This window comes from Athene noctua, chromosome 5 (assembly GCF_965140245.1).
Source record: "Athene noctua chromosome 5, bAthNoc1.hap1.1, whole genome shotgun sequence".
In the NCBI taxonomy this organism is placed as follows: domain Eukaryota; kingdom Metazoa; phylum Chordata; class Aves; order Strigiformes; family Strigidae; genus Athene; species Athene noctua.
The window spans coordinates 18,206,304-18,350,482 of NC_134041.1; the positions used below are offsets into that span (position 1 = coordinate 18,206,304).

At 40.2% G+C, this 144,179-nt stretch overlaps 2 protein-coding genes across 7 annotated transcripts; both read left to right on the top strand.

Moving 5' to 3' along the window:
- The first annotated feature begins 8,273 nt into the window (after positions 1–8,273).
- LRRC8D (leucine rich repeat containing 8 VRAC subunit D) lies at positions 8,274–62,003 on the top strand. 5 transcript variants are annotated; one of them, XM_074906538.1, is made up of 3 exons: positions 8,274–8,526; positions 20,273–20,409; positions 56,813–62,003. In XM_074906538.1, the coding sequence occupies exon 3, from the start codon at positions 56,815–56,817 to the stop codon at positions 59,383–59,385; it is 2,571 nt and encodes an 856-aa protein (XP_074762639.1). In that variant the 5' UTR covers positions 8,274–8,526; positions 20,273–20,409; positions 56,813–56,814; the 3' UTR covers positions 59,386–62,003. The 5 variants fall into 5 exon arrangements, with proteins under 5 accessions (XP_074762639.1, XP_074762642.1, XP_074762641.1 ...); XM_074906541.1 differs by lacking the exons at positions 8,274–8,526; positions 20,273–20,409 and adding an exon at positions 29,668–29,747; XM_074906540.1 differs by lacking the exons at positions 8,274–8,526; positions 20,273–20,409 and adding an exon at positions 46,348–46,497.
- Positions 62,004–81,872: 19,869 nt separating this feature from the next.
- Positions 81,873–111,976, top strand: ZNF326 (zinc finger protein 326). 2 transcript variants are annotated; one of them, XM_074906544.1, is made up of 13 exons: positions 81,873–82,004; positions 82,507–82,581; positions 88,772–88,898; positions 90,969–91,374; positions 94,142–94,340; positions 96,142–96,176; positions 97,068–97,155; positions 99,448–99,562; positions 100,602–100,749; positions 101,061–101,160; positions 102,480–102,610; positions 103,602–103,697; positions 110,327–111,976. In XM_074906544.1, exons 1-13 carry the CDS (start codon positions 81,989–81,991, stop codon positions 110,489–110,491), a joined length of 1,701 nt encoding a protein of 566 aa, XP_074762645.1. In that variant the 5' UTR covers positions 81,873–81,988; the 3' UTR covers positions 110,492–111,976. The 2 variants fall into 2 exon arrangements, with proteins under 2 accessions (XP_074762645.1, XP_074762646.1); XM_074906545.1 differs by lacking the exon at positions 82,507–82,581 and having other exon boundaries at positions 110,327–111,975.
- Positions 111,977–144,179: the final 32,203 nt, after the last annotated feature.

The window sequence follows — 144,179 nt, forward strand, 5'->3', positions numbered from 1 at the left end:
AAAGAGGATGAGGCAGGGAGTTCATGAGTGAGGGGGAGGCATGATCAGGCTGGCAGAGCAGGCAGGCAGAGGAGCAGAGGTGGGCCGAGCCCGGCGGGGAGCAGCAGGCAGCAGATGCTGGGGCTGCAGTTCCTATGGCAACATACGAAGGCGAATGCAACAAGTGTGCAAACGTGGCAGCATTAGCAGGGGACAGCTCGGCATGTTTCCATGTCATGCTCCCTGGAGTGGGAGCAGAGCTGTGCACCATCCCTGAGTACCAGGGCTGCAGGATACTGCCCCTGCAGAAGCCAGCACAAGTTACTGGCAAATTTTGAGGCTGGGCCCCCTCACTGCTGAGAAAGGGATTTCTTGTGCCCTTTCTCCTTGATCCTAGGCATCCCAAAGCCCAGCAGAACAAGAGCTGCTGAGCATCTTGTCAGCAGCAAGGTGCATGTGTGCTGCATGGTGAAGAGGCAGCTCCACAGTGCACAGCCTCTGGAGGGGGCGATGGGAGAACTGGCATCCCTCCCTCCCTTATCTCCATGCACCGTGGGGCTGGGGACTTAAATCTCCAGTGCCCTGGCTCAGCCTGGCCTGCTGCAGCTGGCACATCCCTCCAGGCATCTCCAGTGTGCAGTTGCCTTCCAATGAGGCTGTCATAGCACGGGGCCAGTCTGCTTACAGCAGACAGAAATAGCACATTTTTCACAGGCTGAGGCCTTATTCTTCGCTCCTCAGTAATTTTTGGCAGAATTTTCCTTTCCTCTCCTGCTCTGTCTCCTGTGATTAGCCAGCGCTATGGGTGTGAAGCTACTCTGCGGAGTTATGTTCATGTCCTATGCTAAACAGCTGGAGACAGAGCAGAAAGGCCAATTTTTCTGTCCCTAGAAGCAGTGTTTCCTAAAGCACTGACACTACCAACAAAGGCCATCCCTGTGGATGCTAAGCAAGGATGCTGCTCCTTTTGCCTTCAAGAGGCTCCCTGGCAGAGGAGACAGCTGGCAGGAGGAGGCCAACCCTGCCAGGCCATGTTGTCCCGGCTGCTCCCCACCACTCCAGGGCAGCCTTGCTCCTGCATGAGTTGCATCAGCCCTCCAAAGTAATGCTTTGGGGTTTCGGCTGGTTTACAGCCGTGTCCGAGGTGCAGCTGCATCCAACAGCAGAGGGAGCTCTGGGAGTCGAAGAGGAGCAGACGCAGTCTGGCAGGAGCAGCCCTGGGGAAGGAGGAAGGCAGGCAGGGGGTTGGCAGAGGTAACTCCAGGCAGCTCTGCTGCACCAGGTAGGGCGCTTTAGTAGAGCATAAAGGGATAAAATAAAAAGGGGTCTGAAAGAGGAAGAAGTGGCTGAAAAGCAACCACCATGGAAACGAAATGCCAGAAGAACTTTAGGTATAAAAAGACACGAAAGAGGCAAGCCAAAGAAGTGTCTGGGTGCGCTTTCTCTTGTAAGATTTAAGACTTAGGCTAACATCAGGGTGTCTGGTGCTAAATAGCTCTAAGAGGGAGAAGGGTATCTTAGTTAGTCAGGGGTGTTTTCTGTGTATTTAAATGTTAAAAAAAGTCTGGCTACATTTTTTTTTTTTTTCTGAAGAGAATGCTCCGTTTTGAGCACTGTTCTCAAGTCAAATTCATTTCAGAAAGTTTCAGTGACATTTTGAGAAACTCTAGTGCCATGAATTCGCACCAGGATCAAAGGAAAGTGGTGAATATGCCTTTGTGGCTGTGTAAATGCATCCATTGGAAGATGATGGCCATTTCTGCCGCACATGGGATGACAGCAATACCAACCAGCCACATCACAGCGCTGACAAAGCCATAGCGTGGATATGACTCTCTAGCCACAGAGAGCTGAGCAGGAAAACAAATATCCCAGTCTTTCCATCCCTTGTTCCCCATGGTTCCGGGTGCAGCACAACAGCAGGCATGATTCATTCTACAGTCTCTGGGCAACCCAAGGGAAAACCACCTGCTAATTTCAGTTTCTGATGTCAGAACATATAATTAACCTGACAAAGCAAAATGTTATTTTGGGTTAAGGCGTGATCAGACCTCCCTTCTCCCGCTACCTTTTTCTGTATGGTGATAAAATAAATTGGAGGTGTTTGGGGCTGGGGGAGGTATATGTTTAGTTGTTTTGTGGTATCTATACAGTGTTGGCAATGAATTTGCTGCTGTGTAATACATAAAAGTATTGCCAGAGCTTTCTTCAATTAATTTACATTCAAGGTAAACACAGAAAAGACAGAATGATTTGGAACTTAAAGTAACCTGCCTTCCTGCCACTGCACATATGTGCAATACTCTTCCCTTGTTTATGTGTTTGGAGCTGGAGATAAAGCAGGTTTTAAATGACTGTGCTGACAGCCATGGAGGCTGTGAATAGGAATCATAGGAATACTTGGGATCTTTAAGGTGTGTCATGTTAAAGTTGAGTGGATAGTGTGATGCTAAACTGACAGTGAGTATCTAATAATAGAAGCTTTAGGAACTGGGATACTTTGGTTTATTATCATTGTATTTGAAAAAGTATTGGGAAGTGGATTTCAGAGGTGGAGTTATATCATCTTATTGCTGTTTTCCCTTGGGTAGAGTCTCTAGAATGGAGTGATTTTGTTTGATCTATAACATGTACGTATAACTAGCAGAAGCTGCTGCAGTTAAAGTGAAAAGATTAATCTAGCCATTTCAAGCAAAATCAACTTCTCTTAGTGCTGTGTTGGCAAGCCTGGTTTCTGTAGGCTCCTGGACACAAATACAGCAGCCCTGCTGCAATTGTGGAGGTGGGAAAAGAGCTCCAAGTCCTTCTAGGTCCCTGATTAAGGATCCTCATTTTTAAATAAGCTTTCTCTACTCTCCTCTGCAGAGTAACTGGTGGTTTCTTTGCTCTGTGGGAAACTAGAAAGAGAGAAGATACAGCATGTAAGAAATAAATGATATATTACTCCCTTTCCCCTTTTTTCCTTCTGTTTTTGCCTGATCTTCCTCAACTTTTTTTTTTTTTTTTTTTTTTTTTTTAAGTGGTCCAGCTGAATGAGTCCTTAATCTTCAGCCATTTTGGTCCCACATACATTCTTTCTTTTTCCTCCGGCTGCTCAGAAAGCTCTGCCCAGCTGTGCTCCTCATTATGCCCTTGTGGCTAGGCTATTTTTAGAAAACTTCTTCTAAAGAAATAACAAAATCAACAAGTTCTAACTGTTGTAACTGTGGGAATGGGGAAGTACAGGTTAAGTGCTAGTACAGGTAGAGCTAAGCACTCTGAAGATAACTGGTTTGCTATTTCTTTAAAGACTGCCATTTTCCTATATCCAGGTAGGCACTTAGGTTTTGCATCACACCATTTGCACACAGAATCACACCCGTTTCACTGAGAAAACCAATCGAGATCTGAAGAGGGAAGAAGGGTTTTCAGGCACGATTTGAAGAAAGAAGTAACAGAATGAAATGTCCCAGGGCGAGGCAGGGAAATCGTTCCAGCGAGCTGGGCTGGACAAGCCATGACAGCTGAAAGCTTCTTTTGGTCTTACCCTGCTAATTCTGGTTATGACAGGTTTTTAATTTTAATTCCCTATTCAGTCTCCATGTTTAGCATTTAGTATTTGTGAAAACTAGGGTGAAGAGGTAGAGATCATAGAAGTAGAGAAGTGCCAAATTAAGGAAACAAGAAGAGCTAAGTAGATGAAATGGACTAATTCAGTCACAGACTAACCCCCCTCCCAGCCCTCTGGCTCTAAAGGTCTAAATGTACTCAACACCTCAATGGTGGTGCCTGGCGTGCTGCTGAGCTGGGATCTGAGTATGAAGATGCCATGTTACCAGGCCCTACATTTGACTGGCACAGGCTCTATCTCCGGTTGACCATACAACGCACAGCCTTATTCCTGATTCTGTCAAATTAAAGCCCTGCTCAGGTGAGCAGCTAGAGCGAAGGCAGGTGATGGTGTTTGCAAGCAGCACAGCTTCCTGCCTCCCTGCCATGCCTCCCTTCCATCTCAGATGATGTTGTTTGTTTTGTGAATTTATAGTCCTTTATTGGTAACTACAGCATGAAACAGATTGGCCATCTGTTGGTATATCCACTGGATGAAAAGTGAAGACTCAGGAAAACTAGATCTTCTGCATAATCAGAAGCAGCCAGGAGAAGTTGTTACATTGTTCCTGCCATCACTGGAAAAACATTGCTGAGCTGAAGTGTGACAACACATGCTGCTTACCATGCACACCATCATGGCTGCTCCTCTTGTTTCAAAATACAAAGGTACTTGCTAAGAATGAGGCCTCATCCCCCAAATCTCCACTTAGCTTTTAGATGACCACATTGCACATCGAGTGACTGACTTTGTGTTATCACAAACAAAATAAAAGAACTGGTGAGCACATTGTGGAGTTCTGGATGTAATTAGAAGGGGGAGGAAACTCCTTTTTATCTAAAACAGTCACTCTGATGATGTAAGATAGAGAGACTCCTCCCTTTTTCAGCACAAAGACAAGGTAAGGAGAGAGTGACTTTTTCTGACCAGGAAGTTCAGAAGCCGGGAAAGAGTCATGGCTCTGGGGCAGAATAGGCTGGTCTTGCAAGGCCTCCAAAGGTCACCATGCTTTCAACATTGAGGATGCTGTGCCAGGTGTTTGAAGACAAGCATAACAGTGAAGTGTCTTCAGAAGAAGTGGTAACATGGGTCCGGCTAATTATTTAAGATGGAGTTATAAGTAGCAAAGAAAGTTGGTTGGCAGGAATTAAAAAAAAAATTTAAAACCACTAGAATTATAAATGAACCTAGCATGGTAGGGACAAAGCTTTGCAATGCTTTTTACAGTGGAAATGCTTCTTTGGTTTTCTTGGATATCTTTGGGATTGTCAGTAAAACTGTAGCTAAAGGAGAATAATGTAATTTAGTTAGACTTTCAGAAATCTTTGACATTGTGTTCTGGTCACGGGGCACACTGAGCTGTGGTAGCCTTGCAGTGCAACAGTGCAGCCCTCGGGTGACAGGTTTCCTTCTCCTCTCTGGAAGAATGGAGCCCTGGAGCCCCTCATCCCTGGACTGGGCCTCCACACAACAGCCTCTCCACAGCCAGCTGCGGGCACAAGCAAAGCAGGCCCTTGCCAGCATCATCTGACTGCAGGGCAATAAACTAGCGGCCAACACATTGCCTAATTTTGCCTGGAAAGTCAGCCTCACTGCCCTGCGGGAGGGCATGGCGCACAGAGGTGGCACTAATGACTGGGTAGGTGGCAAGTGGCAGATTGCGGCTGACAAGCGTGACTGCATCCCCAACCCTATCTTCCTGCCCACGTGTCCTGGATCAGCACCATGGGCTGAACTGTTCAGCACTTAGACACCCTTTTACTTGGGAACGGGTGGCCAGTATCCAAGTGAAGTGACTCATATGCATCCTCCTCCTTATTTAAACTGGAGTCTTCCCCTTCAAGCTTTGCTTGTTCCATGAATCCAAATCGCTGTGTTTCTGGAGAGGAGAGAGCCAGTTCCCTGCGTGTATTCCTCTTCTATTTTGCCGTCTTCACTTCTTCCCAACTAACTACCTCATCTACCTCAATATTCCCTTTCATCTTAAATTTGATTGGGAGAAAAAAATGATTATCCCACTCAAAGCCAGGACTGAAATATTTCCCAGTACGGATTTTCCTCACTGTGTTCCAGGGAACCACTGGCACTCGCTATTTTTGGCACCATCTCTTCCTTATGTCCACCTTCTGCTGTGTCCCTCCTGCACCTGGCTCCCCTGGACTGAGCTCGGACACCCACTGGACAATGTCAAGCAGGCTATCTGACATGCACAGGATGGCTGTTTGAGTAAAAGAAAGAAAGAACTGGAAAACCTCTCAGAATAAATTGTCAGCTTTTCAACCTGGACAAAACCATTAACTATTGGAGGACCGATATTTTCTAAAAATTTTTTATTATATGAGAATGGGGATAATGCTAAGGTAAAAAAATTTGACATCTTTTGCCTAGTCAAGGTTAGGGAAATTTGAAAAATTTAAACTAAAATGCAGTTGTAAAAATAAACAGGATCAATTTATCCTGTGATGCATATGGCTGCATCACTATTGCTTGTTAATGTAATCACTAATTCACTCCTCTCAGACACAGATCAAAATAACAATATTATTTTATTTTAATTGTAAAGAGCCAACGTCAAAACTGCGCAAATGGAAAGAAGCCATTTTTTTCTCCACTGTATCTGGTTTTCTGGCATCTCTTTTATCACATGGAGTAACTTGGAGCTGGCTGAATTGCACTTCTGCTGAAACAACCCCATAGACTGTAGCAGGATAACAGAATAACTGGGACATGTATTTGCCTCCAACCAAGCTCTTCCAGGTTTTTAACTCCCCTCCTCTCTCTTCTGTCCCACCTCAGCATGTCCCAGGCAGCCAGAGCCAGAAACAGTGATCTAGAAAGAGCTGCCCAAAAGCACTGGGGCTGCAGCCCAAAGAAGACTAAACCTGAGACAGTGAGAAAGGTCTCTGCTAGAGAAGCTTGAAAGGAAGGAACATAAAGAGTTGTAAATTAAAGAAAATGTGAGTTATCTTTAAATACATATCACAACATGTGGGAAAAAAACAAACGAAGCAACCCAGCATATGTTCTGTAGGAAGTAAGTCTTTCACACTTGCTTTTGCCCTGTTAGAAAGGGACCCTAATTGGATCTGGATCTACCCAGTTCCAGGTGTCTTCTGCCTCGGGTCCCCAGAGCTATTTGTTTGTTTTGCTGGTGTGTCTCAGCTTGGCAAAGTGTCTTGATTGCCAAGTGAATGTGGATTCAGCTAGCTCTGACCAGCTCTGGCATTTGAAAAAATCCTTTTTCTTCCGCTTGAATTTCTTTGCCAGCTGCCTGTGAATCAGGATTTCCCAGCCAGCAGCTCTTGTTATTATCTGTTTTCACTTGCCTTGATGTTTACCAGATTGGACTCCTTTTATCTCTATTAACCCTACATCACTGTGGAGCTCCAGTATTACACACCCTATGTGGCTTGGCCAGTGGGCCAGTGCAGAAATAAATAAATAGATAAAAAATTCACCTTACTGAGGAAACAGAGAGGTCTAAAATGCTGGCCAAAAATAACACAAGTATTGGTGATCTCAGGGAAGAAAATAACTAAAAGGCCAAGTGAAGGTATTAAAAATCAAAGCTTAAAGTAATTGACAGCTCATTAAACTAAATCTGAACTCTGCTAAAATTCTTCACCAGATGAAAACTCTGGTATGAAAATAGTGCTGAATAGCTGAGAGCAGGACAAGCTGGCCTGATTTTCTCTGGTCTTATAAGCTGAATAGCTGCTAAGAAATGCTTTCATTTGTAACCTTAGATACATTTTACAGTAATTTAGACCAGAAGGTCTGATTAAAAATGCATCTAAAAATGTAAAGGGGAAATCCTCAATCTTTAAAGGGCCATAAAGGTATTCTGAATAAGCACCAAGGTATCATTTTCCATCTCCTTCAGTTCCTAGAAATCATGGGGATGAAGCAAAATTTGGAGGAAGGTATGCCGGTACATTTTTAAAATTCTGTTCTTGATCAAGCTCAATATAGTTTCAAAAGTAATAGGTTACATCTAGTTCTAGCTCAAAAAACCCCACAGGTCTGGTCGATTGTCAGGTCAGTGCTCAACAGAGACTTCAGGATATTGGTACCCTTACGATTAAAGGAAGACAAGACACTTCTAATGGATTTTGGGGTGAGGGTCAGGTTCAGTTCGGCTCCTTCCTCAACGTGCTGTGTTCAGTCTCTGGAGCTGCACTGGAGGAGCACCAGCCCTTGCGATCCAAACGGCTGCCGCCTCCCCCGGCCCGGCCCAAGCTAAAGCTGCCTTTGACTTTCCGGTTCCCTCAAGGGCTCAAGACAGATGTAAGAAAACTCCCCCCCCGATAATACTGTAACAATTAAAACACATCATTTGAACTTTTCGCTGGTTTATTGGCCTCACATACTACACACATTTACCTGCACAATGAGAACAAACCGTTGCCTTCGCTACCTGACGTTTCGCCTTTCTCGCCGCCGCGCAAACGAACGCCCCGCACCGGGACCTGCTCAGGTGGCGCTTAACGAGCCCCGCCGCCGGGCCGGGCCGGGCCGGGCCGGGCCGGGCCGCACGCACCTGGGCGCGGCGGCTGCGCGGGGGGCGAGCGGGCGGGGCGGCGCCGGCCCGGCCCGGCCCTCACATGCGCGGCGCCGCGGGAGCCATTGGCCGCCGCCGGGCCGCGGGCGGTGCTCTGGGCCGCGGGGCCGGCCCCCGCCGCCGCCGGCAGCCGGAGCTGTCCGTGCGCCGAGCCATGCGGGTGCGCGCCGCATGCGGAGAGCGCGCTGCAGGGCGCTGCTAGGAGCCGAGCCCGCCCGGCCCGGCCTCCACCTCCCCGCCCGCCGCCGCCCGCATGGCAGCGCCGCGGGAGTAACGGCCCCGGAGAAGGACCGTGGCCCCGGAGACGGACCCTGTCCCCGCGGCACGAACGGCTCGGCCCGGCGCGGCCGGGCGGCTCTCGGGCCCCCCCTCCCCAGCCCGCGGGGCCGTCCCTGAGGTGAGGCGAGGCGAGCGCTGGGCCGGCGGGGGGCGGTCGGGCGGGCGGCGGAGGGACCGCGGGGGAGGGGGCGGCACCGGCACCCCCCGGCTCTCCCGCCCTGCGCTTGCCTTCCCTGTTTTTTCTTTATTCCGCCTTCAAACCGGCCTGGGTCGGTTTTGCTTGTGCGGCTGCCGGTGCGCCGCGGGGGCGCCTCCGGCCCTCGGCACGGCCGCTGGTGGGACCCCGCGGAGCGGCTGTGGCTTGCCGCGGTGTTTTCGCCTGGGGGTGCCCATCCACGCGGGACGTGCCGGCGTGTGCGGGGGGCGAGCGGCAGCGGCGGGGCCAGCCCCGGCGGCGGGTCGCGGAGTACAACGTGCCACGGGGAAATGCGGCTGAAGGGAGAGAGCCCCCTCCCGAGAGCGGCGGCGTTCGGCCCGTGTGGGGACCGCCGGCTGCGTGTCTTTTGTATGGGGGCAGCTGTTCCTTGGCGTTGCACCACATGCAGATTAAGGGGCCGAAACCAGTCAATAAAACACATCTTTAGGATGAAAATATAGCCCTTCTCAGAGTCATCTCTGTCTCTTCGAGGCACGTCTCCTCCCTTCCCCCTGCTCCCCGGTATGTAGCAACACCGACTCCTGCTCCTTGAGGATCCCTGAGCCTGGCACAGCAGCTCCTCTGTCTTGCAACCTCCATTTCCCCCCCGTCCCCGTTACAAGTGCTGCCACTGCTGTTGAACAAACACAAATTCAGGCACAGAAAGCTTGTGGCTTGCCCAGCATCCTTTGGGGAAGCTGGTCTGCAGTCGGTGGGGGGATGCAGGCAGGGCATTTACAGCACACCAGCAGCCGGTGGCAGTTTCTCCTCTGGACGCTCCCGGTGTGTAAGAGCCATGAGGTAGGTTACTCAGACTTGAAAATGGAGGACGGCAGTGGTAACCAGCCTGTTGTTTGGTGGAGTAAGTCTCAGCAGTACTTCCTGTAATGGTGGTGCTGAAAGTGATGTTTCACTTGGCTTAGCTGCTGGTGCAGAGCGAAACATCTCCAGTACTAGCTTTGGGGTACCTGCTACTCAGCATTGTCAGTTACAGCTTTTTTTTTTTCTTCTTTTTAAATAGTGTAGAGAAGTATTTTGGGGTTTTTCTCAGCATTATGTCTGTTAGCCGTGATAGGAAAGGATGGTCTTTTCTGCTTCTAAAACTGGAGGTGGGGAATGGCTATGCCCCCTTGTTTGGGAGACGGCTTTAGGATGTAAGAAATTTGCAGGACTAGCACTGAGATTTTGATCCCACAGCTCTGAGCTATCAAAAAAGCACTCTCATCCCAGATAAAGTAGCCAAGTCCCTTTTTCTGTGGCTTGTTGGTTTAGGATTTTTTTTTCCTTACCCCCTTGCTTGTGACAGAGGAAACCCCCTTTCTTCAAACTTAGGGGTAAGGATTGGTAGTATAGAAGGTTAGTGTTACTTGCTCTTGATTGCAGTCTTAAATTAATTCATCGATCCTTGCTCACGGGCCAGGATCCTATTCATTCTTTGTGATTTACAAATTCCCTATAAACCTTTTATTGTTGAAATTGATTTATGAGTTCCTGGCCTACGAATATGCTACTGTGGCTATATTTTTTGTACTGTACACCATTTTCTCCTGTGTTTCTGAGCAAGCGTTGCCTTTATAGTAAACTCATTTGGTGCTCTGCCTGTGTCTTGCTTAGTGTGAAAAACAGTTGTCTGTTATGTCTGCTCTATTTTTTTTTCTTGCACATAATAAGCAAGGAATATTTAAATAATGTTACTTGGAATCGAGATTACTTTGATAAAGATCCAAAGTTTACGAAGGCTACATAAGGTAACATAGGGAAGGGAGCAACATTAAGCAGTAATTTATTTTGTAAGATCCAGATATGCAGAATATATATCTGTACCAATCCTGACATCCTTGGGGGGATGGTAATCTGTCCACTGTGTTCAGACCTGGAGGAGGAATTCTAAAGCAGCAGCACCAGCAATGAAGAAAGTCTGTAAGCTACCCTCATGGGAAGGTAATTATTAATAGGAACAAACCTGTATAATAATAACAATGCAAAGAGAGTGAAAGCACTTAGGTGCTTGCTGTGGAAAGATTAACTAGTGTACATTGCATTAACACATAGCTGCACACGTGAAATATAGTCCTTGTATTCCAGTTCTTTCTTAGCCCAGTGTTCCCGTCGCCTCAGACGAGCCTCTCTCTCTCCTGTGGCAGTAGGTAGGTTGTGGTATGGTGGTATGTACGTCCTGTGTACGGACAGCTTGCTTAACTGTGGGCGAGAGACTAAAAAAAAAGCTAGTGCTGTTGGTGATATACTTGCAATAGGTCCTGCCAGTAAAAGGAGGATAAGAAAAGAAATGCCAGTGGAGAAAAGGATACGTACATCCCTGTGGTCAGAAGCACTCGAGACCATGTGTGTTGTGTCTTAGTGCAGTTTTATAAGAAGTGACTGTACTGAAATTTCCCACCTTGAAGTTAATTCCTTCAATTTCTCCAGGTCTTCCTGTTCCTTCTGTGTATTGAGGTCCTGTTCAAAGTCTGCTGAAGCCAGTGGGAGTAAGTGGGTTTTGCATCAGGGTTCTGTGCCAGTGGCTGAGCTTCTTTCCCCCCTTGTGTTCTCTGTTGGCACCGGCCGCGGTGTCAGTTCCTCCTTTTCGTGTGTACTGGTGGTCTGGCTTCGGATGTCTTGCAGGCAGAGTGCTGACTCAGCATCTCAGCCCAGGGTTTCCCTTTGCTGTCTCCTGCACCACTAAGAGCCAGAGGGGAGTTTTGATACAGGTACTCGGGCACTGTGATCACTGAGGATGAATTAGTGTCCCGAGGCTTAAAGCATTTAATCAGTGTGGGGCTGGTGATGGCTGTTTTACTAACAAGTAGCTTGAGTCACAAACAATTCATGGGTGAACCCAGTAATCTAGTTTCTCAACTGAGTGCAAACAAAAGGGAGTTTCAGAGTTAGTGTTTTACCAAATAATGAACACTGAAGGTTTTTAATTTCTTATCAAAAAAGCAATCTGTATCTTCTAATTAATTCATAAAATTGGTGTAGATCCCTAAATATTCATAAAACACAATTAGCAGTATTTATGTGATACTTAAATATTACTATATAAAATGGAAAGAACAGAACCATGTTACTTCATTTTTTTGCTGTTTAAATTTCTCCATTTCCTGCTAGCACTGAGATTAGACTGTACAGTTCTCCTTATGTTTTTTTCCCCTTTCTTTCTGTTTTGTTTATTTATTGTCTCTTGGTGGTAGGAAGGTTATGCTAGGAAAAAAGTGCTATTGATTTATTAAGAAAAATGGAAATAATTTTCTTCAGAAACCTTACATTTAGATAAAGATTTGTCAGTGCTTTTGTGTCACTGACGTTTTTAACATTTTTTTTATAACAAGTAGTGAAAAGTCTGGAGTTCACCACGCAAAAACTTGTGCATGTGACTAATTGTCCACAGGTGTATAGTCTCATGAGCATGCATGCATGCGTAAGGTTCTCTGGGGTCATGGTAAAGGTGCTTGATCTTGACACTGTATGTTTTTGGCTGTGATGTTGTCGTGCTGCGGGCCTATGCTTGTATTTGCCAGACGAGGGCTGAAATACAGAGAAGGATGTTTGTGAAATACAGTTTTCTAGCAGCTACCAGCATTGTATTTGTAAAAGCGATTATAATTACTGTTTCAAAGCTATTCTGTACCTCTTATCTTGAGAACACTTTGAGCTGTGTTTTTTCAAAGCTTGACTTGCTTTCATTGAGGATGGGTCTGGCTTGAGATCTTTTGGTCTAAGCAAATTGAGTGCAATTTTCTTTTAACCATGTAACAAAGAATAGGTACTGTTTGCTTGCCAAAAATTTTTCCCCTCAGAGATTCCAAACAAATTTAGGAAAGAGCAAAGCCAGTATTTCTAGTGTTTAACTTCTTGAGAATCATCTTGGGTTTTGGCATGTTAAAAAGGAATGTGCGTCACAAGTCAAGTTGGCACTTTATAATACCATCAGTAATACTCATTTCCACATCATTAATTTTAACTGACACTGCTTCAGTCTTTCTCTCACCACAAATTTCTTAATTTCTTTAATTAAAAGAATTGAAGCTCTTTCCACTTATTTCTATATTGTTTTCATCTGTATTCTTCCAGTCTTGCAAGAGTAGGTTCCTGTCCCCCTTCAGGAAATGGATAGGAAGAGAAGCTCAAAGATCTTCATGTTGCAGCTGCTAGAGTGTTCAGGGAGATATCCTTGAAAGGAGGAAGCTTGTTTTCTTGGAATCAGGCCAGCAAAATGCCACTTTTGCCCACTGCTTGGAGTCAAACAGTAGCATGGGAAGAGAGTATGGCTGCACCAAGGACCTGTTTGTTGGTACTGTTTCAAAAGAAGTATCTTCCCTTTTCTTCCTCCTCTTCAAGTATAAATCAGGATATGAAAACATGTTCAGGTAGTCTCAAAACTGTTGCTAGCTATAATTTTCCTTCTTTCTGCTTGATCTCATTCCTCAGAAGTGATTTGTTCTGAGACTAAAATAGTTGTGATATTCAAGACTTCTGAAACAATCGTACAGCCACCCTTAGGGGAAGAGGAAAATTATTCGATGCTCAGATTTTTTTTTTGTTTTCAGAGACCCTTTTCTTGGTGACTCTGAAGAAGCAGAAAAAATGACCAGGCTGAAAGCATGTGGCAGTCAGCAGTGGGTGAGGATAGCAATTGCCTTTATTCATCATGGTCCTGCGTTTTGTATTGTGCGATCAACAGGAAAAAGAAATGTGACCTGTGTTGCTCCTTGTTAGTGTTAAAAAAAGAATCCTCTCTGTATATGGTCTTTTTGTTAAAAGTTAGGCATCTCGGGTGTTCTGTCTTATGAAGGTCTCCTTTGAAGACCAGGAAAATGCAATGGAAGATTTCTCAGACTTGAGGCGTGGGCATAACAGATAATTAAACACTGTTGTTACCTTTTCCTATCAAACATCTCTTCAGAATGTTTGCTGTACGTTCACATTTTTTAAAAATTACACAGTTCCCAAACAGGGGTTTTAAAGTCCCTCTCTATTCACTTGTTTAGGATTTTTTGGTCTGAGTCACATCTCCTGATACACATGATCCCTGTATGCCAAGACCATGGTTGGGGCTGCCTAAATAGAGGTGTCTGCTGTTTTAGGTGTTTTATCTGTGACACTCACATGGAGCTGGTAAATACAATGAGACCTACAGCAGTGTCCTGGAACATGTGCTGGAGACCAGTGATGCTCTAGATGGACCTCTTCCTTAGATTTATTATGTAAAAATACACACGTAGAGTAAAAAACCTGAAAATGAAGGCTCTTTATAGGCCTTCCAATGAAGAAGCAAGGCAGGCTCCTACCTGCCCCCATGCAACTGAATGGCTACAAAGCCACAGCCAAGGTGCTGCGTTGGGGTTTTTTTCTCCCTTGGACTTCATTCTTTGCAAGTCAGCACTGAGATAAATTTCTCTATAAAAGGTGTTCCTGAATGCCCTTGGGTTCTACAGAAGTCAGGGCTGCCGCACCTCTAGTCCTCTAGTGTTTTCAAGTCTGGCCAATGCCACAGATACCAACGTGCCTGCTGAAAGCAGCCTTGGTTTTTCGGGTGGACTTTGTTTGAAACACTTTATTCTTACTGCAGTGATTTTCCAATCTGGGATTATAGCTCTAAGGAGAAAATAAGCCCATGGGATGTGTATTTGAGTGTGACATCTGAATATCTATCTGTTCTTCAGCCATGGCAGGATAGGAAGGAAAGGGAACTTACACACTTTCAGCTGGTGTGAGACCTTAAAGAACACCCATGCCTGGAATAACACTAGTGCAGGCTTGCTGAAGCTGTATGTGCTAGAGATGGAGGCAGTTCTATAATCTTGCAGTACCATAAGGTCAAAAGAGAAGCTGGTAACCTCAGGGAGATCTTTGATATACCTTGATGTGTGCACATACAAAGTTAACTTTGTCATATTTTGCTGACAAAAAGTATAGTTTGTCTCAAATACACTGATTAAAAACCCAAGCTTATACAACACTGATTTGCTAATCATTGAAAATAACCTTTCAGTTCAAAAGCTTCCTCTGTGAATATTAATATTTTATATAGAAGTATTATGTAATAGACATTTTGTTGCCTTTGCAGTCCTGCACAGGGGAACACATTGTTAAGCTGATGTCATTTGGATTGTTCAGTATAAATTTGTCCACTAAACCAATGCAAATGTCAGTGAATGATTAAAAAATCCTGCATATTTGTACATAGTATTTTGTATACAGATCATGGAAGGGGGAATTATTTTGGTCTGACAATCTTTGCATTAAAATTTGAGTGAGAAGTGTGAAATGTAGTGCACTATCTTGCTTTGTTTTCAAGCACCACTACGGTTATAAACACTTTCCACATGCATTAGCAATTGCCTTCATCAAAGATGCATCTGGAGGAACCAGACTTCACACTTAATCTGACTGGTGTTTAAAAATACAAACTGAGAAGTCTACATACAGGGTTCCTCTCAATGGCTGCCATCCAGAAACTTTCATGTACTTGTTTTCTGTCTAATTAAATTAAGAAATAAAGCTTAAACTACCTAGCTTAGAAGAGGAACTGACAAAAGGGAAATGAAACTTTTCATGCACTTGAGTTTTTAAAGTAACGTTTGCTGTTTTATAACCCATGCTTAAATTTCTTCAGTGTCTTACCTCTTTGGCATTGTTAGCAGACAGAAAGGGAAGACTGGCTTGATAGTTTTGCTCCTCTCCTTTCCTGTCCATCTGACAACAAATCTGTTGGCTCTTGAAACAAGGAAGCAGAGGAATGCAGATACGCAAATGCTTGTTGGCGCTGCAGAAATTGTGAGTTTGGTCACTGCTAGTGTCCCAGTGGGAAGTGGATAGGAAAGTGTTTAACAAGAAGATAACAGGAGAAGAGCTCTTCTTGAAAAAAAGAGTGGACTGAGAATGAGACAGAAGTGTGCTACTAATCAGGAAAATGAAAAAATAGTGGTTTGGACAAGACTCGATTTCCAGTGGTTAAAATTTATGGTTATGCTTTGTTTATTTTTAGTGTAATTTGATTTAGGATGTACCTAAATCGAAAGGTGAACTTAAGAGTGTCCTTATTAGCATCAATCAGTTTAACTGAAACAGATTTTAAACAACGAGATGGGGCCAGAGTTATAGCAGAACAATAGTAGTAAAGCCAGAAAATGAGAGGCATGCAAAAATACGAAAGAAAATACTAAGTGTGGCAAAGGAAAACATAAAACAAAATTATTGTTTTAATAATTGTTGAGGTAAGTGTGAGTAAATATAAAAGAAAATCTTAAAGCATGAAGTTGTACTGTTCTGCACTTGAAAAGCATATGAATCCTGTTTGACTGAGGGAGTCTCATCGCCAGAAGCAGGGCTTTCACCTTTCATGCTCACAGCTGAATGGCCAAGTTCTCCCAGTTTGCAATCAGCTTGAAAGTATGTTGCAAAGTAATACAGTGTGGACATATGTATTCATTACGGCAAATTTAATGGGCACCTATAAACTTGCAGGTTGAATTGGTACAAGCCTGGTTTTGGCTGAATAGTTTTGCATCTGCCTCATTTGTGTTGTAAAATCGCAGTTGGTCCATGTGCGCAGCAGCCCAGAACAGCCTGGTCACAACCAGTATGCAGCTGGTCAGTGCGAGGAGCACCTAGTGCTCCTCCTCTGCAGTTTTTTTTGTGAATGAAGAGAGGATGGTGGCTCTCTGCACTCTGATAGGTGCTGATTTCTGTCACCTCACCCATGTTAAGGCTTCTTCAGTGTCTGATTATTTACCTGCTTGCTGTCTGAACTTGTAAGAGCTTAGATCTGGCTTGCTGTCTGCTGAAGAATCTAAACATTCTTCAATAACCATTAGCAGTCCCCTCTCTTATTGCCTGTAGATCAGACAATGGGTTACCTATAGCACTGGGAAATCTTGCCAGCTTGCCTGGCAAGGTTTCATTTGTTAATGTCTTGGTTATATTCCTGCCTTCTGCGACAGAAGAGAGGAAGGAGGGAGAAATTTGCACATAGCCCCTGGCTCATGGAGGGGGGAAGAGGAGGTGGCACAAAGAGGAGAAGGAAAGAATTACAAGGAGCTCCTGAAATAAAGGGGATGTTGGGTGACATGTGAAAAGCTGAAGCGCTCTAATATGGACAGTGAACTTTTCCAGGAGTGGCAGTGGGATCCTGTAGGCTCCCATGGAGTAGGAGCAGTGCCTAAGGTGCTTTCCAAAGGGACTGGTTTCAAGACCAGCTGGAGCAAATTTGAGCTCACACTACTGCTGCCAGGGGAAGTCCTGCCTTCCTGCCCACCCACCTCTGCCTTGGTGGGGCAGGATGCTTCTCCCAAGGACACACCAGAGGAGAGAGTGGGAGTATTAAGCAGCAGGGTGGCCACAAATCACTTTAAGCTGATTGCAAAACCTCACTCAGAGGTAGCAACAAAATCTGATATTTATCTGGTTAGGTTACATGCTGCTTTTGACAATACTTCTGCTGTAGGATTCTGTGCTGGTTTGGGGTTTTTCTACTTTCCTGATGGCATGGCATTTTTCCTGTGTGGTGGTTTGTTGTTTTTCTTATGCAGTAGCAAGGGAGGAAGATGGCGTTTTAACCAAAGTGATTGTCAAATGTCTGCTGTTGACTGGGTTGGAGATACATGTAGAACTGAAAATCATTCAGCTGTGCTGAAATTAAACCTCTAATGACTAGAACTGCTCCACCTATTTTATTAGTTGATTTTTTTTTTCCAAGATCTTTACTTCTCCCAAATACTGTGATTTCTCTCCTTCTCCTTTTTTTTACAGAATTCTAATAATTTGCTCTGTAAGTGCATCATCTGATTTTTTCCACTCTGTTAGCAATGATTGTTTCCCTGTTAAATGCAATCCCTGTTAAGCACAACAGAAGTGGTGTTTTCCTTAGTGGAATAGATGTTTGATCAAGTGACTGTACAAATGAAGGCAGCCACATGTAGGCTACAGTATATAGGACGTGGCATTTGGAGGTTGAACATGTTATGCCTGAAGTGCCAAGTGCTTGACTGTGATTCAGATAAATGTGATGCCAACACCCCAGTGTAAATGGGGTGTAAATCTTTCCCTATGCTGAAGGGGCCTGAAAGAAAAGAGAAGGATTAAAGGGAATGAGTGCCAGAGGGGACTAGGTTATAAGAGAAGTCATACACATGCTCCTTATTTAATCTCCTTCATACTCACTGTCCCACATACTGACTATAGTAGCGGGTGTGTATTCTTGTATCAGAGCTGATGTCTCTGTAAGTAAGATGTTGTTTCATTTTAATAAATAGAGGTTGTCACTTCAAAAATTGGAGGGGGAGATGAAGGAAGAAGCATAGAGAATTCCTCAGATGGGATTTGGAACAAAATCTAGGAGGATTTCTGTGGCAAGAACTGTGGGGAAGATTCTTTCACTGGTCTTGGCTCTGCCCAAGCATCTGCTTACACACTGATAGGATTTATATGAGAATTTCTGCTTTAGATTGGGTGGGTTTTGTGGCTGGTTTTGTTTTAAACCAAAATCTTATGAGTGTGTGTTTGTCATTTGTTTCTTCCACCTCTCTTCCAGGTATGATCCAACTCATGTGCTAGGTCTATTCCAGGAAGGGGGTGGTGGTGGTGATGGACTTCAGCAGTCTTTCAGGCTGCGATACAGTTCTTGAATACAAGCTGTCCTGTTCTTCTATGCCTTATCAAGTATGGTAGTGGTGCTTTTCAGCCTCTCCTGACACCTTTCCCTAAACACTGATGCATTTTCAAAAAACACAACCCTCCTACTTTGGAGGTGGGAACTGCCTTTGCCTTCTGTCTTCAGAAATTGTTTGTTGCCTTTGGGGTGGCTGCCGAGGAGGGGTTGGAGGGCAGAGCTCTGCTTAAGCCCTTCTCGTGTGGGTCTCTGACCTCGTGAAAAAAGATTACAGAAACAGCCAAGGTGAACGGCCCTGTGGCTATGGGAGCATTTTCTGTCAGTGCAAGTATGATCCAAAGGTCTGTTCTGAAACCTGCTTGCAATAGACCTTTGTAAAGTATCTACTCAGAATTACACCACCACCACCCGCGGGGCCCCCCCCCCCCCCCCCCCCCCGGTGTCTTTAAAAAACAGTCTCTGAAAACTCTAGTTCGATGATGTACGCTGTGGAAGGGGATTTAATTCTTCCGAGACTACTTGACCACCCTGACCCCTTTGAAGGAGAAAATTCTTCAAGGTGCATATTTTATTTGCATTATTTGATGGTGACTTCCACACCTCCTTATCCTGGGTCTCTATTGCTAAGACGAAACCTGGAACAGCAGGTTCCTGCTGACCTTTAAAATGCTCTCAGTGGAAAGCATGACACAGGGCTTTTTCCTGTGGGCTTCTGAGTGCCAGCAGGTGCCAATCCTGGAAAGGCCTTGGAAAATAAATTATGAGTGAAGTGTGTGTTGGGTGGTGGGTTTTTTTTCTGCAGTGGCTTGGGAGCACCTCAGGTGGGTGAGTGCACTGTGCTTGGCACTGGGCACAGACCCTAACAACACAGCAGCTTTCCAGTGCAGCTGCTGCTAGCGTGGAAGCAGTGGGCTGGTGGCTGAAGCAGGGGATGCAGCCAGTTGCCCCTGCCTTTGAGACCTGGCTGTGGGGTGTTCCCTGTGCTGGGGGGCTGTCTCCATTCCTGTCGAGGTCCTGCTGCCAGCCAGGCTGGGGCTTGCCAGTCTTGCAGTGAGCACCCTGAAGTGCTGGTGCTTGCACCCTGGCAGCAGCATGCAAGAGTCGGCAGTGCTAGGAAGGGTTTGGGCACGCAGCAGCACTGCTTGGGCCGCAGCCAGGGCAGGAGAGGCGCAAGAAGGGCAGCGAGGCGGTGGTGGCCAGCCTGCTGCACACCGACGGTCATGTAGAGTCGTGCCTGTTGCTAGGGGACTCGTTTCAGTTGTGAAGCAGCATTGGTCTAGGTAGCGGCTTTCTCGGTGTTTGTTGATTGGAGGCAATTACTGTAAAATACTTGATTTATAATGAGGCATACTTAATAAGCAGCAAACTAAAATAAATACTTATGAATTACCTGCTGGAGTCTGGCTGTTCGCTTTGAGTTGCTGCTTTCCATACGTGGGCTCTGCTGTGCCCTGGAGCCTTTGAGCAGCTGGCAGTGAAGAAGACCTGTGCTGGGGTCTTGGCTGGCAGAAGTGTTGAGCTAAAGGAGGAGAGGGGAGAATCCTGTTTCTTCTCCATTTTGTTCATCAAGGGGATAGAGGTGTTTTCCAGAGATTTTCCAGGCAACTCATTGATTCAAGACAGCCTGCTTACCTGGCATACTGCTGTAATGCAGCAGGTCAAGTGTGATCAAAGCAGTTGTGTGGAGCATGTGCAGTGTGCAGCTGCCATGTACTGGGGGCTGGTCTGGCTCTTAGGGTGCTGTAGGGAAGCAGTGGTGTAGAAATAGCAGTGCTCTTGGTTAAGTTCAGATGAGCCAATATGTTTAAGAAAATATGTGCGAAATGGCAAATTGCTAGTTTGAGGGATCTCCACGCTTCAAGAAAGACAACTCATTTAGAGTATTTCTGAAATTGCTAAAGTAGGGGTGTGCTCAGCCTTCCCCAGAGATCAGGCACTGATAGCAAAAGGATGACTAACACTTTGCTTCTGTGTTGCAGAGTGGTGTTTCTCTGACACCCCACTAGTGTCAACACTTTATTTGGCCACTTTGATTCACAGCAGTTTGTTTTTATACAGGAAGAGTCTGTGGTGCTTGTCAAAATGAGAAAGTGACCATCAGCACCTGACTTGGTATTCCCATCACCAGAGCCTCCTGGAGCCAGCACTCAGCCCAGCTGAAGCCGGAGGAGGAAGGAGAAGCACAGCCTGATCAGGTACTGAGCTAGGAATGGGAAAAGTTTCTGATACTGAATTCAAGTGAAGTTGTGGGTGATTAGTTATAGAAATAGAGTTCTATTCCTTAAAAAGTCTTGCTAATACATGTGATAGGATGGTGTCCCAGTAACAGCAACCACATCATCTGTGGGCCTAGCATGGGTGCTTGAGTTCTGTAACGGATCTGAGGTAAACATAAACAAATGAAACTTTGTGTTTTTTCTGGGGGTATTTGATTTGCACATCTGATGTGCAGTATGGCTCAGTATGTGTTTGCCAATACCTGTATCCATGCTCTGAGTTGGAAAGAGTGGACTAGTAATACTCTTAAGAAATGTTTGAATGTTGAAGAGCAATTTGTCCTGAGGAAAGAGTTTTTCATCAGCTTTATTCTCTGTTCTAATAGGGAGGTATAAATGCAAGCTTTTGAGGAGCACAATGTAATGCAGCCACCAGAGCACAGAAAGGTAGCAGGCTGGTGGGTTTTAAGACAAAACCAACTGTCAGCTTGCTAACTGTGTTTTTATTTGCTAAGTTTTCCATAACTGTTCCTGGAAACTAGTATTTATTCTTACATTCACATCTTTCAGATTGCCATACTTAAGAAGTCTTAGGTTCATCTATGTAGACAGTCAGAGAAGTTTGAGGTTTTGGTTTATTGTATTCAATTTATTATTTGTTTCTTATATAACTGTACTTACCAGTTTATGTGGAACTCCTGCTCTGAGGACCATGTTCTGAAAAGACTTTGCATATTTTTGTGCACCTTTAGAGATTCCTTAAGAACAGGGCTACTACTTAATGTGTGCTTGTACAATGCTTGGGAAGGCAGTGGCCCGCAATTCACTTCTAGAGGGAAGCATTCTTTGAAGAGGCACAGTGTTTTTCACTTCAGATGATGCTTTCTCTAGAAATACCAGCAGCTGTCCCTTAGACTGAATTTATTAGTCACATTTTTATGTTATTTTTTTATTTGACCCAGGTGGAAACAGTGGGATTTTGTTTAGATGATCTGTTAAGAAAATTATTCCTAATACTCTAGAGGTAATTTTCAGCTCACGTTATATCGTGTGTGGTTAAAAGAGGGAAGTTCTTTTCTGGCATGCATTGGGAATCCTTCACTCTTTTATCTTGAGAAATAAAAATCAGCATTTATTTGATTCAACAACCGGCTTCCTGCTTCCCAAGGAAGAGATAGTGTCTCATTTGCCTGCAAACATCCCTCCTGTGGAGAGTCTTTGTTGGGGAGTTAGAGGAAAGCTAGCAGCTACTAGTAAAATAGCTGCATAGCAGGATGAAGAGGGATTATTGAAGCATTACTAGGAAATTCATGGCTGTGTGCAAGACCTTATGTGCTCCACAGACGAGCTGACCTAAATTCTGCAGCCAGGCCTTACTGGTTGCTGCATTGATGTGATGTGGCAGGCTGGATAACCTGCAGCAGTTCTGTTTTGTTTTTTTTGTTTTTTTTGGTTTTTTTTTAAAAGGAGACAGAGAAGATCTTTAAGTAGGAACACAGATAGGGCAGTCTTTTTAACTGTACTGAGTCTGTCTTAAACTTTTTTGTTGTTTTCTAACCTATACTTCTCTATTCTTAATTTTGAGTACTTTTGATGTAATCAGGATGAATCTGTGTTATAAGGATGCTCATTGGGAAGAGTGGAGAGGTTGTTTACTCCTGGATAGGGTACATGGATGGTTTTACTTATCAGAGGCCTTTACAGATGGTTTGGAGTTTCGAGATAGGTTTTAGCAAAGAAATAGTGATATGTATCTTATCAGTAGTGAAACAGTTAACCCAACTGACACTTAATGATCTCCTTGGGGGGTAATAGGATTAGTATCTACTTGACATAAATGGAATGACTTGCACTTATGTTTTCAGGCAGTCTGTTTTTCAAGATTATACATTATACACTAAGCAGGGCACAAAAATTAAAATAGAAAACAAAATGCCATGTCTCAAAGTAAAGTTGGTCAGTCTGACCTATGTGCAAAATTCTACTGCTGTTACTTCTTGTAGTAGGATTGTGATTTTGCAGTTGAGTTTTTGCTGGCACAAAACTGGTGTGATGGCAGTTGCTAGTTCCTCCCTTTTTCTGTGGATGTAAGCTAGACTGATGCAATGCTCTCCTTTGCCTTCACCATTCCTGTGTGCACACTTTCATTACCCGGTCTTGCCACTTCCTCCTGAGCTGCCCCTATGGCTATGAGAGGAATTTTTCTGCTGGTGCTGCTTAAAACAGATCCTATGAAAGGAACAGTTTCTACAGGTAGAAAAAATTCACAGCCACTAGAAGGGTTTTTGCTTGCATAGTTGGGAAGCAAGAAAAAAAGTGTCTTGGCTGATACAACTAAATCAGAAGAACATGAAAGTGTGGCTAGGGGCTTTCCTGTGTGAGTGTTCTGGTCTGGTTACTGTGATAGAGTGCATATGTATAGATATAATATATTTGTGTCTGGAAACCTCTTTCGTGGGAGCATAAGCTTTAAACTCTCTTGAATTTTTTTAGAGGAATTTCTGCAGCTGCAGAATCCTGAAGCGCCAGGGGAAATAGTGATATCCTCAAACATAACTGGTTTATTTTAGATCACGTTTCACTGATGTGCTTTTGATTTGTTTTAAGAACAACTTGTCTGTATAAGCTATTTGTTTACTATACACACATAATAAGTGGCAATGCTGACTTTCTTCTTGAAGTAGGAATGAAGGGACCCATGGAAGGTATGGATTTGCTTAGTTACTTTCATTTCTTGTGTCCTGCTTTACTGGTGTTTTGGCATGTAGCTCCTCTGTGTGGTGTAAGACTGTTCATTCTCCAGAGGTAAGCAAATCTGACGTATTTACTTGCTGTGCATCAGCTCCCTCTGAGTTAATTACAAAAGTGTATTGATACCAAGCTTAATGTTAGGAGGTAACCTGTCAGCTTGCTCTGATCTGTTCATGGAGTGAGTGCCAGCTGTAGCTTGTGCCAATGGTCCTTTGTATTTCATGTGTTTGAGCTGTATGAGCTTGTGGCAGAGGTGGAGGGTGAGACTGGGAGTAGCTCAGTTGTGAAAATAAAATCAATTTTTGACAAAATCAAGATCACTTTTTGACAGTGGCTACCAAAGGGCAGACAAAAGATGAAGTCCTGAAGAGCTGTGTGTTTCAGTGTCCCCCAGCCTCTGGGGGAGGGTGTGCTGGTTCCAGCCGTGTTGCAAATGGCAGACTTTCCTGGACATTTGCCTGCAGTTTGACTTCTAATGTAATACTGAGGAAGCTCCTGCCATGTTGTAGGGGCTCCCTGCTCCGTACTGAGTAATATCGATGTTGGTATTGGCCACGGTTAGCACAGTGTTGTCAGTGAGGGAGGAGAGCAGGGCAGGGCTGCCCTGCATCGTGGCGGCTGGTGCCAGCCAGCTTCCAGCTGACACCAGGGACCTGCTGTGTGCCCAAGGGGAGCCAGGAGACCCTGCGGGGACCTGGCCAGCGGAGGAAGCACCACTTGCAGGCACTGTTCCCTCCCTGCCAGGACCAGGTACAGTGAAGGGATCGGAGAGCAAGGGCAGTTTCCCTCATATGTACATGTGTGTTTCAATACCAGAAGCAGTAATTAGAAGGTTGTTAATTGACAAATGAAATGGATTTAAATTTCTCCCCAACTGATAAACTGTTTTGCTTGCAGCAATGTTATTGCCAAGGCTGCCTCAAGGCAGAAGTAAATTTTTCCTTTGGTGTAGATATAGATATAATTTTGACCGCTTCTTTGCAATGAAAAGGATTTCTGTGTACCTCGCTCCAATGTTACAGTTTTCATGTCAGGTTATCTTTTCTTTCTTCCTGTCCTCCCAGCAGAATTTTCAATGTTAATGTTAGATACAGAAGCTGAAAACCAGACCTACTTAAATGATTTTTTCCACTGGTTTTGCTCCCATATTTCTTTGCTGAGGCAGGAGATGTGCCTGTTACTGCTAGCAAAAGCCAGTCCCTGCAGCCATGCATCTGTGAGCTGAGCTGCTTCTAGCCGGCTTGTCTTGCGAGCTTGAACCTGGCCTGGCTGCAAGCAGTGGTGCCAACGGCAGCACGGAGAGGAAGGAGATTGCGCTCATGGGTGTTTGTCAGCAAACTTGCTATATCAGAGAAAAATCTGAGCAGGGTCAAAACACAGCGGTGCTCTCTTTAAACCTTCAGTGGAGTAATGTCATGTTGCGTGTTTTCATGTGTATAGACCTGTTTCCTACTGGATGTGTATCAAATTCAGTAGGCTGTGGTAATCTTAGCTGTGTGTTTTGACACAACATGGTATTATTTTGAAATATTTACGTGCTCTCAGTTCTCAACTGGAATCTCAGAAGGTGCATTTCTGATAGATGAGAAGTGATTCTCAACACGTGGTTGTTCCCTCAAGCTTTGTCCCTTATCTTTGGTAGGTGATGTGCTCTTGAAAAAGGGAGCACCATCACAATGTTCTTGTTCTCTTAGAGGCTGACTGCAAACACTGGAGCTCCAAATCTGCATAGTGAGATTCAGCATCAAAGGGTAAGGTATGCCAATCCTTTTCCATACGTGACTTAGTTTCACAGGGAAGTAAAACAACAACTGAGAAACCACAGAAGGGATTGGGCTGGGATGGGGAAAAATTGGCCTTTCCAAGACCTGGTTTTCCTTGTGTAGATGGACCTGACATGTTTAATAATGCTATATTTGCACCTCTTGATGAAAAGAACATACCATAAGAAGTTGGTGACATTATTTTCTGATGCCTCAAACAGTAAAGATGGGGGGAGAGAGACATTTGCAAGGGAAAAAATGAGTAAACAGCTCTTTGTTGCCCAATTATTTTAGTGCTGCTGTGGTTTAGCTGTAATATTGTGTTACTCTGTCCACAGCTTTTTATGGGCCTCTTTTAGAAAAATTTTACATTTAAATAAATAATACATTTCTCTTAATTTTATTATTTCAAGTGCTAGAGTTTGCTTGCAATTATAACATTCCAATGCCTCCGGTGATTGGATATATAAAATCCTGGCCTTTGTTGCTGAGCAATAAACTCCCAAACTTTCCACTTATCTGACTTTGCATTTTGTGAAGTAGCTCTTGCTTGGTATATTACTGGAAGCTGTGGAAAAGTTTTCTATGTGTAATTAGAATTGATTTGGTGAATAAGGCATCAGTCTTTTTCCCATTCCCTTAGCTCTTATGTTCTGCAGGAGCTGGCCAAAAAAAATGTGATTTTTCTGCTCATAAACTGAATCTGTTACCTTTTGAAGTAAAATGTTTTTCCAGGCAGGCTGCAAAACAATTTTTATGGGCAGTTCAAGTAATTACGTAAGGAACTTAATGAATGTTAACATTAGTGGTGTTTGAAATGTTAGGGGGGAAAAAAAAAATCCATGAAAATAAATTTTGTAAAAAGAAAATTCCAGATAGCCCCTGCTTCCCACCCCCCCACCATGTGTTGTTTTGAAGTCCTGTGGTAGTTAGGGAGAACACTGCCAAGGGTTTTGTTCAGTCTTTTCTACAGAAGCAGCATGGTGATTTGGGGCTTTAGAGGCAAAGCTCAACCACCACCCAAAAAACCCTCAGCTTGTTTCTTGCATCAGTGCTACAGGCTGGGGTCTGGCGGTAGTTTGCAACTGGATCTGGCAGTCCCGCATGCCTTGCCTTTTTGGCAGGTCGTGTCGTGTGGTGGCTCGCTGCCTCCCTTGACACTGGGCTGGGATGTCGGTAGTGTTGTTGGAGGTTGGGAGCAGCAGGCATTGCTGTGGCATGGGGGAGATGGAGAGGGCTGTGGAAATGTGGCTGTTGCATGGAATTATCTTTGGATGCAAGAAGCGATGGGCTGTGATAGACAGTCCCATGTCAAGTTACCTTTGAGTTGATGAGTAATGGCTGTTTTTTCCTAAGTCTGTGTACTCCCTAGTGTCTGGGCAGCAGCTGATTGGTGGTGACATGCAGTCAGGATCCATAGCAGTGCCAGTATTTCCTTTTCAGTTGAGGGAATGGGATGGAGAGCTGCAGGGAAGCTCTGCAGGGTGTGGATAAAGTTTTGGGAAAAGGCAGAGGTGGGTGGTGATGAAGCATAGAGGTATCAGAAGGGACAGCAGCATGGAACAAAAAACATGAGTAATGTTATGGGAATGTATTGGTCCCTTCCTCCTCTGGATTATACTGTCCTGGTATATGTTTTTAGACTGAGAGAATCTGGGATAACTGGCTGTCAGCTTGGTAAAATACTCAGGTTGCCAAGAACTCCATCATCTTGTTTAGCGTAATTTCAGATTTATGGCATATTTGTCCATCTTTAATGCAACTAATTTAAGATATGCAAATGTGATTTTAGCGCTCTGTAGTTTCTCTCTCTACAGTTCATGTAATTTTTTTTTGTTTTGGTTTTGCACCCCTGCTCTGTCTCAACCAGGGTTCAGTCTGAAGGCAACAACTGAGAATCTTTGTCTTTCATTAAAAGGTTGTAGGGAATGGGAAAATGAGAATTGAAGCTTTCATCCATAAGCATTTACCAAAGCTTGTTTCAACAGCCACTTGTCTTTGTTATATCATCTGGAGGTATGCCAACCTAAAAAGCCCCAAATCTGCTTTGCTTTGACATTTACATAGATCTTTTTATGCAGTATCCTAATGAGGGGTAGGGTTACTTCTGTTTTCCTTGTATGTTGGATAGCACTTACATACATCGTTGGTAGAACTTGGGTGTTTTTTTGCAGTGTCATTTTCTTTTACTTGCGTGGGTTGCTCACATAGCTGTGTTAGTGGGAAGACAAACACTTGAAATAGAAAAATATGATGAGGCAAGGGCTGTCAAGTATTATGCATGTATTCTGTACCTTGCATGCTGAGGCTCTGACGTACTTGAGGCCTCTAGGTACTTCCGCAATGTAAGTGTTTAGCAATGATAAACTGCAGTGTCTGGCAGAGGGATTCAGTGTGCAAGAACAACACCTGAAAAAACAACCTATCATCCTTTCTCTGAAATGAGCCGGTTTCAAGGTTACTGTTGTTCAGAGAGGGGTTCAACAGGGTGCTTCCATTCAGTGTATGGAATGATATTCAGTGGCCAGCACTTGTTTTAATAATGGTCAGCAAAGTAGTACTGATAGAGCTGTCTTATTTGACCTATTTTTTTCTTGCATGTGTGCTACAGTAATTCTTTGAGTGTGTGTGTGTATATATATATATATATATGTTGGGTTTTTTTTCAGAAATAGTCATTATACCAGGAAAAGACCCAGTCAATGAAAACAAAGAAGAGTGGAAGACCAGAAAGCCTCCAGATAGTCCCTAAACAACAACAAAATGAGCTATACTGTGGTCAAGGAGAGAGCTGCTTGCAGCCAAGGGCACTTGCGAAGGGGAAGATGTGTTATGAGAACTCGTCAGCTATCTTTGATTTTTGAATGAGGACAAATGTAGTTGTGTTCTCCAAATAAATGTTTGGAGTAGTCATGTTACTTAGTGTTCCTTATGGTATTAAATAGCTGAGTTTCACAACTTGTCACAAAAGGCCTTGGAGCTTATTCTTGGCTTTCTGGACAGTCAGATCACAGATGATGGAACTAGGCAGGCTAAAGGGTCATGGCATTTTAGCAAGAGATTCTCTTAAAAATAACTCAATGACCTTTTAGAGTTGGAGGTATCCCCAAGATAAGCTGTTCCTGATTGATCTGAGGCCAGGGATATGAGTGTTTCTTGCTTATTAAATTCACCAAACATGGATAGATGTGTACAGGGTTAAAAGGGTGTGTGGGTCAGCACTGATTGAAAATGTTTTCGAAGTTTGAATGGGTTAAACAGTGTTACTGATGTTTCTTGGCACCTTTTTTGAAATATCATCTACGATATTAGAAGTGTGTTTAGGGGATGGTCTTGTTTTCATTCTGTACAACTGGAGGGCACATAAAGAATGTGCATCTTGTTTTCAGAGCAGTCATAGACCAGTCTTCAGGAGCTGACTCACTGCTATTTTGTAAGCAGGGTTTGCCTTCCTTTCATGCGGTTCTGCATTTTTCCGTTCCCTAGTCCGTGGTAATTTAGATCATAAGTGTGCTGGTGTCAGAAAGGCTGCTTCCTACAGTAGTATCTTATCCCCATGTGCGTGGTGTGTACTTGGGCTGATTTGATATTAGTGAACATAATTTTTGATTATTTCATTTCTTTGTGGTTGGGTCTTTATCAAACCATGGTACAAAGCCACTTTCCCTGTAGCTGTCTTAACATGATCATCAATAAGTGATTATTAATCATTTTGGGGAGTATTGTATTTAGCCTGTTACTGTTATACTGTCTGACTTCTATAGGCTTGTTTTCAATTTTTCCTGCACAGTATTTGAGACTTGCCTGTGTTTCAGATTGTTCTACTTGCATTTTAACTCAGCTTTGCTATTGGGATGCCATACTAGGGCGGGACTGGGAAAAATAGGCCACTGGAAAGAATCAGAAGGCCATGTGTGGCTCCACACAACTTGAGCATTCAAGTTACAATTTCTAGTATGTAGCACACCTTGAATTGTGATGCTGGATTCCACTACTGACTTTCAAAATCCCTTAAGCTTATTCTCACACCTTAGTAATAACACTTCATTCATGACAGGTCAGGTATTTTCCTGTGATTAAGAGTAACTTTTTATTACTTCTTTTTACTCGAGTCAGTTGTTTGGGGTTTTTTCAGATTTTTTTTATATTGGCAGCTTAGGAGGTAAGGTGCCAGAAGTCTTCAGCACTGTTGTCATTTTTATTTTTTAACTAAAAGCTTTTCTGAAAATATCTGTACACCAATATGTAAATCAAACTCTCTCAGGAGATCTGCTACCTGTAATTTTTTTTATAGCTTTGCTATGTTAAAGGTGGAAGGTCTGATTATTTTAATCGATGTTTTTGCAAAATTTGTGTGGCTGAAAAGCTGACAAGAGCCATGTAAATTTCATGTTACTTCTGCACGATTAAAATCAATGGCAGCAGTGTGGGCTGCCACTAGAAATATTCCCAGGAAAACCATATGAGACTAGGGTAGAGAGAACCCAGCAGATTTTTTTCCTGTTCCTCCTATTCCACTGTAGCTCCAAGGCTGAACATAGTAAAAGGGAAAAATGGAAATAATTCCCATGGAAAAAGGATGGAGTGATACCACTCTTCCTGATAGTAGTCAGGAGGCTGTGAAGAGGGAAGAAGCAATAGGAAGCTTTTTGTTTCCTGGGTGGAGTTTCACATTTGACACTGATAAGTGGCAGCCTGATAGGAAGGCATCGGGCTAGTAGAAAGGCAGCACCTTCCCTGGGAGCTGCTGGACTTCAGTCTGGGTGTTCCTGCAGGAAACTCCACCCTCTTGTTCTATCTCTGGTACGTTTTCCAAGCCTTGATGTCGTCTTGTTACTGCTGGCAGAAAGTTGCATGTGTGGGAGATATGCAAATGTGTTGTAATGTTCTGATATAATTTTAGCGCAGGAAAAGAGCAAGCTCTGTACATAGGATCGCCAACTGAGCTCCAGTCTTGCAGCTTAATTTATTTAGTAGAGCTGTTAACTCTGAAAAAAGGTTTACATGGTCGTGGGGTATGGGATCAAGTTCTTAATTTGTAAGTTTAAAAAGCAACTCCTATCAAGACATACTTCCATAAAACTAAATTCCATTACAGACAGTAGGAACTGTCTGTGAGTGTAAAAAGAATTGGATCGTTTAATGACATGATTATTGAGGATTTCTGATGATGTTAATTCTCTTATTGTTTGCAGTGCATACTGTCACCAGAAAAATAATGGCTTTGCTATGAAAAACTGACATGGACTTTATCTTCTCTTGTTTCTCTCAATGTGAAAATTCTAAATACTGTTTTGCATTATGCGTTTTTTTGTGATTTTTCTTTCCAGGTTCAATGAGAACATGATCTTTTTGTGGGAGAGAGGAATGAACCTACTAAATCCTTTCTCATATGCAGGGTTAAGTATTGCACTCAGGAGGGTAATGTTCCAGTGGAATTGCAGTCTTCTCATAACAGTTTAGACTTTGGTAAAGAAAGTGGATGAGTCATTGCAGGGGTTTGATGGTTGAAAAGACTGATTAATAATTAATTTTAAAACAAGAAGCCTTTTCCTCTGTGTCCCAGCTTTCAGCCATTCAAAAGATCATCAGATTCCCACATGTAGTTTAGCATTTAAGTACTATGGACATGTTTGTTTTGATGTCTTTCCCTGAAGTGCAAATGTTGCTTTTTCTTTGCTTTCACTTACATGTTATTTATAGAGATATAAATGTCAAATTTGGTTCGAGCATTTTGATGAGGTTACAGCACTTTGAAAGAGACAAATGTTCCCATTATTTTGCTCTGTGTTAGGGTTAATTATACTTGCTTCATAATCTTTTTGAGTTGCACTGGTGTGCTAGGTGCTTCATGGGTAAAGGTATTCCAGTTTTTCAGTGTTTGTATGCTCTTGCATACAGGTTCATTTGCTTTTCCTCAGTAGGCATTTGTCAGTCAAGGCCTTATATTTCTACAGGTTTGTGTTTGAGCTGAGTGTCTAACAGGAAACCCTAGGTCCATGGTACCTTTTTGTCTTTATATGCTGGGATAGTGGTAAAAGTAGAGAATGCTGTCACCCTGAAGGGATGACTCAAAACTGGCCCTTTGCATTCAGTTAAACTAGCATAAGTAATCTCTATTTGAGGAGTTTTTCAGCTGCAGTAGGCCAAAGACAGGGGGTCAATCATGAAAGGCATGAAAGCTTTAGCAAGCTTTTGGAATCCTTTAAGATGTAAACTGATACCCTTTGAGTCCTCCTGTCTGCGGCAGATCTTTGATACAAGGTAGGTCTTGTGGCTCTGATCCTAGAAGAGGTAATAAACTGGGTTTTGTCTTTTTATTAAAACCATGTGCAGTCCTAGGCATTTTTGGTTGTGAATCTTGAATGTTTACTGCATGGTGAATATAAGTCAGGGCATTTGTTTGCCTACAGTGTGCAAAAAGCCACTCTCTGACCTTATTTTTATTTATTAGCATGAAAGGTGAATGAAAACATGTAATAATTTTAACTTGAGGTGTTGTTATCACTAGTAATTTAAACCTGAAGTGCTTCACATTTTCAGTTCGATGGTCCCCTTAGTCATTAAATTATGACTTCTCCAAAAAGGAGATGGCTATCAGGTATTTGTCACTGAGATGTAGCTACAACCTTCTGGTGCTGGTGTTTGTGACATTGCATTTTGTCAGATACATAGGGTGCAGCAGCTGAACCTTGCACTTTTCAAGGCCTGAGTCTGTGAAGAGTTGTCTAAATTTTCCAGCTTGCAGATAGCAATACACTTTGGTCTACTTTAACCGTGAACTTTAATTTACCTTAGTCAGAAGTTAAGATTTCGTTGCACTGCTGTATAAAATCTTCATAACAGTTATCGTGTGGTGCGGAGTTACACTGAGTAAGGTTTTTAGACTGGAAAAAGAGAGTGTGCAGGACTGCTTTACAAGGATAGCATTGGAGTTAGAATCCAGTTAGTTTTGTGAAAAGAGGCTGTTTGTCTTTTATAATAAAACAACCATTTGCCTTGGCAGAAAATATGGATGGGGAAGGCTTTTTTCTCTTTAATTTGTGCTAAAAAGATTGAAAGTGGGAAACGTGAGGATGATGAAGAAATTTTAGCTGCAGGGAAAGATATGCGATTTTACTTATAAAACTAAACCTTGAATGCTTGTTTTACTCCAGTGAAACCTTCTTGGGTAAATGTCATGAGCAGGACAGGGTTGGGTGTTCACCTGCTGGGTTGTAGAGAGAGGAGGACAGGAAAGCAATTTGTTATTGAGGGGTGCTGGGAAGAAGTTGATGATTTCGTGGCTTCAAGTAGATAAAACTTGCTCTGGTGGCAGTATGGGCAGTGGAATTTGACAAGAAGTGGGAGGGGAGAAGGATATGTGTGACTAGCATCATGGAAGGAAGAAGCAGGGTCTGGAATTCATAGAGTGACATTTTTGAATGTGTGAAGTAAGCCAAAGGAAGCTAGTGGGTGTTGGGACATGACTGATTTGCTCCAGTTTGTAGAGTAGGTGTGGACAGGAGGACAGTGAGAAATCACTGGGCGCTGTTTTAACCTAAGAGGCAAAACACTGTGCACTGTGCAGAAGGAAATGTCCCAAGGCACTCTGGTGTGCTCTAGATCCTGGTGTTTGAGCCTGGCAGTGCAGCTGTGTCCAGGGCACAACTCCAGAGTTGCTTCACTCTGGATTCCTGCTGTTGGAAACCACCTAATGCAGAGAAGGCCTTAAACAGAAGTAGTTGCAGTTACATTTGCTTTTCCTGTGGGATCACGGAAGAACCCTTGGACGTGTGAGATAGGGGTCAGAGATGACCTGTTTCCTCCAGACCTTAGTTTTTCCGACTTGCAGACTTGCCTGCAGAGAGAGTTTTGTGGGTTGAGCAATGGTGCTGTAAGGGGATTCTGTGGCAGAATGGGTGCATCTGTCTGTTCAAACTTAACCCAGCGAGCAGGGCTCACCAGGGCATCTTGCCTTGTATGCTTCGCTTCAGCCAGAGCCTGTAAAGCAAGAGTTAACATACATAAAATAGTGGCTAGGCAATGGTTTTGCATTAAACTTTGGTAACTTTTGTAACAGTGTATCTCCTGCTAATTACTTCCCTGCTGAATAGGTGAGAAGTGAGATTTTTTTCTTCTTTTTTTTAAAGCTGAACTGGAAATAGTCCCTATAGGTGTTCAGGCTTGGCCACAAGAACATTACTCGTCTGGTGGTGTCACATCAGCTGAGATATCCTCAGACAGTAAGCCTGCTTGGATTTTCTGACACTTGCCTTTCTCCTAGTCTTGTCACAATTCCTCCATCATTCAGCCTGACTTCTTTTATGTTTGGGTTATGGGGGTAGCAAAGCCTGTGAAACATAACTATCCATGAAAAGTAATACTCTAATATTCTTTCAGCTTTTCTAATGGGATCATTTTTTAAATGTACATTTGCATTAATAGCAGTTGGCTTCTTAGTAATAAATACAGTGCCCTGTGAAAATAATGGGTTATTAGGTTTGGATGGGTTCCTGTGGTGCCCTTAGTGCTGCGGCTTTCACTAGCTAGCTGTGCCTTTGCTTGTGTGCACAGCAGAGTTGTTTACATGTTCAGAATATGCTAGAGGCAAGGAGAAAGGAACAGCTTTAATGTGATGCAGCTTAGATGCTTTGTGGGGGAGGCCTCAGGATTGTTCATAACAGGATCAAATGTCGATCAGTGTTTCAGGGAGAATAAAGTTACTGTTTATGAGAAAACTGAAGAATAGTTTATTACATGCTTTCCAGCTGTCTTAAAACCATCTATTTGTTATCCAGTCTAAGAAAGTGTCCCTCTCCGGTGGTTCTTCTCAGTCCTGTGGAGTATGAGTGGTACCTAGTAGAAGCATCTATCCGAACCACTCCTGTTTGGCTCTGGCTGCTTCTCTGGGCTGCCTTCAGTAAGGAAACAAGTAAGATGCCAGTTTCTTTCAGCTCTTCCGTTAAAAGCCTGGTGAACATGTCATTGAGGGTGCTGCTGGAACATTGTGGCTACTATTACATTTGTTTCAAAGGCAGATCTGGGGATTTACTGGCTCCATAGAGAAAGAAAACAGTTAACTGACATCAAGCCATGAACATGAGAAAATGGCTTCTCCCTTATTGCAAGGTATAAAAGCTGAAGGGAGAGGACAAAGACAGAGGAAGTGGCTAGAGAGGACTGGAGAAGAAAACAGCTGAAAATCTCCTCACTCTCTACAGCTATTTTTTGTCAGTGACAGAGAACTGTGGGATGAGCAAAGCTGATCTGTATCTGCAGTAGGCCGTGGCTCTGATCTGAAAATGTATCCCCAGGAAAAAACAATGAGAGCCTAGCTGTGGGGGAGGGAACATCCGAAATCAAAGCACTTCTCTGCTGGATCTGAACCTGCAATTCCTATTCCAGGCTACTTTGTGTTGTATTCAGGTGATGCTTGAAATCTTACAAGGGGCTGCCACGTTTTTATTAGATTGTGCCCTGTGTATCAGCTGTTGGGGCATCAGGCTTAGGGTTTGGGAAAGAGCAGCCGGGGGATGCAGCTTGCAGAGAAAGGGTAGGGATGGAACAGGGAAGGAGGGAATGGAAAGCAGTCTTGGAAAATTGTATCAGAATAAGAGGCTTTTCAAACCAAGGCTTAGGTGCCTGTTGGAAATGCTTCTCTAAAACAAACCTGGCAAATAGATGGTCATGAATTTATTTACCAGATTTCAAGGTTTTCTGATTGTGTGGTTTCTTGCATTCTTCTTAGAGTGGTTTGGTGTTGAACCAGCATCCCCATGTTTGTGTTGTCTGGGCCTGTCTCCCAAGGGAGATATTTTGGACAGTTACTCCCAAGTAAATCCTGTGTGTGGTTCTGGAGTTAAGGGCTTGTCTTAACATGCAATTGAGAAATTGTTTGAGTCAGCTGAAGGTGTGAATTTAAAGTTAATTGCTTCAACTGCCCTACCCTCTCTGATTCTGGAAAAGAGCATCTGAAGAGGGTCTCTAGCTGTTTATTCAATCAATTTTTTAATTTGTATGGGTTTTGTCTCTTAAGTAGTAATGCAGAGTGCCTTATGCAGACAGAGCCTCAAAGTGGATTATCTTATATAGGAAGGCTGTTCTTAAGGATTTGGGAGGGTTTATGTGGATGCAGATGTATTACTAGTCAGGAGTAGCACTTGTATTTTAAAGTTACTGTATTTTCATTTGGATTTAATATGCAAGCAACTCCTTCAGACTCTGCTAACCTTAAACAGAAATTGAGAGGAATGTGAATTGACTTTAGTCTTTTTGTTAGACTTTTAAAACACTGTTATGGCATCTTAAAGCTGTCATTAACTGTATGATGACTGAGAGTTTCAGTAGAAACTTCTAGGTCACATATTTGATCTTTTGTAGTGAATGGAATGTACTTAGGTGGGTAGAGCTGCTGATTTCTTGTGAGACTTTCTAGGCTGATGGGGAGGAGGATGAAGGAAGTTAGAGGAGTACAAGCCCTCTCAGCAAATCTTGGACTCCAAGCCCAAACTTGAGATTCTTCCCATCCCATACAAAGCTTTTTTAGATATGTGCGTGAAGCAGGGAACTTTGGCAAAATCTGGATAGTAGAAAAAGTCTGAATGTTTTAGTATGTGAGGCTTTTGTCAACCTACATAGTTATGTTTACTTCAAGCCTGAGAGGAGGGGACAGCACAGGGAGTGTACACTTAAGACTAAACTGTCTATGCAGACTAATTTAGGGAGAATTTGTGTCAGAAGATATGTGTAGGGCTCTCCATTTTGTTTTTTAATGTACTGCTACAGTCTTTTTCCCCCTTCTTCACTCTACATTTTGCTGTTTTGTTAAGAGGAAGAATGACTGAACTACTGTATGTGTTCCTCCTTATTCATTTTCAGTTGTGCAAAATAAGTTGCAGTGGCTGATATACAGTAAGAACCCAGGTTATTTCTGTTTCAGCTACTGAATTTAGACTTTTTCTAAACATCATAAGAAATTTCTACTCTAAATACATGCAGGTATGTGCTTCAGGAGCCATGTGGGGCTCCTGATTGTGTGGAATAGTCGATCATGTATGCTGAACAGTAGAATTACATCAGTAGACTGCTACCACCACACTTCCAGGATCAGTGTGTATGAATAGTTAGCATATATATTTAAATAAAGTTGTGAAACTGGAAGGTTCTGAAAGTTTTTCCTACTGCTGTGGCAATTACAAAACCAAATGTTGTGGGTTTCTTGCTGAATATATTAAGTTTTATTGCTATGTGAAAGACTTGGTCCTAGAAGCTAAGGACTGATTCTGTACTAAAGTTCAGTTGACTGCATGTGCAAATCCAGGTAGAGTATTGATGCATCCACCTTAGGCAGATAAGGACTGTTGTAGCTATGCTTAGAGTGCATGTGCTTTGCACTGCTTTCCTTCTCTGCTGAGGCTGCTGAGGAGCACTGCCGTTTCTGTGGTAGTGCCACATTAGGATAGGACTGAGGTCAGTTCATTTTGCATTGTTCATCAAACAAGCAGCAGATGGCTGGTAGTGTGCAGAAGCTGTTAACATGACTGAGGGTCGGGCTGATGAGAAGAAGCCTGAATGTGTTTATTGTCCAGTCTGGATGACTCACCAAATTGGTAACTTGGTAAATGCCTTGCCCTTACAGTCAAAGAATATGAGAAATAAATATAGGTTTTTTTAAAAATGCTTTTTGAGGTGTCTGAAATGGCTAATCGGCAAAGATACAGGTTTGTTTCCCTTTATGCACTGTTTTGTTTTGTTGCTTCTGAGGTGCTGAACATCCTGTTGGCATAATGGGGAAGTGTTCAGTGCCTTGGAAACTCAGCCCATTGCAGGTCAGCTGTTGTTTCAGCTGTCTGGCTGAGACAGCTACTGTGGACTTGGGTATCACACAGCTGGAAGTTGGGACCATCGAGTGTGACCCAATTACTTACAGGGCAGCCCCAAAAGAAAGTATACTTAATGCTTCAAAAGAGCATATTTGTTATCTTGGAGAACTTGATGTTATTGTAGAGAGGAAAATGTGAGTGGAAAACAGAGATATCTGTAAGAAGATACTAAGTAGTCCAAAAGCTGAAAATCTGGTTTAAAGAAAAATGACAGCAACTGCACTAACTGCCCTCTGGCTTCAGGACACATTTAGAAATTTCAAAGCAAAATACGATAATTAAGGGGACAATGGATACTTGAGGATTAGTGCACATTAGAAGTTAGGAAGTAAGTTAGAGAACTAACTCTGCATATTTTCTACAGCTCAGGTGTGTTAGGAAGTAAATAATTCCAGTTACTAGATGGGGATAAAAGTAGCTTATGCGAGAAAAGTAGAAATATTTGTTAATACTGTTCCATATTTGGAAAAGTGCAAAATGAATGCTATTCCAACAGAGAATTAAATCCATCTTAATGAATAAAGATTTATTACCTTCTAGAGATAGACATATGTAAATCAGCAGCACTGTGATTGTTTTAAAGAGCTTGCCGAAAAGTCTGCAAGCCTGTAGACAATTTTTAATAACCGTTGGTATTGAGGGTCTTAAAATTAACTGTGCTAGAGTAGATAAGGGAAGAGTGGGTGACAGATTTAACCATACTCCAGCTAGCTTGACATTAATCCTCATCAAAATATTGGAAAAGTTAATGTAATATTCGATTGATAAAATATTAGACAGACTAATATCTGACTGTCACTTCAAGTGAAATGTCTTAACAAAGGCAGAAACTCAAGTTATGCTTGAGAGATGGACCTGCATGAGGTGTAGTAAAGCTGTGTCTTCAAAAGGCATCTCATGCAGGGGCAGGGAGACAGTCCAACCCTTGCAGTCCCCTACTACTCCCTGGCTCCTTCCAAGTGCTGTCTATAGTTCCCTTTCTCAGCAACAGCAGAGATAGTCAGTTAGGACTTTGACATACCCCATTGGGACTCCTGCCCTGACACGTTAGCGCTATGTGGTATTGCAAAAGTAAATGAGTTAAGAACAAACTGATGTTTAAAAGTTAGTCATTGGTGGTGAATCATTATCAAATGAGAATGCTCCTAGAAATCTGTTTTAAAGATTGAGGTGAGGCCAGATTGTGTTGAACCTTTTAATCAAGTACAGACAAGGACAGGATCTGTACTGATACAACTGGCAGGGCATATCACACTAGGCAGTGTGGTAAGCAAGGACAAGGCAGCTTGTACAGAGTAATCTGGATGTCCTGGTGAGCTGTATCAATGAAAATTGCATTTTAATATAGTCTAATGCAAGATCATGGCATCTGCAGGTGTTGTACTTCAATATAGTGACAGAATAGAAGCTTGGGGAGAAGACTACTTGGGGTACAGTGAGTAAACAACTGGACATGACTGTCCTCTTGTAGGTCAGCAAAGGTGTATAAGTTTGGGTGTATAAGTAGGAGGGGAAATGGGCAAAAGAAGGTGAATTGTGGATGATTCTGGGGTCATGAGCACCCTGTTGAAAATGGGAGTAAGTTCAGAAAAGAGTCAGAGGGGATATCTGAAGGCTGGATGGTGTTCAGATACCACAAGGAGAGACTGAAAAACTCATTCTGTTGTTTCTTGATAGATAAATGGGGTGACTTGATAACTGGCTGGAAGCACCTTCTGAGGGACATGCTGGAGGCTAAAAGGCTAGCAGGAACAGTTGTAATCCAGAACTGATGGCTAGGAGCTGAAATCAGGCAATTGGAAATAATACATGCATTTGTAACGGTGAGAGAACGTAAGCACTGGAACAAATAAATGACAAATGAAAGTGGTGGATGCCACCCAAAATGTTCCCAGGGCTGAAAGCTTTTCTGGAAGTGTTATGTTAGGCAAACAAAGGTTTGGTTTACAGTTACATGTAGTCCTCTGGGGTAAATACAGGACTAATTGAGTATAGTGTTCTGTGGTGTCCCTCTGGCTTCAGTATATCATAGATGGGACTATACAAAGCTGCAGAACAAAATTCTTCTCATATGCTGAACGTTTGAGTACCAGCTGGTGTCTCTGATAGGAAGTACATATTGTGTGGGTGTATGTATATGTATATACATACATAGATGTGAGGCATATACATGGATTGTGCCTCTTGGCCTGAGTTCCTCTGTCATATATTTCAAGAGCAATGGAAGAAATTGGAGTCCACAAGTGGTTGCCAAGAGTTTCCTAATCATGCATATGGTTCCTCACGGACTCAAACCAGGAAACATGGGTGCATTTCCACTCTGCTTATGCTAGAAAGCAATTCCTCTCTTCAGGGTGGATTAACTTTTGTGTAGTGCTGTCTGAACACCATGCTTGTCTCTCTGGAACTGATCTATGCTGCATATAACCAGTTTTGGAATCTGTACTGCTCTTCTCTTGCAAAGTAGTAGCTCATATCTTTCTGTTCCTCTTCTTGAAGGTACATCTGAAGAAGTGACAAGGAAAAATAGAATGGAATGGAGTAAGTGCAGTGAGAGGCTCACAAGCAATGAGTTTATAAGTAACATTACTGAGGGATTTTTTTTTCTTATTATTGTGGACAATTAACCTCTGGAACTCGCTGCTGCATGATACTGTTATGGATAAGAATTAATATGATTCTAAGGAAGGGTTAGGTACCTCAGGGAATGAAATTATTTAGTTTCATATAAATCTATAAAACCTCTTGTTCTAGGGTTTAAAAACATTTTGTAAACAATGGGGTTTAACATAGTAGGCAGATTATAATTGTTTACTAGGAAACTTCGTTTGCTGTAACATCTGTTTCTAGCTACTTTCAACAACAGGAACTGGTGATTCAGAGGTCTGTTTCTAAATTTAATATGAGAAGGAGCGTAGTACTGGCTGAAGGAACACTGAGGGTGTGTGTACAAAGCGGAGGTGGTGGTAAAGGGAGAACATACCCTGCATGCTAAAATGTGTCATTGTGGCATGCCCTGTGACTGCAGGGCATACGTGCTGATCTACTAGCAGAATGTACATGGATCAGAGTAATAAACTGGTTTGAGCATTCAGTTTTTCAGAGATCATACTTGTACAGTGTCCCTCCATTGTATCTGAAGTAATTGATCTGCAGAGAAAATGTACGGTCTTCATTTGAGGATGGATGTCTTCAGAAGTGGAGAAGAATGGGATGAAGCAAGGAGATCTAAGATGTGTAAGGAAGAAGGCCTAGCTGTGCTTTTTGTCCAGCAAAAGCCTCCAATTTATTAACTACCTCTTGACACTTATTTTGGAGAAGTAAGTTCTTAAACTGGGAGTTACAGATGTTTCAGTCTTAATTACTTTTCCTTTTTTTCCTCCCAAGGTTACATGCAGGCACATACAGACACACCCACAACTTCGTGTATGACAGTTGCATCTGGTAGATACTAATGGGCAGAAATTGTTGATGAGGAGGTATAAGTCCAGGCATAATGACTGTGGGGGTTGTTTCATGCTTCTTCATGATCTTCAAGCACTGGGAGTAGCTCCTCAGCCTTGTTGACAGTGTCTGCCTCAGTATGCTTCTGAGATGTCATCTGAAGAGCAGAGAGCTCTTCTGTGTTTGTCACTGTGTCCACACAGAAACATGTACATACTCAAAACCAGTCATCTCCTGGATGTCTTGTGACCCACAACTTGGCATTGTCCAAGAGTCCTGGTGGAAAGGAATCTACAGAATTGCAAAGAGAGGGAGGGAACTCTTAAAACAAGAACATCAGAAGAATGGTAATGCAATAAAAATTGCAAAACTGGAGCAAATGTAAAAGATCGAGCATTTTAGCATCTCTGTCCTTGTAGGTGGGAATGGTTATTTTGTGGTTATGCCATTTGTGGATCAAAGATGGGACCAGTGAGTGGACTTCCTTTGAAGCTCTGTTCAAGAATAAAAGTAACAGCTCAGTCCTACCTCCCTGGGCTGCCTGTCTAGTTTAATAAAGCACTAATCTGGCAAAGCATCAAGTAGTGCTACTGCACCTTGGAACAGAGGAAAATACAATGTTACAAGTCATAGATGCTATGAATTGGCTCTTAAGAGCTGCATCAGGAAGCACAGTTGATAAGTGTGGTATTTTGTGGCTCTTATATGAATGCCGTATTTTTTCCCTGCATGCAGTCCTTCTAACACAAGTTAAATTCTTTGTTGTACAAAAAGCTAATTTTTTTGGAATGCTGAGTCTGAAACACAGATGATATACTGCAGCAAAAGACTCTCATGGGATTTTTTTACGAGATGGATTTTATTTGTTAAATGAGTTTTCAGTAGTACTTCAGTACATGCTATTGTATTGCTAGCGTGATGTCTTACAGTGTCACTGGTTTGATCTGGACTGTGATGACTGAATAAATTGCATCATTTGCTAACTGTGGAAAGATGGCTTGATCCGTAAGACACATTTGTGTATATGTGCGTTTTGTAATGTCATTGTAAATCATAAATTAGAGATGTTCAGTTAATGCCAAATACAAGCTGCATTCATAGCTCTTGGTGTTCTGGTCTGCCCACAGGAGTTCCAAGAGTCAGAGGGAATCGTAGAGGAAACTGAAGCTGCTATTGTGCTTTGAGGGGGGGGAAAGTAGTGAAATAAGTAATGTAGTCTAAGACAACTTGAAAATGGAGACTTTTAAGTGGTCTTTGGGCTTCTACCAAGGAACATGCTGCTGGCGTTTTGGTTTTGTGCATTAGAGGAAAGAAAACACTAGAAGTCCCTTGATTTTCATCTGTAGAGAAATAACAGCACTTTGCTGCTGTGTTTTGGACATACTGTTTTTTGGTGGGGTTGTGGTAATTTATAGTTTTAGATCTTGTGGGTTTTCAGTGACTTAAATTACTAAGAAAAAATAGTTTATCCTGTGGTAGTTGGTGAGATGGTGTTACAGTTGGCAGGGGGACCTTATCCAGGAGTTGGAGGATCAGATCTGTAGTCTGTTGTGGCTTTGCCAGTGACAGCTGTCTCGGAGGAGGACTGGAGACTATAGTAGCTGGCTGTGGTGACATAACCTGGTTGATTGTTCCTTGCTGACCTTTGTCTTGGACTATAGAGGTGTAGAGCTCCTAATTAAAAAGCTTAAATGCAAGTCTAACCTGGAAAATTGAATATTTCATGTTAATCTGCTTATGCTTTTGCTCATTGCTAATAAACTTTTGAGTCTGTGCTGCAGTGAGGGGTAGAAGGATCTTTATTCAGATCTCTGTTCAAATTGCAGTGATTCATAAACAGCAACTCGGAAGCAAGAAATTTTATGAAACTGGATAATTTCAAGCATGCTACCATCACATGATTTTTTTTTTTAACTGAAGGCAGTAAAGATTCCCTAATAAATGAGTCACAATAGCATTATTGCTCCTATTTATATAACTTGAGATCTTGTAGTCTAAGCCTGTTGGCCTTTACCTCTGTGAATGTTTTAATTTTTGATGAGAGTTTTGGCTTTGTTTTAAAGCCACTTCACAATTACTCATTTTGTTTATTGTACATATACAGCCAGTTGTATCTTCTCCCTTTAAGGTTGGAAGTAAAGCTTTATTACAATTCACTTCTCTTAATTTGCCAAAGCAAGTATCAGTGAATATGACCAGCTTCAGCAAGTAAATCTGTGCAGAGCACTAAGAGGTGTTATCCCCAGATTAACTGTATGTGGAAACCTGAGCTACGCTCCGTGAGGAAGAGTTCCAGTAACTGCAGAAAAATAGGGTTTTTTGTGAATTGTGCACCCACATGAAAATAGCAAAATTTCCTGCTAATTTATGTCCTTCAATGATATCTTTGTTAAATGACTTTTCAGAATAGAGTCACGTATTAAGGAATAATTCCAGCACACTGCTAATATTTGCAGACTTTTTTAGGATATCTTCACTTTGTGACTTTTCCTGTGGTCAGAGTGTTTCTAATGTAGAAGATAAAAGATTTATTCCCATTTCTAGCCCATGGCATAGATTTAAAATTCTTCCTCTTGTAACTGGTCAAGCTTGAAACTGTGCCTTCCTCAAACACTCTGCCATTTTATACAGTATGAAATCTGATGCAATTCAACTGATTTTTTGAGTTGTAATCTTTTAGAGACAGGATTACACAATGCACAATTCAGTAAGGTTTTGATATAGATGAACCTTTCATGCAATATAAATATCAAGTGCTAGCAGAGTCTAGCTCTTTGTCCAAAAATCACTTTTTAAAAAAAAAAATTAAATACGGAGGAACTCTGACCAAGATCCAGGAGCTGAGCACTTCACAAGGAGCATAGAGCATACAATGCAAGTATTGTGAAAGGTAGTGGCATCTGATGCATTGCATGATGAGAGAGAGGACACCCCTAATGAGTCAGGAGCAGGATTGCCATAATTGTCTGTCATATAAAGAACATTTTAATCCAGTAGTAGCTCTGCCACTCATAACAGAGCAAGCAGCACAATAAGCCATTAGCCCAATCTTGGGACAAGACTACAACTTTCCATCAAGCCTAAAGAATGATGTCTGACTGCCAGCCAGCTGTTGTATTGGCTTTTCCTTCTCTTGGTTTCCAATCCAAACAGCCATCTCATGCCTGCTTACATGTGGTGAGCAAGTATCCAACTTCTCTATTTCTGCAAAGGCCTTGTGATCCAGGGCTACTTCACTGTGAACATGGGCATGGCTGTGTCCACATGCAAACTCACAGCTTGCAGCAATAGCTTTCTTAAAGTCACCATTTTGGGTCTGTCCTGCAAGGTCAATTGGTGCTGTGTGTGGGTGTCCCAGGCTTTGTGATGGGGGTAGAGAATGGTCCTTCACTTTGTCTTCCTAAAGCAATTCTGTTCTTGGGAAACTGAAACCAGTGAAGGCTTAAAGGAATAATTTAATTATGTTTTGTTAATACAAAGTCTCTTGATGATTTTATATGAGGAAGGTGAGTTGGGTTTTTTTTATTGTTAGCCTTTGAGGAACTTGAAACAAAGATTTGCTGTTTAGCCTAAAAGTGAACAAAAACTATCAGAGTCCTGGGCCTTGATAACATTTTTCTTATTAAAAAACAAAACAAAACAAAAACAAGGCATAATTTTGCAGGCAAAATTCTTGGTCAAAGACAGGCTGTTACAAAACTCTAATGAATTAAAGGGGTGGTTTTGTTCATGTTTTGGTCTGGCCATGACAAATCCTAAACTCTTAACTGATGGTTTATGGGAATATAGTCATGTATATTATTGCTGTACACCCACATGCACAGGCAGTAGTCCAAGTGTGCAGATGAGATAACAGGAGTGTATAAATAAAGCAGTTGGCTAGTTATCCTAATGTTCTTGAGTAGATCCTTGTTAAAATAGTGCCAGTCAAACTTAATGAATAGATCTTGTGTATTGAACATTACTCGTATTCAGCTGTGATGTGATATAGGTCACTGTGTGGGCAATTTGTGGCCATTTTGTGTTGAGTCAACAATTTGAAATGCAAACTCAAAGCTCAAGTAGTCCCTGCTGTCCCCTGATAGTTGCAGGTTGCCTCCAGGCTACCATGTTCCAAGAGAGGGGTGTTGGCAGGTCCATAGGGCGGTGCCACCTTATCACTTGGGAGTGTGAAGAGGTCTCTGCCCGCCTGTGGTACAGGAACACTGTGGTTATCCTGTCTTCCACCACCGCTGCACTGGAACTGGTGTTTTCTGGCACTGTTACAAGATAAAACATTTGCTTCATTGTTCCAGCTTCATGTATGTGAGTAGGTGATGCCCTGTCCATCATACATGCCTATAGAAATACTGCTGAAATTGATGTTAAAGAACAGTTTGCCTTAGGACAAGTCCTGAGTCTCCACCTTGTTCTGCACAGGACACCAGGGCAGCAGGGAGGGCTGGATTGCATGCATCTCTTTCTGAAAGCCTTGCATATGCTCAGTGGAAGGCACAATGAGAGCCAGGACTCTGTAATCAGTGGTGATGTGCTTGCACAAGCTCAGACTTTGTTTCCCCAGTTTTTTTAAATCTTGGCATGCTGTTGGAAGGGCTAGATGATTTAGAAGGGAAGGACCCTTCTCCCAGGTCAGTATGATGCTAGTGCTACATCTGGAACTTGCCTTGCTGGTTACCTGTGCTTGCACAGAACATCCTGGGGACCTGACTGGGGCCTGCTGGAGGATGTGAAAATTACCTGGTCTGGCTGTCTATTGAAACAATGGCAACAACAAAACCTGACTGGTTTGTTTTCCTCTAGTTAGAGAGCAACTCTCCTTTTATTTCTGTAGCAGCTATGGAGTGGCTATTGTGCTGCTTCAAGTGAACTTGCCAAAACAAGTTAAAATGGCAAGTATCTGCGGTAAGGGGAAGCTGCCTGCAGAATGAGAAAAGCTGCCTCTGGACTGATTTCCCCATTTGGCCATCTAAGCAGATAGCATATTGGCTGTAAGGCAGACTGTAACATGGTACATGACTGCATGTCTGTGAAGGTGGCTGCCAAAAATGTTATTGTGAGTGCGTGGAGAAGGCTGTAGTAATCATGTCAAGGTGATAAGAGCTAAAGCAGGAGTGGCATCTGTCTGTAGATGGGATTGAATAAATTTTCTCCTTTCTATATTTTGAGTGGAAGTGAAGTACATGCTTGGAAAGCTTCATTGGAAAGGTAGATTTTGAGAGCTGTTATGTTTAGTGCCTTATTTTTGAGATACCATCATCCTCAAACCAGTAGGAAGGGGTACAGCTAAGTATATTGGGATGCTCTAACTGTAAATGGATCTATCTGGACATAATGTTAAGCCTTTTCAAAGACAACATTGCATTAAAATGTTAAGTTTGATTATATTTTTAATCATGCTGCTATCCCACTTTTTCTATTTTTCTGGAAGCCTGATGAGTTTTGGTTTTTTGCTTTGAATTTTACAGTAACAAACATGCTTGTCATTGCCTAACAAATAATCAGTTTTAGATTGTAAGCCTTCAGGGGCAAGGGTTGTCTGCCCAAAGTGCAGAGGTTACAGTTCCAACTGGAGAGTTTGGATAAATCATAATATAAATTTAGCAATAGTAAATATTAAATTGAAGGCTGTATGAATCTGGTGCTTCTGGTCAATGGCAGCAAGCAACACAACTGAGCCTTCCTGAACCTTTTTGCAGTGTTGGAAGCTTTCTTGTTAGAGCAGAAATGCTGCAGTCTCAAGGAAGGCAACAAGTCTTTTGGAATATTCTTTCTATTCTTAAGGCAACATTTTGAATGTGGTTTTGAGAAAATAAAGCATAAAGAGGAAGGAGGTGATCTGAACTCACCAGCAAAATTTCAAAACAGCATCCAAAATGTGTTGTAGCATAATTTTTTTTCTGCTAAAGTACTGAGATTGAAGTACACGCCCTGAACCAAACTATTATGGGACTAGATGGACTAAGTAAATAGCTTACCTCTTACAGAAAGCAGCTTAAGTTTAAGAGGAAAAAAGAAATATAGTAAACTTAAATAAATCCCTTTGAGGATAAGTGCTTCAGCTGCAGGCATTTTTCCTGGCATGAAACCACTGGAGATTTCAGCTATTGGAAGCTTGGCAGGAATGTGGTAACATTAATAAGTCATCCTTCATCTGTTGATCAGAGTTTTATGTGAGATGCCATTGTTGTTACCCATCCACCAGGATGTCAGAAGGGTAGAAGATCTCTTTGCTTGATAAAGAGCAGGTAGGGTTGGGAGTGGGCTATCTGTTGTGCAGTGTCTATGCAGGGTGGTGGGAGGCAGGATGGTGGGAAGGGTGTTGGAGGCTGCTTAGCAGTTATCTTGAGTAGTTCCTGTGACATGGCTTTACAGCTAGCCCTTGGCTTGAGTTAAGTCTCCCCTTCTCCCTGGGAAGAAAAGAAGCTGTGTGACATTTAAGCAGAACATAGTTTGACTGTTGTCCCATAAAGAGTTGGAGAGATGGTGCATTTGAAAACTGAGGGTGCAGCCTATTTACTGAGCTGTAAACCTGCTTTTTTTTTTTTTTTTTAATCAAGGCAGCTTACATTGGCATAGTGGGTAAAAGGAAAAGTGGAATTCAAGTGTGCTTTTCCATATGCTGATTATCAGCTGCACTTGATGCACCTTCCTACTGCTCTTGCCACGGAAAAGATCTTGGCAGAAATAGAGGAACTCTGTGCAAGTAGGAGGCTGGTGTTTACATGTAGCTTCTTGTGTCGCTGGGTGCTTTTTGGTGTTTAATTTGCTTTTGTTGTCTTAATTTTTTGATTGTGTGACCTTTCCTAGATCACTTTTAGCTAATGGATGTAATGGAAGTGTCACTGCAGGTACTTGAAAATACAGTAACTCATACGTGTGCAAATCTTATATATGAAACTTCTGTTTAATGTGTAACCCAGTGAGAATCACTGTTTGCTGTTCTGTCTGGAGATGAACCAGCTCCGGTAGGGAACAATAGAGCCTGTTCTTTAGTTAAGATCTCCAGGAGGATGCTGTAAATGTTCCAGGGCAAGGTTGCTGGCACGTACATTAAAAATAAAAAGAAGGAAAGTATTCATTGAAAATAACTTACTTAGTAAACCTGATTCTATTCTGATGGGAATACAGTTTAGAAATTAAGTAAACCTAGACTTTAGTACCATGAGTTAGGGTGGAGAGGTCATTTTGCCCCATAAGAGGGGCTATTAAAACCTACAGCAACGCAAACTTCAGTGACACATTTATTTTTCTTTGATAGGCACTCCTTCCTATTCTTTAAGTATGTTTAGGGTGTGTGGTTAAAGGTACTAATATATCCTGTAATGCGATTTGTATCTTTACATTCTGTGGCTTAAAATCACTAAGCTAGCAGCTCTATGCCAAGTTCAATTTCTTACTGCTTTTGAAGTTGCCCCAATTCCAAGTGAATCCAGAACAAGATGAGACAAAGACTGGCAGTGTGTGTGGCTCCGCTGGATCAGAAAGGAGTATTTTTCAAAGGAATTGCGTGAGTTGCTGAGTGCCATCTCTACCTGAGATCAAGCTATTTCATATAACAACCTTTGTAGCTGTGTAGACCTATTTATATATATAAGCAAATTTAAATAACATCTCAGGGTCTAAACTATTTTAAATGGTCCTGTTTTTCAGATTTCTAAACTAAAAAGGAAATAATTTTTTTTCCCTTTTTTTTCAGTCATTTTAATTACTTTTTTTTTAAAAAATCTGTATTGCTGGGGTTTTTTTAGTGGTAAAAAGCAGCCTCCAGGGACTAGAGTTACCAGATGCGCTTTTATTTTGGCGCAGCTTGCTTTTGCATCTTGATAAATTCCCAAAGTGTTCTGGTCAGTAGAAGTGCCAGATGTTTACTGTGTGTTCCTGCACTTCTAATAGCGGCCACGAAAACACTGCAGAAACGTCACTGTCTAAAAGATAGGGGAACAGCAGATTTTGAAATGGCAGAGGGATTAAATGTTTAACACTTGAGTGCAAGCAGCTGTTGGAGTTTATTGGATGGTGTAACTTCTAATTGCATTGTATGTCCATGTCAGCACAGGTTAAATCAACTGCTGTAACTTTCAGTTGTGTATGTACTTGATTAAAAGTGCTTAGTGTTAAACTCTGGGTCTTGCACACACGAGTTAGGCTGCCTTTTCAAGATTACTGGTTTGAGTATGTTTTAGAAATTCTGTGAAATGAGATACAAAGTGTCCACTTGTTTTTGCTCTAGTCTGGCTAGGCAAAACAGAAAATGCTGTTGAAATTCGATCACTTAGCCCTAGTGATGCTAGTTCTATCACTGGTGATGTGCTGCCTGGGATAAAAAACAGGTGAATCAGTATTGCATAAATAACAGCGGTTGTAACAGCAACGTAAGGTTTGGAGTGCATGTGCCAGGGTATACTGAGGCACATTCTTTGCCTTCATCTGCAAGGTCTTTGTTACTCTGCTGCAGTGTTTCTGTTCAGGCAGTTGTGCTGTGCAAGATTCATGTTCTTCCCAAGAGAAATTGCCTGGCAAATGCCTGTGCATTCATGGACTGTTACTTACAGATATGAAAAGCGTAAGTTCAGTATTTACCCCTGCTGTGGTCTAGCCTCATTAGTCATCTCTCTTGGTTTCTTGCATGTTGCCTTGCTAGGTGGTTTGTTTTATAACTGTAAAATCACATGTGGTTAACTGACTTGAACTGTAACACACATAATATTGAACTCTTTACCAGCTACACACCCCCCATGCAGAGGGATGCTGAAGGACCACTCTTCATTCTTGTTTACTTCTTCCATCTCTTCTCTCACACCCTTTATGGTCTCCAGTGCTACTAACCTATGCAAAGTGAGGATGGAACAGTGCTGCTGAACATTCAGTTTAGGATCTCTCTGAGCTTTTTGAGGTTGAAAACCAACAAGCTGTATTCTGAAAGATACTGAGCACCTGCACATAAATGTAAATAAAATCTGAAGCTTGTACTTTTGGTCAAAGCAGTCCTCTTGTAAGAGCATGGCTCAGGAGCACTGTGGTAGGCAAAGTGGGAAGTTGCTCATTGTCTGTGTCTTGTGGACACAGCATTTGCGTGTGGCAGGTGCAGAGTTGAGTGTGTTAATAGTCTTTGGGTGCTTTGGGGGGCTAGTCAGAAGTACAACACTGGGCTCCTGTTTTGAAAGCCATCCTTAAACAGACCTCTCTAGTCATTTACAGCAAGGCAAGAATGAGGTATGATTTGAGAGTTTATTGTTAGGGGAATTATGGCCACTAATACTGCTCTTTAAATATCACGTTGATTACAAAACCGTCTGTGTAGGAGTAGTGTATAGCACTAGACCTTCAAAGAGCTGGTAAACAAGGAAGATTCAGTGTAAACACTTAAATAGCAACATTCAAAAGTAGGTTAGAGTGTTATACAACCTGAAAAAGACCGGCTTTGAAGGGCAGAATTTTTGAAGATTTGAGGGAAAAAAATGGTTTTTATAGATTTAATTTTTGTAAATGGGTACTAATTTGACATTGATCTAAAGCAAGAATCTTGTTTTTGTCTCCAACTTACTGAAGCTTAATATTCCTGTATGCAGTCTGAGAGAAATTAGATTTTGATAATTTTTCATTTACCAAATTACTGTCAGTCAGGTTAATGTTGCTCATAAAGATTATGATTCTTTAGTTTGGGAATTTATTTACAGTCTGTATCAGAGATAATATATTCCCTTTAAGGGAAATTCCAAAATCATAGCTGTGCAATTTGGGCAGTGGGATGGGGGAATTTGAGAGATGGGTTAGTTGTGGGGGGTTTTGTTCGGGTTTTTTTGTTTCTCAAATAATGAGTGTATCAATGGTGCTAATTAATCTTCCTCAATTGTGTAAGTATGTTATCAAATAACAGCACCATATTTCTCCATATATATTTATATAATGAGATTTAGTTATAATTAAAATGTATTGTGGAACTCTTATTCCTTAGTTGGAATCTTTTTCTCCATAGGAAATCTCCTTTCAGCTTTGTGTTCATTGCTTTTTCCTTATTCAGTTGTTATCCATTACGCCACAGAGCATCTTGTGGTATGCCATCTCTAAAATACTACCTTTGGGATGAAATTAATTTTAAGAAAGTCAAACCATACAGATAAATATCCCATCCCATAGAAGTTTGCTTAGCCTGGAATATCAAATAGCCCAAACAAATAACAATTTGCTCAGTCAAGGTGTAGCCAAACAAAAATAAACCAACCCAGATCCTGCAGATTGATCTAAAACTGGTAGATGTGGTCACTGTCGGGTGTTTAGGGAAGAAATAGTGAGTGGGAATTCTTGTCATTCTGATTTGGTGGAAAAAAAAGAACAGAAATCTTCTTCCATGCAGGTTCTTATGTTAAATCTATTTCTGGTCTTCCTGAGACAAAAGCACTAATCGAGAAGTATCCAGTACTGTAAGCTGTATCCTTGTATTCTGGTGTTAATGTTCTGCAATACCTTCCATCGCTGAAGAAGTAGCAAAACATTTCATATAGTGGAGAAACACTATAAAAATATCTATGTTGTATTTTATTATGGAATTTTCTTGGGCTTTTCAGGCAATAGGAGCACTCGATGCACAAATCCATGCTTAGCTGAATTTGGAGGTCTGATTGGCAGGATGCTTGAGAAGCTGTAAGTCACAGTTGTACCTAACAGTGGTTTTGTAACTTGACTCAGGTCAGGTAGACTGAAGCACAATAATCCCCCATGGAATCAATCAGCAGAGAATTAACTCTTTTTTTTCAAATGGGCTGCTGCTTCTTTACAGCTATCCGGGGGCAGTGCCTCAGTTGGCATACTAGGAGCTGCAAACTGGGCTAGGAATAGTTCCCAGCTAAAGGAGGAGGGACAATATACCTCTGTTACTAGATCCCAAAGCCTATTTGTGTTTCGGGTAAACCTCCTTTAGTTTGTTTTAAACTTCTCTTAATCTTAGAAACTGAATAACCAGTGCAGGTGATGAATGTGTCTGTATACTCAGAATGCATAAATTCATTCATAGACTCTTTTCTGAATGTCTTTATGTACTATTTTACAAGGACTCTGGGGCTCCTTATGCTCAGTTCTGTGGGGAAGTAAAAAAGGATGGTACCATGTTTTTGATCTTTGAAGATTGTCTGTGGAACAATTGATATTTGCATCATCCTGGCTAAGAGGAATCTCATAATCCATTCTTATCACATTAAGGTCTAATTGCCTGCCTTAATAGGATATTGCAGAACTAGAAAAACAAAGGAAGTAGAAATGGTTGGTGGAAAGAGAATAAAATATACAGCGGAAATAAATTTAAACCTATGGTCACTTGATCAAAAGCAAGCTAGCAAAGCCTTTTAGTTATGGGAAAACTTTTCTTCTCCTTAATTTCCTGTGGGAAGGGAGAAAACAATTTTGTTCATAGCAGCACTTTTTCTTTTCAACTAGAATTGTTGGGGCTTTTTTTTTTTTAGTAAATTCTTGACCAGTTGTGGTGACAAGACTAATTCAGCAATCTTTTTGTTTCCTGAAACAAAGTGGGCTTGTTCCAAGTCTTGGGAACCTGAAAGTAAAATGAGATGTTCATATGCTACAATTCTGTTTTTATTTGTTTGTTCTAACTTTGAATTTGCTTTAACTTTAAAAATGCTTTTAAAACAGGAGGGCCAGTGAATTACAGGGGCAGACAGATTAAGTTTTTATCAGTAAGTACAGGAAGAAGTAGGATGTAAATAAACATTAGTGACATACCAGTTTGCTGCTTCCCTTCCCTCTAACTTCTGTATTTAAACTGGAAGAGTTTCTCTGGAAAAAACACCCAATGCATCTACTTTGTGTTTCAGCATTTATAGTCTGACATATGTCTGAAAAAACCATGAGGTTAATCACATTCTGAGCTCTTTCTATTATAACTTTTTTTAAGACTAATGAAAGGATTATAATTGGGTAAGAAGTATGGTTTATGAAAGCAGTTGTTCCCCTTGCTAATTTAATGTTGGCCTGCAACTTAGAACAATTGTATTATCATTGTTGATTTTCTCTTTTTATATTCCATTTTCACTGTAACTTATATAACTGCAAAATAAACAAAGTAGTTTGAGATCCATATCACATTAGCAGTGAAAAGGGAGGTAGTACTATGCTGCTTTCAGAATTTTTGAATTTTTCCACCTAAAATCTTAGAAGGTAGCAAGAAACATTTGTGATTAGAACAGTTGCATTTCTTTGGGTTAAATAATTTTTCCGAGAGAGAATGCACCCAGTAGACAGCTGGAATTAATGGATGGAGCTAGGAGAGGTTAATGTTATCTTAGAGTGTCATCCAAGTTATAAAACTGGAGATGAAGGGTTTGGGAGGAAAAAAAAGGGTTATTTGCTAAAATTAAAGTTCTTCCTTATATTGTGTAGCTGTGCTGCCCTGGAGGTCATACTGCAATAGGCTTGAATAAAAATCTGTTCTTATTAAAACTAAACTAAAATACGCAGTTTTAAAAAGGAGACTGTGTCCTGACATTCCAGATTGGGCATTAATAAATACATCTCTTCAAGAACCACAGTTTTTTAGTTTTGGGTCTAGATCTCAGTGTGTCAAACCCTCATGTTCTGCTGAGCCTCAAGGTCCATTCGGTGCCCTTATAAGCCCTGAAAAGGGCTGAAAGAAATGCATGTTTTCACCATGAGAAATCGGACATTTTGGCTTTTGAGCTGTATAGTACTTTGTTCTTTAGTTTGTGCTACCTGCTTACAGACTTTCTTGCATCATGGTTGTGAATAGAACATGCACTGGTCTTGTGAGAAGCCCAACTACGGCAGGGATTTGCAGACTGCCTGTCAGACACAGACTGGCTTTTATAGTTTGGGGTTTTTTCCTTTTTTTTTTTTCTTTTTTCCTTTTTCCTTACTACAGAGTCACCACTGCAGCTTGTCCTGAAACCCCAACCTCAATCTGTCACCCTTAAAAGGAGGTGAAAATTAGCAATGAAAATACTGTCTACTTACTCCAAGGAATATGCTGGACAGTAGGCTTTAAAAGCAGGTTTTAAAAGCTTTAAATATTTTAAATATAATCGTGGAATAAAGAAAACCCCAAAACATTACAGTACTGTAGAGACCTGTTTTTGTGAGTACCTTTTTAATAGTTTGATTTCTAAGCATCTGCAAAAATAAAAGTTAACTTCTATGGTTATTAGTTCAGTAAAATCAAACACCAATACATTTAATGATGGATTTGAGAGAAAATAGGAAATTTATTTGCAGCCTGTCAGTCAGAATGTGTCTTATACTGTGTGTAGATATATAGTTTTTCATTTTGGTTTTCAAGACTTGGAGCATTTAAATATTTTAGACATGTGAGGACAGAAACCTGTTTTTAGCTTTTGGAATTTATTTTTTGCTAGCTAGAAAAAGGTCTGCCTCTTTTTTTTTTTTTTTTTTGAGACACAGTGTTAGACAGTAATGCCACAGAGGGGTGTTTTGTGTTTTATAACTGCTAATCTCTGCCAAAACAGCAGTTCTTCTGTGAGTATCAGTAACTTGAAAGAAAAGACATGTTCAGAGCACTGAATGTGGTACTTCTCAGTGTAAAGCTCCTGTTACACCACGCTGCCTACAGCCTCACAAAGAGGATTACATGAGCTCTGTTGTGTCTCCTAACCTTTTGTGAAATCATTTTGTGTGTGTGCAAGACAAGTCTGGTAAAGGTGATTTTTAGCTTTAGCTTTTTTTTATTGTTCTTTCGAAGTTTAGCTGGAACCACTTTGTGCTCTCTCATTTCTGTTCCATTATTTCAGTTGCTTAGAGCAGCCACTTCTGCAGCTCTTGGGTTTCAGTCCATTATCCATGTGTTCTTGTGGCAGAAGCAAGAAAATCACCTTCATTCTCTGAAAGGAATTCTGCAGGTTGAGCCCCAAACCGCAATGAAGTAACTTCCCACGTAATTAGCTAGTGCAAAGTTGAGGGAAAGGCTAGCCCCTGAGGGACAAGTAGTAGCAGCTACTCGTGTTTGTTACAGCAGTCATCTCATTCCTCCTTCCCATCCTGCTTGCCTCCTTCTCCCTGCACATTGCATTCCTCTATGTGCAGAGGCAGGACTGCAGAAAGCATGCATGACTTCTTGCTAAGTGTTTGTCTCTGTGCTCTCCTGTTGAACTATTGCACTAGTAACCTAGTGGATGAGAAGTTCTTATGGGTGCCAAGGTGGGTGAGACCACAGTGAAAACAGACTGGAGATCCATGAGAGCATCCCTGCCAAACAGCTTCCAAGAAAGAAAAAAAAAATAAAAAAATAAAATTCATGCTAGGAAAAATATACACTTCTGCTTCTGTTTTGTGGTACTGTCCTGGGCAGGTGGCAGTTGTGTCTTAGGAATAAGGAGGGTCCTTTTATATTTATCTGTCACATTATTACAAATGGCTAATGCTATTCTTTTACACTCAATTGTTATTTAAATGTCAAAGGTGGGGCAAGCAGTAGTGCTGTGACTGTCTAGGTAAGCCCCGGGAGAAATTAAAGAAAATGGGGGTTTGTAGCCAACTCCAAGTAAAGCACTGTGAGGCTTTGATGGCTGTGGGGTGTGTTACTGGTCTGTCTGTGTCCCTCAGCACTTGCTGCAGTCACTACAGCCCTGGGGAGGCGTGTGGGGAAAGGTTCAGGGACAAGCGCTGCCGGGATGAGGCTCTTGTGGAGCTGGGAGAACTGCAAGACCCCCGACAACTTCTGTTGCTGATGCAGGAGGAGTATTTGACATTAATTTGTCCACTGGAAAACAGAGAGAGCTGGAAGTTCCTTCAGCCCACTCCCTGAGGAACTGAGCCTTAACTTTTACATTTTTGCAGCTGTGCCAAGAGCACCAAGATGAGTGCTCTAGTGAGAGAAAACCCTCTCCTCTCTGGCTGCCTTCACCAAATCCCAGGCTAGGTATGCAAAATTGGTAAATTGAAGGTGAGTGTGGGAGGCCTGTGGTGAAGATGCTTTCATGATGAGCTCCATGCCAGGTTCTGTAGCAGCAACCACTGACCTTTCCTGCTGACTGAGATCATGGGAGCTGCTTGCACTGGTGCAGGCAAGGAGAGGGGCTAATGTATGCCTTTGACCACATGGGCAGTAGCTGATATTTGAGTTCTCCATATAGAAATGTCTGTTATCTTCTTCAGAGGATAGAAATAATCAAACATTCATGTTGTATATTCATTGCCTGTGATGATTTCCTTTACAGTTTGTAAGGTGCAGGGCTGTACAAACTGGTATGCTACAAGTTAAAAATAATAAATCTGATGTATCTTTAAGCCGCTTGACTTGATCCCCCAGTGCTCTGCTAAGCTGTTCTTCTCCCAACCAAAGAGAGCCAGATTCTCTGTGGTAATGTACATCCTTGACTTCTTCCCCACTCCATGTGTGCACACAAGCTGCATATTTTACTTTAGAAATGGCAAATTTGGGTCGCAAGTTCAGCAGTTAAGATGATGATTGTTCCACATCCTGCTTGCACAGGAAGCTTATTTTTTAAAAAGCTGATAAATTGAGTCCTCTAGATTTTGTCAAAATAAAAAGCAAAGCAAGCTATTTAAAGCTGCAGAGGTTTGCATTCACATATGATCAGTTTACCACTTTGTCTCACAGTGCATAGTTTTAATTTAAAGTGAAAGCCTTGCAGCTTGCTCCTGTGCTACCTGGACTAACCAGCTCCAATAATCAGCAGGCTGTGATGATAATCTGAAAAAAATTTTTTTTCCATTATGTTAAGAAAGAGTTGTGTGGGGTTTTTTTCTTGTTTATCTGGGTTGGATTTTTCTCAGGAAGGATTATTCATTAATTGGGGAAAAAAAAATTATGCAGAACCATTTGGTCCAAGGAATAGGCGATAACTACTTCTCACTGTAAAACATCTAATCACATTAAAAAATTTTGCCAAATATTCATGTAGTAACTGCAACACTTGTGCAGTGATACTTAAGGGAAAGGAGCCAATCAATCTGGTAAGCAATGTGGATGCTCAATAAAAAGGAGTGGGAGACATTGACTGTTATTGTGTTAGATGAAAAGAAATGGGACACCTTGCTCATAATGCAACAAGAGACCTAAAATGTGCTGTGCAAGTCACAAGCAAGGTGAAAAGCATTTAACAAATGCTGTGTTGTTTAAATGCAAGGTACTACAAAATAATGTTAGTGCTGGATTTCACATGTTTAGGCTGAAGCAATCATTTTTACAGAATCAGATTTTGTGCACTGTAAGGAACTGTTGCTATTTATGTTATTAATACATAATCAGCTATGGCACTTTACCTTTCGGGTGTTTCAGCTGGCAGAGCAGGCCTTGGTACTTGTGCTGTGAAGTGGCAAAGATATATAAATATCATCTGTCTTGAAGTGAGAAGACTTATGTTGTGATGCTAAAGTATCATATCAGTACACATCCTTTGAGAAAAATGTTGAGAGGAACAATGCGCGACAGGCAACAAAGCATAATGAAAACTGGAACCTTTTGAGGATCTGTGTGTCGTGGTGTGATTGTCATTAAATGGTGAAATAACCTGCTCACCAGTCAACAATACTGATTTTGGTTTTGTTCTCTTGTAGGAATGTTTACCCTTGCAGAAGTTGCATCGCTCAATGACATCCAGCCAACTTATCGTATCTTGAAACCATGGTGGGATGTGTTTATGGATTACCTAGCTGTTGTTATGTTAATGGTTGCCATTTTTGCTGGAACCATGCAGCTGACCAAAGACCAGGTGGTCTGCTTGCCAGTTTTGCAGTCTACTGTAAATTCAAAAGCACAACCCGGCACGTCAGGGAAGGCTGACTTTACCACTGTTGAAACAACCACTGGTCAAGGAGAAGCATCATCAATGAGAACGGTTTCCTTCGGAAGTGCTCCTACTGTAACACCTGACATACCTCTGAGCAGAGCTACCTCTTCTCAGTATCAACCCACTGAATCAGGCCAGGAGCTGAAGAAGGAGCAGAAAGATTCTTCAGGCCGTAAAACAAATTTGGATTTTCAGCAATACGTATTTATTAACCAGATGTGCTATCATTTGGCTCTTCCTTGGTATTCAAAGTATTTTCCTTATCTTGTTCTCATTCATACTATCATTTTAATAGTCAGTAGCAATTTTTGGTTTAAGTATCCCAAGACTTGCTCAAAAATTGAGCATTTTGTGTCTATATTAGGGAAGTGCTTTGAGTCCCCTTGGACTACAAAAGCATTGTCTGAAACAGCATGTGAGGACTCCGAGGAGAACAAACAGAGGTTAACTGGTGCCCAGTCCCTGCCCAAGTATGTTTCCACTAGCAGTGATGAAGGAAGCCCAAGTGCCAGCACTCCCATGATAACAAAGTCTGGCTTCAAATTTTCAGCTGACAAGCCGATGATTGAGGTCCCCAGCGTCACTATTTTAGATAAGAAAGATGGAGAACAAGCTAAAGCGCTGTTTGAGAAGGTCCGTAAGTTCCGGGCTCATGTGGAGGACAGTGATCTGATTTACAAGCTCTATGTTGGTCAGACTGTTATCAAGACTGTCAAGTTCATATTTATTCTCTGCTATACTGCAAACTTTGTCAACACCATTAGTTTTGAACACATCTGCAACCCGAAAGTGGAACACCTGATTGGCTACACACAGTTTGAATGTACACACAACATGGCTTACATGTTGAAGAAGTTGCTTATCAGCTATATTTCCCTCATTTGTGTCTATGGTTTTATCTGCCTCTACACACTTTTCTGGCTGTTCCGAATACCTTTAAAAGAATATTCATTTGAAAAGGTCAGAGAAGAGAGTAGCTTCAGTGATATCCCTGATGTCAAAAATGATTTTGCATTTCTCTTGCATATGGTAGATCAGTACGACCAGCTGTATTCTAAGCGATTTGGTGTCTTTTTGTCAGAGGTAAGTGAGAACAAACTACGGGAAATTAGTTTAAACCATGAATGGACTTTTGAAAAGCTGCGGCAGCATGTTTCCCGCAATGCCCAGGACAAGCAAGAGTTGCATCTCTTTATGCTGTCAGGGGTCCCCGATGCAGTGTTTGATCTGACAGATCTGGATGTGTTGAAACTGGAGCTGATTCCTGAAGCAAAAATCCCAGCAAAAATTTCCCAGATGACAAATCTTCAGGAGCTTCATCTGTGCCACTGCCCTGCGAAGGTCGAGCAGACTGCCTTCAGTTTCCTCCGGGACCACTTGAGATGCCTTTATGTGAAATTCACAGATGTTGCAGAAATTCCTGCGTGGGTGTATTTGCTCAAAAACCTCCGTGAATTGTACTTGATAGGCAACTTGAACTCCGAAAACAATAAAATGATAGGGCTTGAATCTCTCAGAGAGTTGAGACACCTTAAAATTCTCCACGTGAAGAGCAATTTGACCAAAATTCCCCCCAATATCACAGATGTGGCACCACATCTGACAAAACTAGTCATTCATAATGATGGCACTAAGCTTGTGGTACTCAATAGCCTTAAGAAAATGACTAATGTTGCGGAGTTGGAACTGCAGAACTGTGAACTGGAGAGAATTCCCCATGCCATCTTCAGCCTCTCTAACTTACAGGAACTGGATTTAAAGTCAAATAGCATACGCACAATTGAAGAAATAATCAGTTTCCAGCACTTAAAAAGATTGACTTGTTTAAAGCTGTGGCACAATAAAATAGTCAACATTCCTTCCTCCATTACCCACATAAAGAATTTGGAGTCTCTTTATCTCTCCAATAACAAACTCGAATCCTTACCAGCCGCAGTGTTCAGTTTACAGAAACTTAGGTGTTTAGATGTAAGCTACAACTCAATTGCGTTGATTCCAGTGGAAATAGGTTTGCTTCAAAATCTGCAGCATTTTCACATCACAGGAAACAAAGTCGACATTTTGCCAAAACAGTTGTTTAAATGTGTTAAATTGAGGACTTTGAGTCTGGGACAAAACTGTATTACCTCAATCCCAGATAAAGTTAGTCAACTGTTGCAGCTGACTCATCTGGAACTGAAGGGAAATTGCTTGGACCGTCTGCCAGCCACGCTGGGGCAGTGTCAGCTTCTCAGGAAAAGCGGGCTGGTGGTGGAAGATCACCTCTTTGACGCTTTGCCCTCAGAGGTTAAAGAGGTGTTGAATCAAGACACAAGCATTCCTTTTGCTAATGGGATTTAGGCTGAGGTGAAATGCTCTGGTAGCTGACTTCCAAACAGCGAATGCTAAAACGTATGACAATTGGGAGGCCATGCATTTTAGAAAACAGAATTTCTTGGAAGGCAGGGCTACTAGCAGGATTGGAAGGAGGTGTAACCGAGTGTTCAATGTTTGAAATGTTTTAAAAGATTATTTCCAAAATTTTTGAGAGGATAAAGAACCTTAATAATCTCAATTCTTTTTTCCTTAAATTGTTTGTAACTTGGATGCTACTGCTTTTGAATGTTTACAAATTTGCTTGCCTGCTTAAAGTAAATGATTAAATTGATGACCTTTTCTTACTATGCAAGTTATTCCTTAAGGTCTGGATTTCCTTTAGTGCATTATGGGGGGGAAAAACAAGGATAAATGTTATTTACAGTATGGTTCTAACAGCACTTGAAACACATGTTGATGTGTGTTGTTAGCGTTTAGCCATCCTCAGCAAATGAAACCAGTTGGGCTGTGCTTTGAACTGCACCAGAACCACCTTTTCCTGCATTAAGGTATGTGGTTTGCATCAGGCCAAGTGTGTTTACCTTCTTCATCCTCAAGGCCTCGTGTTGTTAGGAGAGATTTCTTCTGTGGTCCAGTGTACTACTCCTTCACACCGGCAAAGACTGGTCACATTCCTGCAGCTGGTCTCCCCCTCAGCTTCCATAATGCTTCTCTGTCCCATGCAGCTGTGGGTGGTAAAAGGGAGAATACTGCCACTTGGCTTTCAGGTTGGGGATAGTTTTGCTATTTGAACTGTTTTGCAAGGTTTACTTTGAAAGCCATTAAACACCAAGTGACTTTACCGCTCATGTTTTGCTCTTCTGAGTTTTCATCTGGGAAACTCAAGGCATTTTATGAATTGGTGATTGCTTTGTTTCACAGCCCTTGCTTAGGAAGTGGGGTGTATGCTCCATTCACTAGACTAATGACAGAGGCATAAGAGTTACAATTTACCCAAACTTGATTTAACTTTATCGCCTATTGTGGTGTGTCTTCCATACGTGGACTTAAACCATAGGACCACCCTTCTCCCCAACCCCAGTCTAAGTAATTTGATGTTTTGAACACTTACACACTGTTAGAAAATCTTAACTTTGTGCCAGATAAGTCAACAAATAAAAAAGCAGACAGCAGTGAGCGTGGGACTTTTTTTTGTTGCTTTTTTGGTGGTGTTTTTTTAACTGAGTTTGCATTGCCAGAACCATTAAAGAAATATAATCCATTAAATCTGCAAAATCATCAGTTGTAAATCTTGGCCATTTACATTCCATGTGTGCAGAAAAGAAGTACTATGCTGGGAGATGATTACATGATTACTCATGGTTTAAACACAATTCCCTATTGTAGTGCGGTCAGGACTGAACTAGTCTGTAGTTGAAGGGACTGTTCTTCTCACACAGAAATCCTCATGCACAGCGATTTCTACTGTAACTTCACCAGAGCTGCCCTGACTTACACCACTATTAACGAGGGGATAGTTTAGGCCTAGGGGCATTGAGCAGTCAGGAACACTTCAAATACTGCTCTTACAAATCTTGCACATTTTATTGTTAATCATTTACTGTTAGTCATGCTGGGAGGACTGTTCTCAGCTGTAGGTAACGGTCTCTGAATACATACCTACAACATATGTTTATGTATTATCAGAAGACCAGTTTATGAATAGTGGTTTTCCCACTTCTTCTGGGGATACAGTCTGTTTTCCACTTGCCAGCAGGTAATAAACTTGGGATGTTGACAGTTCTGCAACACCAAGTCACAGGTTTGGCAGAATACTTGCAGTTACTGGTCTGTCCTCCACTGGGAAATTTAGTGCTAATCCTCAGAATTTTTTTAAAGTAGAAGTTAAGGCTGCAGTGGATTTATTTTTTTTTTAAGAAACTCTTTCATGTGTTTATTTTTTGCACATAGATCACTTTAAAATTGCTGGACTATTGACTCTTTAGAAAAACTGTGGACTATACTCTTGGTGTATGCTTTGTATTTGCTGTTGAGTGTCATTTCAGCTTCCAAGAAACTGTTTGTAGGAGGGAGGAAGAGTTGTGGAGGATGACCAAGTAATTAAAATGCTTAGAAAAATAGTTCTATTTTTCATCATCTTTTATTTTAATAGCAAAGTCACACAGAATGCGGCCATGGATTGATCCGGCTTTTAAAAGCTTTTTTTGGTGTTTCCAATTCTCCTACTGTCCCTACTGATGTTAAAAAATAAACCCATGTCCACTTCATATGAGTATGGTATACATAATTTAGACCACTGTTTTGACTAGTTATTAGCTAATTGTACTTCTTTAGATAACTTCCTACAAAATAAGTATATGTTAAAGTTAATTTCAGGCTTGTGATGCTTGCTCAGCATAAACTCCATTCTTGTTTTTAGGAGAGCTTTCTCAGAGTGGGGAAGAACTGCCCGCTGTCCCCATGTTGCCTCCCCCTAGTCCTTCCTCCTCTTTGTGACTGTTTCTAATGTTTCTATTTCCTGCGTATCAACTGACACAGTCTTGCTTTAAAGTCTTGGAAGTTCATCTCTTTTCAAAATGTAAGGCATGTGAAATATATTTTGCGTTTCTATTTGATTTAATAAATAAGATGTTTATATCTTCCTCTAATCTATTTTTTTAATGGGGGAAAAGTGTGTTTTCATAGTAAAATCTCTGATTTCAAGTATCTCATGTTAAACTTGTTCTGCAGTGCCTGTAATCTAAGAAGGAAAAGGTGTGAGTTGCTGCTCCTAATAAATCCTGTAGGTATGGTTTCTAACTAGAATACAGTACTTGAGGATAGGTTTTTTCTTTTTTTTCATATACATAATCTAAATGACCTACCACTGTTTTTATTTGGCTAATGGAGCTTTGCAGAATATATCTATGGTCCCGGAAGAGAAATTACTGTGTTCATTCAGATGAGAGGAAATAGGAAATTGCCCATTCTGTTCCTGCCACTGTGAATACAGTTCTGTGAAGATCCTTTAGTTTTCCGATAAATTGTCCTTTTGGAAGATGCTTCCCATGATGCAAACAGAGCTATGGCTGTCCTGAGTAGGCATCATGCCTCTTGATGTAAGGGAGGATGCTGACACTCATGAAAGGCTCTCTGCTGCTAAATAAACGGCTTTGCAGTCCTGAGCTGCCCTCTCTGTAGCAAAGGGGGAAGCCCGGACATTGTAAGCCATGTCTGGTTATTGGAGATCTGCTTTGTAGACTGTATTTTTAATAAAAGTCTTACTGATGTAGCTGTTCTGTATATTGTGTTTCCATGGATGCGCACATAAATTAGTGGCTACATGAAGGCAATGGGCTAGGCTGTGGTACCTTTACTTAAAGTCAAGTTAAACAAATTGAGGTGCCCCTACAGCTGTGGTGTTGACCATCATTCTGATTTCTTGCAGGAACAGATTTTGGCTTTCAGACTTCTTGGTTCTCAAAACAGGGAGCTACACAGGGACCTGACAGTCCTGAGTGTCTCTTCTGTAACTCTTCTGCCGCTCATTGTGAACATGAAAAATTAGACTTCTTTTGGGTCTGTGGGATATAAACCCATGAGGGTGCTAAAAATGAGAGCAAAAGCCTTGAATTTGCATAGGCATCCCAGTGTTCATGGCAGAGCCATAGGGCACAGTGGCAGTGGGCTGAGGGTAGCTTATCTGGGCTTCTCTCACCCAGTGTGATGCGATCATTGCTTGTGCAACAACTGGCCTTGAAGATAACATGGAGCATGGCACTGCTCTTCAGTCCAAAGCAAGGATGAATGCTAAACCCATGACTTGAGACCTACTTTTTGGTTTTGGCACACCCTTCTCTTTACTTGGGGAGAAGGACATTAAAAAGATTTCAATTTCCTGTCTGTAAACTCAGGATTCTTTAATAGAGGTAAAATGCATGAATGATTGTGAAAAACACAAATCCTGTAGAAATGAGATCATGTAGAAAGATTCAAAAGGCACAGGCAGTCTCATCATTAGCTGCATGGCAGAGCCCTATCAATGCGTTTCTAATGTGTGATCCCAGAACAACTTGATTTAGACAGAAAACTATCATAGGCAGGAATAGAAGATATCTCAAGCTGGTTTTATGCCTGCCACCCTGCCTCTTGCCATCCTGCTTTGCAAGATGTAGGCATGGGTTAGTGATGGAGATTCCAACCTCTCAAGGCGAGCTCTTTCCTTAATAATCTTCCCTGCTGAAGAAACACAGCTACAACCTTAGCCAGGCAGCAACTGCTGATGCTCCGTTTAGGCCAAACCAAATTATTAGAAATGTATTAATCTACTTGCTTGCAGAAGTACAGATGGAAACGGATTTCTGAGTGGACACGTTGTGTCCCAAGCACCCTGGGAGGACTGAAGTTTGGGATTCTTTTGAAAAGAGCTTTGAGACAGCTAGCATCAGTTTGGTTACAGATACGGTTCAAAAAGTTGCATTCTGCAATGATGGCAAGGCCATCCGCAACCATTTTTCACCTTCTCGTATAATTGAGGTGGCTACCAACAGCATCCATATTTGAGCCTGGATACAACTGAGAGCCAAAGAGAGGTTATTTTGGATCACACCAAATGTGTCTGCAATCAATTTGTGGTCCTTTGCATTTACTTTTTCCTATTTTGGTAATATATATGACAACAGCCACTGGTTAGTCTGCAAAGCCAATAAAGAAGATGGCAAAGGCTGTTGTAAGAGCCAAATTGCTAATTGGGGGACCCAATTCATTCATTATTGCCTCTGAATCAATACTATTTAAAATGCCCAATCCTGTCCCCAGAACACCAGTTAGGTTTCTATGTGTTTGTCTCATGTGAAGAGTTTGTCTTTGCAGCCAGGTTGTCCATCCCTCATAAGAGGCCTTTAGGAAAGGTGAGCAAGCTGGCCGTATTTCCAAAACATTGTTTTGCATCAGCAATTCAACTCATTTGAGAGACTGTGCTCGGTTAAACAACATTTGTTGTTGATCCATATTTCTGGTTACATACAGTCCAATTCCACCGGTGCAATGCACTTTTGGCTGGTCTGCCTCATCTTAGGCTGGTGGTTGACATCCTTGCCCTTGCAAAGCTGCATAAAGCATGGGTGGTCTGTTTGTTCAGATAGGTGTTTTGTGAAGGCATTTAAATAAAATGTTTCTCAAGCAAGCTTGCTGTAGGAATATGCAAGGTGATCCTTAAGATTACCAGCATTGAATTGAGATAAATTCTGTAGTGTTTGTAATCTTGGCATTAACCCCTTGCCTCCCACTGTGAATTGATAAAATTTGCTGCATGAACTACTGATTAGCTTACAGGGGTCCCCAAATGATAGGCAATTTTAGCACTACAGAAGAGTTACAGTTCAGGCTGCCCGCTTGTGCAGTGTGTTCAGCACTTAAACTGAAGGCATCAAACACTGATGTTTCAAAACCCTGTGGGCTTATGCTGTGACCAGTTTCCCAGGACAGCAAATCATTCCCCATGCTGCTAAAGGGAGGGAAAGCTGTGTTACTGACAACAGTTGTTCTGTAGCAAAGATGAGGCTTTAGAATTAAGCACAGAAACAGATTTTCCAAGCTGATTACAAACATGCACCCATTCCATGATAAAAGTCATGAGCGATGTCGTTTCTGGCAGAGAGATGCTGAAAATAGTTCCTGTAACTCAGCCAGGCATGGGTGCAGAAGTGGCAGCTCTTTAACACTGCACATCAACACAATACAACTCAAGTGAGGAACTTTAAAACCACACGCACTGGAGTTTGGCCAGGCTGCATCTCTCTCCCTTCCCTGAAGAGAACAGCCCCTAAGCCCTTTTGCAATTACTACAGTCAGGACCTTTGTTCTGTCTTGCCTCCAACAGCACGTTGCCCCTTGATGCTGGAGGTAATGTAGGGTTATTGGTTTAATAATGACTGTTTGGGAAGAATGCCATCTTCTAAATTAACACCACAGTTGCTTGCAGGAAGTCTTCCAGCACAGAGCAGGTCTGTTCCCATAAAATGAACATGTTGTGCCCATAAACAACAAAATCTTGAGTTGAGACTGGGTTGCATAGACCATTGGGAATAAATGCATGAACACGTTGCTGTTCTGCTAACCTGTTCTGGGTAGTTTTGCTGCTTCAGGTGGTTTGTAAAAGTGGATTTTAAGACCTTTTCCCTAATGCCATCCTGCAGTGTCTCTGGAGCCAATGTTTCTGGCCTGGAGCAGGCTAGCTAACTCCAGAGGGTGTTGCTGGAGCTGCCCCACAGAGCTGGGGTGGGAGAAAGCCTGGGTGCATGGCTGCTGCCAGCACCCTATGGAGGCTCCTCTCTGCTGAGGCAGCCAGGTTTATCTCACTCCTACTGAGGTGTCATCTACAGGAGATGCCACAAGAGATTGTGTCCTTAGCTACAAAATAAAGGGAATGCTGTTGAATGAGACCTGTTGCCAAGTGATGTGTCTGAAAGATGGGGATCATGATATTAGGGGGAGATGCAGAATAAGGGGAAGAAAAGAAGGAATAAATAGTCCTGAGGGGTGGTAGAGCCCCCACCCCCAGTTGAAAATTTCAGTTTTAGGAAGACTAAAATCTGGAGTGAAAGTTACAACTGCTCCTGCTAGAGCCAAGCTCAAACCCACAGGGCACCCTTTGACTCTTAGCTTTTTTTTTTTTTTTTTTTTCATTCTGTCCCCCCTGTTTATTAGGCAGGGCCTTAGGGTACCTGCAGTCCTGCTGCTTGTGTGCTCTCCTGCTCCCATGCAAGCATTGCGTTAAGCTCATCCCTGCAGAGCCGTTAATGCTTATCCCAGTGTGGCCATACCCGGGGCTGCTCCTGGCTGCATGCTTGGCAGTGTTCTGCAGGGAAACCCTAGGCGCTATCGAGGGCCAGAGTCTAATCTTGGAGCTGCAGCTTCCCCTTGTGAAGGCATTCTCACTCCTCCAGCTAACAGGTGATAAGCTGAGTGGGGCAGAGCCCTGCCAGCACAGGGCAGCTGAAGCTCCCTCCTGGGTCGCAGTCTCCTGCTCCAGGGCCACTGCATGGAAGTGCTACATAGCAGGTGGTGCTGGGGCTGGTGGGGTTCTGTCCGCCTCCAGCTCTCACACAGCCTTGGGGGAACTGTGCTCTTCCTGCAGCCCTCTGAGGAGAGGGTTTCCATAACATCCTTAAGTTGCAATTTCCATAGGCATCCCCAGGGCTCCTGCTGTTGTGTGTCCTAACAGCCTCTCCTGTCTTTGTTGGAAATGGAGTTGTGTGTTTCCTACCCTGTTCATAAAGGATGCAGAAAGCACCTAATGATTGTCACAGCACCCTCTGCAGTGAGTGCTTTTACATAACCCCTTTGATTTTTTTTCTCTGCCCTAAGTTAAACCCTTTCCTTCAGCCTTTCTTCATATGTTGTTTGGGTGTGTTTTGTTTTGTAACTCCTGTTGCTCTTTCCTCAATCCTTCAGTTTATCGAGTTTGGTGAAAGTAGTGGTGTCTGTAACGGGCTGTGGGACCTGGGCTGAGGCCCCCCAGTGTAGAGTTGCTGACCCTGAGGACACAGAGCTGGGACCAGATTCTCCAGGAGCAACAGTGTGACACTGTGCATCTGGGTTGCCCAACCCTCCTGCTTACCCCTCCTGAGCAGACGGCTCTGCAGAAAGCCTGACTGCACCAACTTCCTGGTGTCCTCTAGAAAAAAGGAATTCGGAGGCAGTTTTGCAAGGTGATTTTGGTACGATGGCTGAGCAGGGGAGAGTGGCAGGGTGTCACACGGCCTCAGAGTGCCTCTGCTCAGGGGCAGGTGACTCTCCCACTGTTGTCTGATGTTAGGCTTCTCCAAGGTCTAGGGGATATATCTGAAGGTGGTGGTTGGTCTCCAAGCCCTCTCACACTGTAGCTGCAAGGATGTCCTATGGATGTAAAATGCTGGGCAAGTGGAGACTTTGGGTATATACCCAGTTCTGCAGGGCTGTAACGTGCAACAGAGCTAGAAACAGCTCTCAGGACATCAAGTTTTAAGGTATTAAAATCAGGAAATGTGCTTAACAAAAGGCAAAGGCCAGCTGGGTTGTAAATTGATTGCTGTCAGTATCGATGCTTATGTGTATTTGAGACTTAAGAAAATGCCACTGGGATCTGACCCAGGAGAATGAGATACAGTCTAGTTGTCTTTGTACTAAAATCTAGTTAAGTAAATTGGTTTTAAAATTGAGTGTGTTAAATGGGTGTGAGGTGGCACTGTCCCTGCAAGCCAGCACTAGTGTGGATGAATATTCACACAGTTAGTACTTGGGAAAGTTCCTCAAACTTTTAAAGCTATTTTATGGCTGTGTGTCCCTCTCACTGCAAATTTCAGCCTTCACAGAGCATAGGTTTTTTTCCCTACATGCTGGTGGTCTGAAACCACAGAGATCCAGTGCCAGCCAGCTCTGCTAGACAGAGGTCAGCTCCAAATCCACACAGGCATCGCATAAGGAGCCTTAGCACATCCTCTCTCAGGGATCATTCCTCTTTCAGTTTAGGACCAGTACAGCTGACAGGCTGCAGTTTTGAACTAGAACTGTACAGAAGAGGCCTTAATTAAATCATTTTTCTGAAGTAATTAAAAGACTGCAAAATTATGTAGACAGCAGTGCTGCACCATGGTTTGAAACTTGCCTTTCTCCTCCCCACCAGGCAGTCAAGCTAAGCTTGGTCACCTCTTCTGTGGCAGGTATGCTCCCAGATGGGGTGTCTCTTCAGGAGTTACCCCACAGAAGAATTACACCTACAGCGAACAGTTAAGTCCATCTTCAGAGGAAGGCATTCTAGGTTACAGTCCCACATAGACAAGGTCCTTGTGCCTGTGGGGCTTTGTTTATTGTCGTGCTTGCATTGATAAGCCTTAGCAACATGTTTAACTCTGAATATATTAATTTAATTAAATGCTTTTAACATTCATTACAGGGCTTCTAATTGCTGACTCCCCCAGAGAAGCTCGACAGCAGACGGAGTGGGGTGTGAAACACTGGTGAACAGCCTGAGTGGGACTCAGAGGATCCCAAAATGAGCATTTTAGCTTTACAATCTGCTGCTCTCTCCTCACCAGACTGAGAAAGGGCTGGTTTGGAGGCGACCTCAGAGATCTAGCATTGCTGCAGTTTTGTTAGGCTGCGATCAGCGCTCCTGAACGGTCGCTTCTATTATTAACAAAATGTTGGCAGTGTGATTAGCTCTGTGCAAGACTTATGTTCAAAGAAGCTTAAAGGATGAACAGACAGACACAGACTGGACTTAGGCACTGCATATTATAAAACTATGGCAGTCCTACATGGTGTGGAAAAAGGTGTGTAGACACTGGTTCTCGACTTGTTATCCTGATGGCCACACCACTTGCAGTGCTTAGACCATAACGAGCCTCAACATGAGCTACTGCTCCTTGGTGTATGAGTCAAGCAGGCCGGGGTGGCCGGGAGGGATTCCCCGTGCTGCGATGTGTAGCAGGGCTGTGCAGGTTTACAAAGACTTGTGATAAAAATGCCCTGAGCCTCATTGGCCCTCATTAGCCCCACTGCCTGCAGGGCTGGGTGTGTTCCTGTCAGTAGCTGTGAATTACACATCTTGGGAAAGAATAACCCTCTACACTTGGTTTAATACAAAAATTTTTTGGTGCGGTGCTGTTTTGGAGGTTTGCAGCTGTGAAACTCCTCGCTACAGAATATTGGGAATGCTATGAGTTTTCGTAGTCTCAAGAGGATGCAAAGGAAGTTAATAGGAGAGAACTCTAGGGAGGATTAGTGAATACATGGAAACCACCTCTGCTGTGGCACGGCTCTGGCTTTTGCCCTTGTTTTTCTATTATCTGCAGCACCTCCTTTGGCTGCTGTCAGAACAGGAGGCTCTCCAACACAATGCCCTGATGGAGAGCAAACCGCTGCTGCGTGCTGTGCAAGTCTCCTTCCTCCCCCAGGGATGCAACGCAACTACGGCATCTGCTCACATGTGGGAATGCAGTAGCATGGCTGCTAGCCATGGGCATAGCTTCAATTCCTTCATCGTAACAGCTTTATTATAGGCTGCTTGGGATGACTTTCTGTGATAGAAAAAGTAATTTCTCTGTCCTTCTCTGCCTTGCTTTTGTCCATCTTCCACAGCACATACCCCTTTTGCTTTTTCCCAGACCAGTGTTGTCCAGACACAGAGGCACTTTCTGCCTGAAGGAAAGAGGCTCTACTCCTTGGTGTAAGCTCCAGCCTTTGATAGATACTTCTTTGGTTGTGTCACACAAACAGGCCCAGACTGCAGCATATGCCCCAGCTGCTCACCTTTGCCCTGTTCAGGGGGCTCCTTGCTGGCAGCAGCCCCTCTCCTTCCTGCCCTGTGCAAGATGCTCCGTCATTTGCTAGTTCCTCAGTGCTCTGAGCTTGTACAGCCTTCAGAGGCTGGCCACAGCATGGGCTCCTGTACAGGAGACAGGGAAGGAGCTTCAGGTACTGCTGGCAGAAGATACTTGAGTCCCACACCTGCTACAAGGGGGATGAGGGACTGCCAGATACCCGCAATTTGTGCCAAAGACAGGCGTATGCCTCTGGTCTGACACCCGGAGGAGAAGAAGGGACTAACGGCTGGTGCTTGGCTGTTGCACAGATTTTGTGTCTCTCCAGAGCATTGTGCACAAAAGGACCCAGATGGGGCTTCTCCACCTCACCTGCATGCTGAGGGTTGCTGGAGGGTGTGCTGCATTTCAGGGCAGAGCAAGCCAAGAATTTTGGTGCTCTTTGGAGCTGAGTTTTAAATGCAGAGCTGTTTCCAGCCTAAGCAGAGCAGGGTGGCTCTCACGCTCTCCTAGAGCAGTCACCATGTTTTGAGATGCAGCTCTTGTTTCCTTCTTTGAGTTCCCACACAACTGCAGTGGCTAAATGGCTGTCAAAGGCCAGGCTAGTGGAAATCTGTTTCTAATGTTTCAGAGTTGAAGTCAGGCACAGCTTGTGAATTAATATGATGATTATGAGAAGTTTGGAACTGGTCCTGACACATCACAAAAAGCAAAGAAATCCTGCAGTTCAATGTGCTGACTGTTCACAGGACTATTCTGCCTCTCCACCACTCAGCATCTGAAGCTCTGTCATATGAAGGATAGGCTTAAATGAGCTCCAGGGAAACCATCCTCCAAAAAACCTGGGATGCTTCTCAGAACTTGACCACTAGCTGGGGTAGAGGTGAACTGTTTCTGCCCTGACCCCTCTTAATGGACTTTTTTCTGTTCCCAAAATGTTTATTCTCAATTCCTTTGGCTTCACATCCAAAATGATTTAAAGCTTGTTTTTTCCAGATGCCACTTTAGAAAGCTGCACACTCAAGCCATTGTGCACAGCAGCTCCAATTCCAACCTGCTAAAAGTTTGACAACAGTCTTTGCAGTCTTTATTTTCTCTTCCCTGGGGCTTGGGTTTTGTTTGAGTTTTGAGGGTTTTTTTCTCTGGCAGAAATTTCTTTGTCAAGTCAGACTGACAGTGGCCTACAACTTTATTGTTGGATTAAAAGACATATGGCATTTGGAGTGGTCTTTTATATCTGTATCCCAATTATTTCCTTGTAAGAAACTACAGGCTGTCCTGGAGCTGCTGAAATGAATCACTTGGGTGAACACTTTTTCTTCTTTTTTGCTGCCAATTTGAAATGGTAAAAAGTCTGGCTAAATCCTTCCTCCCTAATAAAATCTGGTGCAAAACTTCCGCTTGTTTGGAGGAATTGTTTTACTGCAGCACCCTAACAGTGTGGGGGGACATTTTCTTTCTGAAAGGATTTTACTGTACATTTATGCTAACTTTATCAAAAAAAGGCACCCTCTGAGATTTATATCTGAAACTTCAGCTGTTTTGGAGATGCTGCTGTCCTTCATTAACTAATTTGTTGGTTTATTGAAACCACAGACTTACGGGGAACATTTCTGTGCCAGACCTTCTCAATGGGCTGGTTGTGCAGGTAATTGCTCAGTTCTGTAAGGGTTGCACAATCCAGCCCTTCAGCTTCTGTAAGAATATCCTTTTACAAGCTCTAAGATCAGGAGAATTACCCACGATATTTTTACTTTGGTGCAGTTCTCTTTAGCAGTGAAGGACTGGGATGTTTACTGGGCAAACATCACGGCTTCAAACTCCTGCAAGCGAAACTGCCTTTATTGATTTTCACCGTCCAAGGCATGCCAAGAGCAAATATAAATACAGTATAGAATGTGGATCTTCCAATGCCATTTGGGGATAAATGTTGTTTATGAGGACATGAGTATCAGGCAAAGAAATGTGCTCATGGCTGAAAAATTTCCAAGCTTTACGTTGTCCCTGTCTTTGCTGATCTGGTTCAGCCAGAGAAATAGTAGCGTGCACCTGGCTGGTCAGCCCTGCCCTGGTGCCCGGCTCCAGAACTAGGCAGGGAGCAGGCGTAAGGCTGAGAAGGCAGGTTGCTTCTTGTATCTGCTCTGTGTGTTTTGCTGAAGCATCAAGAGGAGAACCAGCCAATGATACTCATTCTGTTGGCGTAGCCTGCTGGTAAAAGATCCAAGGCCATCAATTCCTTTTAATTTCCTATGCATGGTGAGGGTATTGATTAAATCCAAGAGCTAGAATTGACAAAGCCATATCCACGGTTGCTGTTATATAGCTTTGCTTTTCTTGTGACTTAAGAGCACCTGGAAAGTGGCTTTAAAGGGACAGCTTATGTGTTTTCTTTGAGGAGCAAAATTGTGAAAGTCTGTGGAGAGGGAGTTGCTCTGGCACAGCCCTTGCTAGGCTGGGTGGGTCCTGGGCAGGTGGGATATTACCTTGGTTGTCACAATCAGTTTACAAATTCCCTTAATTTGCTGAAGGAATCAGGCCTGACAGGGCTATAGGACTTCATAAACAACTTTAACTTTCTTTTTCCCTATCCTTACTCAGATCTTTGGATGAACATAATCTGAGAAGGCATGAAGCTCTGATTCAGAACCCCACATCCTATAGCTGATATCCTAGGCAACCCTGTCCCACATTTAACAGCAGTCTGGTTTCTATGTTTTAAATAAATACATGGGGATCTCTGACCTTTTCACTTGAGTTAAACTTCTATGCCAAGGGAGGGTGTGAACAGAGTGCAGGGTGATGTTCCCGTGCTGCCTTCAATTTGGCTGGTCTGACTAGCAGTGGCATGGATGTCAGCAATGGGTGTTGAGATTTCAAGTGTCTGTAAAAATACCTTTCCTAATGTTCCTGGCACAGCCTTGACTCCACACACAGGAACGCCACCTTCACTTGCTAGTAGGTGGCTCAGATTCCCCATGCTTCTAGTGCCAAAGAATTTTGCAATATTTTTGTGTAACCTGGATGGAAAGTGGCATTTTTGGATTTTTTTCCTGTGATTGCTGCTTTCTCTCTCCTTCCCCTGGTATATATCTTGGAGAGTTTATACATCTTAATGAAATTATGCAAAGGGGAGGCGTTGCCCAGAGGAAAGGAGAAAGTGGAAAAAAATGATATAAGCTTCCAGAAATAACATGGAAACCATCTTTTTTTTTTTTTTTTTTCCCTGTTATACTGAAAGCCTGTTCTAGTTGAGCAAATTAAAATTGTTTGCAGTCATACCCTGAAAAGACAATATAAGTGTATGAGTATCTGCTAGGAATGCCCACCTGAGTGGGACCCCAACTGTCACCAGGGAGTTTTGCTGGCATAGCTGGGGGTATTCCAGGAGACAGGCACTGGGATGGACCCTTACAAATGCCATCTGATGAATCACACTCTTCTGAGGCAGTTGTGCAGCAATCTTTGGCTCTGCATCTGAACTCCACTGAACAAGCACAACGCAGGAAAAATTCCTTATACATAATAAGAGGAAAAAGCTAGAGCCAGTCTAGCCTGCATAAGTTCCTGGGGCAACCATCTTGAATGTGGTCTCTGAACCACATGGAGCTGGAGCTGGCCTTTGTATGTGGATGTGAGCTGGGATACCAGAGTGGTTGGGGCCAGTTTCAGGCTTTACCCACGGTGTATCCATTTCTAAACCCTGGTATTTTGCTTGCAGGAATGTGGCAGGAGGCAAGGTAGACTGACTGCTTCATGTAGTACTAATCCTGGCACTCTGAAGCACCAGGCCCTAACAGTATGCTAGATGTTTATGTTTGTATTTGATTTCTGCCTCTCATGGAACCTAAGCACGTATCTCTCACACTGTAGCTCTCTGCTAGTTCATCTGTAGTTGCTGGAGCCATACCTGGAAAGAAGAGAGAAGAAGGAAGGGAGATGTATCTCAGCCACAGGGAAGACCTGGGCCAGAGCCCATAACAGAGCCAGTTCACCAGTGCCCATGGCTGGAGGTGACTGGGCTCGGTGGTAAATGTCGACAAAGAAGGGGGATTTTATGCATTTCTTTTTTGTCTGAATCCTGATTTGATGTTTCTGTCCCAGAATGTTTAATATATACTGCTTAAAAGGGAAGAATACAAATCTTCATGGCTCCCTCCCATAGGTACCTAAGATACTTCTGGGATTTGTGGGGGAGTCTCAGTGGTGAGACTCATAAACTGTATGAAAGGACAAGATTTTTAAAAGCCCTCAAAAAGGCACCTGTGCAGAAGACCTGTGTTGTGCATCTGTATTAAGATCTATATTCGCAGTTAGGTGAGGTTATCTGCTCTTACTTAAAAGTGCTCCTGGATTGGGACTACAATGAGGCTTGCTGGAACCACATGTCCAGAGGTATATGACCCTGGAGCATGGAGTTGAGTGAAATCCACATTTCACTGGGATTTTTGAGAGGCAGCCAGTGCTGGTTTCAAAGTGCTCTCAAGTATTGTGGAGGGAATATTGACAGACACTGTGATCCTCATACTGATGAATGCACTCAGACTGCGGAAGAGCATCTCTGCATTCATGCCAGGACTTGAGACCCAGAGTAACAAGTGCAATGGAAGAGAAGGAGGAGGAGGAAGCAAAAGCTGATAATGAGCAGATGCTTTCTATCATTTTCTGGATGAGCTGCTTTGGGCTCAGCAGAAGCAGCTGTCTCCTGGCAAGGCAGAGCCACGCTGCAGAGTGGAGCAGGCAGAGTTACCAGGGCAGAAGTCATCTCTCAAAGCCTGGAGCGAAGCTTCCCAGGGTAGAGCTGGGTGGATACAAGACCTCCATCAATGCTGAGCCACTCGTCTCCCTGACACCCTGGGAGCTGCTGCCCTGGCTGCTGACACCTGTGGGAGGGTGTGTGGGGGGGTGGCACAGCACCCACCATTTTCAGTGAATAAACCTACCCCTTGCCTCCAGACCAAGGCTCCAAAGCGGGTTTAACAACACAGTTATTGAGCTAATAGTGTGTAATCATGAGGCGTTTCACAGAAACCAGAATGTTTGGATGTGAGGCTCCTCAGTGCAGATTAATTAAAAGTACAACAAATGGAAAGCACAGAGAAGCATTATTTTCAGCATTAAATTTTCAGATTGTACTGAACACCCACTACATGCACAAACCTGATCCAGAAATGTGCAGCATATGCACGTTTTATGAGCCTTGAATGGTAAAGTGCTGAAATTTCTGTCATCCTTGAAGTGCATGGGAAGCAGCATACATGCAGTGTGAGAAAGAGGCTGTAGCTATTTTCTTCTCTTACACATTTTAAAGGATTCAGCATATGTTCTTTGTTTTCATGAAACTATGCAGCAATTCTCCTATAAAATGTCAGTAACCTGGAAGTAAGGTGTTATGTGAAAGTTTGACTGTGTGCCATGGTATACTCACTATATCATAGCAAAATCAGATGGCAATTTCCCCTTTTTGTGCTATGAGAAAATACCTTCTGCAGACCAGCTCCTTCAGCAATATAACACAATTTAAGGAAAGAAATGCTGAGCATTCTTATGACAGAATGTCTTGGGCCACATGGAAATTGTTGCTGGCATGAACTACTTTGGAAATGCAGGAAAAAATATCTGAAATGTTATGTCAAGCCGTATGTTGACATTCTGGTGATTCTATCACAAATCTTGTAACAGTTAGTGTTTGCCACACACCTCTGCAATCTGACTCAAGAGAAAACATGGAAACCTGAGTTTTAAATAACAATAAAAATGATAAATTAAAATGAGAAAAAATATTGCTCAGAGTTACACTGAAAAGTTCAAGTATAAAGCCCAAGAGCGAAGACTCAGAAAGTGGCCTGCAAGTGCAAATAAATATACCCTCAACCTTTCGTTTTTCCTCTTTTTTACTTATTTTTAAACCATGTCTGAGTTCACAGCAGATTTGAGGATGGAGGCACAGGAGCATGGGCAGATGTTCACCTCTGTGAACAGTTCCTATAGGCAGCCCATGAAGTCTTCTAAGCTAACTGCACCATGGAAGGAGACATGCACTCTTCCACCCATTTCCCTACAAAAGTAGTAACAAGATGACATGCTTTTTCATATCTCTCTTGGCAGGCATTCTTGTCTTCAGTCACAGTAATGGTATCCTAGTTAATGGTGACTTTTATTTTAAAGGGGCATGTATATAAATGTGCCTTTATACTCAGATAAGTTGTCTGACTGTTCCTGTGTGCTGCAAGTGTTATTTATCTTCAAGTTTTTTATCTTGGAATCTCACAGCTTCTCATATGTGCTGCTTCTACCTAACAAGTGTTTCAAATGTTTATGCACTGACCAAGATTTCTAGGCAAACAGTGTGAATAAACCCTTGCTGTGAATGGCACACTGCTATTTCAGCTACTCTGTGTCTGTGATAGGGCATGTGCATAACATCTACCTAAATGCAAAGTGTCTCATGAGGGAATTGGGTTTGTGCCCTTTCTGATACATAAGTATCTATAGGGAAGGGTTGAAACATACTGGTAAGGAATATGTTTGTGTTAGTTATGTCTTGTTTGGCTTGCCTTTTTTTTTTTTTTTTTTTTTGGAAGGACAGGGAAAGTTAGGCAGGGGATATGGCACAGACATCTCTAACATGGGACCAAATAGGCACGTAATAAGCAACTGAAAGAAGTGCTCCAGGACACTGGTGGTCTGACTGACAGTGAAAGGGCAATGAGCAATGACAAGTCCGTTTCTGTCTTTGCTTAGGGCACCTACACAGGTCTGACTCACCCAGTGTGGAGGCTACAGGACAAAGAGCCCAGCCAGAGTTCTACACATCACAGCCTCACTTTCCTGCAAGATTAGATAATAACTAGAGCTGGCCTTCAAGGAGTGTAAAGTAAAAGTAAGTTGTAAATCTAAAAAGCAATAAGCATAATTGCTCATAAGTATTTGCATGCAAGAAAAGTAAGGCACTTCACTGATAATTTCACTGATAATTTGCCAATTATTAATAACTTCCTCTGCACAGATCCTTTTTCCTCTAGGGCTGTGTGATAGTGAAGCTGATATTCTTTCTCTATTCCCAACCAACAAGCAGTTGGAAACCACGCCAAAAATCAAACCAAATCCTGAAATGGGTTCTACTACCCTTCTGCTTCACTGAAAATTGTTATTTTGTTATATTATACAGACCCCAAAGTTATAGCAATTACTTTTTCTGGCAAGCGCCCACTGCTGCTTGTGGGATGGCAATGGGGCTCCAGCAGGGCTGCAGAAGCATGTGAGCTCCAGCAGGCCTGTGCTATGGCACTTTTGAAAGCTTCTGGTCTTTCCTGTAAAGGAGCTATATGAAGAAGTTTGTTAAGTTTGGCTGACATTTAGTAATTTTTAAGTGGTCATTGTAATTAAGTGGGTTTTTTTCCAGTAGGAAAGGATAACAAGATTAGTGTATTTCTGCATTAGGATGTTTCCACTCCCTCCTGCTGAATTTTAGAGCATTTTTTATGCTTCTGTTGTACAATATATACATACAGAGGCCATAATATTTCAGCTTTGGTAATACCATATTATGGCTCTGATTTATGCTGTGATGACAGACATAAGAGCCCACTGAAATCAGCATGGCTCTGGATGGTTACCATGGTTCTTCTACAAGGCTCAGATGAAGGATCTGCTTCTGTGTTAATATCTAAGAAGAAACAAAGGGAATTAGGTTTCATGTTCTAGAAAGAATCAATGCAATTTTCATGTTCCTGCCCCACTCTCCATTGTTCTAAAATGCAAAGAAAGCTACCTTCTGAAAATGACAAGTATCAGTGGAGAGATGTATGTTAAACATTTTAAAAAAATATATTCCACTGCTGTTAATGCTCTTTTAACAGCACTGGAGAGATGCACTGTTGGAGAGATGTGCTCCTGTAGATTTAAACATGTCAATCACAACTGCTCTAAACAGTTAAGAGACAGAGAACTTTCACCAAAGGCCAGAAGACACCTCACCCTTATTGTCAATGAGATTTAGATCAACTCCACTGCAATGAAATACAGAGGATTTGTTAGCATTAGGCCTCCACAATTGCTAGTACCTGGTTGCTAACCACTGCTGTCAGCAACTGATAGTAATTTTACAGAATTTTTTCAGGTTTGAGATGATGCTTTAAATGAAAGGGTAGAAGAAAACACAGCACTTGGAAAGAGAAGGAGAGGGTGTGGGTAGTTACAGTACCAAACTACAGAAGAGCTGTATTTAACAATAAACATGCTGCTGTGTGTGCTCAGAGAAATCACTGATTGTTCTTTTATCCCTGTACTGCCTTGAAGAGTTTAAAAAAGAACCAAGAAAACCAAGGAAACAGAAGAACATGAATTCAAGAGAAGAACAGGATTGCACAGGGAGATTCTACGCTGAACTGAAACATTCATGTTTTGAACCATCGAGAATGAATGAAGTACAATACTGGTCTGTTCCCTTTCTCTTCTTATGTCTCCATTTTGTTTTGCTTTGCTTAGCTTAGATTTTTTCCTCTCTGGAGTCCTGCAGGGAAGAAAGAAGGAGCCTTTGTTTTAAAAATCCTGAAACCAACAGTGGCCCATTGATCATAATTAAGTCTAAAATAATACGCTTTTGCTGACCTGTTTGTATTGAATCCAAAAAAATGGTGTGTTATACCTGCTGTAGCCTTGGTCTGCCCCCAGATCCAGTTTCTTCTCTCTGAGGTTCTGGTTCTGGGACAGCAACTTAAAAAGTCTAGACACACCTGTGTACTCGCAAGGCTGCATCTGAAAGCACCTCCTCTTCTGTCTGGTGCCTGAAGTGCTTGTTGGGATGCGAACAAATTTTTTATAAGTGGATGTTCTCTTTGTCACGTATTTTCTTTTCTTTGACAGACTGCTGTCCCCATAACAACCACCTCTTGTTGTCAGTAACGCCCATCATGAAATGACACACAGGATAGAGGTAATTCTCATAGTAACACTGGGGGGTTATGTACAAATGTCACGATGTGCATGGGCCCAATTCAGAACTTCCTAAAGTCTGTATGAATCTCTCTGCTGATTTCAACTATCATTGGTTTCTTCAGGGGCTGCTGCTAACCTTTGGAGTCAGATTTTTAATATGACAAAATATAGAGGCTTAACCCTGTGACTCTTGGTGGTATAGTATGCTCTAATGAGTAAATAGGCCGATGGATTAGTCACAGAACAAAAGTGCTTTAAGAGAATAGTGGAGAGATTCACGAAAAAGATGACTTTTTGGCATCAAGTCCTTTATCCTACAAATGGGGACTGTTAGGTGCCTTAGTCCTGCTTCTGGCCATTCTCAGTCTGTGTCTTTTAGAGACCCACACCACACATGCAGGCAGCGTGCATAGCTCGATCATGGTTCTAAGAATGCGTGCTCAGGGAAAACCCCCTTCAAGGGTCTCCCAGACTGCTCATTTGACTAACCAACTAGTCTGGCTTGGCGTTCATGAGCAGATCACATGCACAGACACAGAACAGAGAACACAATCACATGGCAAAGAGTTAAAACCAGAATTTACAAAGAAGATAGGACAGACAGTGTCAATCAGTCACAGAGCTCAGCCACACATTGACCTGCAGCCTGCTTACATGCACACAGTTCTTTTTATTCCACTTCTCAAATCCACTTCAATCTTTTTTGTTCTTCCCTGACCTACCTTTGTTCATCCTTTCCATGTCTTTGGCCTTTTTCCCAAACATCTCATAATAATCCTATATCATTTTAACAGTCTCCTGTTCAATCTCAGTGTTTCCCTCTCAGATGCCTCATTATAAATCTTGTTCTCCTTTAGTCCCCTTAGGTTGCATAGCCTACCAGAGAATTTAATTTATTGAATCCCTTGGTAGGTTTTGCACCAGAGAAACAGCTAAATTATTCACCTTTGGTAGTCTTAGGAGTAGCTGATTCAGAAGTTTTGCACCAGGGCAACAGCTAAAACATTCACCTTTGATAGTCTTAGGGGCAGCTGATTCAGATGAATCAGGTTTTCTGGATCTTTTTGTTTATTTTGAATAACCATTAGCCAGCTATTCCTGCAGTGATCACAAATCTATCTATTCTGCATGATTTCCTCCCTTCAGAGCTGCTTACTCAATAACATTTTCATTAGCCATCTCATCTGGCCCAGCCAGATGCATTGTAAAGTGGTGAGAATCCACTTAGTGCATTCCTCAGCAACTCATTCTGCAGCAGGCATTGAGTCCTCAAGCAGAGATGATACTTTACAGTTTTGACTGCTGCATGTTTCAGGCCACCTGGGAAAAGCAGTTTATACCCACCACATTTGCACTGCATTGTTATCTAGGATAGCCTTTGAATTCTGCGCACGTATATGCTATTTTTTAATTCCTCGCATTTTTTATTCTGCATACAGCAAAATGCATAGAGCTGTGCCCATGTATTTCCTTGCACGGGAAAAATTTTCAAATGTTTTTTTCTCGAGAAGAGACAACATCTGTGCCAGGTTGTGGTGAAGTGGTGAGCAGGCCCAGTGGCACTGGCAGTGGGTGCCTTCCAGCAGGAGCCCCTCAGACTGTAACAGCCCACAGGCTGGCCTGCTCTCATCTGCAGGGCAGCGTGATGCTGCTCCTTGTTCTTGTACACAAGCACAAGACTAAGACCAGATTGAGCAGTGCTGTGCAGTGCAAAAGGCTGCAGAAAAGAGGCTGCTGTGTTGCAAACGTGAGGCACACAGCCCTGAACGTATAGGAGAATGTTTGTATAAATCGCATGTTCTATGCAAGAAATGTCTGGTCTGCATGTGCATGTGTGAAGGGATGGGTGCACAAACAAGTTGGTATGAGGGCTATTTGGACCTCGAAATCACTGGTCTGCCCAAGCATAATGTATCTCTGGCTGAGAAGACAGGGTGAAGCCGAAGGAAAGATTCCTTTTGGCGGAGAATAACCATTTTCTCTGCATGTATTTCTCCTGCGATGCTGGGGATAGGAGGGAGCTGAGAGCTACCGCAGGACAGCTCATCAGGGAAAACTGCCGGCTGCCGTGCTCTTCCCTCGCTCGAGCCGGTCTGAGGTTCAAGTACATTCGCATCTGCTGCCATCCAGAGCTCGGGGAGGGAAACTGTCTTCACTGCTCTGCTGGACTTGGGTTTTAGTTTAATACAAAACTTGGACTTTGGACCTGGGTGAATCAAATATTCTTTTCTTGCAATGGGGCTTTTATTAATTTTCAGATGAGAAGAAACTGGAAGTTGTTGATGACATCCTGTCAGCCGCTCGAGACTGAAAGAAGCCCTTTTCCCCCGACAAAATCAAACCCCAGGAGGTAGTGGCTTTGCCCACCCTTACAACCTGGAAGTTCACACACAGCTTGTCCTCCGAGACGTATTCCCAGGTTTTCTGTACCAGATCTGCTCATTGCCATCTCCTTCATGTAGTTTTATTTTCCCCTCTTTTTGTTTCTTTCAGGGTTATATAAAACAATAAACTATAAGGAATGAAATACTCTCTTCACACAGGATTTCTGGGTTTTTTTTTGCACAGTGTGTCTGGGGCGAAGTCTGTTTCTTCCTCAAATCTTTGGCTGCACAGAGAAGCAGTTATCTTACAACTAACTTAAAATTTGTGTTTACCTGTGTTTCAATGCAGCCTGTTATAGGCACTGAACTACACTGTTTTGGGATTGAGAGACAAACCAGTGTTAGTACATTAGGTTCATCGAAGGTGGCATTCCAGGGATGGCATTGCTTAAATTAGTGTTTTTATTTTGCAAAACCATTTGGTTTTCACAATGCAGCAGCAGCCCCCGTTGGAAGCTGGCAGGGCTGTGGGACGGGGCTCCTCACGCCCGGGGCTGTGGAGCTGCAGGGAACCCACCTATAGCTCCCTCCCGGCAGGCCCTGCCTGGCTTCTAGCTCCGCATAAGGATGGATTTTGGTACCTGTGCACCGAGGGGTGTGTTTTCTGCAGCGGCCGCTTCACCGGGACCTAAGGAGGGGGTGTGTGTGGGAGGGCAGAGATGCGGATGTTTCACCACTACTAATCCTGGAGCTGCTTCAAGCCTAACGCCAGAACGCAAAATGGCGGCTGCCAGGGCCCAACATGGCGGCGGCCGCCGCCGCGCAGCCTCCCTCGCGAGCCAGCCAATCCGGGGCCCCGCGCCAGCGCCTCACGCGGCGGCACCGCTGGTCCCGGGCCGCTTCTACTTGCAGGTCGTCCTGCTCACGTGACGCGGCGCCCGGGCCAATCGCGGCGCGCTGTGGCCGCGCTGCCGCGCGCAGGTCCCGCCTCGCCGTGGTGGAAGGCGCCATTGAGAGAAGCCGGAGCCTTCGCCGGGTTGCCGCGGCCGTCAGCTGTCCGGGGGAGCAGGGCCCGCCGCCGCCATGGACTACGGGGAAGGTGAGGGCGCACCCCCAGAGCAAGGGTAGGGCCCGGCCGCCGCCACCGCTGCCGCCGCGCGGCCCGGCCGCGTCTCAAAATGGCAGCGGCCGCTTTGTTCCGCGCAGGACGGAGTCCCCCCCTCACCCACCTCCTCGTCCTCCTCCTCGCCGCCCCTCCCGGGTCGGGGGAGCTGCGGCGGCGGCGGCCGGCGGCGGGAGGGCTGCGCGGGAGGAGGGCCCTCCCGGGGGGCGGCGCGGGCGGGCGGGGGGCGCGGGCGAGGGCGGCCCTCCGCGGGGCGAGGCGCCCTGGGGCGCGGGGCGAGCGGGGGGCGAGGGGGAGGCGGCGGGCGGGGGCGGCGCGGGCAGAGACGGGGGGAGCTCGGGGCGAGCTCCGTGAGGGGGTCGTGTCAGGAGACTGGAGATCCGACAGGAGAGAGAGCCGCCTCTTGTTGCGGCTCCCTGTCTCTCCCCTCCAGCTTTTGCTAAGCACTAAGTCATTCTCACTGACCCATCCTCTCCAGCTGAAGACAGAGATTGGAGATTCCCAGATACCCCCATGCATTGTGGTGTGAACATGCCCAGTGGGTCAGTCTCAGGTATGAGCTATAAATACGTCTAACCTGTAAAAAGCGTTGGGGCTGAACAGTCAGTGTTGACAAAAGCAAAAAATCAAACGTGTTATTAAAAGTACGTAACGTGGTTTGACTGCACATGTTGTTTTTCTGGAGGAGTTATAACTGGCTGGGAGTGAGACTTGATTTTCATCTTGGGCATGTCAACATGAACTCCTGCACGTTCCAAATCAAAATTGTGAGATCAAGGAGTGGGGATGGGGGTGGAATACAGACTTTTCTTATGATGATGTTTTTTTGCATAAATCAGTATTTTGTTTTCTTACGGACTACTGTCTTTGATTCTTACTACCTCAACTGAAAAGAAAGAGGATGTTTCCCCCTCTTGTGCAGACATGGGAAAAACAGAACCTGGACATACTTGATGTTTTGGGATTTTTTTTTTTTTAAGTTTACTTTAAAGTTTACTTTAACAGTTTGGGAAGGAATGTAGAAAGCATATAAAGTAATGTGATACAGAAAAAGCTAGCTCTTATTTTTACACTACCAAAAATAGATACAACAAAAAAGAATGCATGTATTTTTGTAAGATATTAAGGTGATGGGTTTAGTAAGACTCAAGAAATTATTTGACATCTCTTGCCAGCACATAAGCAAGTACTAAAAGTATGTTAGTTTAAAAGCTTTACCATAAACTGTACCCAGGCTTCATTTACAGATGTCATCAAATAAGTGTTTGTTGTTGGATCTCTTGATACTCTTGCTGGCTGTTACATGCTAATAACACATTGGATTACAGATGCATCTTCGATTTCAGTCTGATCATTTTTATGATACATTCCTTGAGTCTTAGATTTTTTGCCAGTGATATTGTTTTGCATTTATCTTTCTCCATAGTAAAATAATTAAAGTTATGGTCCTGTTTTTTTAATCTTCTGTTTGATTTCTAGATAAATGTCGTCTAGATTTTTAGTAGAAAAGGTTTTTCTTAAGTGGCAGTTTAAGTATCTTGTTGGAAATTTTGCTGTAGCCATTAACCAGAACCTGCTTTTCTGAGATTTGATGACAGTAGTAAAGTGAATCCAGGCTTATCCTGTAGGAAGTAACCAATCAAACGTATGTTGTACAATTAGATTTTTCTTTTCATGTACTTCTGTAATAATAGTTTTCATTGTGATAATTCAGCTTTGTATTATTAATAATTAAGTTTAATTATGATGTATGCGGCTTGAAACATTTAACGTTAATGTTTGTGCATTGTATGTACAGTAAATACATTTTATTTACAATAAGTAGATAGTAAGGCGCGCATAAATCTTTGTCTTACCCCGATTCTGTATAGTGGGCTAAAGGCTATTTTTTAGGGGTCCAGTAGATGGCGATAGAGGATGGCTGTAGAGAGTTTTCATCTTTGCCCAGTTTTCATTTGAGTTCTTGGCAGTTCTTCCTGTTGGAAACTTTTAGCTAGTGTGAAGCACTTTTCGTTGGATGGCTGATGACCGCTGTAATTCCACCATTGTCCCTTGCTCATAACTTGGTTTGAGACAGAGATGACATGGCTTGTGAAATAAACTTTGTTAATGTTAATAGAAACATTACTGACTATTCATCTTAGTGTTTTGATTACTGTAACTTGTGTTTTTAATCTGCAAGGAGAAATGGTTTTTGCTGATATTCCTAAAATTCATCTACATTGTTGGATTGGTTCCTTGTTTTGCATGGGACTTAATGATGTGTTAAAACGTCAAGGTAGTGATCTTAAAGCAGGCTTAGTGTTATGAAAAATGTAATGTTCCTGGAGAGAATGTTGTTTACTACTACACAATGGATCCTTAAACTTGTTGTCAGTACGGATTATGAATTTAAAATATAGGGAAATTTAACTTGTTTCAAGCCAGTACTTCTGTTTTTTTATTGCTTAAAAGTTATTTTTATTTTACTGAAGTTTATTTTTTTTATTTATTATTTATTACTGCAAGGTTTTTCTCATCTTCCTAGCCTTTTAATGTGCTCCATATGGAGAACAGTATTGAAAATTATTTTGTTTCTTTGTGCTGTGAACACAATTTTGGTGTAAAGAAAAAGCTTAAAGTCAGAGAGAGTCCTTTGTACCAAGGGATTCTAAGTCTCATCTACTACATGTTTAACTTCCTAGTTATTTTCCTAAGGAAAATTTTATTTTTCTTCACTGTTGAGATTTATTTTGCAGCTATTTTAAATGATCTTTCCACCAGATATGGCTTTTTTTTTAATCCAAAGGAATACATATGCATTAACATTTTAATTTGTAAATGGAACTTATCTTTTGTGTGTCCCATTCTTTTTTATTTTAGAGGTAATATACCTTTTTTTTCCCCCCCCTTAAACGTAACTCCTCTTCCCTCTCCCCTACACAAGTAGACTTTTAAGTATGATCTAGATATGAAAAATGAGATTGTTCTTTGCAATTCTGTTTCTGTACATCAGTTCAACAGCTTATTCATCCACACCGTATTTATACAAGGGACTGCAGATACCAAGACCTGATTTATTTCTTCAACAAACTGTGTCTCAGATGCCTTCATTGGTTCAGATATTTACTCCTTCATTTTTAAACTTTAGGAGCAAATACGAATCACTTTCTTTTTTTTCTCTTTCTCACTCAGTAGTATTCATAGATACACAGATACAATATTTCTTCAAAGGTTTCTTTGATAAAGCTACTGTTTAAACTTAAATGTAATACACTTTCAGATTTTCAGTTTGAGACCCTGCAATTTCTGGTGTTTTTTTCTCCAGTGCTTAAGCATGTATTCTTTACTGTGTGAAACCAGTTTTGCAATCAGAGTAGTTTGCACAAACAGGCAACTTCTACATATCTCCACTGGTGGTGACAGCAAAAGCTAACATAACAGTGAATGGGGAGCAAGTTCCAGGCAGAGGAAATTTTTCCATGCAGATACAGCTTTTTTTAATGCTCAACGTCCATCTGTCTTGCTTTAGTTAGTAGAAGAATCAAAAGTGTGAAAGAGGCCAGTGCGAATGGATTTTGATACTTGTGCTTGTGAGGTTTGTCAACTGATAAGCTATTTAACTTGAGCTTGTAATAATTAAAGCTGTGTGAGTGATTATTATTCAGCCACTACATTCAGAAATTGAAATAGTTTTATTTCGGTTCACCTAAGTGAGTGTTTACTGTCTTGTACATTTTCCCCCTTTTTAGCATAAAGCCTATCTGGAGAGTAGGCTTTCAGAGTAAAGAAAAGCTCAAGGCCTGAAGAAATACTGCACTTCTTAATTTGATTGCAGTATCTTTGTCAAGCTCTGGTCATGAAGTGTAAAATCTATAAATCTTCAGTAAAGTTTGCAGCTGACAGAATGACTGAACCAGGAGGCCAGTGGTTGGAATGATAGCTCAGCAGTCTGGAACACTTAATGAAATGGTTTGAAGGAGATCATAAAATCACTTCATTAGGTCAGGTCAAAGATGTGTCTCTCCCACCTCACCAGTCATGCACTGTCTGTTTGGAGATGTGGAAGGAATAGTACAAGTACTGCTTTGGTACATTTATATGCCTTTGCTGGTTTGTAGCTTGGGACCTTTCTGAACCAGAGACATAGTCTTCGTGTTCAACATCCTTTTAATTTCTTGTCAGTGGATTTATCCACTTTTTTTCTTAAATTCATGCAAATTTTTAGTAACTTCTTGTCACAGAGCAGTTCTAGGACTTAAGTATCTGCTTTGTGAGAAAGGATCCAATTAATTTTTTTAGTTTGTTATTTTTCAGTTTCATTTGCTATCTCCAGTTTCTTGTAGAAGAAAATCATGGAAGTGATCATCCCTCTTCACTTCTTTGTACCTTTTGTATCTCCTGTTAAACCTTTCCAAATGTGAGTGTATTATAATACAGATAAATGCAGTGCAGTGAGTCTGGAAAGGATGAGTAAGGTGTTCACTGTTAGGGAGGAGATGGTCATGTCTTAAGGCAGTGATTTGAAGATTTAGGGACTGGCATAGTGCTACAGCAAGACTGGTGATGTGAGATGCCGTGAACTGTGGATGATTAAGGACAGCGTTGAGCAAAAGTGGTTGTCAGAAGTTATCCTGTGCTTGTAAAACACTTTAGCATTTCCTTTCATGCTAAATAATTTTAGACTAAAAATTTATTTCTAAAGTATGTTTCAAACAATTTTCTGGAAGAGTTCTTCTGAGTGTGAATGTTTTTGTGGTTTGCTTTTTTTTTTTTCACTAGCAAACTTCTGGCATATGGACAACACTGGTCGCTAATTACTACACTGTAATAGAATTAGATTGCAGCGGCAGAGATCTTTCTTGCAGGTTGTTGTGTTCTTCCTTGCTGAATGATTTGATTCACCTCTTCAACTCTTAACCTAATTATTTTTGTGCCATCTCAGGGTTTGTAAGTAATAAGGAGCAGGTTAAACTAAGGTAAATTATTGGGTGCTTTCTGGTCAGATATTTCAGTTTTCAGAATGTCAGGGTCTTTTGAATAATATACTGCATCAAAAAAACTCCCCTTTTGTATCTTGGATCATGTAACCTTAATTTCTGTGAAACGGAATTTATTTTATTGACTACCTTATTCTTTTTACTGGCCTGCATCTTTATGTAGGCAGTCTTGAGGTACTCCATTGGATTAGGTGATAGATCATTCAGTCACACCAGAGAGGAATATTAGATGCTGCAGTTTAAAGGCTCAGCCATTGTTTTAAAGAATACCTTTTTACAGTTTAAGTTGATGCTGTGTGGTGATAGACGATTAGTATTTTGAGAAGTTTTTTTATGCTTTGCTGCAGAATCTTTATTGCATGATTGAAATATGGAAAGGTTCAGTGTGACTTCCATGTTCAAAGTTTTTTTGTTTCAGAAGTATCACTAATTTTTTAGAAAGTACTTGTGATCGTTAGAAGAAAAAAAAATCAGGGGGAGATCTTTGTTGGAGTCTATTCAGGCATGCTAAGAACATCTGTGTGAAAGTGATACAGTCAGCTCAATACCATTTGCAGAATTCTTGTTTACAGATGTAAGAAAGTAAATGTCAGTGGCTGCCTGGTGCTAACAAGAAGCAGATACAAACAGGAAATGATATAGAGACTTTTTTTTTGTCACTACAGTTATTTTCCTGGAATTATATGCACAGAGAATTACTATGTTTCTTTGAACAGGAAAACTTCTTATGACTTCAAGTTAGCCGGTTGCCCCGTTATCTTCTGGAAAAGTCAGTGGTTTACAATTGGAGATTTTGAAATGTATAAAATACTCTTGTCAGAGTGGGCAAGTCTTGGTTTTTGTTTTTATCCTTCCTGTGTTCACTGTGTTTTTCTTCTCTGCTTTACCTTTTCTGTGAGGCTTGACTTCCCAGAATTTCTCTGTATTATCCAGAAGTTAGTGTTGGTTGGTACAGGGAAGCAGTTTTGGTCACTAGAATGCCAGTGAAGTGCAAATTGAGAACGTTACAGGAAGGCAGTGGATCATAACTCGTTATGTAGATCTACGACACTGTTTTAGTGCTTTGAATTGGAGTGTTTATTTAAACAGAACTTTTACATAGCACTTCCAGTGTTGAGGAAGTTTGTTCTTCTGCCAGACTTCATTACAATATATAAAGATGTCATGAAGTGGCACCAGTTCAGCTATGAAATACCATTATCTTGGTGCAGTTAGTGAACTGCAACTCAGTGCTGATTTGGGTGGATTTTTTTTTTGTGCTAGGTGGGAGAAAATTCTTTTGTTTGTAGCTTATATACAGAGTCTGCAGTGCAGTGTGACAGTTTGTAACCTTGGCCCAGAGTCTCTGTCAGCATGAGTGAAGGTTTCTTACGGTGTTGAATTGTGAGCTGTGTGTATTGTTAAAAGGGTGGGAAGTAGTCTTAATTCTCCACTAACTTCTGACATATTCTATGTAGGACTTCTCCATTTAATTCTCTTAATTTAACTTGCGTCTGAATTCCAGCTGATGAAACAATAATCCTGAGTTACCCACTACTGGGAAAAAATACGAATTTGATTTCGGTTAAGAGGTGCTCAGATGATGACAAAGACACATGGCTTCCCTAAGCACAGTGTCAAAATTGGTTTGCAACTGACAGTTTTGTATTTTGTTGGTAAGCTCTGTGGCAAAGAATAAATCTTTTACTTAAGAATTTAAACTAGATTAATTAATAAGACTTCTTGCTTGCTTTCTTTATAAACATTTTTCTGCTCTCTTTTTAGACATGGACCGTGATTATGGGCATGGAGGCTATGGTGGCCCACGATCCATGGACTCTTACCTTAACCAATCTTATGGGATGGAGAGTCATGGAGGTGGAGGCGGAGGAGGTGGTGGTGGTGGTAACAGGTAAAATAATCCTTCAGTTGTCCCAAGAATTGATCAAATCCAATTTAAGTTTAAATCATTCTGTCTTCTAACTTAAGTGTTCCTGAGGCATGTTGTTATGATTTTGTATGAACACTTTCGTTCTGAGTCTTCATGTTCAATAAATACTGGCAAATACTAAACCGTAAGAGCTAGGTTCTTGTAATAATCGGCTTTTTTGTGGAAAAGTTTGACAGTGAAACAACGCGTCTTTGAATGAAAATGGAAAAAGTTTTATTTTTCAGTAATGGCTAGCAATTTGTAGCTGATTGGCCTGACATACCATTTCTGCCATAGCAGACTAGACCTAACTGGTTTAGTGCCTTAGACTGAATCTATCAACATTCCGTTTTCAAGGAACATTTAGGGTGTGTGTTCTTTGGTTTGAATGTGCGGTGCTCAGATGATCTTGGTATTGAATTTGAAAGTCATGTCCAGATTATTTCATTGGCAGGTACTGATTACACTCAAAACTGTGTGCATGTTCTGGGCTGCTTTGTAAGATGGATTGGTCTAAATAATAAAAATTCTGATGCAGTGGTCTTAAGTTGTGTATTTAATACTAGGATACTGTTACTCTTGCTCTTTCAGATAAAAACAGTAGGAAGCAGCTGATTTGATTTAGGTCTTAATATCATATTCAAAGCAGCATGCTTTTCAGAGTAGTGATTCTATCTTGGAAGAAATAAAATGTGAAGAAAACATAGATATCTGATGGTTTTCTTGTGTGCGCCCTTGAATTCTTTTCTGGCTGTAGCCAGACTACTGTATCATTCTTGCTGTAGTCACTGTGGTGCCACTGGGCAGGGACAGTACTAAGTAGGAAGGCTGGAAAAGTGTTGTGTTTTGCTGCATGGTTCTGTTAAATATTTTATTTAAGTATAATTTGTTTAATGATAAATGTTAAGATTCACTTAAAAGTCTGAGCAGAGATTCAGGAATGAGCTGTACCTACCATATAGTAATCTGCATATGATTGAGGTTGAATGACTACTTGAACACCGAAATGTCTCTTGCCATGTAATGTTAATATTGTGCATGGGCTCTTCCTGTAGAGAGTGTCATTTTCTGTGTAGCTCTAGGTCTTCTGAGACTAACGTATTTTAAAACGAAGGCATTTACTGTAGGTATAGTAGTTTGAGTCTGTTCTAGTTTATATTTTATCAGTCAAGGGGTTGTCTTTCCCAACTCCTGCTGAATCACCCTTATTATAACCCTGCAGGGACACTAATGTGTTTCCCTTCCAAGTGGTTACAAATATTGATGATTTCTATCCTAACACACATTTCCCCCCCCCCAGGCAAAGCAAACTCTTGGTATATAACTAAAGATTTCAGCTTCTTGTTACTCTACTCTGAAATTCCAAGGACTGTTTGTGTCCACTGTGCATGCATTGAGTAGACTTTCAAAATCCTGAGTTGATAGACTTAATGGTCTGCAGGTGAAAGATGGATACACTGAAGGTCATGAACTCTTTCATTGGGAGATTGAATTTTACAGGGAAGAAAATTTCCAAAAAGTACAAATATAAATGGAAGAGCGTGTGTATTTTTTAGTTTAAAATTAGAACTGTTGAGTGTTTAAGACTCACATCTGTACCACTAAAAATAAATTTTTTTTACTATTTTTTCCTCAGTTCAGAACTAAGCCACCTTTTAACTGCTGTTTAACTGTTAGACTATGAGGGCATGATTTTGAAAAAAGGAGAGTTTGACTAGCTTATGAATGTCTGCAGGTGATGATGTTCGTGAGACTAGGGCTGGGCTCTAATAATGTTTTAATAAATAAATGTTGCTGAAAATTTTAAGTAAACAAAGTTCAGGCATACTGAACTTTAGAATTGTTTGTAGCAAAAATGGCTCAGATAGCTTTCTATCTGGTCATAGTGTGACTTGCCCAGCCCTAATCAAGATTAAACAATAACACAACTGTACAGACCAGTATAGTAATAAATTGATTTTAGTTGATAAATGTCAACTGATAACTTGTCTTTTGAAATGTATAACATTAGTAAGCTTACTTTTTTTTCTCCTCACTGTGCAACTTTTCCAGGTTTGGACCTTATGAGTCTTACGACTCCGGGTCTTCTCTGGGTGGGCGAGATCTGTACAGATCTGGCTATGGTTATAATGAACCCGAACAAAGCCGCTTCGGAGGTAGTTATGGTGGTCGATTTGACAACTCCTACCGGAATAGCCTTGACTCTTTCGGAGGTAGAAACCAGGGCGGGTCTAGCTGGGAAGCACCTTACTCCCGTTCAAAATTGAGGCCTGGGTTTATGGAGGACAGAGGAAGAGAGAGTTACTCTTCCTACAGCAGTTTTTCTTCACCCCATATGAAGCCTGCACCTGTAGGCTCTCGGGGGAGAGGAACGCCTGCTTATCCTGAAAGTGGATTTGGAAGCAGAAACTATGATGCTTTTGGAGGACCATCAACAGGCAGAGGCCGAGGCCGAGGAGTAAGTACAGAATCTTTTCAGATTCTTTTCACTAGACACTCTTTTAAACCCTTTCAAGACCACTGCTTTAAAATGAATGCACTGTTCAGTACAGTGTGGGTTTTTTGTCCAAGCAAACTATCATGGTTGACAATGTTGTTTACCCCCTTGAAGCTGTCTTCAAGTAGAACCCAGTCCCTCTTTCTGTTGAAAGTAATGAGTAATAGAAGACTAGTTGATAAGGTTTGTTAAATCTCTCCTTTTGTTTGAAAGGTGAAGATAAAAGTAATAGGTTTGGTCTAAAAGGGATTAAAAGGACTTGCATTTTTCCTTGTAAACACTAGCATCTTTGCTGCTGGTGGGGAAATTCTTGAATATTGTAAAAGTTTAATTCAAAGTCTTTTGCAGTTTTGAGTAGGTTAAAGGTGCAATGTATAAGCAAAAAATAAAACCCAGGTTGTGAATGCTAGAGTAGTTTGTTTCCTGTAATGGTAAAAGTTTTAGCTAATTCTTTAATATGTTGAACACATGCTTTATCAAACATCAAGTCGTCTTTTAAGCTTAATTCTTACTCTGACTTGTGTCTTGGAAGGGTGATGGGGAGGAAATGGCAAAGGTGGGTGGTTAGCAGTTACAGTGATTCTTTTTCAAAATTCAAGCATGGTTAAAGGGGCATCATCAACTTGAAATCAAGTCCTTTTCATAGAATTGAGATTAATTTCCAGATAGTTGCCTAGCCCTGCTACTTGTAGTTATTTTGTTTTGAAGACTTATGTTCAAACTCCTTTTCAGTGGATTCTTTTCCAGTGTAGGATGTAAAAACTGTATGTCCAAGAATCAGCATGATTAACTGTACACAAAATAGTTGATCACAGTTTGGAGAAGCAATGCTTGATGATAAATGAGTTAAGGGGAGAAAAAAAAACAACAAAACAAACAAAAAACCCAGAAAAGGATTAAAAAAAAAAGTCCTGACAGAAGTACTAACTTTTAAGTTGATGGTGTCTCTTTATCTTGGTTTTATATTCCCAATTCTGATCAAGTTTTTTGTAAGGACAAAGTTCAGTGAATACTTTTCTGCCTGTGCCTCTAGGTGTAACTTATCTTTTAAAATTCTTAAGTGTGCCATATTTCTTTGGGAAGCAATTCTTTATCATTAAACCATACAACTTGTTTGTAGTTTGAAGTGTAGAGGAAGGTTAATTTTTTACTGGGTCTTTTAAATGCCTAACTGTGTGGTGGTTTTGTTCCAGAAAGTTTACTTTGCAGCATTCTTGAGTACCATAGTTGCCATATTTAAATTTTAGCTCAGATTTGCACATGGCTGCTAGCTAGCATGGTATGAGAAATAGATTCTAATCTTTGTTTCTCTGCTTGTGAAGCTGAAAGTGTTAGGTTCTTAAGCTTGGATGCCATTCTTTCAGAACTCATTTAGATCTGAAAGCTTTGTGCAGTTACAACCAAGTAGCCTTATTTCTTTTTTGTTTTGCTCTTGAAATTTATCTTTCTAGTCTTTTATGTAATAAAGGAGAATGTAAAGGCTAAACTACTTACCATATGTAAAATGCATTGCACCTTTAATAGATAGACTGACTGTTTAAAAAAAAAGTACCTGAAATTATCCAAGTGCATACTTCATGTCAAATTTATATGTATACAATGTAAATGTACATGCTAGATAGTTCTATAACTATTTCAACTAAATAAATTAACATGGAGATCTTGTGCATGGACTTTGATTAAGAAAAGTGCCTGTTTTGGTACATTATGCCTGTCATTCAAGATGTGTTTAAAAAAAATCATATTTTTCACAAAGTATTTGAAGTTATTTTTATGTTCTTTTAACATAACAAAAACATTGAAGTTATTTTTACATTTTTTTAACTTTGATACTGTAATACTAATTCTCTTCTCATGGCAAAACAAATATTTCTGCTTATCTGAGTCACCCATCCAGTCAGTGGGCTCTCTTCTGCCCTTTATTAATCAAATAATTGAGTTAATATTAGAAGTGTGTTAGAACTTCTGAAAATATTGCAGCTATTTAAAAATCTCTCTCTTCAGATCACTCATTCTGTGCTGTCAAAGGGGTAACTTTTCATAAACAAGTATCCACAAATGACTGTACAGCATTTTAGAAATAATAGAAAAGTTTAGTCTTTCAACTGAATTTTCATTCCTATTGCTGCTGTGTTTTTGTATCACTCCCTCTAGGCCCAATTTTTAAATTCTGAATGTACTGAACTCAGTGTAAAGATGAAGAAAGAATGACCTTCCTTCAATTAATTGCTGTTTCACACTGGACAGCAGGCTTTACTTAGTTTTCAAATCACTGCTAATCATTTGGCATAAAGAAGCTTGCTTGTTTGTTGTGGTTTGGTTTTTTGGTTTTTTTTTTTTAAATTTTTTGACTGCTCACTGAAGTGTCAAAACCTGGGTTGGTTAGTTAGCTCTGTTTACTCTCAGAGGGAGAAGTCATTCATCATCTAGAGAATCTGAAGAGAGGAGCCAAGATGTTAGGCTGAGATATGAACTCTGATAGACGTGTTCATTGTCTGGACAATGGTTCTGAATAAGCAGAAACACAGTTTATACATATGTATTCATTCTACTGGACAACACCCACAAAGCCATTGCATAACACAACATCAAACCAGGAGCTTAAATTTCCCCTGCATTTTGCTCTAGAATGCAGACTTTACTTAGTTCACAGTTTTATTGTACCAAGTGTTTTATTTTCACTGATTTCATATACTAATATCTTTCTCTTAATTTCACAAATTTTCAGCATATGGGAGACTTTGGAGGAATGCACAGACCTGGAATTGTTGTTGACTATCATAACAAACCCAGTCCTGCAGCAGTTGCTGCAAGAGGAATAAAAAGAAAAATGATACCACAGCCATATAACAAACCTGGTGGGACATTTATCAAGAAGCCCAAAATGACAAAACCTATTTTGAAGCTGAGCCAGAAAAAATCACCTAGTAAGTAACAAGTGCCAAAATTAACTTAAAATTGCTATTTTTTAATTAATTAGGAAATATTTTGGTTTAATATTCAGTAAGAAGTCTGTCTGTATATGCTGTTTTTAATTCTTTGTTTTCTATCTTTTGAAGTACTCCACAATAGATGTTACGAATTTACTCCTGTAGCTCTTCTACTGCAAAATTAATTTGCTGAATGAATTCGAGTATTTTGATGTGTTTAACTATGTGCTGCTGAAGACTATTTCATTCAGACTTTATAATAAAAACTTCCTAGAGGGAAATCTTCACAACTGAAAATAAATAATTTAAGATCTCAGGTTGCCTTAAATGACAATGCCTGACAAATATTAAAGTGTGCCCTTGCATGAGCCTTGACCCTGCTGTCCAAATACTCTGACAGATATAAAAAATAATACATCAACTGCAGTGCAGCTAAAATAAAGACATAAGGTGTGGATGAAGAGGAGAGGGAACGGTGGGCAAACTGAGAAAACAGTGAAAACTTTAATGTATGAAAGGCAGAGAGAGATTGCTCCTTCTTGCAAATGAAAGGCTGTAATGAAATGAAGAACTGGAAATATGATAAACTGGAAATATAAATTGCAAAGTACTAGTGGCGCTTGATTTGTTTAGCTTCCATAAAGATGTCCTACAACTCTAATAATTTTGATACTGTAGACAAAGCTGTAGAAAAAAAATCACTAATGAGGTTTGAATAAATTACTTGCTTTGAGGGAATGTAAACTTGAGTATTAAATATTATGAACAGTATGTACATCAGTCAAATTTTAGTTTTTTCTGCTTCTAATTTCCTCAGTAATTTGGATCTACAGTTGTTTATATAGTTTGGTTTTTAAATCACACCTGGTGAACATTTAAAATTATCTCCAAAGCTTGCAAAGTAAAAGTACAGACTTGGCAGAAACTTCCACATTAAAATTTTATTTTTGATTTTTGTAATTCTAGTTTACACTACTGTGTTACAGAACTGATCCTTTAACTTAGAGTACTGTAAAAATTTCAGGCATTGGGTGTATAGAATATGTTCCTCTGCCTTTTGTATTGGGAACATTGTTGCTGGACTTGCCAGCTTTGTGCTGAAATGACATCTGTAAAATACACATCCAGGTATACCAGACTTGCATTTCAAAGTTCTACCTCTTAGCTCTTCTCCTTTCACTACTTTTGTAGGTTCTCCTTTTCTGAACTACCTTCAGACAGAGCACTTCTAATTTATTATCTGTTCCCCCACACTGATTTCCACAATCCAAGGACCAATGTACTGCATAATATTGAAGTTACTTTAAGAAGTGGAGTAGATAATGCCTATTAGAATGTACTTTTAATCAACCTGTCTTGTGTGTCTGACACTGGGGGGAAGAAACTGTTGATTGATTTACCACAATTTTCTGAAACCTTTAAGTTTCAGAATGCTCTAAGCCGTATCATGTAGTTGAAAACTAAAAGTGGGTGACAACTAATAGAAAATTGGATGCAATTGGAATACAATATATGTATGAAAATATATCTTAAAATCATACTGTCCTTTCAGTCTTGCCTTTCTTATTTTGTGGAGTTAGATATAGGTGATTGCTGCTAGAAGGCTGTTTAGTTTATATTGCTAAGGAAAACTGTCTATACACTTAGCATTAATACTAAAATATGATAAATTGTAGATGTAGACTGTCCTAGCTGCATAACAAGATTAAATTTTTCTGGAATGTGTTATTGCCTTAATATGAATTGACAGTAACAGCACTTTTGCATTATTTATTTCTTCCTCATTTTATGTTTATAGACATGAAGACATCTTTCCAGGATTCTACTATAGAGGTAAAGATTCCCAGAACTGGAAAACACTTGTGATTCTTTCAGATATTTGCACAGTATACCTTAAGGTCTATAATTATTAAACTAGAGTTATAAAAATTAAGCTCTTAACTATATAAGTTTTTCTAAACTTGATTTTTTTCTTCACTTTATGTAAAACTGTCTTTATTTTAGTGGCAGCCTGAAATCCTTACTGATTCTGAGTGAAAGAAACATCTTGTGCAGATAGTCTGGAAAAAGAATTTTAAAGTGTATTTGTAGACCCTGCCTATTGTAATGCATAGAGAGCTGTCATATGAGTACTTCTCATGTTGTCATAGGTAGTCAGCCTGAGTTCGTACACATATGACTTGCTTGGGTGGTTTGGGAAATGAAGTAGAAAATGACAGAGATATTACTAAACAGTAGTGAGGAAGAATGGATAAGATGCACCTCAAGGAGAGAGGGTAGATTAAAAAAGAACCAGTCTTAACAGATGTTCTCTGATAGGGTACAAATTAGTTTTCACCTACAGAGAGATCAGTTGCAACAATATGTAAAAACATGATTGGTAAGCTAACTATATGTATATGTGTGTGTATATATATACTGGTTCCATGTTGAAAGACTGAAATGGTATTTTCCTTCTTTGTGAGTGGAGGTATTAACATATTCTCAACTAAGTATTTAAGTCTGAACTGGAAGTCAGAATGTGTAGAAGAAAATTTTGATTGTGTAATTAATACACAAACATTTCAAGGCCTTAAGGAGAAATGCATAGCTTGAAGTGTTTGTACACTGATAAAAATAGCAAGTAACAGATTATTGGAAACAACTTGCACTGTCTTTTTCTGGATTTAGAGTGACATTGCTTTTTTTTTTTTCTTATAAAATGTATGGATTTGACTTTATTAGGAAATTGAAGTGGACACAAGTGGTGCAGTAGTAATATATGAAGACTTTACAAGAGATGCTTATGATCTTGGATATCAGACTTTTGGAGGTAAGTCAGTTTGCTTGTCAGGTAAGATATGGTAGGTATTGTATCTGTGTGACTTTTAGTGAATAGATTAAGTAAGCCTGTATGTATGATCTCTGATAGTTATTGAGTAGCGTGAGGTTTTTTTCTGAAGAGTCTATAAATTCAGACCATGGAGAAGATTGTAACCTCCACCCATCACTTTTTTTGTTCTTCACATGTTTATTGTTTCTCTGCTTTCTGATCATCTCTGTGTGTTGTTGTTTGACTTGTTTTAATTTTTGTGAAATTAAATGGACTTCTGTACTTACTGCCATTCCATTGCTTAAATGTTGTTTATCTCACTGGTTCATCACACACATCCTGTTATTTATCCTACTATCTCACCAACCTCACCCTTAAATCCTAGGTGAGTCCCTTCTATAAAAGTGGATTTAGGTAATTTGAAGAGCTGCTCTCAAGCACACAGGGTCCATTTCGTGTGTAGTCTTAATGAAACAGGTCAATTACTAGTTTTCATAAAATCATTTAAAGTGTATATTAACTGTCATGATTTCAATCACATACACAAAGAAATCTAGTATTAAGGCTGAAACTATTTTTAGTCTGCTTTCCCTTGTGTGTTGCCCTATTGTGTATGTATGCTAACCTGATGGTAAGGAGTGCTGGAAATTGGCAGCCAACTGATTAGTTTCTTTTCTTGAAATCATAAATTTTAAAAGGAATTTTTTTAACTGTGTGGGTTCTCTAATTTTTAAATTTTGCGTTAAGTGCACTGAAAGAAATTGGGAGCCCTACTGGGGAGTCCCAGTTTATATGTAGATTTAGGTTTCTATTCCCCAGCTTGTAACAGGATGAGCACTGGAATTTGTGAACTTGAGGGGTAATAAGATATAGGCTATTTCACTCCACAGAATGTCATACCAGATGATTTTTACAGCAAAGTGAACTTTTGCATGTTTCCAGGGTTGAAGATAAGGCACTAAGTAAAATTTAAATCCTGGGATCAATGATGGGAATTGCTTCTGTGGGTGGGTGGTTGTTTTTTGTTTTCATACTGAATTTTTAAAAATATATCATTTAGATAGCAGTTTTTCTCCTCTCTGCATCAGAGTAATTTTTGAAACTTTCCTACAAAATAAAAATCCCTGGGGTAATTGGTAATGAAGTGTAAGCTGTTAGTCAGTGGAAATGTTTTCAGTACTCAGTGATGCTTCAGAATCAGAGTTTTTTGCAAGTCTTTCTTTTTTTTTCCCCATTATGCTGCTGTACATTCCTTTCTGTTGCTGTTTCGATGGAGGCAGTTTTCATGGAGGGTGACCTCTCTCCTAAGGTTGAACTGCAAAAGAAAACTAAGTGATCTTTTTCCTGCTTTAAAACTAATCACTGGTAATACTGTAATGATTCCCTTTGTCCATAGGCTTCTAAAGCAGACATAGGAAAGGCGAACATAAGTACACTTAAGCAAAAAGTGAATGTCCTTAGTCTTTAATATGCAAAGCTAATTTCTAGTCATTTATTTGTTTGCACTCTTATATTCCAGGTGATATTTAATGAAGTTGTTCTTTAAAAGCTTGGATGGGTTTTTGTTGTGTGGTGGGATTTTTTTGTTGTTGTCCCTGTGTCTGTGTTGTCACTCCATCCTGTCTGTCCACCCCCCCATCCCCCAGCTCGCTCTCCTTCACTGGTTTATTTCTTCATCTAAAAATCTTTGGAACATTTTTCTTTGAAATCAAGCGGAGTCTAGTGGGGAAAAGTAATAAAGTTGTTGATGTTCAGGTTGGGTACCATACCTTAATGAAACACTGCCTTGACTCCTTTATGAGAACCTTTGACTTTAGAAACTGCCTTCTCAGCAGAAGAGAATGGCTTTAGATAGTTTCTCTTTATGTAAGGGGATTATAGCAATGATGCTCTAAAATCATGGAGAGTTTTAAATAATGTGTTTCTCCCCATGCACCCCCAGTACCCTTTCCTGGTTACTGACTTGAAGAAGCCTTCAATAATTAGGGCCAACAGTGTAGGGTTTGCTTTAACTCTGAGTTTCTTTACTTTCATAAATGTAATCTAGAGTGTAACCCCTTAACTACTAAGTTTGTGTTGTTGGAAAGTAATGTTTAAATTGGTTGTCTTTAGAGGAGGAAAACAAAGCAAAACTTCTATGGCATTTAAATAAGCCATTGAACCACTTTGGTATCGGGTCTTTCTCTGCATTTTGAGATGTTTCTGGAGGAGACAGGGAAGACAGATACTTTTACTAGGCTTTTTTTGTTTGTTGGGTTTTTTTTGAATGTAACATTTTAAAATCTTGTTAAGATGGCAAAGGAGAAGTTAAAAGTGAGGAAGAAGAGAAGCGGAGAATTGAGGCCAGAAGAGAGAAGCAAAGGCGTAGAAGAGAAAAAAACAGTGAAAAATACGGTGATGGATACAGGTTTGTGCTATAACTGCTGTCTTGAGTGCAGTGTTTTTCTTCCCCTTTATCCTTTTGTAAGAACATGTTTTCATTCCTGAAAGCCCCTTTGGACAGATTTCAGTAAAATAAAATGCAATGAAGAAACAAGAAAAAAAACATATCCTTTGCCACCCCCCAAACCCCCTGTCCCCAAAACAAAACCAAAAAAATAACACAAACAAATTCAAACCAAAACCCAGCACCCAAATACTGTGGCTTAGAAGAGTGGATGTTTCACTTGGACCTCTGCTGTGTCAGAAAATACACCATTTCCTAACCCTTTCTCCCTGACAGGTGCACCAATGCAGACAGCTTAGAATGGTACTGCCTTTGAAGTATTTGTTTCAGTTAAATATATATTTATGCTGACTTAATAACCTGTTAGAAATTTACTTTATTCTGGGTTTATATGTATGGTGAGCAAAAATTATAGCAAAAATAAGTAGATGGTTCTGTAACTTTTCTTAATCTTGCCACAGCCAAGTGTGGCACAATGCTGGCACTGTACAAAACTATTCTGTCAGCGTGGTATATGATCACAGCATTAGTACCTTTTCCTCATTGTACTGAGGAAGCCATATTGCCTTATAAACATTATATCATTTTTGTATGGAAAATGAGATTTACAGTAATTTTTTTGACTAGCTGTAGTTAGGAAGTAGTGGACTAGCTTGACTATGAGAAGTGCTACAAAAGGTGACACAAACTAGAAAGCTGTTGATAGATATACTTGCAGAACAATGTGGTTTTTAAATGGCTAGCTTCTGATTTTCACTGTTTTCACCTTCTGCATAGATAATTCCTTACTCAGACTGGCCTGATTTATATTTGGTTCTTGTAGCAGTTACCGGTAATAGTAAAATACTGAAATTTTGTTTTTTCCTTTTCACTTAGGCTGCTTTAAACAATGATTTTCCCATTCCTTTTCTGATTAGGTTTTCAAGTCCTCATAATTTTGAGGAGAGAAGAAAGAATGTTTCTTTAATAGTAATATTATTTAATGTATTTCTCTTGATAGAATGGCATTTACATGCTCATTTTGCAAGTTTCGAACATTTGAAGAAAAAGAAATTGAGTCGCATCTGGAGAGTGCAGCTCACCAGGAAACATTGGATCATATCCAGAAGCAAACCAAATTTGACAAAGTAGTGATGGAATTTCTTCATGTAAGACAACTGGTTTTTGATCTATATAATACTTTGACATTAGAATTTGCCATTTATCTTTAAAATATGCTTAATTTATCATCATTATTCCTTTTGCGGATTACTTTTGGCACAGCATGTATTACTGAAAGTTGAAGCAAATTCAGAGCCTGTAAAAACAGTTACTTTTACAATTAAAAGCAGTGTCTTAGCAAGTAATTGCTCTTACTTATTACAGAGCTATTCTGAATAATACTTTGAATATAGGGTCCTATTGGAATATAAACAATCATACACCAAGTGTTACAATTTTTTTTTCTGATTCTCTGTAGGAGTGCATGGTGAATAAATTTAAGAAGACGGCTATGCGTAAGCAACAGACAAGTAACCAAACAGAAAATGCTCAAGCTGCTGAAAAAGATATAATGGAAGGTAAGTAATGTTTTTTATGTGAAAGTACATACTATGGACCTCTACTTGTCCTTTTTGCCTTTCATTCTTCAAATTTGATAAAATGTTAGGATTAAAATGATTAATTTTCACACCTTTTCTGTACCTGGTTGGGATTCCTTGCTTCATTTCTGATATAGTATGGAATGAAAGCAGTGGGAAATAGCAAACCTTATTTATGTTTGCTACCCAGGTAGCCTTATCAGAAAGTAAGATAACACTGTACTAGGTACCTGACAGACAGAATTATTGGGCTTTGCCACAGTCTTATTCTGTATAATACATGAGGAGTAGCAACAGGTGGATGCAGGTAGATTGAAACAGAGTGTGTAATAAAGCAGCAAGGTGATAATAGTCAAATACGATGTCAAGGATCTGGATAATCTAGAGTGGGATAGTTGCCATGGTTGAGGGATGCTGACAAAAGGAGTTTGATCTTGGCTACCCAAGATGCATCTTGGCCTGAATTTTTTTTCCTCTTGGCTGCCCTACAGACAATTTTCTAGAGCATTTTGTGTGTCCCTGCCTTGCTGTGCCATATCCTTCCACTTTATCCTGTGCTTTAGGGATTTCAAAAGATGTGCTGGAGCCAGGGGGAGCATCTTTTGAATACCTTTACATTAGGCAGTAACTGTATTCAAATACTACCTTAATTCGAATTTAAATGTTAAGAGCTACATAAAAACGGATATAGCGAACATCTTAACGATCTCACAGATTCTTTTTGTTTACTTTCCTTAAGTACTGAAGGGCCTATTTACCTTTATGATCAGAATGTACTGTTGACAAGCTAATATTTAAAATTGCAACAGGAACTGGATTTATATGCTTCTTCCTGGTGGTGAGAGGAGGCAAGGAAATAAATTAGTTGCTCTTATGAGGGGTAAATTAAATCCAACTGTTTTGGTGAAGCTTTGTTTCTTCTATCAAAATGTGTATTATTAAGGATATTCAGTTATTGTTGATTTTAAATAGACAGCATTTTTTAATATTAAATAGTTCAATTTGATTGTTGTATTGCTTTTATTTCCCTCTGTTTAGGTAGATAGGTGTTCATATATCATAAGCTCAGACAGCAAACGTATGGCCTAGGTTTCATATATAGTCTGTGGAGAGCAGTAGTTGTTGGAGTTCAGAGAGCCTAATTTTGATGCCTGAATTTGGGTGAATATTCCCCTATGGTTCGGTTTGACATATTTAACAACTGAGAGCTCTAATTTTTTCCTATAACACAACCGATTCCCTCTTCTACTTCACTGAATAACACATTTTGTGTTAATGATTTGTTATATCTTTGGCAGGGGTTACTGCTGATGACCATATGATGAAAGTTGAGACTGTTCACTGCAGTGCTTGCAGTGTGTATGTTCCTGCATTACACAGTTCTGTTCAGCAGCATTTAAAATCTCCTGATCACACAAAAGGAAAACAGGTAAGATATGTAATTTTTTTTTAAAAAAAGCAAGCATAATCTCATAGTATGTAAGAAATGTTGTGGTACTCTATGCAAGTAATTTCTAAGTTCTTGTTAGTATTACTTGTTCTCTAGAAGGCTAGAATGTTCTCGTTATACTTTGTAAACATAATGGCTCATGAAGTAGCCAGCACTTGAGCACCCCCAGTTGGTGTGCCTAATAGCAGTAGTTAAGTCTTGAGAAGGTTACTAGGAATGGCTTTTTATTCTACAGGAATTTTTTTACTGCCATTAAGTGTTGGAAAGATTTTTTTTTTTTTTAATTCAAATTGCAAAACATAATACATATGCTTCCAGCAAGATAACAAACCTGGTGTCTTTTTTTTTTTGCTTGGCTATTACCTTTTTAATTTGAAGAGAAGCGAGCAGTTTAGAATTAGGATTAGTATGGTATTGGTCCCTCTTAAAATTTATAATGATGTGCTTTTAAGGTTGGTAGAAGGGTTGAAAGAGTAGTGTGAGTGGAAAAAATCACAGTTGTCATGGGAAGCAAGATTGCCAAAGTAATATTTTGTTTAAATATGAGCTTCTGTGATTATGAAATATCACAGAATCATAGAATGGTTTGGATTGGAAGGCACCTTTAAAGGTCAGATAGTCTACCACCCCTGCAATGAGCAGGAACATCTTCCAACAATTTCTTAGGCTGTGATGGAAAAGCATATGTGTTATCTGTAGATGAGAACAGGTAACTAGTTGTAGACAGGTGTGTGGTTGTAGTTCTTTATAGAAGCAAGATGTGAATATATCCTTTGATCAAGCTAAAGCAACAAACTAAATTTAATTGAACTTACTATGTGGTTTGGACTTAAATGCTAAGAATGTACTGCAGCATGAAATGCTCATTCACTATTTTCCTTACAAAAACTGACCATGAATTCAAATTTGCATGACAGTTGTCACTCAAATAGGTGTGTAATAATTATTCACTGTAAAACTTGTTTCTTAGGCCTACAGAGAACAAATAAAAAGGGAGAGTGTTCTTACTGCCACCAGTATCTTGAATAATCCTATAGTCAAGGCACGATATGAGCTGTATGTGAAGGTAAGATGTAAATGAAAAAAAAAGTAACCTGTAAGCTTCGTCCATGCTGATGGAGTTCAGCCTCAGTGCTCTGTCTTCTGTTTCTGCCTTCTAGATAGCTCACAGATTGAATATATGTTTAATGTGTTTTACCAGTCTCAGATAACTTCATTTGCAGAAAAAAACGACCACCTTCAGATATACCAGATCTTGGTTTACCATTTATATGTATATCCAGTCAATTTTTAATTAGATGCTCTTATTAAAAAAAAAAAGCTTCAGGAAAGTATCAGCAGTGTCCCAAACAGATGTAATACTAACTGTAGAGCTCAGAATGTATTACAAATGACTCAGTCTTTATGTTTAGAAGCAAAAGCTTCAGTGTGTGGCTTTGTACTGAAGTACAGTGCACACACTATTCAGCAACTTTTATTCCATAGATTTTCTAGGATTCATGGCAGCATACAAAAAATGAAAGCTTACAACAGTAATTGTTATGATGGGAGAATTTAAAAGGCATGGCAGCCTGTGTTGCCGATACATGGCCTCAAAAACATAAGTGAATTCATTTTAGTAAAATGCGTAGGTTTTTTTCTTCTGGGCCAGTGAAGTGACAACTTCTGTAGTACAATTGGTAGCTATTTCTAGCAGTTACTTTTAACTGGTTTTGTCTGTGCCCAGACAGTAGGCTCTCAGACAAAGCCATACTGTGGTGCAGAAACATGACAAGATATGAGCCAATGCAGAAGTTAATTGTGATTTTTAAAATGTCAAATTGGTCATGTCCTGCGACATTAGGTATGGTTGGTTGTGTGAGTCAGTTTCAAACAACTGCTCTTTGTTAAGAAAAGGTAGCAAATGACCAGATACCACAGCCTGGCACATCTGTGTGTATTTGCAGCCATCTCTTCTGGTGTTCCTTCTGGCTTGGTATGCCTGTGCATTGTCCCCTGCAGCCCCCTCAGGGAACACTGGTAACGGGGGGGAATGGAAATCTGCCGTTTATCAGTTGGAAAACTGAGGAAGATAAAATTTACAGGACTGTCTTCACAAGGAGACCACTGAAAATTTCAGAATTTAGTACACTTTCAGCAGCACCTGCTCATTGAGATGTATGCAGAAGGTTATGCAAATCCTTCTCATCCTTTTCCAACTGTATAATCAACTGCAGACTGAAGGAGTCTGGTTTTATTACACAGGATGTGATGAATCGGAGCATGTGATGCAGACATTTGGTGCCTGTAAGTCTTTCAGGAGAGGAGGAAATCCTTGTTATGGCCAAAAATAGATTGCTTTGAGATGAAGGGCAGACTGGCTTGGGGAAATACACGTCCCCATCCCCCAACCAAAAAACCCCAAAACAACACAGAAAACAACAAAAACCAAAACCACCCTGAACCCAACATTGTTTTGGAAAGTGTTGTCTGCCCTGCATATGCAGCATGAATGGAGGAAATTCAGAACAGGGAAGACTTGTGAGGCTTGCATAGATTTGTACCAAGTCACAAAGGCAGGTCATCAACATCACAAATGCCTTTGAGAGAAGGAGAACAAAATTGCAGCTCATCAACTCCTGATATTTATGCATCCCTATGGATACAGTTTGGCATGAGCAAAAAAGATTTTTGTTTTTCTTTTCTATTATGCTGGATTTCTCTGTGCATTTTGGGAAGTTTGTTCTTTTAATGTGTGGTGTAGAAGAGGTGCATATCCCAAATAAAGTTTAATTAGGGAAGGTATTTTGAGGTCAGTGCTACCTTCTAGAACCACAATCTACTGAGAGTAGTAGTCATCCACTCTTTACCACAACTGGTATTTGGGACCCTCCTTCTCCCATTGTGGTTTTGTATGGGAAAATTCTGCTTCAGTTATTTTGATTGTCTCATGGACCTACTTAATAACTGCTTGGAGGGTGACAATTTAATGTCATTTGGGTAGGTTGGCTGCCTGACACCTGGCAGCAGGTGATCAATTTTGAGGATATTTACTTCATGTTGCATTTTATAAGACTTTTCAAGGTTGAAGGCTCTGGCTGATGTTTGGCTGAAAATGAGGGAGTGGCTCATGACTTCTGATCTGGAGTAAGATCAGCAGTTGTTATTGCTTGTCACCTTGGCCACTTCTTTTGAGTAAAATGCCATTCTATCTGTGACTTATTCCTCTACCCAACACTTAAGGAAAAATCTCTTTTGCTCTTTGATTTAATCTAACTAGAGACGGCTCCACAGTTCGGTTGCTATATGTGCAAAAGGAAAGAAAGAGATGTGTCCATTTTAAACAAACTTGCAGCTTCAAATGTATTGTTTGGCAAACACTCGGACTTCCATTTTTCTTTAACTACATGTTTCTAGTTTACACTGTGAAAAGAAAAGCTGAAAGAAAATTTTTTTTGGCTGTAAACATTTTCAGATATTTTCATATTTAACCACTTAATTATGAAGTCAGTTTTAGATTTTCAAATTTCACTGCAAAAATATTTTTAAGAAATAAATGCAAACTCAGTAGTATTTACCTGTACATGCTAAATACGTATGCACACTTGAACTTGAATCTTTCAGCTAGTTCTGTAAGCTTGAATGTGTCAGCTGTAGCAAAGGTTAGAGGTTAAATCAACTCTGGTAGCTTTCACTGAGTTAAGTTTTATTTTCTCATTTTTCTTTTTTTACATGGTAAAGGTGCCTCTGGTGTCCACTGAAAACAGAAGGATCTGTATGAAGTTAGCCTAAGAAAAAAATCTGTGTCATTTGGGATTTCTTTGTTTATTTCAAGCTGTTTGCAATTAGTGTCCAAATTGAACAGAAGACAGCTTCAGTAAATTAGATTATGTGTCATTAGAAGTGCTCCTGGTGTTTTATAAAGGTTCTGATCTTTGTTATGCTTCTGGTCAGTGACCAGAGTTACAAATGGAAAGGAAAAACAAGGGTCCACATAGGGCTTGACAACAGTTTTTGGTGCCATAGCTGATGATGAGAGCAACAAGAATCATAATGGTGGAAAATAGCCTTTCTTAAAAGTGCCCTTCTTAATTTACTGATGCAGCTTCCTTGGATCTATTAGTATTGGAATAACTCTGTCATGTGTATCATTCTTCCAAGTCTTCTACTGGACCCTACTGCTAGGACAGTCATTTTCTATATCATGTCTTCTGTAATGAAATGCTTCTTCTGTTCCTTGTGCTGCTGCTGCTTTGGAGCATTGTTGGGAACATCTCCATTCAGTTTCCAGAAAACTACTATACCAGAACTGAAGGTTTCCAGTTGTCAAAACTTGTATGTGATCTTTATCATCCTAATATAGTGCTGGTAACCATCTTTTACACTATGTTATTCAGTGGTTTCATTTCCTCTATTTGAAAATCCAATTCAGTGCTTAAATTAACGGTATATTGTTTGCATCCTGTCCTTTGCATGCAAGGAACATTTTCTCTTAATCTCATGTTTAATACCTTCATCATAGATATTTTAATCAAAGAACCTTGAAAGGATTGTTTCTTACCTTGGCTGTTCTTTTAAAGAGTCCTCTGTTTCCCCAGTGTTGGCCTTGTGTGGTACTCTTTTATGCTTCCAATGGACTCTTTGTAATTTTTTAAAAGTTCTTAATTTCTCTTTATTCTCCTACATCCATGTTGTAAAAAGGGTGGGAAGTCTATCACAACCCACCTGCTGGTCACTCTGAAACAATCATCTTAGTCTTATGAACCTGTAGCAAGTCTCTTTATAAGGAGGAAAAAAAGACCATATTATTTCTCAGGCAAAAAGTTATCACGTGATGAAGTCATGACTATGTCTAATTTTGGACCGTATAGAACTTCCTAGATAGAATACCTGTGCTGGAAAGCTGCTTGGATGTTGCTCAAGAGAAGCATCACAGAGGTTGACATTTTCTATCACTGTATTCCAGGACTGATTGATCATGTGTATTAGTAAGGGATTCTAAAGTTTACCAGTTAGGTAGGCAGACTTTGGTATCCTTTTGGGTCAGGTTTAAGAGACCTGTTATAAATAGATATAGAGAGTGGTTTCTGGGGACATTTGAATGTGGAAGCTTTGGTTGTAAATACCAGTTCAGTCTTAAGCTTTCTCTGCAATTTAAATATTCTAGAGACAAGGAACCTGAAGAATGCATCTCTTGGGAATAAACTACTTATCTGCTTGTGGTTTTTATGCTCTGTAGGCATCATAAAGTCTTTCTGCAGCAGTTCAGTGGTATGCCTGTGTTCTTGTTTTCTGGATTTTTTTTTGTTTTGTTTTTTAAAGCCATCTGGGAAGATGGGACCAGTGTGGCTGTCAAAATCAACTAGCATCAAAATTGGCTCTGCATGCTGTACTAGATGCCTCTGATGCTACATCACTGGAAAGGAGTGCAGTTGTTAGGATCTTCCCCTTGAGGGCAGTAACTTTTTCCTTAGTTTGAGAACTTGAAAAGTGCATTTTTCTCTTAAAAAACAGTTGGGGAAAGCAACTTAATTTTTTTGTGTGTGTGTGATTGTTGTATAGAGATCTGTTCAGCCAGAAGTAGTGTGCTGAATCCAGTTCCGCTAGGTTAGCCAGAAGCGATATACTTGCCTCCACAGGAATGAAGTGTAACAATTTTCTATAGCTTGTCCCCAAGAGTCAGGGACAGTCAGAAGTTGTCTGAAGGAGTGTGAAAGTAGTCCTTTTAGAAGTGCATTCTTTAGCTCTAGTTCATCATGCCTAGCCTAGCCATCAGAGGATTTTTAATCCTTCCTTTTCTCAGACCTGTAAAAGGGCTTCTAATATCCTTGTGAATTATTTACAGAGCAAGGCCACTTTTTGCTTTCTTTTGCTAGGAAATGATGCTCTATTAGGCCATGTGAAACTCTTTTAGATACCTGTCTTCAGTTTAATGTCTGAGCATGTATTTGAAGCTAACCAGGTGGTGTATTCTTAACTCAGCAATTAGCTTGTTTCTGTCTGTCCTGGGAAATTCTTGTTCCTGTACCCAAACGTGACTGAAAATATTTGGCTGAACTGAAGGAAAATGACACTAGAAGCCTTTCTGTCAGAGGTCTGTTGCACTCCTGTCTAAAAAGGAAAGTAGATAAGTACAGTTTTGGGCAGTTGAACTCATCCTTACTGAAATAAGGTTTGGATGCTCAGTCTTTTTTATTTTACAATGCTTTCCATTGATGTTAGAATTGAATTGGTTTGGGTGCTCGCTTTTCCTTATGTTGTTTTATGAGACTGTTTACTGAGCTAATAAATATTTTTGGTATTTCAGTGTTGGACACTGCTACCTGTTCAATGAAATACTCCTTGGTATTCTGTAGCCCCGTGATGCTCAAAAGTGATAGTGGATCATTTAAAAGCAGCATGAGTTTTATCTGACATGTGGAGTTTTCTTATTTCCATAGGGCTCAAATAAGTTATGACACCAGCTTTCTCTATGTACTTGACCATTACCTATAAGAATCTACTTCTAAAAAAGCCAGACTTAGTATCTTAAATAAGCTTAAATACTACTTTTACTCGTGGGGTTTATACGTGGCAGCTATGCCTTTGATTAGGCTATGAGTTGATTGGGCTCAACAGAAATTACCATCCAAGTGCTATAGGCTGGCCTACAAAGTGCATTCATAAAATTATCCTGGGACTTGGACATGGTCTCAAAGAATTCTGCTTTCTTTGAGTTACTCTTTAAATCTGATTTTATGATTTTAGAATAACAGTGAAGGCAAGTTTTTGCTTAGTGGCATTTGCTAAAAGGTTTTATAGCTTTCTAGTTTTTCAGTGATTTGTAAGCCCCCTGGAAGACCCTACCTGAAAAATGTAACTGAAGTAAAAATATTTAAACAGAAAAGGACAAGGGGCTTAGTACTCAATTTTTCTTCTGGATCATCTTTTAAATAATATTCTTGAAATTATTATCCTGGTGTAGTTAGTGCTTGGTGTCATATGTTCAGATTTACTGTCAGATGTTTGAACATGAAGGAGTTTTAGTGAAGAAACTCCTAATACTTTGTATTGTTATTGTTTATTAAACAAGTGAAAGCTGAGGTATGTCTTGTACTGAATTATGGTATGAAATAGAGAAAGTATGAAACTAGAATGCCAACATATTTAAAATACTTTCTGAGAAGTCTGCTTGATAATTTTTCTAAATTCAGTGGAAAGAATTTCAGGGTAGTCAATGTAATTAATTCTAGATTTCTTTTTCATTTACTAAAGAGTTTGCCTTTTTGATAGAATTACTCAGAGTGAATAAAGACTGTAAATATGGAAAAGCAGAACAAAACTACTCCATTCAGATTTGATTGGGGAGAAAAAGGAGGCAGCTGTAGTTCTTAAAAGCATGGTGAAACTTAATAATGTAATTTTGATTTGGTGAATGTTGAAGTTAAACTGGTTTGTGTGTAGTGCCCTTTGACTCTTTCTCAATGCCATTTCTACTTTCATTAAAACAGTTTATTGGGATCCCAGTTTCCAGTGTGCATAAAAATGAGGTGTTGCTAATTTTAAATCAAATATGTTTTGATTTTCTTTAAAAAAACAAACAAACCCTATCAAAAAGCTGTATGAAATACCATAGCATTTCTTAGTGGCTCCCCTTTTCATTCACTGAAATGAGTATTATTTTACTTTATGTTTGAAATAAATATCAAAGTGTTTGTTTTCCATCTTCTGCTTCAGGGTGAAAATCCTTTTGAAATAAATGATCAGGCTCAGGAGCAGCAGACGGAAGAAGAGGATAAAGCTGATGAGCCAGTTGAGGGTGAGGAAGAAGAGGAAGAAGAGGAGGAAGAAGAAACTGAAGAACAAACTGACTTCACTTTAGACCACACTGAAGATAACTAAGTGCAAGAAAATGAAAATATATTAGGGGGGCAAAACAGCTTTTTATTTCTGCTCAAAAGTGGCTAAGACTTTTTAATAGTCTCAGATGAAGTTGTTGAAGATTCCCCACCATATGCATGCATTCCATTCTGTGGAAAACTTGTTTATATAATTCCTCTGTGTTTCTGATTTTGTTTAAAATGAAATTAAGACTATTTTAGTTGAGCTTTTTATAGAAAACTGACTGTTAAAGCTGATTAAAACATTGTGTTGTATATTTTTTTAAGCATCCTATTTTTTTGGTGTGTGTATTAAAAGTTGGATATAATAATAATTTTTGGTCTAATCAATTGAAAAGAAAGGCAGGTCTGTGGGGTAAATATATTAAATGCTGTATGGCATAAGCTTATCATATTTACCTCTTAGTACAGAATAATTAACTTCAAAAACTGTGCTGTTGAGTGTGGCTGTTTTGGGGACTGCATTGCACTCTGTATAATAGAGTATGTGTTATAATATGCCTTGTAGCTTTTTGTGATAAGATGTACCAGTTTGTAGCAATAAAACACTTAAGAAATGTTACTGTTTTAAGTGTCTATAGTTCAGTATTTAAAGTATTTGCCCATGATAACTACCAGATTGGTTTCAAATCAAACCTTCATTGATATTATGATTGAAATTATTTAAAGTTTGTAGTTGCATCTTTGTGACTCATGTTATTTATAGCTGATTTTTGATGTATTCAGACTCCACCTACCAGGACAGATAAGCACTTTAGCCTTTACTGTATGCCTAGGGGAAGCATGCTTTCAGTTTATTTACATGCTGTGTACTGTTGTTTATCTTAGAAATTATATGCAAGTACACTTGTGTTTTTCCATAGTTCCTTCTAATCAAGCTTTTGACTAATGAGAACTGGAAATGTCTGATTTAACTGTGTCTAAGTACAGCTAAGTAATTTGCACAATTTTTCCCTAAATGTGTTAACTTAACAGAAGTAACTTTACAATCTCTTGTGGTCATTATGGGGAAATTTTTTCAAAATCTCATCATATATGTAATTGTGCACACTTCTGTTGAAGAATCTTTGTTTTAATTTGTAGCCATCACAGTATACAGGTGGTATAAGCAGAGAGTGGACAGAGGTTAGATAGAATTAAAATACTTCTAATCTCAAATGCTAACCAATTTGGTTTTTTAGTGATCTGTTTTAGAACTGGGGAAAGTATACAAGTATTATGGGGGAATACTTGTTTTAGATATTAGTCCACCAGAAAGCCTAGTAGCAGTCAACTCCGAAGAATGCTGTGTATTATAGTCACTTATCTGTTGCCTTTTAGTGTAGCTTGGAGAGTAGAAAATACAACATTGTGAGGAAAGAGGAAACTGAGTTTGGTGCCTTGACCTTTTGTTTTCTATGTGGCTTATAACTTTTCCATTTAAAAAAATCAGCATGATTTTAAAAAATCAGCATTGTTAGACATTTAAGTGGGTTAGCTTGGAACTAACACTTAGCGTAGGTTGATTGAAAGATTTGTTAGGCCTCCAGCTGGTTGTACAGTATCTCTTGGATGTGTAAGTTTAAAACAATAAGTACTTTCTAGATCTCTAAGCACTCATTCTTCTGTTCTCCATCTTAAGGCTCGGATTAAGATTCATATTTGCATTACTTTTTAAGGTGTAATCTCCCCTTCTGCCTTACAAGCTGGTCACTCAACTATTTATGTGTTCTATTTGTAGATCTCTTGCCCTACAAGAGGAAGATGCTGATCTCTTCCCAGACAACAGGAACTGTATCAGTGTTCTAGGAACTGGCGAGAGCTTTAGCCTGAGAACTTGTTTGCAGTAGTTAAGAGAACTGAGATGCTGCCCAAATTTCTGCAAGTGGTGGGTTTTTTGTCTTTGTCTATGGCTCCTTTACTAGTTGGAGAGAATTAAGTTGATTCTGAGTAGCTAAGATAAGCTGTTCTACTTAAGATCTTGGTACTTTTTTTCCATTGGTGTAGTTATTTTATCCTTGGGATCTTTGAACTTTAAGCATTCTTAACTTCACTGTTAAATTAAACTTAAATGACAGATTGAGGGGGGGGCAACTGCTGGTTACCCTTTTCTGTAGGCTTAGAAGGAGCTTTTAATTGAGTCCCTTTTGTAGCTAATGTAGGAAATTAGTTTAATTTGAAACATCAGCAACTAAGTATAATTTCAGAGGGAATGATGGTTGCCCATTCCAGATGACACAGATTCCTGATAAACTGTGGCCTGCCCCACCATCCCAGTTATTCCAAACTGAGTGGGGATTGCATTTGTTTATTTCAGAATCTTAGAAATAAAGATCACAGTTCTAGGCAGTTCTGGATGATGATACCTGCCAGAATATACAGGTATATTTATTTACACACCCCTGGTAAGAGGCCTTTCCAGTTTAACTATAAATTTTCTTGCTGTCTTCTGCTAACAGACTTCTACAAAAAAAAAAAATCAAGCTTTTCCTTAAATGCCAATCTAATCTTCCAGTATTTTTTCAGATGCTGGAATGTCTCCTGCTCTTTTTAAGCAGCACTAAAATAGAGGATCCAGACCTTTTCTTCAGTTGTTATCCTTCTACTAAATGAAGTTCACACCTGCTCAACTTTTAGGAGTTTAGGGAGAAACTTTATTGTAAGGAGTGCCCATAACCATCAGAGTTGGGTCTCTCCTAGATGCTTCCTCCCAGCTTAAAGAAAGGAAAGGCTTGGAAAGTCTCACATCCTCTTGGGTCTATGGCCTGCGATGAAGTCCCTCAAATCAGGTGAGAGGGCCGAAATTTTACATGAGGTTTGTTAGTAATTAAGGCTTGTTCCGAGTTAAGTATAAAAATGAATAATGTATCTGTTCAATTTGTTTTTAAGGTAACTTCTAAAAATTTCCGACATTTTAGGCTTACAATACTGTACTTGCTTTTAAAATAACTGTAATTGTGCTATGTCCTGCAGCTCAATTCAGCTGTCTTTAAACAGATTTGACTGGTTTTAAATACAGCCAGCCAATGAATAAGCCTTTCTGTATAAATAAAAATGTGTATAAACTGAAGTCCAACATCTAAAACAAAAGAGCTTCTGATCTTATTCTACAAATCTAAGCTTTCCTCATCCCATCCTTTGGTACTTCAAAGCTGATGCCCACAGGAAAAGGAATAAATACCTAGAGGGTGAACTGGAGCATCAAAATCTGCTGAGGCAAAAACATGAAAGAGAAGGCTTCTTAACAAGACCCCAAGACCCCCTACTATCCTGTGATTCTGATTTAAAACACAGTTCTGCTTGTATGCAGAAGTATGGTTGGGTTTTTTTTTTCAGGATTGAAGAATACTAGGGGCTATGGGAGAACAAGGAATAAATAACCTGCTTGCTTTTGTGGTCCCCTTCAGGTCAAACATTTGAGTCTTTGCACCAAATATGCCTGTTCTTTTCATGGAGACTTGCCATTCTCACTCTTCTTTACCCCATACGTCTTCCTTGTGGACTGTAGAACATGTGTATTCCAAACTGTGTCTGTGTTGATAGGGTTCTCTATGCCCAAAGCTGTGAAGGTAAGTCAAGAACGGTAGGAGCTTTTGTGGGGTCCCGGAAAAGCTAAGAATGGATAATAGGGTGGCAGAAGTAATGCACATATTGTGAATAAGCATGTTAAAGTGAGCATTTGTCAAAGATTAAGAGCAGAACAGCTGTATGGACTTAGGAAAAGAGCAGCAGGTGTCTGTGCTCCATTTAAAAAAACATTTTGGACAATGTACAATCCTTTTGAATCTTCTCACTTCAGAAAGGTCATAAGATAGATGTCCTTCATCACCGTCTAGTAACATTGTGGTCCAGATCCTTTTATTTTCTTTTGTTATTAGTCTGTGAAATTGATGTATCATTAAACCATCGATTGGTAATGTTCCTTCAAGAGTATCTGTAAACTGCTTTTCCTCTTTTCACACAGAGATGGCTGAAACATGTTGGAGCCTGTTTGCATTTCCCAGAACATAGTGAAGATAAGTGTGTAGTTACTGCACATGTGGTAGCAGGACAATTTACAGTTGCCTTAAGATCTAAATGTGCTTTATATTGTCTGAATATTTTACTCTGCATTAAAGGCATCTGTCTGGAAGCTAATTACCAAGGGATGGGATGTGATGTCAGATCAGCAGTTTGTTTAGGATGCAGTCAGTTTACTTGAAGTACAATGACATACTCTGTTAAGGCCATAGATTTATAGGACCATGATTGTGTAGTCATCCGAGCTAATGTCAACTGTGTTTTGCTTGCTGATCAAACATCTATTTATTGAGCTAGAATATATACGTTAGAAAGCTAATTTATTTTAACTTATTATTCAGACAAGGGCAAATCTTAGACAATCTCTACCACATCTTATTTTAAAAGCCTAAAACTGATTTAAACAGTATAGTATGGGGCTCCATATGGCATTGCCCTTATTTTCAGCCTCTGTATCTATTGCTGGAACTCTTGTTTCTTGGTGATAAATAACACAGTTGTTAAATGCCACAGTAAACAAAAAGGGGGGGGGGGGGGGGGAAGGAACAATCTTCTTGACTACTAGGCAGTCTGTGATGCTACAGAAACATCTCCTGTGGGTGAAACAAAGTTATGAGAGCTGAGGTCTATGCCAGACTAAACCAGGATCTCCCACCATGTGTCTCTAATGTGTTTTCATTTGGGAAAAGTGAATAGTCAGTTCAGGTGTGAGGCTAAGTCAGTGTTCAAGAAGGGCAGTTGTCTGGAGGGAAGGAGCTTTCCAGTTTAATTATTGGTAGTATTGATTACTTCTGCACTGGACAGATGTAGTTGCCTGCCTTAGTTGTGAAGGTTTGTCTAGTAAAAAGTATGGTGCCCCTCCAAGGAGAGATGCTTTGTCTTGTGTTGTGCTAGTTCTGTATGTGGAAATGCACAGAATGTGAGGTGGGGTCAAGCAGGGCTGAACGTCTTACTATATTACTCCTTAGAGCTTATTGTCCAGTCCTACTCTCCATAGGTATCATGGGGACTACTAAAGTCATTGGGATGAAGTAATCTCTGTGGCCTATCCTTCTTGCCCTGCAGACATCTGCTGAGCGTCTAGAACAGATGGGCAGATTCTGTACTTCTCCCTAGGTTTCTTTAGGACTATGTATAGGAGTTAAGGTCAGATCACGTTGCGGGCCAATGTGGTGGCAGTTCCTAGTGAAAAGACTGTGCAGGATCTCTGGAGTGTTCCCAGTTCTGAATCTGACTGAACACCCTCTTGGTAAAACATGATTGCCATGCGAAATGGGTGGATACATAAAGGACTGGGCACACAAGCCTTCCTACTTGTGTGCCCAGTCCTTAAATACTAAGTTATAAATTTTTCAGTGAAGGGTGTAGTTTTGCCACTGAAATTCCTTTGCACCATTTTGAAGACTGTCAACAGCATGATGTTAAATAATGTCCTAAGTGGTTTTTTGTACAGCGGCAATTATAATTTAAAAAAATATACCTCATTTCATCTACTGCTTGTCTGAAGGTAAAACATTCTGTAGGCTTTACCATTACATGCGCAGCTGTCCTAATGCTGGAGTTCTCAACACACTGTGTACCAAGGGGTTAATTTGTTTCCATCACTGGGGATTTGAATTGCTCGTCAGTGCTGAGGTCACTGTCACTGTTAAATGACAGATGTCTTTCTGAAAATCCCTTGCATCTTTCCTTGTGATGTAAAGTTCAGTGACTGCAGTAACAGGGTGTTGTTCTTTAATAACTGTTAAATTTATTCTTTAGAGAATTTACAAAGATGTCCTATTGCTCTGGGAGAGCTCCCTTGACGCTGAACTCTGCATTTTCTTTTTGCATAATGCCTACAGATTTAGAGCCACTGTACTCCCAGTTGTATAGCTTCTGTATCCCTTGTTCAGTGTTGCTGAAATACTCGTAAATCTCCTTTCTTCTAGTGGCTTTGTGCAGCAGCTGGGGTATGACAATAAGGTCCCTGATCTATAATTCCAGACAGCCCCTGAGGGTGAACAGATCGACCAATCCTCATCCCCAACGTAAGCCCAGGGAACTCACTGTCCCTGGGAGGTAGTAGTCTAATGCTTTCTATTTGTATTCTGCATGAAACTCTTCTTGATGCTGGACTGTTGTTCACTTAGAGAATTACCCAGTGCACAGTATATAAACTCCCACTAGAGATTGAATGCATGTAAATAAAGCATGCCTTAAGTCTAGCATAATGTAACTTTAAGTGAGAAGAAATAGACTCAATCTAAGCATCTTGTAAGGCTACATTCACTGCCTAGATCTACACAATGTAGTCACAATCTGCATTTCTGTGTCACATGGATAAGAGGTAAGGAGGACAGCTGTATAGGTTTTCTAATTCCAGGGATTTCCTGGCTTTTTATTGAACTCTATGAGAATACAACACTGACTTTTTAAAGTAACAGCTGTTTTCTAAACACTCTTGTGAAATAGCAGCATTCACATTGTAACAGGAAAAGACATAGTTTGAAAAATGTGATTGACTGATTGATTGACCTTTATGCTACACATGCCTCATGAAGATGTTACTTGGTGTTTGCACACCACCCAAAAGCCTGGCAGGCATTTCAGAGTACAGACAGAAGATGATCTCTGTCCTACAGCTTTTGCAATCTTCTTATAATCTCTAGCTATATTCACTTCAACTGTTTGGTTTGGTTTTTTTTCAACTTTCATGTCTGTATAGCAGCATTGATATGTATTTTAACTATAAATTATTTAGAAAGGATCTACTTGAAAGCTGATAATCATTTTCTCATAAACCTCCATCATCTGTTTTAAACCTTGAGATTAATGAAGTGTAATGGGCTATTTTTAAATGCAAGGTGTTAACGCATATGTTATCAGCCTTTGGTTACACTTGACTTATCCAAGCAGTTTTAATGCTGGCACAATTGTTAGGCTCATTTTATTTTCTGTAGCAGCTTTAAAGGAGATTAAACCACCTAAGTTTAGTGATTTGCTATTTACTGGGAAAACATTCAGTATATGGAAAAAAACAATTGCATGTTTGATAAAAGTAGTATGCTCTGTGCTAAGTCCCCAGTGCATTGAGGCCAATGGCAAAGCTTCCACTGATAGCAACACCCAGCCTTTTTTAATAAGATCGAGTGTTGGACACTTCATCAACACTGCTCTTACAAAACTGATAATTTTTCTGATATGATAGAAATACAATTCCATACGTGTTCTGTGAAAGTTAATCCATAAAGAAAAGATGGAACCTTAATGGAACAAAAATATTCTACTTTTCATGTATATTTTTCACATTAGTTTCTTGTGCATATTTTTAAGAACTGATAGTCTTCTCTCCAGCTCCTCCAGAAAGGTAACAGGACACTGGTCTGTCACAAGAAACAAGAATAGCTAGCTCAGAGGACAAACCAAGGGAAATTCAGAGTGATGTTTGACTTGTATTTCAGTCTTATTTGTAAAGATAGCTCTACATCTCTGGCCTTTAGCCTATCCTTCCTCAGATGGGAATTCAGGAAGGCAGAGAGAAAATCCTGTTTAAAGTTTAAGTGTCTCTGTCCACAGAGACTCTATTTTTAATTTTTTTTTTTATTTTAAACAAAGGATTCAGTTGCACAAATTGAATATGGAAGTGTATAAATTCATCCCTAATGAATTTGTACTGAAAGAGTTAACGATTATTAAACTGCAGTAGGCTGTTTGAATTAAGGTGTTTTTTTATCAGATGATTTAAATGAGTTTCACGCTTTGAAAGTAAATGTAAAATAACCATTGTCTCTTTAGTCTTGTTTAATTACAGCAAAACTTGGCAGGCACAAAGTCCTAGTGAATGTAGGAACATGTACGTAAAACAGTTCAGAGCATGCAAAGTTCTGTGCCAGTGCATGGTGGTTTGCTAATTACTCTTGCATGAAAGCTAAGCACTCTGCTTGTTGAGAAGATGGACACTAGTAGATTTACCATATTTATGTGTGTGATGTAATTAATATATTGTTGGTTAGCTAAAATGAATTTTGTGTCAACATTAATTTGTTTTATCCTTGCTGCTCTCAAGAGGCTTCTTTTAGCTGGCTATTCATGACAATATGATTTTTGGGACATTAAATATAGCCAAAATAAGGAAAGACCTTCAGCAGACAGAACTAAGTTGCTTCCATTTCACAGATTTTTTCAAACAATCTGATTTTCATTTTGTGTTTCTTGCAAAAATGCTCACAAAGACTAGCAAACTAATAACATTCTAAACAGTTTTCTTTATGGTTCAGATTGATTAAAAAAAAAAGTCAACAAGCATTTCAAGATGAGATGTTTCAAATATAAAATATCAGGTAATGCAGGAAATTTTAAATGTAGTAGGATTTTTTGTGAAAGCTTTGCTCTTGTGAAGAGGCGTTCTTTCAGGCAGAAACCAACAGCTTCCTGCTTTATGAAAACTGGCTGTCAGAATGTGAATTTTGCTTGATATTTTTGTGCATGCTGTAGCCCCTTACTACTACTACTCATCCGTGTCATAAATATTTACCAAATTTCTTTGGAAGTATGACTAAGGAACATGGCAAAATCAGAGGCAGCTGAATTCTGTATCTTTGATAGGATATTATCTTTTCACTTCCTCTTTTACCATATTCAGAATCTTTTGTGTCTCGAGTCTGTGGAGGGTACTGTAGTGGTTACCCCTATTCTTTCCACATACTAGCTGTGTTTTAAGCAAATGTTAATTCTTAGGTTGATGTCAGCATTGTAAATCAAGATCAACTTATTTTCTTTTCTGCGTCTCTGATTCCTTCCCCTGTCACATTTCTTTTACCGCTTATTGTCTCTGATTTCTCATCAAAGTGGTATGGATATTTTATGTAGGAATGACTTCTCCCCCCTCTGGCCAGTTGTTCATTCACTATTTTTTTTCAACCTTTGAATCAATGATAAATGTTGCTGGAAGCAGAAGTGTGAACAGAGAGGCAAGTATTAATCTTTCAAAGAACATACAAAAAGAGTTATCCATTCTTCAGCTCCTCAAACTTTTCTTAAACTTTTTTCCCAGTATTTTTAATGTAGAGACTGCATTTAAATCCACATGCAATTACATTACTGAACACCGAAGTCCAAACAGTTCCAACTTCAGCGTACCTTTCGTATTATAGAAACTAAAGTGCCTGAGATTTTAAGTGACTAAAAGACAAAATGCAAAACAAGAATGCAAAGTTGCATGAATGAGCAGTTTCATTTTTATTTCAGACCTCTGCTTACTTCTGTAAGATACATTCAACTGTTTAGTTCCAGGGACCCATATTGTCTTTCCAAATGGAGCTTGGCCATAACTTCTTTCTTTCAAGATTATTGTGGAGTTCTTTTTCATAACTTAAGAAAAATAACCCTAATTATAAGGGACTTGATTTTTATTTTATCCAAAGTTTTAAGTCAATGTCCATATTTTGTAAAATTATTTTGGGCTTTATTGGCAGACTGTCATAGAAGCAAGCCAGTTAGACTTTAACATTACAGTAGAAGTATATACATGCAGAATGTTTGTAAGATGTTTTTCTAGTGATATTCCCTAGCAATATTACACTTCTACTTTTAGTTTTGTTGAAGTTGCGTGATGGATTACAGTTGCGATGATACTACTATAAAATCCTTAACTGTGCTCGTAAAACTTACTTTATTTGTTCCTTTTCTGAGTGTGTCAGAAAAAAATCATCCTCCCTTCACAGGAGAACAGATTTCAGGTTGCTCCAATTCTATCAGTGGAGGTAAAATACTTCCTTAAAATCATAGGGGTTAGGTCCTTTGCATTGACCTATAAATTTGGAGAGCTTCTATGGGTTGGGGAAGGCATACTTCAAAGAATTTTTCTTGTGGTACTTCTAGTTTCTTATTTGTTTGACTGCTATTTGGGAGCACTGGTACTTAAGAAAACTCCAAAACAAACAAGAAAACACCAAAACCCCAAAACCTTGAATAAATGATAGTATGAGAGGAAAGTATTGCTCTAGAAGTAACTGAATAGGGGTCAAGGGTTCTCTGCTTGTGTTTAGATCTTCAGAGTCTTCTGATGTCTTAGAGAAATTCATTTAGTCGTGGTTAAACTTCTCACTTGGATCAGGAAATTATAAAAGCTTATAAAGCAGCTGAAAGTATTTTGAGATTCCAAGAGAAAGCCTACGACAGAATCACGTATTTTGTGGCTATCATGACTTTAATAACCCGAGGACTTCTGTTTGAATAAATTGCCTACTCTGTACCTGTGTTCTTCTGTTGAAGATGCTTTAATTTAATTCATTTTCCATGAGCAAAAGAGGTGCCTGTTCAGTGTTTCAGTCCTTGTATTCCTGAAGTGTCTCTGCACCATTTCCATTCAAAAGTTATTTTGTGTTATGTAGAATTCATCTGATTTTTCAGTTCTTTTTGAAAGCCTTGCTTGCCTTTTTTTTTTTCTCTTTTTCTAGGAATTTCACAAAAAATGAGTTGTTTTGTTCTTTAAAACAAACTCAAGATTTAAAAAAAAAAACCCCAACAAAGTCTCAGTTGCCAAGTCTGTCTGGCGCTCTGTCTTAAGGCTTTATAATGGAGCCCACTGGTATAGTTTTTGTGCAGCAGCATGGTCAATAAAATGAGATCCCAAGTGGATTTCTTGGAGGCTTTTTATCCTCTACGGTGGTAGGCAGCAGAGCCTGGTGTAATCCTGAGATGATCAGTGTTGATTCGTTAGCTTTGCCAGGAACTAGAACTTAGACCATGACTGAGAAAAAGGCCTTCTTGCTCCCTCTTGCTTTCTGAATAGTGTATGCTCTTCTTACGCCTTTATAAGCTGCCCAGAGCAGGAGCTGTCTGTCTTCCTGCCAAGCTGCTCAGAAGTTGAGAATTTCATTCCCTAATGAAAGATAAGTTATCTCCATGCAGATTCCTTAATTTTAATAACAGTTAGATCTGAAAGATTGTTAATGGTACTGAAGTAAAACGTGTTGGAACAACCATCAATGGATTTTCCTTCTGTGTAAAGGAGGGCTTTTGTCAGAAGAGAAGTAAATCAAGGATATATCTAAAAAGATTTAACATCTTGTTTTACTTCATACTGGCTTTCAAAGAGTAGAATTAAGAAAGTGGATCTTGCTTCTGTGTTTATATTCCCTAGATTCAATTATGGTTTATAGTTTTAAATTGTTATTAATAATAAATTATTAATAATCAATTATGTTTTAAAATCAATCCCTAGATTCATTATGTTTTAAAGTTAATGCCATACTCCAGATGTTTCACCTGGTGTGCTGTAAGTCTGTGGTACAATTTTAGGATTTCATTAAAGTGCAGTAGACCTTCATTGTATTCCATGTATGTCTTGTTTTGACTAATGGCTTCAGTTACCAAAAGGTGAGTTGGGCAGTGGGTGGAAAGTGGTTGCTGAGCTTTTAATTTCATATAAGCAAATGCTGGTTTATCCTGTTTGTTTTTAACCATCACGATATTAAGGACAGTGTGTCAGTCTCTCTGTTTGATAGAACTAACTGGAGACATGGGAGGTATTCATTGGAAGGTCTTAGTGCACTTCAATGAGAGGGGAAGGTGGATAGGCTACTGGGGATTAAGGTTTAATTAAGTGGGCATTAAGGTTTAAAAGGTTTTAAAAGGAGGAGTAAAACTGTTGCCAGCTAAATTAACAGTGTTTGACTTGAATACTGTAATGATTGTGCTGATTCTCTGGTCACAAGTGTTTAGCACAAATGCAGTTTGGATTTCCGATGGAAGAAGGAAAGGGAGGTTTTCTTTTGTTTCAGTGATTTCGGTCATAGATGTTGATCACTTTTTAGTGCAACAGAAAGAAAATCTACTGAACCAGGGCAGAAAAGAAATGGAGTGGCTTTGGCCTGAGGGAAGCTATGCTGGTAGTCCTAGTAATGGATGATTAAATGAGTGATTTTGGGGACAGTAACTTCCAGCTGAATATAATTAAAAGCCTTTAGCATTTGTCCCACAATGGTTGTGCATTCCATGTTTAATCATAAGCAAATGAACTGGTTGGCTGGATTTCTTGTGTTTTCCAAATAGTTTTATGGTATTCCCTCATTTAAATTCAGTAAGTGGGGACAGTATTGGTGACTTTGATTTCCTGCTTGATCAAGACAGATCGTGTAATTGTAGCTGAATTCTGAGCTCTTTTAAGTATTCTGTGAAAAGTCTGAGGCTTTGGACATAGTTGTCATTTTTCTGTCTTCTCCTACAGTCTGGAAATTGACAGGTAGAGGGCAGCAAAGTTCTATTTTTTTATGTAAAGTTCAAAGCATTTTTTATTGCAGTGTTTTTTATCACGCTAGATAATGATTATGTCAGTTTGATGCACTGGTTGATGCTCTTTCTGAATGAATCACAACTGATTTTTCAGTTAAGGAAAATTTGCTAAAATACAAGTAAATTGAAAAGAACCTTGCCTGCAGTACAATTTGACTGGTTGTGGAGTACCTGCAATACAGAAAATAAATAATTTACAGAGCCAATTGAAGGACAGCTTTTCAACATCAGTTGTAAAAAACTTGTGCTACTTAGCCACAATCTATAATTACAGATTATGTGCTGAATTGTATAAATGGAAGCAAAATGATGTCACACACAGATACCTCCCACTTCAATTAAGAATGAAAAAATGAAAGGGAGTCTTGCATGTGTGTCTGGATTGATTTTTGGATAAATGCTTCATCTTTGCTTTATTTATCTCTCAATGTGAAATTATTCATATTATTTAGTGGTGACACACTGTTCTCCTATGATTCCTTAAGTGGAGTTATGAAATGATGGCATTGAGTTGAAATCGGTTACTCCTCCGCCATTGGTGTGTGAGCTGTAAACATTTCACAAGAGGAACAGAAGTGTTAAAGCAAAAGTGGAAGTTAATTCTTATGAATTCATCCAGAAGGGAATACCCTATGCAGTACTTTAGCCATTAATAATGAATGTTGATCATTAATGCAGAAAGTAGAATTTACTTCATCAAATGCACTGGAACATATATTTTTATCTTTTAGAGTGATTGTAAAGTTGTACTGTTGCCTGGTATTAGTATTGCCTTTTACTGTACAATGAATATGCAGTGAGTTTAAGGGACAGTTTGAGCTCAAAGCGCTTAATTGATAAGGAAGATAAGGGTCTGAAACTGGCAACAGTCATGCTTTACTGTGATTTTGTTCTGAAACATATCAACTATAAAAATATCTCAAACCCATAAACCTCTATTCAAATGTTCTGGCCCTATTCAGAGTTAACTTTCATATAACGTAGATTCACTGAAGATAGGGAATTGCATAGGTATGTAAGGACTTGCAGTGGCTTACCAGCTCTGAAATATTCAGGTTTTGTACAGCCTAATTGAAGCTGTCAGATTAAGGGTAGTTTCTCAGTTTTGTCCTTTTTTCCCCTCTGTATGCATACTTGAAGCACATGCTTTCAGCTGTGTGCAAGTTTCTTTTAGTTACATCTCAGGTAGCTATTAATATGGCTTCTTTGTTCACATTGGATTAATAAAATGCAGGGAAGAAGTTTACAATGTGGAAAAAGCAGCTGTCAGTTTGAAGGTAGTAAATGCAAAGATGCTGTCTGTCCTTTGTTTATTTCAGGGATGGAAAGTATTTTCAGGTTTAAATTGGGAGACAGTATTAGGATACCTTTTATATTTTTTTGTTCTTATTTTTGTAGGTTTCTGTCAAAGTACTGCTATTGTTTTAAACATATTGCATTAATTTTCTCATATGTGCTGGGATTTTCACTGCTGTCAACAGGTGCCTGCTTTGAATGCCCTGGAAAGCACAATTTGGCTTCCACAGTCTTAGTCTTGTCATGCTTTAGAGTTTGGATTGTGTTTTGTATTCCTAGTGTTATTTGTTCATTCATCAGTGGCTCCAGGGAAACTGTACACTGTACTTACTTTTAAAATGCCTTTATGAAGGACATTAAATTATATTTTTCATTGTTCTTCCTTTGTATATAATTCCTTTTGCATCTCTCCCAGACAAAATCTTGAAATGTTTATTCTGGCTGAAACTGACCCCAGATTATTACAGACATTTTGCAGTATCTCCTGCTTTATCTAAACCAAGTTTTCAGGCATGTTACTTTGAACCCCACCATATCTGGATAAATGAGTCTTAAGTTGTGTCTAGGTAACATTTTTATTTTAGGTTTTAAAGTCTTATTTATGGGAGCAATAAGTTTTTAGCATTATTGAAAATTAATACACATTTGTAAATGTCATATTGTCAACGTGCTTATTTAAGTGTTTAGAGTACTATTTAAGTGTTGGAGTAGGAATAGTGAGTATTTAAGTATTAAAATATTTATTGCATGTTAATTCTTCATATAAGAGACAAATATTTGGATCTGCAAAAGAAGTCATAAGAAATGTAACAATTTTGTGTATGATGCAGTCATTAAAAAACAATCCATAAATGAGAAAAATAACAGTACCTAACTGGTTGCACTGTAGTGGGAAGTTATGGATATCTGAAACTTGAACCTTTGTGTTGTAATAGCATAAAGCAGCCAGATTGGATGTTTTAATTTCTGCTGGCTAACATTTAGGAAATAAGATTAATGAATTTTTAATGCATGCATCATTCGTTTGGGGTTCTTCTAAATTTTTTTTTTTACAGAAGAGAGGAGGTTAAAGCAAGACTATGCATTGCTGCTTTGAATCCAAGGTAAGTTTGAGACACATTTTTGTGATCAAATTGTATCATCTAAAAATAAGCTAAATTGAAAGGCTGAAATAGCCTTTACTATGTAGCATCACAAAAGCATAGCTGCTATAATGTGCAAAATATTGCATTTTTTATTGGCAAGCTAAGTCTGTAGTGCTGCTGGTAAAAAACCAGATTGACATCTGGTCATTATTTCTTATCAAGGGTGTTTTACTTGTAATGCTATTTGACAGCTATATTCTAGGTCTGACAGCATTGAACCAGCTTAATTCCCACTGAACTACTCTAAATACGTGGTATTGCAATCAGTTTAACAACCCCTGGAGGCAATAAAATCTCTCCTTTGAACACACACAAGGGGAAGAAATCTAAGATTTATAAAGGGCAGCAAGTATTCAAGATAGGGGCAAAGTTTATGTGTGAGCCTATAATTGATGTTTCCTTTGTTGGAAAAGAAAGCTTGAGGATGCTTTAAGAATTAATCTTTAACAAGTTCTAATCTGCACTAACAAGATCTGCTCAAGATGAGTGAGAGAGAGATATGATACCAAGAGTTTTGTCAGATTCAGCCAACGATGAAAATTCAAAGGTAGTGTGTAGTTCAAGAACATTTTTGAGCAGATAAGGAAACTTCAGTTAAATGTGAAATCTGGCAGAGTTCCCTGCTGCAGGTGAATGAGTGCAGAACTTGTAACCTAGGCTGTTCGTTGTCCTACCATATATTCAGGTGAGTGTTCCTGTGGCTGCAGACACTTCCAATTATCTGCTGAATATATAGGATAGGTGTCTGTTTAGGATTGTTTGTCTGCTTTTGTTCTTGCAAAATGTAATTTGGCAGATAAGGCAGTGGTAAAACAAGGGTAGATGGTGATGAGCTTATTAAACAGTATCTTACCTTCCAAGGGATACCCAGTTCTTTAAAAATTACTGTATTGGGTATCACTCATCAATAAAATGTAGCTGCCTCTAGGATGAAAGATGGTATCCCTCTAAGAGGGTATACTGACAGTCATGATTTAGGAATAGGAATATAAAAACATTTTACTTAATTGCAATTGGTAAATATCTTTTCTATCTTTATATTCTCATTTATGTCCAAAAGACATAATGAGAAATTTTTTTAAAAGGCAAGTTGCAGCATTGTTGCAGAAAGATGACTGCTCTCTCTGGATTAACTGTTACTTCTTTCACTGTCCCCTGGGACACAGGTCTCTTGTGTGAATGTTGCTACCTTTGATCTGCTTAGTTTATAAGATCTGAAGCAAAGTGTCAGGGTGAAGGCCTGATCATGGCCCTTGCATAAAGGGAATGAGGGATTGGGCCAGTGGAGGATGATGACAGGGCAAGAATGTGGATTAATGTACTTTAACTATCACAGTCCATCCAAAGAAGTAAGAGTGTTATGCAAAAATATAAACCATGCCATTGTCATGTAATTTAATAAGATACTATTAATGCCATAGGAATGTGTCATTAAAATGTATTTTCTTTGCATATGTAGGAAGAGCGTTGTGGGAAAAGGTTTTCAGAGCCTTCCTGGCTTCCAGTTGCAGAACTACACAGGATTAAAGCATAACTGCTTAAGAGAAGTCTTTGTGTTCCAGGCTACCACCTGACCGCTACTTTTATATCTGTAAAGCATCAGTTGATAAGGGGAGCTTAGGGATAGTTTCCCTAGTGAGGAGGCGAAATAGTGTTTTCATAGAGGGCAGGAAATTTCAGGTTATTCTAACTTGTGAGAAGAGCTCTACATATGGAGAAAATGAGTGCCTTTTATCTGATACCAGAGAACATGGATAGTATCATAACATTGTGCTATGGAATTGTATGTTGGGTGGTATCCACTATTGCTGTGACAGGCAGTGGAAACCTGAATGGGTAGGTGTCAGACTTTCCAGGCAAAGATTCAAGCAGTGTGCAGTGGTATGGTGGACAATGTTCCAGCAATAACAGTTAGTTCCTGAATGTGCTGTTTTCCTTGTTCAGTGCTGTCGTAGATCAATGCAGACAAGAGGAGGTTCTAGTGGTTTTCCCTCTGATTTTTTTTCCAGAGGTTAGAGAGAACTTAACCTGAAGTAATTTGTCAAAAATATTTGCTTCTGGCTCTGATGTAGAGATCATCTTGTTTTAAGTAAGCATGTCCTGTAGCATTTTTGTTGAAATAGTTGAGATTTGGGACTGTCAGTCTGCCTCTGTACTCTTTCCTCCAGAAATGAAGGTAGCTGCCATTTATTCAAGAGTTACATTAGCTGGCACTTGCATTCCTGTACAAATTCAAGTAAGTATTTGTAATGGCAGGATAGATGGTTGCAGGTTTGATGCTGTAATTGTTTGCATTTAGTTTTTCTTAATCAACTGTAAATCTGATAGCCCAGAGAAAGAGGTCTTACGGTATTACAGGAAGAGGCCACCTCAGTATCTGAGCAATAGCTTTTGTTTTAATATGGAAAAAGGGAAGAAGCAAAATCCCTCTTGCCTGTGGTGAATAGGTAATTACAAGGCAGCATTTCTCTACAATTAAATCTCTAATGTAACAAAGTACTAGTAAGATGCTGCAAACAGCTGGGCGTACCTTTTAGGAATATGAAAATTAACTTTGCTCCAACTAATGTCAGTAGAACTCTTGAGAGTTTTCATCAGGTAACAACTATCAGGTGTTGATATCTTTTCATGTTCAGTTACATTTATTAGGTATTGTCAAAAATATTGTATACAAAGGTTTGACTGCATTCCAGCATGCCCTTAGCCACCATGCTGCCTCCATTCGAAAAGCTTCTTTTCCTCTATTTAATCGCTTTTGGTTTTGCAGGATTTTAAGTTAGTTCATTAGGGGACTGCTTTTGTTTAGCTCATATTACTGTTGCTGGGTGTAGGGCTCCCATGTAAGCCCAACTGTAGAACAGTCTTGATCAAGTCATTACTATGATTATCAGATACACTCTGTAATACAGTTGATTTCATTTGGCAAAAGAGGCTGCCAACTTGCTTTTTTGACTCCTTTTTTAGTGGTCTTATTCTACTTTCTGTGAATAATTTAGCAGTGTAGTTCTGTTCATAAGTTGTTCATTATAATATTTGTTAGATTATTTTCTTCTCTTTATGAGGCATTGCAGGTAGTAAATAATTGAGACCTAGGTGATTCTGTCTTTGTTCAAGTGCAGTGCCTTTGCTTTTCAGGTTGTTATTCTGGTCAAAAGACAAAGATCTTTTAACTGATTCGGTGTTATTGCCAATAGACACAAACTTTAAAACTTCTGCACCTACAGGCTAGTTTTAAAGAAAGAAACTTCACTGCCCCGTCTCTGATATTACAGTTTGGTTAACCCTTTCACGCCCAGTAGTTTTGCTTTATCCAAGCACACCCTACAGGAACAGACACTGTCCCTTTCTGCTTGACAGTAAATAGTATTAGCAAAGAGCAACAGTGGTAGTGATATAAAATTTACTGTAACGTGCTTATTTTTTATAATGCAACACTTGTGTTATTCCAGAAGATTTTGTAATCTTTTACTTCTTACTACTTAGTCAAAAAAATAAGGAAAAAAAAATGGCAGATTTTGAACAGGTCTCCATTCCTTAATGTGAATGAGGAAGGCTCTATCCGAAGTAATTAAAAACAAATATCTTCATTTCATAAATTAAAATTTCAGTAGGGTGAAATTGCATCTCATTGGTCATAGAATGAATTATAAATGAGCCAGTGAATCTAGTGGATCATTTCAAATGCCTAATCTTAGTCAACCAGGTAAGTGAAGATGGCTATAAATTGGGTTAATTACTGTAGCTTGAGTTTTAGCTCAACAGCTCTTAATTTCAACTTTCAAAGGCTACACACACCAATTTTGTACTCTTAGATTATAATGAGCAGTCTTTATTCTTTAATCAGTTCATCCAGTATCTGGCTGTCTACTGTAACATTCCTTTGAAGTCTAGAAAGATCTAACATAATTGAAGAAATGTCTAACTACTTGACGCTCTCTTTTTTAATATAAAGGAATTAAACATTAATCAGACTTGTGCATCTCAATTAAGCCAATTAAAATTATCACAGAATGTAGTGCACAGAGCAATAGGTAGCTTTAATGTTTGAATACATTATCAACTTTTACCTAATGTTCCTTATTTAGGATGTTTGTAACTCAAAAAGGAAATGCATGCAACCCATTAAAGAACGCTACCATTGTTTAAAAAGTTTGACTAACTTAATTCACTTAGTGTAATTGCCTACATTTATGCACAAGTTATGTTAAAATTTGTTACATTTAGTTAAAAGTAATACTGTGGATTACTTTAGGTCTTCCTGTGCCAATCTAATTTCCATAATTTTTTGTGCTGATTGGGTTTCTTATAAGAAATATATACATTATATCTGAATTCATTTCTGTCACAGGGAAGTATGGCTTAGTCTTTACTGGCTGAAGTATATATGCAAAGTCCATATAATTACTAATAATTTGTAACAAGTGTTAATTGATAAACAACTCCCTCTGGTAGCTTAATTAAAGCTGTAGGATAGCAAGGCGATTTACAACTGGGATTGATCTCAATTAGTCAACAAAATCTGTGTAGTCTGTTCAAAGAAGAAGGAGGAAATTTAGCCTAGCGAGACTTTGGGGATTTTGTCTTCTAGTCTTTTTTTTTTTTTTTTTAACAAGAGAAATAAAATCACAAGGATAGTAGTGTTTTCTGCAGTGATCTACCTATTGTATACTATGCTTATCTTTTACGCTACCCAGCATTTGTTCTTTCATTTGTTTGTTCATTGTCAGGTTACAGAACAATATTCAAACATTTCTTTTCATTATACACAATGCAATAAAAAAGTCATTTCATACAGAGATGTACATTTTAGAATAACACCCCCAGGAGACCACAAACTAGAGAATGAAAAACATTTAAAATATGTCAGTTTTTGATCTTACTTAGAGATTTGTTTATAAACTGGCATTATGCAGCCTTAATTAAAAGATAACACAGAAAAGATGGCATTAGGGAATAACTGGATATGTGGAAGCACACTGATCTTGTAAAGTCAGCTATGCTGTTTCAGGATTCACTACTCTTTTATCATTTGGAATGATAGTAAGAATATAATCTATGAGTACTTGAAATTGCCCCTGTGGAATAAAAAAAAAAGTGTCATCTCTATTTAAACTAGATCACAGACTGGCTGCAAACAGCTGCTGAAACATTAATTAATTTGTTTGCAAATAAATCATGGATATATAGTAGCTGAAAATACTGATATAAACAAGCATGAATGTTGTGCTGCTTAGATTACCTATGGATCCCTGGTTTGCCTTCATTTTTTAAGATAAGTTCATATGCACCAGCAAAACCAACACAGAGACCAAATAATCTGGAAGAGCTGAGCCTTTTTATTAAAGTTGTCCTATAGATATATCAATGTGCTGAAATGCAAATCAGTTCCAGTGCTTTAAAAAACACACATCCATTTTACATTTGTGTAGGACTGAACCTCATTTAAGAAAGATTTGTTAATCAAAGAGAATGAAATATTTTAGTGGAGGCATATGAATGTGGGTTTAACAAGTTTGCAGCTAAAAATATGGCTTGATGATTTCAGCTCTGCACTTTATGTTGCTCTATCTTGAATGCTCTTTTGGTAGCTGTGTGGCATCCTCTATAAATTCTGCATTACTCAGTACCTGCTTTTCATATACCATCAAGGATGCTGTTTAATGTCTACGGATTGTTTAAAGATATGGGCTAAATGCTAGCCTTGTTGCTTCACTGACCTAGAGCCCAGGCAGATGTACCCAAATTTGCACTTGTAACAACACATGCACTTACTTGAGGCTAGCCTTGTAGTTGTTATGGTGCTTCTTATTGTAAGGGCAAATCCTTGACTCTTTCCAGTGCTGCCCTAGGCTCTGCATATGGTAGGCAAAGAGGAGGAAGATGACATTGCAGGCTTTGCCCTCTTGACATAAGCTTTATTTTCAAGAGTGGAAAAAATAAAGGTTAGATTCTGCCAAAGGATTAGACTTGCATATGTAATATGAACAGTACAGGGAGGGAGGCCTTTGGATACTAATAACTAACCTTCAGGTGGCAGGCTGCTGTGCTACAAAACAGACATGTTTGTGGAGGTGTGAGGACATGGCCAGGGAAAATTGTGTGGCCTAAATTCCATTTTCTCAGAGAATGTTGTTTGCATCACCGAGTTGCTGTGGCTGGCTGTCTTACGTACATAGCTGGTTTTCTTCTTTTTAAAAAAGGTTTTGTTTTGAATCTTTTCTAACATGACAGGTGTCCTTTTTAGTCTTTGGAAAATTAAGTGTTTGCTAACAAGAAAAATCACATTCTGACATGAGAAAATAAGGGTAAAACCCTGGGGAAAAACCAAAACTGTGGAGAAACTAATGCTGTGACTTGATGATGATATGCATTTGATTTCCCTCCTCCTTCTAGGGTATATATTTTTTTTGTACACTAGCTGAACTGTCACATAGAAGACTCTATTCCAAAGCAGATACCACTATCTAGATGTTCTTATCAGTGGAGGGATAGATTTCCCTAAGTTTGACTGATAATTGTTAGAGCAATATTGAACTTTGGCATCATGCCTTAAGATCTCATCTTCTGTAGATAGTGCAAGTTCTAGCATTACTTCCAAGAGCAGTCTTTGACTTCAGAGAAGGTATTCCTGCAAAGCACTCAGGACATACCATTAGCACCCAGATACCTGCTTCATGCTTCCTTTCAGCCCGATAGCAAAAGCTTCAAATCATTTAGTCTTTGTACTTAACTATGGTTTTGCCTTTTGCTTGGGCTCGCAAGCACTGGCTAGAGCATGAGTACTTTCCAAACTCGAAGCCTGTTAGGGCTTTTTCAGAGGTTAATGTGACTGCCTAATAAAGTATCACAGTCCTGTTTGTTTATCACCCCTACCCCAAGGTTCACCCACCACATGCTCCAAATGAAGCTGTTCAACTTCTTGTGGCACAGTATTTCCACTAGTCTGACTCTTCAGTGACAGTATCTGTATCAAAGTCTGACTTTCTCATGTTTAAGGTAAGAAGGAGAAACTTCCACTTTATTTCCACCAATAATACCAGTATAGCTTGCTTTTTGTGGAAGATCTGAACCTTTGGATTTTCTTGTGGAGTGAGGAAGTATTTGTCTGAATGTGCAGATAGTTAACTGCATTACCTGCAGGCCAGTTACCTGAGGGTAGCTGTGTGCTCTTACAAGTTCTGCTTTTACATGGAGGATGGTGATGGCTTCAGGAAGCCAATTTATGATCCCTGGCCAAATTGCTCTGTTAGAGCAGGCAGAGTGGAGAGAAAGGTTTCAATGATAGTGCTGTTAACAGAGATTATATTAATGCTTCTGTATTTCCAACTGGAAACTCCCATGAAAGTTGTAACTATCAAGGTTTCCGATCAAATTAAGGAAGCACAGATTTTGAGAAAGGTCTTTTTGTTCCAATATTTTTTAAGAAAGCTGTATTTTCCTCTTTTTTTATGGTCTACTTTTGAACTTCTACTGTATATACAATCATTTTGGATAAAATTTAAGCCCACTTGTGCTCATAACAGATAATAAAAAGCAGAAGGCAGCCAGGGATGAGCAGGGTTTTCAACACCACTAACACTGAGAATTTTGACTTGCTTGTCTGACATTCATGTTTACTCCTCTCCTGTTATGGTGACTAGATTCAAATATAATGTCTCCTAACCTAAATATAACAAACTGTTGCAGGGGTGGAACTTCACCATGTGCTTGCCATTTGAACTCTTCAAGCTGTCAGCCCACTTACGGGATGGGCTCAAACTGTTCAGTTTATCATGTTAATCTTGCCACAGTCCTGAATAAGGCTCCAATGTATAGCTGTCAGGAAGGAGGCTGTTCCTACTGTCTTAGATTTCAGCATTTAATGTAAACAAACATAAACAAGCCACAATATTTTTGGAAGAGGTGATACCAGAGTAATAACCAAGCAAAAATCCTGCTTCCTGGAATGAGTGTATCTCCCTTGAGTTCTTCTGGTGCTGAATTTCCTAGTGCCAGCGGCACTATTCAAGCTTCTTTCCACTTTTTGGTTCATGCTGAAGATACTTACCTGGACTCCTGTATCATCTTGTTCTCTGCAACGTCATAATTTAAGGTATAGCTTGGTGCATCTTTGGCTGAAATTGTGTTGTCTTCTCAGAATCGACCCTTCCGTAAGTGTCTCAGGGCTGATTTATTGTATTTTCTTTGGATTTTTGGTTGTAGGTTTGTCTCCCCTCCTTCTTTTCCCCAGTGTTAAGGGCTGTACTTATGAATTGACTTAAGGAGACTTCAGGCAAAGTTGAAGCAAGAGTTGGGAGTTCATCCTGGTAACTTTTCAAGTTACTCTGTGGTGCTAGTTACTTCGAGAGCTTAGTCACCTTTAAAATGCTTTATTTATTTATGTGCTTGTTTCCAACCAGTGTCCCCAGTTCCACTCTCTTTTCCTTCTAGGAGCACAGAGATCCATCCCCCTGACAGCATGACCCACAAGCTGTCTGGAGGGTGTTACTTCGGGGTAGGTGACAAGGCGGGGACTCTTGAACATGCTGCCAGACCATGAGGAACTGTACTTAGGACCTTAATGCAGCCATCCCTCTGGGTTTGGCTGCTCGCTGCAGCTAATTATAATTGTAAATTTGCCCTTAAAATCAAATTCTGTTTAAAGAGCAACTTTTGCCTTGGGGCAGCCTTGTAAGCAGAAAATACTTATCCAAAAAGCAGTTTACTTGGCTTATGATTTCCTGTAATCCCTATGTTGTTCTCTGAGATACTTGTATGAGAGCAAAGAACTGTATTCCACAGCCTAGCCTCTCCCCTCCTCTTTTTGTGCCAGATTTTGTACAGAATTCTTTACCTTTTGTTTTATGGCATCACAGCCAGTTCCCATAGAAATGGCTGGATGCTCCCAACCTTCATGTTGGAAGCCACCACTTCCACAGAGCAGTGGTTGGTGCATGTCTCCTCAGGAATTTAGGCTCTTGGTTCTTTCAGCATAGGACAGTTTGGGTAGAATCACTTTGTCTGTGATTAGAGCTTATTCTGGGCTAAAACATAGAACTTATTTAACCTTGTGGCCACACTACTTAGTCCAGCTTGGAATCAAGAAGCAAAGGACAGCATCATGCTTAACTGAAGTGTGCCCTAATCACTTGACTGTCTGAAGTCCAGTTCACTATTTGAAATTGGGACAGGGTTATTTGTCCAGTGATGTAAAGTCCTGTGTTTTTTTGGGAGATCTAAATAAATCTGAATGCATGAAGCTATTTGTGTAAAATAAGCCATGTAATAATTGAGTACAGCAGGTGCAACTGCTAGTCCTCCAGCAGGTCTGCAATATGGGGTTTTGAGCTTCCTGGGTTCTTGATGGGGAATGAGCCATGTAGCTATTGGCGTTCATCAAGAGGAAGTAGAAGGAATAACTAAGCTTAGCTAACCTTCCTCATTATCCCATTTCTTCCTGACTTATAAAGAATTGAGTTTCTGAACAGTTTTGGCTTGGTTTATATCTTTTGTTCTTAATATGTTAAGGATCAACTAGTGGTTTCAGGGTCTGTCAGAAAAATGAAAATACTAGTATTCAACCACAGGACTGGTTATGTAAGCTAAAATGAAACTCACTTATGTAAGTGTCAAAGCGTACATAGACAGTACTTCAGTGCAAGATTTGGATGGTAGCAAGCTGAGAATAAATAAAGAAAAACATAATTAAAAAATAAAAAGGCCCCAGAATGCCTTTATGTTCCAAAATGCCATATGGTCAATTGCTTGGCACTATCTTCCCAAGTATGCTAAGCAGTACTCTACAGGTTGCTTAACATTGGTGCCCAGACAGGAGGCAATGGCTGAAATAGCATGATGTGAAAAAGGGAGCAGCTCGAATGCTTCCATCCACGTGTTAGCAGTCAGGCAGCCTTGGACTGTCATTGCTTCAGAATCTGATGGTTGTGTTGGAGCTTACTTCAGTAATAGTTCAGTAGGAATTGTTTGGGTGTAAGTGATAGGACAGTGTTAAAACATCATTCTTAGTTTGGGTGGCAGAATTTTAAGAAAAGTCTATTAAGGTTTCAGTTTTCTTATTTATTTGCACAGGGAGTATTTGTCATTCCTGTCATGGGGGCCAAAACTTACATTAAGCTACTTAAGGAATAAACAAGACTCATGAGTTACAACACATACTCAGAATAATGCAGGGAAACAATGGGGGATACTACTGAAGCAAAACTAATTTCTCTTCTTGTATAACATCCTGACCAGAACAGTGAAGGACATCACAAATCCATTCATTTATTTCAAAATTTGCAAAACAAATCCCTTCTTACACGTAGTATTTGTACAACATGAAATTATTATTCAATAAGTTGACATTTTAAACCTATTACTGCCTAAACCCATCTATTACTGAGCTATTCAGAGCACTAAGTTAACATTTACCAGAACATTCATCCTCACATCATGGAGAGATCAAGCTCAAATCCTTTATTTCATATTCAGATCTTGTTGGGTCAGGATTGAAAACTGCTACCTTTCTGATACTTTACTGAAAAGCCACTCTGAAATCCACAAAAGAATTATTATCAAGTTACTGCAGTTATTCAGCTAGATGTTGACTTTGATATGTCAACTCTCTGATCTTTAATAGAAAATTGATGGTCTTGCCCTGAGGGTCAGTCATATGCATGACCAGGATAGGCCAAGGTTTGCATTAAATTACACCCAGCCTTGCATTCTCATTCTCTGGCAGGCAAAGTCAAACAAAGCCAAATGGATCCCTTGTTAGTTTTGTTTTCTTCATTGTTTTGTGTTGGCATATGGATTTAATTCTGTAATGGGTGATTGCTGGGCACAATCTGCTTTATTGATTTTCTGGGGAAAGTTTTTGTAAGAGCACCCGGAAGTGTAATAACATAAAAGCAACTGGTGCAATTTTTGTTCCTGTTGCAGTATGTGTCTATTATAGCACTTATTCCACAATTGATTGTGTCACAAGAAATCAGGTTAGGCTTGTGTTTCCAGAACTTGCTTCCTCCAGCCACAGGCTGAAGTTGTCAATCCCACTGTGGCTCTTTTGGTTCCTATAAATCTTGTACCTGTGGTGACTGCAATAATGACCCTTTTTCAGTGCTGTTGGTTGTCAGTTCATACAAAGTTGCATTTTTAACTTGTCTGAGGAAGGAACCGCAGTATGGCAAAACTAGGACATCCATGGTCTGGGACTGTTTCGGATTCCAGCTTCTAAAGTGTCAGATGAAGCCACAGGGGGTTGGGTGAGCTACTGCTCCATGCATAATTTCTTTGATGGCTGCAGATGAATATGTTTTATGGCAGCAACTAAAGGAAATGAAAGAAAGGGAATATGTTTTCCATTTAAAAAAAAAATAAAATACTGTTCTTCAACTTCTGTTTCCTGCAACTGCTATTATGTAAACACCACATCAAATATGCCTACAGAGGCTTGGATGGCATAGCAGCATCTTCTGGTCTTATCTGTAGCTTCCTGCAAGGTACTTAGGTTTACTGTTCAAAATAATGACAGAAGGTGAACATACCTACTTTCTTTTCTCAGAATGAAGCAAAAATTTCATACCAAATCATCATAGAAGATGATGGACAAGTTTGGACGTATGCCTCTCTGGATAATGGCATAAAAGAAAGTCCCATTTCTTTTGGCCAATACAGTGGCCAATAAAGCAGGCTTTGTCTGGGCTGTCACATGGGGCATCTGTGCATTAACTAGGGTGTCCCTTTCCTCATACAAAATCTAGAGTTATCACTTTTTATAGATCTTACCATTTTTAAGTAGGCTGATCACAGAAATACTTCATTTACAAAACTTGTCTGTTTGTGTTGATTTTTGTGGCAGTGTTATTTTGTTGGCTAGCTTTTTCAAAGCCTTAGCTGGGAGCCAGACAACTTGCTGAAATGCAATAGGATCTAATGTTCAGAAAACCTACCTGATTTAGGAAGGCAAGTCTCATTGACTTTCAGTAGGACTTACATGCTTAAGTCTCTTAAATGCTTCTGCAAATGCCAACCTTGGATTTGAAAGCCAACCTTGGATTCCAAACATATGTGATAAAGCACTTTCACAGAAGCAGAATGTTCACAGTACACACTGTAGGACCAAGTTTCACAACAGATGCATATAAGGTATTTAACTGTTAAAAAAAAAAGTGTCAGAGTTCAGATTCAAAGGAGAATGCACAGCCTATTGTGACTATTAATACAGCTCTTAATGCCAAGTTAAGAACATCAGTGAATATATAGGAATGTTAGGAATAGCCCTTGTTACCGCTTTGATGTGAATCTCATTCATCAAACTCGGAATTAACTTTGCTGAAGTCAGTAGACTTTTGCACCCTTGTAAGTGACTGCAGTCAGGCAACCCTCTAACTACATACACTATTATAGAGCAAAACATACAGATTATAAATAACATCACAGGGAGACTGGGTCTACTTTATCTCTGCAGTAATTCTTCTGATATGCTTTGAGTTACATCAGGATAAATTTGGCCCACTGAGATTAGTATAAAAAAGCAGATAGTGTTTCTTAGCTAGAAAGGTGCATATAAATCCCTGTATCTCTAACTTTGATCAGCTTAACACTCAGCTTTCTGTGTGAATCCTTTACCTTCTCTCTTATTTCAGAGCAGCTAATGCTGGCAAATGCCTTTTGGACCTACAAAATTACAGTGCTGTACAGTGGAGGTGCCGTGAAACTCCCAGAGCATGGAAGTGATGCTTGGATCAAACTGTGTTTCTCTTCCTCCTAGTGTATGAAATTGTGCAGATGTCTCCTTCAAACCTCTCTTTCATTTTAGAGCCTGATCCTGTGACCCACTGATTCATCTCCCTTTAAAGCTAATAAGAGTTGAAAGTGCTCATCACCCTTCAGGGTGCAGGATTAGGCCCTTAATTATCCTTGGAAATAGTCATTCCCTTCTGGGTGATGAAATGGTGGTGTATCAGCCTTACCTGGTGATGGTAATATCTCCTTATGTTTGTATTAAGACACCTAGCTATAGATGTCACTTTGTCAAGACAAGGAAAATTGCTGTGTTCGCTACCCCCCCAACATTGTGTACATTATATAGCAACATATGGCACCAGCCTGGTTTTGGTTTGTCCCTTAGGAAAGAAAAGATTGTATCCACTCTTTAAAATAGCTCATCATTTAATACTTTTCTGTATAATTAGGAAATGATGTTCATCTGACAAAGTACATTCATTAAATAATTTCAAAATAAGCCAGAGGCATTGTTTAAACCTAGTGTCAACATAAACTGTAAAAAAATGTGCAGAATAGTTAAATTTTAGCCAAAAGTATATGTTAATGGAGCAAGAACACTAAATGTTTTTTCTGCTTTTTAAGGCATCGAACTATCTTTTAGTGCAAGTTCTGCCTCACAGCCAGATCTGGCCCCTTCTTCACCCTAGCCCTTTCATCTCCCTTTGTTCCATGTCTATGCTGAGACTGAGATTTTCCCACCTCTCTCAGTCTTACTGTGGCTCTGAAAGATGATTGCCTTCCGGTGAAGCCCTTTCCCCTTCTTCTGTACCCAAGCTCCATGTTCAATGAACATCAAAAAGCCTTATCATACCCTGATGGTTTAAATCTTTAAACAGAGAGTAACAGCCTGAGTACATCCAGACCCCTCACATCCTATAGTCTTGTCACTATGTGTTCCTGCAACAATTACCAGGAGAGGGAGGCTGCGGAGTGAATCAAGTAGCGTGTGTTGTCTCCCTGGACTCCATGCTGATGCTCTGATCAGGACTTCAGCAAAATTCTGTTTGAAATGAGAATAGACTAATTTTCATCAGACTCTTCTCAGAGGAATCCCATGTGGGCTAGCATGCCAAGGGTCATCATTAGAAAACTGCCTTCAAAAGAGCTGAGGTTTCTTGTGGCAAAGCTTTCTCCCTTTACTAAATTTATAAACATTTATGTAAAAGTGTATACATTAATTGTCAGCTTCCTTGTATACGTGCAAAGTAATGCCCAAAAACATACTTGAAGAAATGCACTTGTAAAAATAGCCCAAGTAAGGACGAAAATGTCCTCATTTTGACTGAAAATTCAGAATACTGTGATCAAAGGATGCTGTAACTCCCAGCTGTTCAAAGGGACTTATATTTAAAAAAAAAAAAAAATCAGATGTGACCAAGAATAGAAAATAACTCATTAAGAGCTTAACTGGATGATGACAGGTGAAGCCATCAGTTGCTTAAACAGTGTAATGTTTTTCTAAGCAGTTTCTGTTATTTTTCTTTCCCCCCCCCCCCCCCTAGAATCAGTTTATACTTTCTAGAAATAATGATGAGATCAAGTAAAGTTTGTCAGCTATGGAAAATAAACATGTAAGTCACTGGGCTGTGCAGTAATTAAGACATCACTTTACTGCAGTTGCATTTTTGTAAGCATAGAGAAATTACTGAATTTCTTTTACACTTCCATTTATAAATTTTTTTTCTGAAGCAGTTGCAGTTTTTAAAAGACAAGAGAAGGGTAATGGGAAGTCTATAAGAAAAAGAATGATCTCTGGAAGTTTTAAGCCTTCAGATATAAAGAAAAGGTCTTTTCTCTGCCTTTTGAGACTTACGAGCAATGAATAGTAGGTGGATATGATTCTCTTCTCATTTTTATAGCCATTGTTTAGCTACTACAGTGTTTGTAAAATACATTAAAAAAATCTTTATAATTCTCTTAAGCCGTTTAAATCCCTTTTCACTTTCCCCAGGCAAAACCTGATTCACTTGCATGTTTTTGGGCTCTGACCTTCACAATGCTGATCTCCCAACAGTAGTAGCCAGTTTCTTATTCTTTAAGTGCTAGAGGAATCATGAAAAATTCAGACACTGGGTTTCCCTGAGACCAATCTGGTGGCTTTGTCTTTGTGCTAACTGCTGCTTTCTATGCATCATTCAAAAGGTACATACTGTTGTCAGCCCCTGAACTGCTACTTGGTGTTAAACATGAATATTTGTAGCTTAGCAAGGGACTAAATTTAAAAAAATTAATATTTGACAACCTTTGAGAAGGCATTACTGGCATGAAACTATACGAATGAAAGACTGTATTTGCAAAAAATGAAAACTTTCTTCACTGGGGCAGCTCTAAACATTACGAGATTTGTTTTGAAATAGCTGTGATTGCTGGACTTTCTTCTGGATACACAGATTATGATTGTACCAAAGAAAATACTGTAGTGGAGTTGTTTTTTCCTGTATACTGCTGGGGAAAATTCATTCTGTGCATGTGCCGCTAATCCTATCCGACCAGAAACCAGAGAAAGATGGTGTATGGCTTATTCCAGCTACACATCAGAGATACATCCAATGGTAAAATTGCCTTTTTCCACTTTTCTTAATTAGAAATAGAATCAGCTTCAACTAATAGAATCTCTTATTAGTAACAAAAAGAATTGCTAGCTCTCTAGTTCAAGTGGCATATCTGCATAACTTATAGCCTTAAGAGCTTATAGAGTCACTCACACTCCTGGCAGAATGCCTTTTACTCTCCCATATTAATGAGTTGTTCTAAATTTAGTCTACTGTGACAAACTAATATTAATACAGTATTTTATGGCCCAGAGCATTGTTAATGCATAAGAATGAAACACTGAATCAAAGGAAGGGGAGAGGAGGCAAGATTACTTAGTATGATTGTCAAGATATAAGATAATCCAACTATGTAGATATTAAGACTTAAATATAATACTCTGCTTATAGATTTATATTATGTGAAACATTTTCTATTATTTTAAATCCTTGCAGTATTAGTTTCCTATTTTCAAGGGTTTATAACTCGGCCATAAAAATTCGCTCTGGGCTGAAACGTGGCATGCAAGGTCTTAACCTGGGAGTATTTTTTTTTAAGTAAATTTTCAAACAAATCTGTGTTTTTCTTTGGTAGAAGTCGGACAACAGTCAACATGCAGCTGTTGGCTTAAAAACTTTCATGATAAGTCTCAGAAAACAATAGGGACTATTAAGCAAAGCCAAGAAAAGTCTGTGATAATATTTAATTGCTCTTTCATATTTTAATTTTTCTTAATTGCAAAATATTAATAGGACAACATATTTGACAGGCAGTGCCTCTTTAGATGTTGGAGTTTCTTCTGCTGAAATCAAGGGAAGTTTTATCACTTTGTCAAGGGGAAATAGGATTGGATACTCTTCTTGGTAGCTGTTTTGCAGTGATGATTTTACTGTCTCAATATTTGCCTAAATAGATATTTGAATGAATATTATTTAGATATCCTTCATGCAGGGTTTTTATGACTTAAGTAGCTGTGTATTATAAACACACACATGTACATATGTACAAATACATTTCATCTGTGCAACCTAAAGCCAAGTCTGAATAGAGTTGAATCATCTACTTGTGTAAATTAAGATGAAGAAAAGCACATGACCCTGACTGATGGGAGGAGCTCTCCTCTAAACTATGCCAAGTATGTAGGATGTCTGCCAGAATGCTGCCAGCTGTGAGGTCTATCATGGATTTCCATTGTAAACAGTAAACAGACAGCAGCTGAGCAGATGTGGAAGCGTAAGGTCAAAAATGGATTGTATAAGGTGCCTGCCTACATGTGCCACTCCTGAAAATCCACCATATATGAGAAGGGATGATAAAGTCTTTTGACTAGCTAATGGCATAATGGGTTTTTTATAAACTTTGGAAATGGTATACAAAAAATAATATCTGATGTACTTTGGATCTCTGACCCAGATATTTGGGAGATAGAATTTAACCCCTGATTTGGCCTGTCTTTTCTCAGCTTTGCATGGATTAGAAAGTTTTATCTCCAGTGTTTATAGGGATAAACAGATCTGTTAGGGAGTCTTGAGTAGATATGAAACCTGAAAGGACTGGGATGTGCAGTTCAGATGCACAGTAGGTTTTGGAGGAAGACAGTTCTCTCAGCCTCGTCTAGGTTGTGCTGCAGAGCTGCCAAGATGGAATTTGTCTTTATGCAGGTGAAGAAATGTTCCATTTGACACTTCTCTCAAGGAAATGATCAGAAAAGTGAATCTAGTTTATGGCTGCTGGTGTGAATTTAACCCAGGTTATTTAAGCTGCATTCAGTGCTGTTGTGATGTGCTCCTTCAAAATATGCAAAGCACCTGCATGCTTGGTTGTGGGAAAGGAACTTCCTCTGTGAATTCTAATTAGTGTTTCTGTGAGCAGTGGTATAAATTGCAATTGGTGTTACTCAGGAAGTAAAAGTCTCCCTTAACCCCAGTGAAGTTTCTGTGGACAGGGAGATTATGGAATCAGCAGGTGTCTAGCTAGCACAGAAGCCCAGCATAAACAGGGGGGTGTTAATGTTTTGTGCTAGTCAGGAAACAGAAAGCGTGCAGAAAAGAGCAGAGGAATGAGGAACCCTTGCTCTCCAGCTCTTCCTGCAGCTCTCCATGCTCTAGGTATCAGAGCATGGGTATCTTGGGTATCAGAGTTGGGTGCATGGTTCTGCCCAGGGCCCCGCTGTCAAAGTAATGACAAACAGTTTCATGGGCAGTTGCAGATCCACACCTGATGGGAAGGGGAATGGCAGAAGTTATGTGTAAGTCGCACAGCTTGGGTAATGAAGAGAGTAGTGGTAGGGGGCTGTAGTTCGCTAGAGACTGATTTTAATGATCTACTTCACAAACTGGGCAGGATCATTTCCAACACAGCTCTTCTTTGGGCACTGATTCAGTCTTCGTAAAACCTCTGTGTGTTAACAGAGAAGCACAGGCTAGAATTTATCTAAAACTAATGTAATTTGGAATAAAAGCACAAGAATGGGCACTAGGGATTAGTTACTTTGCATATTGTGTTGCTCTAGTTGTACCCAGCCGCTAAGGTGGGTAGGATGCAGCCAGGGCTGGTTGCATCCCATCCCATAGCATCGGGAGTCTTCTGCAAGAGCAAAGCCCTATTTATTCAGATTTGCTTCATTGTGCAGGTTGCGAGTACTTTCCACATTACGCAAATTATGGAGTTCATTAATCATCATATGCAATAATTAAGTCTGTTTAAGTCTACAGTGCAGTCTATGGATTCCTTTTAGTGGGTGTTTGGGGAGCAATGGATCAGCATTTTCCTCACTCTCCCTGCCAGTACTAGGTCTTTACCAAGCAGAGCTACTGGTTCAGCCATCTTTGTCCCTTGAATCCTGGTCATGTGCACATTCACTGGAGAGTAAGCAAACTGTCATTTTGGGGAAGGAGTGTTACTGAAAACTGTCTGGTTCCTAGAAGTCAGGATGAAAGGAAGGCAAATGCAATCTGTTGTCAAAAACTGAAAATGATTCCTGTGCTTGCTTTGCAGTCTTATAGAAACATAAAATAGATTATTGAAATTCTCACTATTTGGTTAATATTTTGGTCTATCTTTTCTCTTTTATCTCCTGCTGGCTTTAATTCAGTCATGCAGCTGTGTTCCTGCATACTCCTGTAAAAAATCCTCTCAACGGAATCACATCAGAGGGTCTAAGGACTGAGTGGCCCATGCAAGTTATGAATGAACAGTCACTGTCAGTGCAGCATTTCTGTATAGCACTGTCATGATACAAAGTCCCGATTTTGATGCACCTAGAAGATAATTTTACGTGGTAGTGATTTATATTCTGCATGAAGTAATCTGAACCAAAACTTAATTTTTAAATTTTCTTAAATATCCTATTTTCCCCTTTTTCTCCCAGTTTTTTTTCCCCACTATTTCTGGCTTTTTCAGTTGCAGTATAAGGATAAAAGCAAAGGAGTCAGACCAGCAGTTCAAATGTGTGCCCTGGCACCATGCATCTCTGTTGTATAGTGTTTCATTTGAGAAGCTTAGAAGGAGACTGTTTTTTAAGAGGTAATTGCCAATCATCTTCCAAAAGCTGGACCTCTCAAAGCTGTGTGAGGGTAGCCACCCAGAACTGGATGCCCTTAGATTTGCCAGCTCTTCTGAAGTCTTGCCATTCTTTGGCATTGTTTTTGTTTGCAGTGAAAATCTTCAGGT

What these genes read in the sequence shown, in the direction of transcription:
- ZNF326 (XM_074906544.1), top strand. An exon ending in TAGTGATGGAATTTCTTCAT is followed by an intron (nt 100,750 to 101,060) that starts GTAAGACAACTG and finishes GATTCTCTGTAG; the next exon opens with GAGTGCATGGTGAATAAATT. An exon ending in GATATGAGCTGTATGTGAAG is followed by an intron (nt 103,698 to 110,326) that starts GTAAGATGTAAA and finishes CTTCTGCTTCAG; the next exon opens with GGTGAAAATCCTTTTGAAAT.
- LRRC8D (XM_074906538.1), top strand. Translation starts at nt 56,815, where the DNA reads ATGTTTACCCTTGCAGAAGTTGCATCGCTCAATGACATCCAGCCAACT.